The following is a 144179-nucleotide window of genomic DNA, read 5'->3' as shown; positions in this document are numbered from 1 at the left end:
AACCAGCCCTCTTGCAGGTGGTCACGCTGTTCTTTGTGGAAGAGGGCAGGGGCACAAAGCCCTTGTATGGCCATAGTGTCCCAATACCCCCTCCCAATACCCTGAGCTTTCCATTAGCCTGGTTTCCTCGCTGTTCTTTTGCGAAATGATCAACTTCTCTTCTCCTTGAGGCTCCATCCCTATGGCTCTTCTCTCTTCAAACCCAGGAAACTGAGAAGGGATCCCACATTTATCTTGCAAAACCATTGAGATGAATGCGATGAGGGGTGTGGGGCGTTGTGTGAGACAGTGAAGGAAATCCAACCTGTCACATCCCTTTCAGGAAAAGAACCTTTAGGGTGAGAGGAGTTCATGATTCCATCCTTCTGCCTCAGAGCGGTAGGGGGTTCAAACAGCTTCAGGCGGATAAAGACCTGGTCCTACCGCAAGGAATGGGGGCTAAATAGCTCTTCATAGACGGAACTTGCTGATTGTATAGGGCAGAATCTACAAATGCAAAAAATGATTAACAAATAAATACACCCAAAGTAAATTTCAAGTAGAAATGCAACAAAGACAGGTCCATGTTCAAGTAGATTGTCTGAAACGGGGAATATATCCTCCCCTGCATACCTTTACCTTGCCCCCTGGTTCTCCCCTGAGCTCTGGGGCGTCCCTTAGAACAGTAACAGTAGCCCCTAACTTAACTGAGGGCTTATGATATGCCAGACATTGCCCCAAATACTTGAATGTTCACGATACATTTTGAAGTAGGTAGGGTTATCTTTTTTTTTCTTGGCCATGCTGTGCACCATCAGTTATTATCATTTTACATATTTTAATGAACAAAGTCTTATTTAGCACTTACTGTGTGTCAGGTACCTTTCCAGTGCCTTCCACATACTAACTCACTTAATCCTCATTGCCATCCTGTGCGGTGGGTATTATTATTAACGCCATCTTACGGAGGTGAAAACTGAAGCCAAAGGCAGTTAAGATGAGGTTAAGCAACTTGCCTGGGTCACAGAGCTAGCAACTGAGAGAAGCAGATTCAAGTTCAGGCTGCCTCTAGGGCGTTCGTCCTTAGTCTACTTCCGGGGAGTTTTGCATCTCAGAGACTGTGTGCAGGCGGTAGGGTAGGAGGGCTGAGTCCAGAGGGGTCCTTTCTGATGATTCTGCTCTGAGTCCCGTGGCCTGCAGCCACCTGCCACCAGCTCGGGGGCAGGCTGAGGGAGGTGGGAGGCTGACCCCAGCCCTCCCCCCCTCCCCCTCCCCCTCCCCCATCCAGTGAAGGAAAACAATAGTTCTTACCCAAGGTTCTCTCAGGAAGGGAGGCTCTCAGACCCGCCTTGGTCTCTCCGTATTCACCTTGCACTTTGCACATTCACATGTGCTTTTTGTACACTCATTATCCCATCTGATCTTCCCACACCCTGTCACCAGTCTCTCTTCCTCAGCCCAACCTCCCTGGAGCCGCGGGAGACGGCTTTCTCCTAGAACCCTCCCACCCTCCATGAATGGCTTCCCCTCACTCTCCCGAGAGAGACCCCCTCCTCAGGGCCCCTGCAGGGCCTGCTCAGGTCTGGCCCCCACTTGCCTCTGCAGGTTTGTCCGCACCCTCGCCCCGTGGGTCCCAGGTCCTCGATTCCTGTCGTCTCCTTTAGTCCCCAAGCACTGCATTCCCTTTTTTATTTCTACCTTGCCTCAGGTTACATCTAGAATGCTCTGCCCCAATATCTTTTCTCTCCTCTTTATTGTTTACTCAGTAGTAAATGAGGGACTTCCCTGGTGGTCCGGTGGGTAAGACTGCGGGCTCCCAATGCCATGGGCCCAGGTTGATCCCCGGTTGGGGAACTAGATCCTGCTTGCGAGCCGCAACTAAGAAGCCCGCCTGCCGCAACTAAAGATCCCGCCTGCCGCAACTAAGACCCAGCGCAGCCAAAATAAATAAATAAATGAATAATTTTTTTTAAACTAGTAAATGATAGGGAATTCCCCGGTAGTCCAGTGGTTGGGACTCTGCTCTTTCACTGCCCAGGGCCCGGGTTCAATCCCTGGTTGGGGAATTAAGATCCCACAAGCTGCAGCATGCCCAAAGTGTACATAGATAGATAAAAAAAATATATAGTAAATTATGTATATATATTATAAATATATGATATATATATTAAATATATAAATAGTAAATGATGAAGACTGGCATTTCCTAGGTACCAGGCACCATTCTGACTTGTATCATCTTACTTCTCACCTATGGAATGTATATGATTACCATCCCCATTTTTCAGATCACGTTCCCAACAGTAAGTGGCAGAGCCTGGATTCGGGCTCGCTCTAAGACACCAGTGTCCTAGCTCCTAACCCCCATGTCACACAGTCCCCAGTGTTGCTTCCAGCATGAAGTTCTCCTCTGTGACCACATCCCTAGCTCCCCCTGCAGAGTTAATACATTTCTTCCACTCCTCTCGTAGGCACGTCTAGAAAAGCGTTGTCGTGGGGCACAGTCTCCCTCAGGAACTGCTGCTTGTCCTCGATCCCCAAGCTTTGCTGGAACTTAACGGGCATTCAATTATGGTGGCCGAGCTCATTTTTCAAATGAGGACCCAGGGCTCAGGAAGGCCAGGTCCATTGCCAGGACCACAAACTGTTGGTGCCCAGCACGTGTTCAGGCCCAGGTTTCGGATTCTACACATAGCTCCTTCTTCCTGCGTCACTGCCTCACCTACCCAGACCTCTGTGCAGACGTGCGTGTGGGAGAAATGGAACTCAATTTGGACAGTTCTTGTCTCAGAAGCATAGAAAGTGGCCATGAGAATTTTTAAAATTCTGATAAACCCTCTTTTCTTACAAATGTATCTGAATCATCTGTTACTGGTAAAATGACGAGCACCTGCAATTCCATTTTAAAATTCCTCAGCCTATAATATCCTTCCCTATAAGAATGCAAATACCCTAGAGAAAAGAGGAACAGACTTAGCTTTTCTAAGCTAGTCACAGGGGTGAATTTTGGGCTGGGACACAGCTGCCTAATGATCAGGGCGCAGAACAGAGACGGCAGTCCCATGCCGTGGGCCCCGATCAGAGCAAGGGCAGGAATGGCTCCTCAGAGGGAGATACACCTGGAAGGGAGAAAGGCAGGTTGGCTTGAGACGTGGTAACTAAACGGAGGTTGGCAAGGACTCCGGAAGGTCCTGGCATCCATGAGCAAGACCCCACAGTGGCTTAAAAGAGATTGGTGGATTGAGAAACTCACCAGCTTCAGCTAGCTGAAGCATCCGGGGTTTCAAAAGACAAATAATTTCTAGTAGATGCATAGACAATTATAATTGTGCACTGCACTCTAGCCCCTGCTTTCCTAAAAAGGAAGGCGCTCTGGTGCATTTTACCAGAATTGCTCCCAAACCCCTTCCACCTCTCTAGCTCCTCTAATCTTCATCCTCTGCCATCCTGGTGTCACAACACCCATTTTGGACTCCTCACCTTGACTGCTGCTCCAGAATCCTGGCTCTGGGGTTTGCTACCCCAGCTCCCCCTCTCCAGTCCTCGAGGACATGATTCTGAGTCTCTTTTCTCCAGCTGGACACATCCCAGCATTGAGACATCAGCTCAGCTTTGCAAGATCTGCTCAAGCAGGGCTAGCCCTACTCCCATCACTCACCCCTGGGTAGAGGGGGATCATGTATTGATGAATAATGGCCACGAATCCTGAAGTGGACTTGACCAACCCTCTTAAATGGAAGGCCGTTAGCTAGATGGGCAACATGGTGCCGGCTGGTGGTTCAGAAAAATCTCAAGTTTCTTTCAAGATCATGAAAGAATAAAATAACATAACCATAAAACCACAACCATAACCATAATAACCATAAACTAACAATATGTAGCTGTTTTATGTTGCCTGGTTGAATATAAGGGAGTCTGAAATTGTAGTGATTCCATTTACACACACACACTCATGCATGCATACACACACGTGCGCACACACCAGCCTTTTGAGATTCCATAGCAATCCCTAAGATACTATGCTTTTAAAAATGTGTGGGTCTGCATGTGGGTGCATTTTCTGCTTCTGAGTTAGCCTTTGACAGCCGGGTGCAGGGAGAGACACCCACAGAGAATACAGGGTTCTTGCTTTCCAGTAAAGAGGTAGCCAGCTACCGTGTTCCCTCTTTAGACGCCCAGCAAGGTGCAATGAGTTCATGTCCTCTCGATCTTGTAGCAGCGGGAGTTGGGCACCAGGGAACGAAGCTTTTCTGCTGGTCTTCCTCCACGGAGGCATCGGAGCCTGATCTTAACCGTTGTCACTAGGATTTGCAAGCTACAAGAGGTGCTTCTAAACTGGGGGTTCTCAACCTGTCTATCCATTAGAATTACTAGAGGGATATATTAAAAATCCCATGCAGGTTGCACTCCAAACCATTAAAATCAGAATCTTTAGTGGTGAAATTCAGGCATTGGTTTTTTGTTTTTTTTTTTTTTTTGCGGTACGCGGGCCTCTCACTCTTGCAGCCTCTCCCATTGCGGAGCACAGGCTCTGGACGCGCAAGCTCAGCGGCCATGGCTCACGGGTTCAGCCGCTCCGCGGCATGTGGGATCTTCCTGGACCGGGACACGAACCCATGTCCCTTGCATTGGCAGGCAGACTCTCAACCACTGCGCCACCAGGGAAGCCCGGGCATTGGTATTTTGAAACTACCCAGGTGATTCCAATATGTAACCAAGGATGAGGACCACTGCTGTAAAGAAAGCTGTGTTTCAGGCGATCACTGTCATTTCTAAGATCTTCACCATCCTTATCTCCACGCTCATTTATTTAACTTCTTGCCACATCTTCTCCCAAGGCTACAAATTTTGACAGAACACAAAAATCACTTGACTGGAAATAAGGCATTTAGGGATTTTTTAGATTCCATCATTAACTAGTTGTGTGATCTTAACTAACACCACAATTACTAATATGCTGATTATTAATATGCTAATTACTAATATGCAGTTACTAATGCGGATAACAGCTTACACTGATTGCACCGTTACCATGTGCCAGAAGCTATGCTAAGAGTTTTACATGCTTTATTTCACTCAATCCTCACAACCACTCAGAAAAGTAAATATTAGTTTACAGAAGAAGAAACTGAGGTTCAGAGAGGTCAAGTCAATTGCCCAAGATCATAGAATAAGTAGCAGAACCAAGATTCAAATTCAAGTTGTCATACCTAGAAGCTCATGTCCTCAACCGCCTTTCAGTACCACCTCTCTCAATAACTTTCCCTGATTACAGAGCTGGTGAAGAACACAAGATTCCCTTCCACATCTGCCCAACTTCAAAGCTCAGCCTTTTACTCGGATGCTGTACTACTCGTGTCAATGACACAAAAGTTAAGTCAGGTTGGTGTCTCTCCTCCTGACCTACTCACTTTCCTGAAAGAAATATAGATAACAAGGAAAAACGCTTTCATAGCTAGAGGGATTTAAATGGTCTAATCCAGTGAAAAGGGTCTCTGCATTGAACTATAATTCAGGCGACAAGCAAGTGAATCCCCATCTAAATGTTCAGGGATTTCCATATGTAAGAAGAAAAACATACTTCATAGGTAAGATTTAAGACCAGAAACGGTAGATCTGCAGGCTGGTAAATTTTTCTCACACTATATTCCATATGACAATAGTAAAGCAAGTCTCTGATTTCTTTCATTTCTTTAGAGACTATAAAAAAGTATACATTTGCAAGAATCAGTATGTGTTTCGTTTTCTGCCATTTCACGTAATAGACAAACACAACCCTCTGTCCCGCAATAGAAATTTATTGTGTTTTCAGATCGCCCCAGAAATACGTACATAGCAATGTCTAAACTCATCAGGCAGTTTAATTTCAAAGCGTTCTGGTGTCCTGGGCCAGAATCTCATGGGAATGTATATTCAGATAGTTCCTGGGAAGCTTCGAGGACATCTAAGGCAAGGTCTGAAACTGATTAGAGCAATATAGTCCAGGAGAAATGTTTTGCATGGCCTTCCTCGAGGAGACTGTCATCACTCTTGGGTGAGACCTGGGAGGTCACAGTAATTCACACCTGACAACAGGACCTAGTAAGTAGGACTGGGCAAGGGGCCCATGGTCATCCCAGTGGTATGTGTCTAAGTGATGGGTGTCTCTCCCTTTGAAACCAGGTGAAGAAAGTACCTTCAAAAGTTGTAGGCCCAGGACACTTCCTTACAAACTTATTCTAAGCGGGGCAGAGAGAGGAGGAAGGGTTAGGAGGGAGTACACTGGAATGTATTCCCACAGGGCCTGGACCGTATCAGCCATTTGTAATGTGAAAAGTGAATGGGAGGTGGGGAGAGGGAGAAGCAGGGGGGATGTACAAGAGAGAAAAAGAACTACAGAGAGAAAGAGATGTTTGTTTCCTTCAGGTGCTTTGCCACCACTATCAGGAGGAAAGGTTGCTTAAAATAATGAAAAAGAAACGTTCAAGCTGTACTCCATTTAAACCAAAAATCAAAGTGGGCTCCCTTATTCATTCACGTATTCATTGACACATGCAACCAATACTGAGTCCCCGCATCAGACGTACATTAGTACACAAAAGCCCGGTCCTATGAAGCTTACAGTCTAATGAGGGAGATGGACAGTAAACAAAAAAATAACCAAACAGACACATACTATGACATCAGGTGGTGATAGGCATCATAAGTTAAAACAAACAAACAAAGAACAGAGTAAATCATTGAGAGTGGGAGCCAGCAGGGCATGAATTTTGAGCAGAGACCTCTGACCCCAGTGAGAGAGCCCTGCTCTGGCAGAGAGAGCTCTTTAGGCAGAGGGAACCGCGAGGGCCAAGGCCTGGAGGTGGGAATGGCTTAACTCATTGGAAGCAAATCACTGAGTCAGGAACTGATGGACCAGCTCAGGAAAGTGGGGCACTTGGATCTAAAACCCGGGCTGCTGCGAGTTCTTCCTGCACTGTCAGTGTCATAGTGTTCTTTTATACATCGCTACATATAATGACGCTTGGTGTCACAAAAACACAATTGACCTGCAGCGGGGTAGTGCTGACGGAGCTGTGGACGGGCCTCATCCGCAGGTGGTAGCTTAACACCACAGATTTACCGTGTATTTACATGCTGCACGTATATTTGTACATGTGCCTTATTTTGTGTGTGTGTTTTCCATGAAATCTGTCATATGTTTTTTTAACATGTTTGGAAATGGTCCCTCTATTTCAGTCCAGATGGCTCAGTACAGTACACATGACAGCAGAAAGATCCATTAGTTCAGACTTAGCTTGTTGTTTTGTTTGTCTTGATACTGGGGGTAAACCAAAAAAAAAATAAGTGGTTTTTATCATTTGTATCTTTCCTTCATTGCACTGGAGGGGAATCCCCAGAGCCTTTTAATAATTTGGAAGGACCTGCCTATCCCCTGCTGAGCTTAGCTCAGAATAATGTCTGGTAAACACAACATAATTTCTGGGAAAGAGCACGTTCATAAGTCCCTTGTACCCACCATCGTCATTTTTCTTGATGACACAAACAATGGATTTTTCCTGAAAGGACAGCTTCTCTTCCTTCTCTTGTGCGTAATTATAAATCGCCACAACGTTTTCAAGTAAGACCTTGGAGCCCAGGGCGGGTCCCTTTCAGCCTAAGGATCACTGTTTAACCAGGGCCACTTCTTCCTGTTTGTAACGTTCTGGGAGAGGAAGTGGAGGGGGCATTACAGACATGTCATATATATATCAGTACACAGCACACATTTGCACATGTCTGTGCTGTGTACAAATATACCTACAGTATAGACAGTGTCTAATGCTGTGTGTATGTTTAAAAGGAACAAGGCGTACTTACTATTCAATGCAAAATTGAGGTGACTAAATAAAACGTTGAATTTTTAAAAATTAAAAGTCATTAACATTTGCCATAACTACTCTTGCTGAGTGACTTTTAATGTCATTTACTTAAATAAGTTGTGATATATAAAATTACCTAGGAAAATCAACTGATATAAATATATAATAGCAGTGTAATCAATTTTTTAAAAATATCATTCGGACTTATTTTTCTAACAAAAGTAAAACAATTGGAAATTAAATTAATTTCTTAGACTTATTTTCAGTGAATTTAACTTTTAATTTTAACTCAATATGCAAAAATAGCTTTAGCTGCTAGACATTCACTTGTCATTGTAGAATTTTTTTCTTTTCAGCACTTGACATAATTACCGGTGGACTAATTTTTGTAAAGTTAAACGATAAACATATTTTCATTTAATTCTCCAAGAGAAAGGCTCCAAAGAGCAAACACAAACAATATGCACAAGGCAGGTAGTATTAGCCAACATGAACATGTAGGCCACCTCTCCAAATGCAACTCCAAGATGGTGCCGTCAATGGAGAGAAAGACCTCCAGTCATAGCCATCTAATCACCACAGTTTTGTAGCACTGACCTTCCATACATTTTGTGTATTTTCCATGAAGTCAATGTCAAAAGTGCTGGTACCCAACGAGAGAAATTAAATAGTAAGGAATAAGATTTTGTCAAATAGAGTTGAGTTTTGGAGGGCCACAAAGAATTGTACTAATTTTTTTGGCCCCCAAGAACCAATTTCAGCCCCGCAGGTGTGCCATTGCTCTGCTAAGAACATGTGTCCTAAACTGTGAGCTCCTCGGTCATAAGGTCTGACTCCTTTTCATCCTTGTGATCCATCCTCAGCACAGAGAATTGCCTAGAGTTGATACTCTTTAAATATTTGATGAGTGAGAGAAGGACGAAGGTAATGGCTAAGTGAATTAGTGAAACAATAAACACTGGTAATCTGAGAGACCGTTGTACACTGAAGTCCTCAGCAGGGTGAGGACATTCAGTCCATCACAGGAATGATGAAGGAAAAGAAAGGAAGAGAGGGACTTCTTGGAAGGAGAAGCAGGGTAGGGAAGGGCATGGAGTGGGTTTCAGGTAAGTGAGGGTGATAAAGTTCTGTGTTGGAGAGGCAGCGTGGCCTGGGAGAAAAAGTAAGGCAGCTCATAATGAAAACTCTTTGCTTCATTTCCAGATCTAACATTGACTGCCTTATGATTTTTAGCAATTTACGTAGCATCTCTCTCAGTCTTCCAACTTTTAAAATGGAGTTGATCATACCTATTTCTTATAGAAATGATAAGAATAAGATATGTCAAAAAGCTCTGTGAGGGCTTCCCTGGTGACGCAGTGGTTAAGAATCCGCCTGCCAACGCAGGGGACACGAGTTCGATCCCTGGTCCAGGAAGATCCCACATGCCGCCGAGCAACTAAACCTGTGTGCCACAACTACTGAACCTGCGCTCTAGAGCCCGTGAGCCACAGCTACTGAGCCCGTGTGCCACAACTACTGAAGCCTGCGTGCCTAGAGCCCGTGCTCCGCAACAAGAGAAGCCACCACAATGAGAAGCCTGCGCACTGAAGCAAAGAGTAGCCCCCGCTCGCCACAACTAGAGAAAGCCCGCATGCAGCAACAAAGACCCAAAGCAGCTATAAGTTAATTAATTCATTCGTTTTAAAAATTAAAAAATTAAATTAAAAAATAAGTTATAAAATTTTTAAAAAGCTCTGTAAAGTAAAAATAATAAAAAAAATATAATTATTGAGCCTGACGCGTGGAGAGATAGGATGGGGCCAGACTATGACTAGCCTCAAATGCCACGTGGAGGTGTGGAATGGATACAGGGGCAGCACCACTGTTATAGGTTATTGGAAAGAGAAGGGAGATTGATGTTTATTGAGTAGCTACTATGTGTTAAACACATCTCTCTTACCTTACGTACTCTCCACAGCCAGTCTATAAAGTAGATCCTGATACTGTCGTTTTGCAGCTGAGAACACTGAGGCCCAGGAATGTTAAAGCTGATAGATTTGCTGATGGATTGGAGGAGGACTCCCAGGGAAAGGAAGGAATTAAGAACGATTCCTAGTTTTTGGTGGTGGATGTGTCAAATTAGACATGGCTTGGAGACATTCACGTGGAGAAGGAGGAATGTTTAATGTGCAGCTCAAAAGAAAGGTTAGAGTTGGAGCTATCATTCGGGAACCCATCAGTATAAATGCTGTGTTTCTATTTTTTTTTTTTTTTTGCGGTACGCGGGCCTCTCACCGTTGTGGCCTCTCCCGTTGCGGAGCACAGGCTCCGGACGCGCAGGCTCAGCGGCCATGGCTCACGGGCCCAGCCGCTCCGCGGCATGTGGGATCTTCCCGGACCGGGTCATGAACCCGCATCCCCTGCATCAACAGGCGGACTCTCAACCACTGCACCACCAGGGAAGCCCTGTGTTTCTATTTTTTTAGACCATGTTACTGAGAGCACTGAGGGAGTTATGGATAGAGAGGGGAAGAGGAATGATTTTAGGAGAATGCCACATGTAGAGGTTGGGAAGAAAGAAGCAAATGGAAGGATGTGGTAACCAAGTGAATCAAGTGTTTGAGAAGGAAGGGGTCACCAACTAGGACAAATGCTGCAGAGAAAGAGAAGATTTAGACTGAAGGTGGACCTCTGTGGGGGCATGGAGGTGACTGACAAGCTTTTTGAGAGGGATTTCAGAGGACTGATGGTAATAGACCCCCTAAAATTAGAGAGAATTCAGGAAAGAGTGGGAAATGAGGAAGTAGAAGCAGTGAGTGTAAACACTCCTTTGAAAATTTTGCCAGAGAGGAAAAAGAAAGATGGGGCTGTATCCAGAAGGGGAAGTTGGGTGAAGGTACAGTTTCTTAAAACATGGAAGATGTTACAGAATGTTTGTGTGCAGAAGGGAATGGTGAACCAGAGAAAGGGAAAAAAACATCAGAAGCAAAGTTCTTAGGTAGGTGACAAGTGGCACTAGTGGAGGGGTTCACCTGAGATTAGAAACAAACAAACGGATAAAAAACAACAGAAGTTTGTCTTTTATAACAAGAGGGAAGGCAGGGCATGTGGGTAGATGTATAAACAGGTAGTTGTTCTAATGGTAGAAAGATGTAGCTCTCTTCTGACTGCTTCTATTTTCTCTTCTCAGTGATGTGAGTTTAGAGGTCCTCAGGAAGAATGAGGAAGGGGAAGGGGAGACAGTTGCTTAAGGAGAGAAGAGGAGGTATAAAATAGTTGTCTTGGGGAAAACAGAAGGAATTGAGGAGAGAAAGAAGGTAAGATCACCGGGTGGTACAGAGGGCCCACTTGAGATTTATTGGCCATAATTTTTTTTTTTTTTTTTTTGCGGTACACGGGGCTCTCACTGTTGCGGCCTCTCCTGTTGCGGAGCACAGGCTCTGGACATGCAGGCTCAGCGGCCGTGGCTCACGGGCTCAGCCGCTCCGCGGCATGCGGGATCTTCCCGGACTGGGGCCCGAACCCGTGTCCCCTCCATCGGCAGGCGGACTCCCAACCACTGCGCCACCAGGGAAGCCCTACTGGCCATACTTTTAAAGAAGGAAAAATCAGCATATTTGTGTGTTTTCTCCCAGCTGAACTAACTGCTGAGGTGCGGGCACAGCAGAGCAGTCAGAGAGTTGGGTTTAATTAGAATTGGGGTTTTTCCAGTATCATGGAGGAAAAGAAAGAGCAAGAATTTGAGGGCATATGTAAGAGAGTGACTGCCATCATGGACTACAGAGTCCACGCTGGGTTTAGAGGGAAATGAGAGAGTTGGGAGAGAAAGAGGCAGTGGTGAGGGACAGTGAAAAAGTGGTGAGGCCAGTGGTTTTGAGGTGCTGATAGGAATAAAGAAATTTTGGTGTGGGAATAATAAACAAAGGAATGAATGTGGGATGCTGGAAATCACAATTTTGGAGGCAGGGCAATTACTGAGAGTGGCAAGATTTAGGGTAAGACCACAGGAGTAGGCGGTTAACAGGGGCTGCAGGAAAAGGGCATGAGAAGTGATGAGGTCAAGGGACTGAGGCCAGAGTGTTGAGTGGATTATCTATATGGATGCTGAAACCACAAAAGTGATGACAGGAGTGAAGACTCAGAAACCCCAGCTTCAGAGATGCTCTGAGCCATCTTTGGCTCCCCAAGTCCTACTTATGCCACAGTGTTTTGTGATTTCCCTGATGTTCAGTCTTTATTACAGGAATCCCCATCTCTGCAGGTGCGCTGAGTTTCCATTCCTTGTAACCATAAAGCTGCAATCAGAGTTCACCAGGAGTTCCTCCTATTTTCCACTAAAAATAATCAAGTTTCTGTTTTATTTCCCCTGAATTATGCTGACAGGAGCTAGCATGAGAGATGAGATGAGGTTAGGTCCTGGGACAAACAAGAAGAGGAGGGGAGACTGAATACATTCTTGTTGATTTATTTTTGACAGTAGACTGACCAGGTTGCTCTAGAATTACCCTGAACTTTGAGAGTTACAAGATACCTTGAACTTTGAGAGTTACAAGATACTTGAAATCTCCTTTATTTTATACTCTGGTCAAGGTGGGTACAGACCATGCTTTACATATGCAGGTCAGCCACACTGTGCTTTTCAAATTCTACTTTTAAACTTTGATCTTTGTCTTAGATTCCTAAAACCATCTTTTGCGCAGAGGAACTACAAACGTTTCCAGTCAGATCATCCATTTCACTGGTTTCTCTTGACTCTGGGACAATATTTATGATGAGTTAGAAGTCAATTGAATCACCTAGAAGAATTCATTTTCAAAAAAAAAAGAAGAAGAAAGGAAGGAATAAATGAAAAAATATACACAATGACATTGTTTGACAGATTTTGCTTCACTGAAACTCATTGGCACATCACTGAATGGGATTGAAATTTTCAACAACTCCTACATTTGGGCTGCCTTTGATAGAATATAAGCTGCAGGGAGACACAGCTGTAGCTGTCCTTCCAAAATGAAAGGAAATCATTCTCAGAAATGAATCCCTAAAATGGTTGTTTAATGTGCGGCAGATGTGTCTCACAAGCTAGAATATCATCAGAATGCTGGTCTTTTCCCTGTTTCTCTGCAGGAAAACCATGTAACAGAAATGGATTTATCCGGTATATTATCACTAATGTTTTCTAGATGCTTAAGTGTCCCTGTGGATTGGCCCATATAACTTCGAAACAGCTGCTGCCTGACAGGACACATGGAACAGATGAACAAGTGTAGCACATCACAAGAAAGAAACAAAAGCCTCAAGGAAGAAGCCCCCAACCTCATCATGATCACCCATAGGCAGTTGGCACGTGGGATTCTCGTTTCCCTGCCCAGTGACAGCACCAGCATCTGGGAGAGGTATTAGAACCCAAGGCTCCTGTGACTTTGTCTGCCTTTTCCTCACCAAGGAGCCATAAAGGGATTCTGGATGTAAGCCAGAAGACTTGCCTACACATTTCATGTCCTAGAACTAACCAGGCTGCAACCTACAGCTCTATGAGCCAGCAGCCCCAGCCCCAAACAATTCCTGGCATAAAGAAGCTTTGTTTGTTTGGTGAGTTATTTCCAGAACGTGTGCTTAATGCCACACTGTGTGTGTGTGCGCGCGCGCACGCGCGTGCGCCCACGCGTGCGTGAGTATTTAAGTTCTATTAGGTCCTGAGGCTTTCTATGGAGGAGGGAAGGGAGGCAAGAAGACTAACCTCATTTCCTGGATGAGAAACTGAGACATGAAAATAGAAGTTAATGTCTGTATTAATGAGGAGAAAGCAACACCTGGTGGAGAGTTCCTTAAAGGTGAGAAATGTAGATGCAGTTCTCATATTCATCTTTGAATCCTTAGAGTTTTGAGGATTAAGAAATAGTATACGGGGCTTCCCTGGTGGCGCAGTGGTTGAGAGTCCGCCTGCCGATGCAGGGGACACGAGTTTGTGCCCCGGTCCGGGAAGATACCACGTGCTGCGGAGCTGCTGGGCCCGTGAGACATGGCCGCTGAGCCTGTGCATCCGGAGCCTGTGCTCCGCAACAGGAGAGGCCACAGCAGTGAGAGGCCCATGTACCGCAAAAAGAAAGAAAGAAAAAAAAAAAGAAATAGTATATGACTTAAATACAAATTGCATGTTCGAGGAATGTTAGTTGAAACTAACTTTGTTACACCTACAATGCTCCAGGCACAAGTATTGTCTCATGTGATACTGGAAACTACTCTATCAGATAGTTGTCATTACCCCCATTTTATAGACAGGAAAGCAAACTCAGAGAGGTTCAATAACTTCTTCAAGGTCCCACACAGCTGGTAATAGAGTACAGTCTGTAAAATCAAGTCTGGACTTCCCAGCTCCTGATCTATTATACGTGCTACCGCCTTTTCACTTGTAAATTAGTGGCTTCACCAAACCCTGCTTAAGGCAAGCCTCGAGCACAGCACTTAAACAGTGTTTTCCTGTCTGTCTTTGCACCCAGAACGTGAATTTCATGAAGGCAGGAACTTTTCTTAGGCCATACCTTCAAAGGAGAACACTCTACCCTGGGGCTGGTGTCTTATTTACCTTCATATCCTTAGTGTCTGGCTCAAGACTTGGCACACTGTAGCTAATAATGTAAGTAATAAAAACTGAGTAAATCAATAAGCAAAGTGATTGTGAGTCTAAACTAATCTACACAGGAACCAAATTCTGGATATGAACCGCATTGAGGAACTTCGTACATATTACTTCATGACTCTGTGAGTCTCACCATGAAAATGCTTTCTCAGCGATTCCTTCTTCCATCCCCCTGACCATGTATTGTTATGGAGCCATGACTGGAAGAAAGCAGGCTCTCTTTTGGGAATAGAACTCCTGAAGTTTTAGCACAGGAGAGCTCTGGAAGGAGACCTCCAGGCATGACTAGGCCCGATGATGTGGCTATTGTCAACCTCTCCAGCTGGCATCTCCCCAACTGCCTGCCACCTACTTTGCCAGATGTCTCAGAGGACCTGTGGTCCTCCACCTCTGACCCCACATCACCATTATCCTATCTCCCTCCTCTTTATCTTTCCTCACATGGACCCCTTTGCCCTGGATCCCTTTTTCCTGCTCCACCTCTACCTACCCACCCCCAACTCCTATTCATACCTTATGACTCAGTTCAGATGCCACCTCTTTTTGGAGGCCTTCCTGGATTTCTTTCCAGCCTGGCAAATACAGTTCTACTTAGGGTTCCCATGTGTTCTCTTGATCACCACATTTCTGCCTTCCACTAAGCTATGAGTTTCTCAGGGGCAAAAATTGTGACTTATTCATCTCTGTGCCACCATATCAGTGGGAGCTTAGAAAAGAAAAAAAGGGAGGGAGAGAGAGGTTTTCCATAGACGATGAATTTGGGACAGCGAAACGTAAAGAAAGAGGGTAGCAGTTCCCAAAAGTGGGAGACAACTTAAGGAAAGACTAAGTTGGCTGGAACATTTTAAAATATCGCAGGAAAGAATGTAATTACAATAGGACCAACAGAGAGAAGAGACAGGAGGGAACAGAATGAACTTTCTTGGTATTTGCTGCCCGTAGCAAGGGAACAGGCAACAGTAGAAGCAATCTGATTCTCTAGGTATAGACATTGCTGGGGTTTTTATTCTCATTACTTAAGTGATTCTTACAGCATGTGCTGGACTTTTATAAGTTTAAACGACTGGGCCAACTTTGCATAGCGCACATATTCTGTAGAAATGAATATTTATGCTGAGTTAGTTGTACAAATACACAGCCCATTGGAGTTTCTTTCCCCAAAGCTATCAAACTGAAAGAAAAGTCAAATCCACATATAATGGGATTTGCTGAATCTTCATCCCAGGGCTGTGCCAGTGTGGGACTAGGTAAAAAGTAATTCTATGTCTATTAGGTGGTTAAAAAGCAATTGCATAAAATCATCACCAAGTATCGTTTTCATAGGGCCCCAATTCACTCACACCAAGTAATTCTAGAGTTAGGAAACTTTCCAAAGAATTCCTGCGGAGCTATAGTGGGATCAAATCTGGCCCATTGTGAATATAAAATGGCAATTTTAGTTAAACAGTTGTAGCTCCTTGGGTCTCTTCTGGCTGACTCTAATATTGCTGCTGTCTATATACTTTGGACACATTTTCACTTTCCTCTAGAAAGAGTTTTACTGCTTAATCATCCTCCCCTTGCCACCTCTCCCTTCTAGTGAGTTCTGTGTTGGAACAATGGAATAATATTTGCTTGGGGGTCTGTTGATGAATTTCACAGCAAGTTATCACTAATAATCCCTAATGTGTGTTCCTACATTTGGCACACTGACCAAGCCACTTAACCTTCATATGCCATCACTTTTCCAGCTGTAAAATTCAGCAGATAAGTCTTAGTGTCTCACATTTCTCAAATGCTACATAGCCTTCCTACCATTTCTATGCCCAGAGTGAGTAATGACTTTCAACAGCCAAATTTAAAAGGCTGACTTCAATTATTGTCCCATCTGTGTCACTCCTCCGGCAAACATGGGCTAATAAAATGCATGTGACCTGGAAAATCTTTAGTAGTTCTTTTGCAAGGTACTTCTAGTTTATGACCATGAATTGAACTGACTATTCATTGGCCAGATAATCTCATCATCAGATTTAGCCATCAGGATGAATTTGAACTTCATCCAATAATAGATTATGATTTAGCTCTTGATTAGAGGAAAACATAGATTGATTTATGCAGCCAGGAAATAATTGTTGGGTACGTGTGATGTGCCAGGTGTGGTGAAGGGTAGTGAGGGTGTTGGTTGGTTGTTTTTTTCCCTAAATGAACTAACCAAAGAGTAAAAGTCTTTTGGGGTTATGGGTAAAGCTGTTCCCATGACAACGGGTGTTGACAGAGATGTTTATTGGAGCCCAGTGGGTAGTGTCTGAGCAAGGGCTCTATCCTTGTTACACTCTTCTGGTACCAGCTCAGGATAACCATGACTTTATTCTTTTTCTCTACGAACCCCTTGGTTAGAGTAAAGGACAAAACCCACCTCTTTGGACGTGAATGGTGTCCACGGTAGGGCACGTCACAGCAGCTCCATCAGCCTAGATTTGCAACCTTCCCTTAAAGTCTGTCTTAAAAATTCCCCTCGGGCTTCCCTGGTGGCGCAGTGGTTGAGAGTCTGCCTGCCGATGCAGGGGACGCGGGTTCGTGCCCCGATCCAGGAAGATCCCACATGCTGCGGAGCGGCTGGGCCTGTGAGCCATGGCCGCTGAGCCTGCGCGTCCGGAGCCTGTGCTCCGCAGCGGGAGGGGCCCCGGCAGTGAGACGCCCGCGTACCGCAAAAAAAAAAAAAAAATTCCCCTCAAGTGGTCTTTCCTTCCCTTTGCAACCAAATGGCTTGAAAGAGAAACCAATGCTTACTGCCTTATTGTTACCCTTCTTTGTCCCTTCTCCAGCTCATCTTCAACACCACTTACTGTGAGATCTAATCATATCACTTTGGCTGCCATGGGTCCACCATATCAAGTGCAAACAATTCAAACTGTTCACGTGAACTGAGGTCACTTCTACCTCTTTAATGAGATGTATTGCAATGAGAAAACATAGCTAACCTTTACTGACAACCTAATGTGTTGCTGTCCTCACAACAGCAGTGTGAAATTTATACACTTATCAGCCCAGGTCACAGATGAGCAAAATAAAGCCCAAATCTGTTCAGTTACTGGCCCAAAGGCAGCTGTCTCAGGGCGGAATTGGAAATCAGACCTAGGTTTGCCTGATCGACCTTAGGTTAGGCCTTCTCTGCCTGCAGTCTCTCAGCAGGCCCACTAACCATGCCCCCCTCCCCTCCCCATCTCCCATATTAACAGGGTGGCCCAGTGCAAGAAGACACACGGTCATTCCCTGAAACAATGTCCCTTTACATTTCCTAATAGTTCTCGGTGTGGACAGAGGCCTGCAGACCGGCTTCCCAGCTGGAGGCCAAAATCATGAGGGAACACAGCTGCAATTAGAAGAGCAAGCCCCCTGATTCCAAAAGACACCAACAGCTGCACTCACCGACAACCCTGGGACAAGATAGGGCATGTTGTATCATGCTGGCAAAGACCTCCTTTGGACAGAGTAGAGGATATGTAATGCGTATCTTCAAATTAATTTCAGCAAATGCCTATGTTTTTCACCCCACTTTGTCCCGCCTCCAGTTCACCTTCAACGCCACTCACTGTGTGATCCAATCACATTACCACTCAAAGGGCTTTTCTGGCCCCCATGAGGCCGCCATATATGGCGACCCCACAGTACAGGCGGCTGACCTGCTCTGCGGGGCTCACGGCACCCCATTCAGGCTTCGTCAGGTCAAGTATTTTGTTTCATAATCTCAATAGATTGTAAATCCCTGAAGGACCAACACTGTGTCTTGCTGTCTTTGCCCCCAGCATTTAGCAGAGCCTGAGCCTGTGATAAAGGCTCAGCTCCATCCCCAGCTCTCTGAGAAGGTCTCCCTCACACCAACACACCTCCACCTCTCACCCGAAAGCAGAGCTAACAAAGCCCTCCTCTGTGTCCCCAAAGCACCTCGTTGGTACCACCAGCAAAGCACTTGTGTTCCAGAGAAATGAGTGTCTGTCTGTCCCCTGCCATCTGACCCCTGGTTGTCCCTCCAACCACACCTCCTTCACCGTCCCCTTGTTTTATCTGCTCCAGCCACACTGGCCTCCCATCCATTTCTCAACCAAGCACATTCCCGCCTCAGAGCTTTGTACTTTCTGGAAACTGTCTTCCCCCAGAGCCACATGGCCTCACTTCCATCAGGTCTCTTCTCAAAGGTCACCTCCTCAGAGAGGCTGCCCCAAGCATCCTACCAAAATAGCAACCCTGACCATTATTCTCCAGCCCCAGTTTCCTTCATAGCACTGACCCTTACCTGTCTGACATTATCTACTTCTTTGTCTGTGTGATCACTGTCACCTCCAGTAAAACGTAAGCTCCTTGAGGACAGGAATTTCATCTATGCTCTCTTAGAACAGCGCCTGACACATAATAACCACTTAATAAATATCTGTTAAGGAAGAAAGGAAGGAAGAAGGGAGGGAGGAAGGACTTCCCTGAAGGACCGTGAGAGCCTCAAAGCCAGGAATGTGTCTTACGCACTCTTTAACCTCCAGCATCTAGTAATGGTCGGCCTATGACAAATCATGAGCTTGTTTCTTGATTTCTGAGGCAAATCAGAGGTATGTGGTGCAGAAAAGCAACTGGCCTTTCCCGAATGTCTGCCCTGTGACAGGTCTCTGCTACGTGCCCTGGGTATAATGCTTTGTTTCATCCTCACAACTTCCTAAGGTAGTTGGTATGGCTCCACCTGAGAGGGGAGGAGACTCAGTGTCAGAGCGCGAATGCAACTAGAGTCACAGCTAGTGAAGGGCAGAGTTGGGATTCGAACGCAGTTCTCACACCAACACCTCTATTCCCTCCTCCACCTCGCCTCTCCTGAGACACCGGCTACCTTCAAACAAATGGATATCTGACTCATATACAGTCTTGTAATTCATGAAGTAAATCAAAGTAGAAAATTTAGAAAACTTTTTTCTAAGTAAGTTATTTTTCTTCCTCTGATTTTTAAATGTATTTTTCCCATAGGTCAGTGATATTTTCAGCTTTCCTTTCAGGAGGGAATAGAATGGAAGTGATTATGACAGGAAACACGACAGTCCTTGAAACCGATTGTGAATATAAAGTGCTGTAGAAAGCACAACGATGGTGCTTTCAAATGAGCCACATCTTTCTCAGAAAAATTAACTTGCCTGTGCAGCTCTTTCAAACTTAACCTAAATTTATTGCTTAAAAACACCAAGGGATTTTCAAATACACTCCATTCCCCAGATCTCAGTGAAAGGCTTCCTTTTCTTATAGGTGGCTGTTCGGGATGTGCCCTTCTGGGGTGTAAGCAAGAATGCAACTCCAGACAGAGCTCTCGTTCAAACTCTGTTCAGGGAGGACTGTTTGCAGACTGGGGGTATTTTGCAAGAGGAGTGGAGCTTGGACTGATTTTTATAGTTACTGATTTTTAAATATCTTGCGTTTTCCTAAGTCTGTAGTCAGCACCATTGCCAGATGATGCCGTTATCCTGGTGGTTGTGGTCCATGGGGTCAGAGTCAACTAAGGACATGTCAGGAGCCAACCAAGCTTGAGTGCAGACATCTAGAAGCAGTTGCTTGTGCTTCTTTGACTCAATAAAGGCTTTGCAGTGTGGTCGTCCTGTCAGTTAAAAGGAAACAACACGAAATGAAACAAACACTTGCCTGCACTTTTTAAGAGCTAACTTTTCTTGGCTTTAAATAGAACCTGTGTGCTGTTGACTTGTCAGTTACATTGCCAGCCCGAACCCCTCACATGGACTCCGAATCCATATGTCAGCTGCTACTCAGTATCTCCATTTGGATGTCTAATAGGCATCTCAGAGATAACACATCCCAAACAGCACTTAACTGGCCCTTCACCTCACCCACCAAAACCAGCTTCTACTGCTGTCTGCCCCATCTCAGTAGCGGCAACGCTACTCTTCCAATGGCTCAAAACAGAAATCTTGGAGTCATCCTTGACTCCTCCCTTCTCTCACACCATACATCTGGTCTACCAGAGATCCTGTTGGCTTTACCTTTGAAATATATCCAGAATCTGGCCCCTTCTCCCCACCTTCACTCTGCTACCCTGGCCCTACCTACCATCCTAGCTCACTTGAACTCCAACACTTGTCTCCTAACTGATGCCCTTGTTTCTGTCCCTTGTGCCTCACACTCCAACATAGTCCCCAAAGTGATTTTTTAAACAAAAGTCCGATCATGTTGTTCTACTACTCAGAACTCTCCAGTGGTCCCCCATATCACTCAGAAGGTAAGTCAACTTCCTTAATATGACCTCTAAGGCCTGTATTACTTTCCTAGATCTTCCATAGCAAATTACCATGAATTGGTGGCTTAAAAACGACAGAAATTTATTCTCTCGCAGTTCTGAAGGCCAGATGTCGAAGTCAAGGCATCGTCAGGGCTGCACTCCCTCTGGAAGCTCTAGGGGATAATGCATTCCTTGCCTCGTCCAGCTTCCAGTGCCTGTCAGCATTCCTTGGCTTGGCCTGTGACTCATGCCCTCGTTGCTATGTCTTTCCATCACCTTCTCTGTGTGTCTGTCTTATAAGGATACGTGTGATTGCATTCAGAGTCCACCTGGATAATCCAAGATAAACTTCACCTCTCGAGATGCTTAATCATATTTTTGTCATATAAAGTAACAGGGAATAGTCACAGGTTCCAGGGATTAAGACACAGACATATATTTGGGGGGGGCCATCGTTCAATCACCATAGGGCCCTGCGTGACTGGCCTTGTCTCCTCTCTGGACTCATCTCTTGTTCTCTTTCTCTTGTTTGATCCTCTCTATACTCACTGGCCTCCTTGCTGTGCTTTATGTAGACCAAGGTAATTTCTGCCACAGTGCCTTTGCATTTGCCGTTTCCTCTGCTAGAATGCTGTTTCCTCCACTTCAGTTTTAACTCAAAAGTTACCTTCTTAGTGAGGTCTTCCCTGGTCACCCTATCTAAAATTTAAATACCCCCTAGCATTTCATTTAACCCTTCCCTGCTTTACTTTTTCTCCTCAGCACTTATATTGTAGACTTTGCCATTTTATCTAACTTATTATCAATTTTACATAATTGTTTATTGTCTGTCTTCCCTCACCAGAATGAAAACTACCTGAGGACACGGGTTTTCTTCTAATTCACTATGTTCCCAGCACTTAGAACAGTGTCTGGCACATTGTCTTTCAGTAAATATTTGTTGAAGGGATAAGATATCAAGCACTGGGCTTCCCTGGTGGTGCAGTGGTTGAAAGTCCGCCTGCCGATGCAGGGGATACGGGTTCGTGCCCCGGTCCGGGAAGATCCCACATGCTGCAGAGCAGCTGGGCCCGTGAGCCATGGCCGCTGAGCCTGCGCGTCCGGAGCCTGTGCTCCACAACGGGAGAGGCCACAACAGTGAGAGGCCCGCGTACCGCAAAAAAAAAAAAAAAAAGAAATATCAAGCACTTAACTACTTGCTAAGGGTCTTATATGCATTACCTCATTTTAATTCTCACAATACAAGATGCAAACTGTTATTCCCATTTTGCAGAGGGGGAAACTGAGGCTTCCAAGTTTAGAAGGTCACTTAAGATCACACAGCCAGAAAGAAGCCCTGCCTAGGTTCAAACCTACCCTGTCTGACCCCAAGGCCTGTGTGCACAGTGACTACAAATACCGCTGTACTAGTTTGCTAGGGCTGCCATAACAAAGCACCACAGACTGTGTGGCTTAAACAACAGCAGTTTATGCTCTCACAGTTCTGGAGACTGGAAGTCTGAAACCAAGATATGGTCAGTGTTGGTTTCTTCTGAGGCCGCTCTCCTTGGCTTGTAGATGGCTGTCCCCTCGCTGTGTCTTCACATGACCTTCCTGCCGCGTGTGTCTGTGTCCTAACTTCCTTTTCTTATAAGGACACTCAGTCATATTGGATTAGGGTCCTCCCATAGGACCTCATTTTATCTTAATTACCTCTTTAGAGGCCCTGTCTCCAAATACAGTCACATTCTGAGGCACTGGGGTGGAGGACTGCAACGTGTGAATTTGGGGGCACACAATTCAGCCCATAACACTACTTCTCCATCAGACAGCTGACAAAAGAAAGGGTTCCCCTCTTCTTAAATGCTTGATCCGTACTTCACTCCTCTCTGACATCTTTTTTTTTTTTTTTTGTGGTACACGGGCCTCTCACTGTTGGGGCCTCTCCCATTGCACAGCACAGGCTCCAGACACGCAGGCTCAGCGGCCATGGCTCACGAGCCCAGCCGCTCCGCGGCATGTGGGATCTTCCCGGACCCGGGCACGAACCCGTGTCCCCTGCATCGGCAGGCGGACTCTCAACCACTGCGCCACCAGAGAAGCCCTCTCTGACATCTTTAATCTGCCTATCTTTAGTGGCTCCTTCTCTTCTGCCCACAAAAACATATAAACCCATTCAATTTTTTTTTTTTTAATTCTGAGGTTTTCCATCCCCTTCAAGTTCGTATCCACTCGCCACTTCACTGCCAAACTTTAAAAAAGTCTCTCCTGGTCTTTTTTTCATCACTTCAAATCATTCTCCTCCCGACACCTGCTGGAATTGCTTTTGCAAAAGTCACAAAGGCCAGGCTGGTGGCTTCTTTCACCTTCCTCACCCCTTCACCCACCATCGCCCAGTGCCCAGCCCGCCGCCTGCTCTCACCTCACGCCATGTGTTCATCTCTGACAAGATGATGCTCCTCGGCTGGCAAAAGGGAAAAGCTACTCAGGGGGTAATTTCTGTTTGTTGGAGTAAGAAGTGATGGGTTTTTTTTTTAGGATTTAGTGTTTAGGGTTAGCATTTAGGACTGACAGATAAAATACAGGTTACCACACAATACTGGGGACACGTTTATACTAAACAATTTCTCATTGTTTATCTGAAACAAATTTAATTGAGTCTTATAGTTTTATTTGCTAAATCTGGCAACCCCGTTAGTATTCAGTTTAGGTGAATGGCCTGTCCTTACTTTACGTCTTCAGCGATGTCTGTTACTCACCGTCAGCGGTGATCTGGGGAGTGAGGGAACACGGGTGGTGCCCTAAGTGGCCAAGGGTTTGAGGAAGGGAGAACACACACAAGAGACTGTAGGGCTTCCCTGGTGGCGTAGTGGTTGAGAGTCCGCCTGCCGATGCAGGGGACACGGGTTCGTGCCCCGGTCCGGGGAAGATCCCACATGCCGCGGAGCAGCTGGGCCCGTGAGCCACGGCCGCTGGGCCTGCGGGTCCGGAGCCTGTGCTCCGCAGCGGGAGAGGCCACAACAGTGAGAGGCCCGCGTACCACAAAAAAAAAAAAAAAGAGAGAGACTGTAAATTCAGAGAGGGCAGTTGACTAGGAGAGAGGTAAGTCCACCCAGCCAATCCCCACAGATCTGGAAGAAGACGAACCAATGTACCGACCTTATGAAAAGAAGTTCAAGCCAATTGATTTCAGTATGAAAGGAAACAATCACTCATCATCTGTAACATAATTTAGACTATTTCAGCAAAGGCAGCGATACAGACGTAACCTAGCACTCTGGGAATACCCTGTCAGAAATATAGTTAGCCTTTAGAAGACCCTATTAGGTATCTACACTCTAGAAACAGTTTTACATGCACATTAGTAGAAACAGCTGCACCAGGAGTTTCAATGCTACAATCAGGTTTGTAAACAAGCATTACGAATGTTATAGAGTATCTTACTACGGACACGAGTGGTGCTGAAGATATGGGAATCGGCTTGAAATGCTGTACACACACCTTGCGTGAGGGGGATGTCAAATCTGGTGGATCCGGCAGCTGAATGCCTTTGGGGGGGCCTGTCTCAATCACCCCCATTCACCCCATTGGTTATGGAGATGACCAAACAGGTGACACTCCACACTGGACAGGTAAGACGGACAGCAGTGTATTAGTCACATATGCTCACAGCGTGGGAGGAGGACCCCGAATGCCACACGGGGCCACGCGGGCCTCGCACTCAGGAACAGAGTGAACAGCCAGGGACAGTGGGAGGCAGGCTTTGTAGGACCAAGTCGGGGAAGTGGCCCCTGGCTCTCTCGGGAGGAGGTGGTTGGCCTCTTGGAATAATTGCGTGGGCCGGCAGGGAGCTGAAGCCCGCTACTCAGGGATAAGCACCACCGTGCTGGGCCCTGCGACAAGGAGGTTTGTTTGGCTGGGGGATCTTATCCACTGGAGCAGAGCAGGAAGGGCAACTTGCAGTTAGGCCATTCAAGGCCCTCTTGATTTTACAAGAGGCCAAGGCAGCACAGAATATGGGCCCTTGATTTTAGACCACGTGACTCCCTAGGCCTTGGGCTCCACTCGGTCCTGCGTGTTCCTTCTGCAAGGAGGAGTCATCCTATTAGACTAGAAGCTGATTCCCCACCCTTGTCACATCTGCCTCAAGAGAACATTACATGCCAAGTATTGCTGGACATCTAGGACGCCACCAAACTTAAAAGAAAATGTTGAATATGTGACGTTTTCTGCACCTGCTAACGAACGTGTGTGGCATCCTCTGAGACTTGCTTTTTCCATTGTAACATACCTCCTGATGCAGCTATTTTGTAGGAGAGACCATACACTTCTCATGTCCCTCTAGTCCTCAGACTTCTATCCAGATTAGTCTAGCAATTGTGAAAGGCCAACCACAGCCCTAGTGGTCTGGAAGGTTTAGAAATGCCCAGGGGGCTGACCCTAGGGAAACATAAGCAATCCCCCAGATCTGTTCTCGGCACCATTCTCACCTCACTCACTCACTCACCAATGTATCTGCTCCCAGGGCTCCAATTGTAATGTCTCTGTGGATTTTCTCAGGATCATTAGATCCCTGTCTTCCCTGGAGCATCAGATTTACTTTCCCACCTGTGTGGTAAACATTTCCACGTGACATCATTAATTCATTAATTCAACTATTTATCAGACATTTATTGGGTAATAAGTGTTCTAGATACAAACATACACGAGACATCTTGCTGTCTCCACGGAGTCTATGTTTGGGTAGAAGATGTCGTCCAGGCACATACACTCAACGCGTCCAATATATTATCACCATCCTCTATCCCCAAATCGATTCCTTCTTTTCCAGCTAAAGACACCGCCATCCCACCACCTGCTAAAACTTACAACTCCAAAGTCATACCTGTTTTCCATCTCTCTCCGTATTCCTCACAGTTCCCTGGGGGGCAACAGCATAGCAATAAAATCGCAATAAACGAAATAAAGAATTTTATTACAGCCCCTTAACCTCCATCTCCAAACTTACCACCCTAATATTTTATTAAGTTATCACTCTTAGGGTCCCTTTTTAACGTAGATTATTGTCTACAGAGAGCTGTACTTTGTGCTCCATGAATATTTGCCTTATATCTTTGAAACGTCTTTTAATCAAGGTTCTCATTATTTTTAAGGTGAAATTTCTAAAACTTCAGAAAGTCTGAAAACTCTGTTGTCTAAAAGACCAAAACAAGCCAACAGATAGGCTCTGGTTTTTTTAAGGCCAGATCTGAAGTAGGGAAAGAAACATCTTTTGCTGCTTAGAAAGATGCTGATAGTGTTATTCAGAAAGGGACCCTAAGGACTCCAGCTTTAAACAAACTCTAATAACAAAACACTGTCAGCCAAAAGGGAAAGCTGATCTCCTGACATAAAAGGTGCCAGTAATACCACCTTCCTCCCCTCGGTGAGGCTGCTGACGCCAGATGACGCATCTCCCACCCGCTTTGTGGGAGAGCCAATCAGTTCCCTTTGAATGAAATCTTTATTCAACGGTTTAAACACTCCTGGGGGAAGGGAGGGAGAGGACAAGAGAAGGATTTCAGGAACAAATGGAGCCCCAATCGCCAAGTTTCTGTTCTCGTTACTGTTCAGGTTTTGGCCTGTGAAGATGGTCTCAATTCCATGTTTTTCGTTAAGCTGGCTTGTTTGGCAAAATCCAATGATAAATACAAAACTCTGAGGTCAGTCTCACCTTACTCGGAAAGCTGGAGCTGGGAAGGTCAGCTTTTTGTGGTTGGGGAAACTTTGGAAGCCACTGATCTGCTGTTGACAAGGGCAGGCAAAGATATGGGCCAGATAATTTTTTCTTTACAAATGTGCGAATCTAGGACTTTTCTTTCCTTAAAAACCCAACATACAAGCAATCCTTTGTTGATAGTTTGGTACCAGCGGCTAGGCGGGGGAGGGGAAGGCAGGATGGATGTGCAGGTAGAAGGAATACGTAGAACCCATAGATAGGTCAAGATCTGTTCTTTAGTTAATAAACACCCAAACTGACCCCTGCCTCTTCTCCCTGTTTTTTTCATCCTCAGCTACTCACAGGCAGTCACACCCATAGAAGGGCAAGAACGTAAGGGTACATGGGAGCGGGCAGGGGCCTAGATATCCACAGACCAGCTGGCCAATCTGGGAGACTTGGTATCAACTTCTTGGGACCCAGATCTCCTTTCCTGGCATTGCTCCCCGGTCATGGGCCCCTGCAGCTGCTTTACTCCAGGTCAGTAAAATAAGTCCTTTTTCTCTTCCCACTATTGTCACCTCCCTTCACATAAAAACAAAAGAGTCTAAACGTGGAGAAGAATCTGTTTCCGCGCTGGAAATGGAAAGGCCAAGGTAAGTAGTTTTGTGTCAACACCTGTGAAATCATAATAGGCAGCATGTATTAAGTGCTTACTAAGTGCCAAGCACTGTCCTTCACGTTTACCTACTTCTCATACAATCTTATGAGATGAGTAATATTATCATCATCGCACTTTTTATAGATGGGGAGACAGAGGCACAGAGAGCCTTAGCAACTGCTCTCAGGTCACAAAGCTGGAACTTGAACGCAGGCAGTCTAACTTCAGAGCCCATGCTCTTTCAGCACCCCACACAGGCCTGGCCTGTCTCCTGAGTAAAGGTACGTGACCAGTGGCCAAGTGTCCTGGACAACACTCCCCCAAGCACTCCCACACACACTCACTTATTCCCATGAATAAAGGGCAGCAAATCAGGTTGCCAAGTGTCCTGGACAACACTCCCCCAAGCACTCCCATACACACTCACTTATTCCCATGAATAAAGGGCAGCAAATCAGGGTTGCCTGGAAGGGCAAAGAGAAGCACACAAGGAGAGGACAGCGGCAGCCCTGATTCCTCGGACCGGACAAGAACACAGGCATCACCGTGGTGAGCCAGGTGCAGGGCCCCTGCATGCCAGGACGTCAACCAAGCACTCAGAGAGGGCTGAGAGGTGCCTCGCCACTGCACTGTTGCTGACGGATGCTCACCCTGGTGGGAGAGAAGGCAAAGCCAGCAAAGTTTGTATGTCAACCAGCGACCCACCAAAGATATGTGAACTAGAAAATAAACAGCCTACTGCTCATAATACAACCTAAAGGTCTCTTGGCTGTGGTCTTAGTCAGCTCGGGCTGCTATAATAGTATACACAGACATAGAGAGGCTTGGACCATAAACACTTATTTCTCACAGACAGGATGTCCAAGACCAAGGTACCAGAAGGACAGCGTCTGGTGAGAAATCACTTCCTGGTTTGTACATGGCTATTTTCTTGTATCGTCACATGGCAGAGAGCTGAAAAAGAGGAAGTAAGCTCTCTAGTATCTTTTCGTATCAAGGAACTAATCCCATCAAGATGGCTCCACCCTCATGACTTAATTACCTTCCAAAGGCTTCATCTCCAGATACCATCCATATACTCATCTCCATATACCATCACATATGGAATTAGTGGGGGAATTAGTGTTTCAACGTACGGATTTTGGGGGGACACAAACATTTGGTCCATAGCAGATGCCATCCTATAAGTCTTCATCAGCACCATTAAAAATTACACACACACACACACACACACACACACACACAGAAAATGCACAGGCCTGAACCGAGCTCAGAGAGAGCTCGGCCTCACAGATGAGCACATGTACCCAACCCTCATGCAGCCAGAAAGTTTAATTAATTGACCCATTGTAGTCACTGTGCCACTATACTGTCTCCCCAATATTCCACTACCTAGAATCTAGAAGCAATCAGCTAGAATTGTTGAATTCAGTTACTCAGATTTTCCCAGATTGCTCCATGTAATCAAGGTCCACCTGTACCTTCTTCCCGAAACTTCCAGTGTGTCCAAACCTCACAGGGTGTCTCTAGATTCTGACTCACAGCAGAGGTGGCTACAATTTGTAGTTATCGCCAGTATTTTCATTACTGAAAGGAAGTAAAGCTTCCAGAGTAAAGATAATACTGTGTCAAGATGAATTTAAAGATTTTCCAAACTATCAGAGAGAAACCTAAAAATACTATATCTCTATTTTTGTTTAACTCAGTCACAACCCCTACATTTAAAAAACAAATTTGTTTGTCTAGTGAAAGACTCTCTTCAAATATTTAAACGGTTGCCTTCATCGATCTCCCTACTCTCAAACCCCTATCTGAAATCTCTGGACCCAAGTCCATAGACCCTTTTCTCCTAGGAATGATGAAGCTATGGAATTAAGGTTATAAATTCAGTCAAGCCCCAGGACCAAGTTCCAAGTTGAAGTGTTAAGGTCTAATGTTGATATTTTGTTTTTAAAGCCAACCAAGTCATAATTTGAAACAGTTGTTCATCGGCAAATCGAGTTTCTTACTTTTTCCTGATCTTCAGATAACAGTCTCAACAATTAAAAGATTAAAATGTGGGTCAGTGAGCTAAGCTATGTTTTAAGGTCTTGATACTCGAGTTAGTTAACCAACAAAATCTTATATCAAAATTTCAATGCAGGTTGGAACGAAAAGCAACTGGGGGACAAGAAAGATGAACCATTGCCCAAAAATGTCTGTTCCTTCTTTTGGCTCACCCATTTGTGCTGTAAATATATGAGTAAAATAAAGACATAAAGGGACTCTCTCTAACCCCGGAGAAAAGTTCCAGCCAATGGGTCAGCATGTTCTTCATCTTCTCAATCAATTTCCAGTAGAAAGCTCTCCCTCTGAGAAAAGGCATCTGATTGTGTCGCTTTTATGCCAAGTTCTGCTCACCAAGTTAAGTAACTGAGTCTTGCAATTTTCCAGTTAAGGGTATTAAAATTTGACCCTTGCTTTGGAGGGCAATTAGGACTTAGTCTTTCCGCTGTCGGCAAATTTCCAAGGAAGGACTACAAAACAACTTTTTCCTAGTTGGGTACTGAACATCACTGAAATGGTGGCAAAGGAGCAATGGCTTATATACTGAGAGCTCTGCCAGCAAGTACGATCCAAAATACTTTATAGATGATAACAGTGACACAAGACATATTAAAGGGTAAGAGAGTTCCAAGAGTTAAGTTAGAATAGTGCTTTCTGGTGAGATGCATGCTATTAAGAAGTAAAAGAGAGGTGAAGAAATGAAGCTAAGTACCTGAGAATCATCAAATATCTTAATTATGAAGAAATGAAGACAGAGAGGCATTACTGCTGAGGGAGGTTTGAAGTTTGCTTTTTCATATAGGAAATACATACATATTTAAAATTGATGACCCTTAAGCAGGGGTGCCCCGATGATTCTGAGGATTTTTTTTTTCATACTGAATCAGAATCTCTGGGGTGGGGGGTAGGTGTATATTGTGGAAAAAGCACCCCAGGTGGTTCTAACACACACATCCCTGGTTAAGAAAATTTGTGCTGCATACACATTTTTCTTCCTTATTTTCTCCTAAACCACAGCTTAATTTTTCCAATGCCATTAAGTTAAAAAGAAAATGTTCAGATTATAAAAACAATTCACTGAAAATTTGAAACACTTGAAAAAGTGCACATAAAAAGACTAAAATTTTCTCTAAACCCATTAGCCAGCGATATCCCTTTTAGTCCAGGGTATCTAAATCTAGAATCCTAGGATGGATTTCAGAGGGTCCATGGCCTAAATCTCTGAAAATTTATGGACAATTACTGTGCCTCTTTTCCCCCTAAGCATATACATGGCTTTTAAAATGTTGGTAGCATATTATATATTTTGTTTTGAAATTGCCTTCTTTTAGTTAACAAGACATATTCTTAATACGCCATAGCCTTAAGAATCCTTTGAGACTATCACTTGTAAAGAAAGAATAAAATTCCAACAGCCATCCCCCACATTGTTGGACAGTGATATTACCCATACTTGCTACTATAAACAATGCTGGAATTAACAGTCATATACATAAATCTCTACATTTTTGTCTATTTCCTTTCCCCCTCAATCTGAGATGTATCTGAGATGACCCAGAATCACTGGGCCAAATGGTATGTCCTTCGAAAGACTCTTGGCATCTCTTCATTTTGGGAAAGATTTTGTCAATTTTGGGAAAGATTTTGTCAATCTCCTGGTATTTGTTAATACCAGGAGTGTATTAAAGTGTAAGTGACTCTAGTTTTTTTACTGGTATGCTTTTAGAACAGACTGTGCGTCTTTGATTTCTTTTCAAGTCTTTTATTAGTAAAGTTCTTTTGGAAAATGGCAGCCTGGGGCTTGCCGGGTGGCGCAGTGGTGAAGAATCCGCCTGCCAATGCAGGGGACATGGTTTCAATCCCTGGTCTGGGAGGATCCCCTATGTCACAGAGCAACTAAGTCCCTGCACTACAACTACTGAGCCTGCATGCCACAACTACTGAAGCCCACGCGCCTAGAGCCCGTGCTCCGCAATGAGAGAAGCCACCACAGTGAGAAGCCCGCACACCTCAAGGAAGAGTAGCCCCTGCTCGTAGCAACTAGAGAAAGCCTGCGTGCAGCCCCGAAGACCAAAAATGCAGCCAAAAATAAATAAATAAAAATTTAAAAAATGGCAGCCTGATAAAGGGCCCAAGTGTCCTTAAGTGAGCTACCTGAAGAAGAAGGACAGAAGAACTCACCTGAGTTACGCTTACAACTTCCTCAGGCCTCCAGCCCAGGCCTCTCTTCCTCCAGGATGACGCCCCCAGCAGTGTTTCAGACATTACATGAAATTTCTAAAAATCTTATATGTTCTGGTATAATGTTATAAGTCATAATTCTAGTTATTACTTTAAAATGTATATCTCAGAAATAACTAAAAAAAAAAAAGGAATCTTGAGATGGGCAGATTATCCTGGATTATCTGTGGGCCCAATGTAATCACTGGGGTTCTTACAAGAGGAGGCGGGGGTCAATGATAGGAGAAGGCTGTGAGCTGGTAGCAGCAGAGATTGGACTGATGTGGCCATGAACCAGGCAATGCTGGCAGCCTTGAAAAGCTGCAAGATTAAAGGAACAGATTCTCCCCCAGAACCTCCAGAAGGAACCAGCCCTGATGACACCTTGATTTTAGCTCTCTGAGACTTATGGGCTTCTGACCTCCAGAATGATAAGATGATAAATTTGGGTTGTTTTAAGCTAGGTTTACCATGATTTGTTACAGCAGCAATAGGAAACTCATACACCTTCCATTGATTTCATGATAGTCTCCCAATACAAATGTCTGCTTAATTTAGCCACAATCCTTTCCAGTTGCTTATCACTCCCCTCCAGCCCTCAGCACGGTGTTTGGTCCACCTTCTGTGCTCCCACATCATCCCCTGCTTTCCCTGAAGAAGCCCGGCTCACCCTGAGTTGTGACTCTCTACCTGCTGGGCTACCTCCCCCTCTAGACTGCAAACTCAACAAGCACGAGGGTTGAGTGTGCTCTATCTTTGGAGCCCAGCAGCTAGCACAACCTATGAATAAACGTTAGTGAAATGAACAGATCAGAACTTTTTTGTACACAGATGTGTCAGAAAGGTGAAAACGCCTTGAGAAGTTAAAAAAAAAAAAAGAAAAGATTTGAATTGATGGAGAAACATTTTGTATTATGCTCCTTTTGTATAGACAATGGAAATTATAAAAAATGGTATACTTATCTGAAAGGGAAATTCTGTTCTGATTTATGACAGGAGTTTTAAAAACTGACTTTCATGTGAACATGAAATACTAAACATACAATATTTTAGCTAAATCACTTGGATAGGACTGAAAGCAGAGCGAATGTAATCAATTTATGATATTATTAAAACCTAAGGGGAAATGAAATGTCCGTTTCAGTAACGCTGGGCGTGTCCATGTTTCTTACACTTCAGTATCATTGTAGGACACTTCAGCGGCTGCTTGCAAAATCTTGATGGTCTGCTAAACCTGGCTTTATCCAGGCTGGTGTGGAACACACATTTGAGACACTTGGGCTTAAGAGATGTCTCTCCCTTGCATGATACGGAGTTTTAAAGGATTTTTTCCCCTCCCCACCACAGTGTTCCCTGTCTAAATTTTTTAAGCCTTTGGACTCTATCCTACAAAAATGCAAGAGCACAAGTGGATTTTCACTGCAGCTCTATTTGTAATAGCATTCCATTGGAAGCAACCCAAATGTCAATCAACTGGAAAGTGGTTGAATAAATTATGGGATATACATAATCTGGAGGGCTATGCTTTCCTTAAAAAGAATGAGGTAGTTTTATACATAGTACTTGCTTCAAAATCATAGTTCACTGCTCTGCTCAAAACCCTTCAGGCCTTCCAGTTTCATTTACATAAAATTCAAACTTATTCCCCAGGATAAAATGCCCTCCATGGGGGGCTGTGCCTGCCTTTCTGATCTTGGAGTTTGCATTCTCCCTCCTCCATTCGGATTCAGCAGGATGGCCTTCTCCATCAGTGTCCCCTCGCTGCTCCCCACTCACGCTCACTGCCACCACAAATCCTTTGCACTTGATGTTTTCTCAGCTGGGAATGTTCTTCCCTTGACCAATGTTTTTCAGCCTTAGTCACACAGTAAAACCATCTGCATTCCAGGCCGCATCCCAAGCCAATCAATTCAGAATCTCCAGAGTGGTACCCAGGCATCAATTCAGAATCTCCAGAGTGGTACCCGGGCACCAAAGTGGTTTCGGTTTGGGTTGTTTGTTTTTAAGCTTCCCAGGTGATTCCCTGAACAGCCCAGCTTGAGAACCAGGGTGGCTTCACCTGGTGGCTCCTCTCCAACATTCAGGGTATAGTTCAAATGTCACCTCCTCAGAGAAAGGATGATTACACTACTTTTCAAACCAAAGATAGATAACTGGTAGAGTTGAAAAAGAAAAATATAAGCAAAAGATGAGTACAAAATGAAATTGAATTTGTAAACATAAAGATGGTAAGTATGAGATGGCATATGCTGAAAAGACAACAGAGCAATATAAAGGCAGATGGAATTTAAATTTCAGTTTGCTCACTTGCTAACTGTGATCTTGTAGCAGTTACCCACTCTCTCTGAGCCTATATGAAAAGCGGATAATCATACCCACCTTGAAGAGGTTTTCTTTTTTTTTTTTTTTTGTGGTACTTGGGCCTCTCACCATTGGGGCCTCTCCCATTGCGGAGCACAGGCTCCGGACGTGCAGGCTCAGCGGCCATGGCTCACGGGCCCAGCCGCTCCGTGGCATGTGGGATCCTCCCGGACCGGGGCACAAACCCGTGTCCCCTGCATCGGCAGGCGGACTCTCAACCACTGCACCACCAGGGAAGCCCTGAAGAGTTTTTTAAGGAATAACAAGACCACACATGGCACATAATGAACACTAGGTAAATAGTATTAGCTATTGTTAAGTAACAGAATGATTTTTTGAAGCAGTAATGCTTCAGAATTCCAAGAAAATAGAAAATGGCAAGTGTCTGGGGATCAGAGAGGGCTTCTCCAAGTAAGTAGAATTTAATTTTTGCCTTAAAGTAAAGCTAGAATACGGGCAAGAGGAGAGAATGGTGAGGGTTGCGAGTGGCATCCCAGGAGACAGGGAACAGGAGAGACAAAGATCAGACGTAGACTTTTGCAGAGTGCGTTTGGAGAAGAGGGAGTTAAACAAGAGGAAAGAGCTTGCCCAGAATGACAGTGCAGCAGTATGTCAGGATGGGCGAACCTTCTGTTTTCTGTCATACAGCATCTTTTCAGCACTGGCATTTCCCTGAATTAAATTGTGTCGGAGAGCAAGTCTCTGATTGGAAGCAGATCCATCAGGCGTAGAGGCAGAGAAGTGGGGGTGGTGGGAGACACTGCCTTCGACAGTTGGAGGCTGACTCTGGGCCATGAATTAGCCAGCCTCAAAGAAGCAAGCTTGTAAGGTTTCCCAGGGACAAACCACAAACCAGTTCTGCAGCCCTTGGTGCTCCCATGGGAAACCCCCAACTACCTAGGGTTGAGGGGTGGAGCCCAGCTCTGTGTGTGTGAGTCAAGGTCCTGGGTTGCCTTCAGGTTCCTGCAACCAAGGAACATTCAACGAAAGAACTACTAACAAAGGGCAGGCAGGGTTATGGGTGTGGGAGGGAGAACACTGCAGGAGTCCTGAGAGGGACTGCCAACCTGTAGCTGGGGTGGGCTGGGGGAATACATACCCTAGTCTCTCTGCTTGCCTGCCCTCTTCTGCAGGTGAATTCCCATTGGCCAAGCCCAAGCCGGAAGCCAGAGGGCAAGGGTGTCCGTTGATGCAATCCATACAGGTCAGCCCCTGGGGCTCAGAGTGGGATGGAGGTGTGCAGAGAGTGGATCTGGAATGCCCAGCACAGCGAACAATCTGACAGAACGACAAGCCCACAGAAGGGGCTGATCACCAGCCTGCATCCTCAAGGGAACCCCCTTAATGGGTCCCCTCCTCACCTTCCTCTCTACTTCCCACCTCCACGCCCTACACGCCCTCAACCAGCCTTGCCAACTGGACCTCCTAGTATCTCTCAAAAATAGACTTTGCTCACGCCATATACCTAATTCCACAAGGATTAAAGATTTATGGTTTTACTTCTTAGAGCTAAAAGTACTGGATGAAAACCTCGCTGGATATTTATATAACCACGGAGTAAAGGGAGGACTTCTCAAACATGACCTCAAAGGCAAAATCACAGAGGAGAAGACTGATTGTAATACATAAAAATTGGAAACTTCCATTTGACAAAAACCACCATGAACAAAGTTGAAAAGGCGTCAAAAAATAACCAAAACAAAATTCAAACAACGAAATAAGAAAATATCATTTCAGCAAGTTTAAGTAAAAGGAGTACTGTCTAAATATATAAAGGTCTTATACAAATAGATAAGAACTGACCCAAATTGGGGGGAGAGGGAGGAACTAAGAAGAAAACTAAACAAATAAGGAAAATGCTGTGAAAATAAAAATAGACACATAGGCAAAGGACATGAACAAGATTGATTAAGGAGGAAAAACAACCTGATAACAGCATATGGAAAAATGTTTAACTACTCAGTCCAAGAAATGCAAACTTAAACAAGAAACCCTTTCTCCAACCAAACTCACAAAGATTCTTAATGAGAATACTCAGTGCAGGCAGGGGTGCATTGAAAAGAGCCCTCGTGAATTGCCTAGAGGAGTATAAATTATTAGTCTTGAAAAGCAAATTGGCAGCTCAGTATTGAGAAACTTTAAAATGAATCTCCCTTAACCCAACTTGAAAATTCTGGGAATTTTTACTTGCTAGAATCTATTCAAACACTTTCCTGCTCACAGCATCTCAATGTGGCATATACCTTCCAAGTTTCACTTCCCCACCTCCCAGCTGACATCTGCCACTCCATCAATGTGAAACGACCCATTCTTCCCCAGGCATATGCCTGCGCTTCCCTGCCTCTGAGCACTTCCTGTTGATTTCCCTCGGCTTGGCTTGGCAGGCTTTGCTTACTTTTGGAATTAGCTAAGTAGTCAGAGGGTCTTCTCTGATCACCTGCCAAGTTGAGTTAGTTTTCCCTTCTCCATGTTTCCATAACACCCGGTGTATATAGGCTTACAGATAATTTACACATTTGTTTACATATATTTACATGTTTATATACCTATTTACATATCACTCTCCACCATCTTGGTTTCTCACTCTGTATCCCCTGTACTGGTGGTTTTCAACTGGAGGCAATTCTGTCCCCCAGGGGGGACATTTAGCCAAAAATGTCTGGAGACATTTTTGACAGTCGTAACTGGGGGAAAACCAGGATGCTGCTAAACACCCTACAATGTATAGGAAAGCCGCCAAAACAAAGAACTATCCAGCCCAAATGTCAATAGCGCCAATGTTCAGAAACCCTATCCTTCACCTAGCTTCTGCCTAGCATGAAACATAAAAAGCACACACCAAAAAATATACATATAATGAACAAGCCCAGTTTCTTATTCCGTACAATGCGTGTAATTATATCTATTCCAGAAGGTTGCAGGGAGGATTAAAAGGGACCACATATGGGGCTTCCCTGGTGGCACAGTTGTTGAGAGTCCACCTGCCGATGCAGGGGACACGGGTTCGTGCCCCGGTCCGGGAAGATCCCACATGCCGCGGAGCGGCTGGGCCCGTGAGCCATGACCGCGGAGCCTGTGCTCCGCAATGGGAGAGGCCACAACAGTGAGAGGCCCGCGTACCTCAAAAAAAAAAAAAAAAGGGACCACATATGAACAGTGCCTGTTACAAAGTTGATACTCCATCCTAACAATAACTGCATAAATTAAAAATACAGACCCAGGATGTTTTGGTCCTGAAATAACGACTCATTTCATAAACCACTTCATTTTATAGCTGAGGAGCCCAAGCCTTTAAAGGATGACTTGCCTAAAGTGTTGGCATCAGATCTGAGTTTCTAGTTTAGTGGCAAACCATACTTTAAATGCATGCATAAGAAAGGAATTAAAAGCTGACTCTTGTAAAACAAATAATTATCTTTTTTTTGGTTTGACTTATAAATACAATTTCATATATATGTATAAAATTTTCTTTAAAATAGTTAGAATACTAATACAACGATGATTCAATTGAATAATGTTACCAGAAGTTTCACAGGGATTTATTTTGAAATTACATTTTTGGCGTTTTATGCAAAAATAGGCAAATGTATTAAAATACAAAGTTAAACAAATAATACATTCTTTCAACTGTAGGAGAGATATAGTCAGAACCCAGAATAACATTTAAAATAGTTTGCCATAATACATAAGCCACTCAAATATTAACAAGCTTTCTGGAATCTATGCTAAAAATTAACCACCTTGTAATGATTCAGTTCTTCTTCCCTGCTCAATTGTTAATACATACAATGAAATTTCTTAGCAAAATATAATTCAGAGGCACCATCCGACCTGAGATCTCAGATTCTAACATGTTATGGCTTTTAATATGAATACCAGTATAACCAGAATTTAAACAAATTATGGCAAATAAGTTAAAACATATATATTTTAACATCTATAGGCTTTATTAGGTGTTCCTTATACAGTCATCTGGTATGTTTAAAGAGTGAGCAATCATATAAAAGGAAATACGGTCAAAACCGATTGAAGTAATAAAATCCTGAAACTAAATAACATCTCATAATTCATTGCACAGCATATATTAGATTTCATTACATCAGTATATAGCTTAGTAGTAAATCCTCCTGATGGCCATAAACCTCTAAGGTGTTGTCAACTTGAAAAATGAAAGGGAAGGAGTTGGTGGGGGCAGAGAATGGACAAATCTACAGAAGTGCTGGTGCAGTGCACCTCTAAGTAGGAAAGTTGTAGTGTATCACCACCTAGTGGCTGAATTTAGTACCTCATTCTAATAAAGGGACCTTTTCCTGTTGTATCGTCTCATTCACCCTTTAACTGTATTCATCTCTGTGACTGTGGTTCCTAATATTCACGTCGCTCAAATGGGTAAACCCATTTGCATTTCACCCACCAGGCTGTCAAGGATTTGGTTAAGGTTTTATGCTTACCTAACCTTTGAATTCTATTTTGGTTATTTTCAAAGTCACGCAGTGGGGATGCCTATATTAACAAGATACCATCATTTGTGAATAGAGAATTATTACGGCTATAGGAATTTGGGGCTTTGGCCCAGTTTTTATTCTTATTACTGAATCTTTTAGTAAGTCAGAATAGTGCTTACCGTGTGCCAAGAACTGTTCTAAGAGCTTGACATACAATGAAGTCAGTTAATTTTCACAACAACCCTTAAAGTAGGTTATCATTAGCCCTATTTTAGGGCTGAGGAAACTGAGCCACAGAGAGGTTAAACCATATTCCTAAAATTACCCGGTAAGTGAATGGATTCAGATCTGGGCCGTCTAACCCAGAGTTGGCTCTGACTAATTCTACTATTCTGTCTACAGGATGATGAGCCACCAGCAATGTATGGGATTCATTTGAATTTATTTGAAAAGATCTGAGAAAAGAAATTGGAGCACTGAAACACTGGGAGGTCCTTGGTTGTCTGAGAATCTATCTTAGTTACCTAGTTAGGTCTAATAGGGAAGCATCACGACAGAAGTCAATCAACAGACCCTTAAGCGAACAGGCCCTTAACATGAGCATCTACCTACATCTTCCTGTTTCTCTGTGATTTGCAACACTGCTCCAAAAGTGTAATTCAGATTACAAAGTAAAATCACAAATCTTACAAAAATACTGAACATGTTAACGAACTGCTCTTATCATGATCAAAACCATGATCAAATGAGGATCTAGGCAACTTGGACAGACCCCGAAAAACTGACAAGAATGACCTCAGGACAGATGTTTCGAGTATCAAAGAGAAGATAGGTCTTAGGGAATTTAATGAGGCTTCCTAATATTTTAGCAAACTTTTAAAGACACTATGTACACGTTGAAAGTCACACGTGTTTGTCAAAATCTTATCACACTCCATGGAAAAAATACATGCCAAATGTACACACCCGCTTTTGATTCTGTTTTAGGAATTTTAACTACAGGCATACCTCCTTTTATTGGGCTTCACAGATATCGTGTTTTTTACAAATTGAAGGTTTACGGCAGCCCTGTATCCAGCAAGTCTATTGGCGCCATTTTCCCAACAGCATTTGGAACTTCATGTCTCTCTCACATTTTGGCAGTTCTCGAAATATTTCAAACTTTATTATTATTATTGTGCTTGTTATGGTGATCAGTGATTTTTGATGTTATTACAACTTGCTGAAGGTATACATTGGTTTTTTAGACACAATGCTACTGTACACTTAATCGCACAGTTATAAACGTAACTTTTATATGCAATGGGAAACAAAAAACTTCAAGTGGCTCACTTTATTTTGGTATTTCCTTTATTTTGGTGGTCTAGAACTGAACCTGCAGTATCTCTCTATAACACAAAACTTGTTTTTCACATTCTGTTGCTTTGTTCTTCGAGGTAAGACCCCAATCAGACGTCCGCACCACACACAGCAGTGGCTTGTGGGACACCGTATGGACTGCAGGTTCCACACAGCTCCTCCCCCACTCGCTGTGGTTCCATGTTCTCGCTTCCACCAAAAAAACCTTTTCAGAATTTAGGGGTGGGAATGATGACGTTATTGAATGGTTCTAATTTATATTAAAAAATTAGACTATAGCCTTAAAGCTTTTAAATATTATTACTATCCAACGCTTATTATAGACTTTAATAATCATTTCCAAAGTGGAAAGTCACTGGGATCTGGGAAGAAAGTATGATCTGTCTTTATATTTTTGACTATTTTTCTAATGTCTGTTTTTTATTTTCTAATACACATATTAGCACAGGAGCACATATATATAACTTATACAGACTCATATTGGGGCTGTATACATAATTTTTTTTTAAAAGATAGGATGCAAAAGCAATTATATTTGGACAACAGTGGTTGAAAAAAGGCTGTTTCCCAATCATAGCAAACTAAGGGGTGAATCCTCTCTCCTTTCATTCAGTAACTTTTGAAGTCTGAGAGCCAATCTGCTTGTGCTGTTTGCTTCAGGTAAAATAAACTCACTGGTGCTTGTTTCTTGCTCTATTCCATCCTTGCAAGGGAGGCCCTGTTGGGGCTTCTAAGTATCTTGCTAACAATCCAGATGTGACCATTCTACTTAAACTGATTCAAGTGGCTTCTCTGGGCCCCAGGAGGCAGTTAACCACTAACTGAAAAAATATCTCACAAGTTTGGAAAAAACTGTAACAGATAAGTAAATACAGTAGTTATTCAGAATAAGGTTTAGAATTCCAAAACTCCAACAATTATAATAGAGATTTATTTAAAGTAATACATTTACAGCCCAGATAGTTCTACATTGGACATTTCAGGTTTAACCAACTTCATAAAAATACTTCAGGATAGCTGCATCCAGATTTAGACTACATGATTATTTCTTTGCCCATTCTTCTCTCTCTTTTCTTTCCCGAATAACCTCTTTCAGATATGGTTCAAGGTAGAATTTATCCTAAAGAATGAATAAAAGAAAAATATTATATGCTACCATTACATACTGATATACCCCCAATACTCAATAGGTCTTAAACAACAAAAGAAATCTATCAAAATTAATTTCCAACTTAAGAAAATATATTCTCAAGCAGACCAAAAATTGCCTGCTTTTCTAAAATGTAAAAACCCATAAAGATACTGTAATAAGCTACTCTGATAGGTTATTAGAGAGAAGACTGTCAGAAAAGAAAAAGGAATGAGTCTACAATGCAGTTCAGGGGTGAGGGTTTGCTTCACAGCGTCCTTCCCAGGAGCCAGAAGGCCACTCAATGGGCCGATCACATGAACACCACCATTTTTTCATCCGAGCAGAAAGCAGAGTGTAGAGGGAGAACAATGGCCTGGGAGGCAGAAGACCTGGATTCTAGTCCTGGATCTCTATGTCAGCGGCCTGCTTAATGATTCTGGAAGTCACTTCATCTCTAAGTCTCAATGTGTTTACCTCTAAAATGGAACTAGCACTTGCTCTACTAACCTCACCAGACTGTCATAAGGATTTTGATTTGACACAACTTTAAGAACTCTAAAGCACTATACAAAGGAATGTGTTCTCTGTTTCTAATACTCAATCCTTCATGGCCAACATTATCAGATACAAAAGAGCTGTTCTACCTCCTCATATTTTGTCCACTGCTCTTTAGGCAAGATCTGCTGGGTCATGGTCAGGTCCAGTGCTCTCTTAATGCGAAACACCCTCTCATTATAAACGTTCTCAGGAAGCCTTTTTATGGCTTCTTTTACATCGTCATTCTCATATATTGTATCATCTCGCATTAAGCCTATGATAAAAAACAAGAGAGTAAGATTGAATATGCATCTCAAAAATAAGGAATTTCTAAAAAATGAGTAAAATTATGACTTATAACCTAAGTCATTAACTTAACTTGGGTGGTAATATGAAGAGTTAGGTATCATGGAAACTCAATTCATTTCACACACAATAATGGGTTATTTAATGGATTATTTCTTAAATGGTACTATGGAAACAATATGAGTCTTTTAAAATCTACTGCCACAAAATTCACGTTTTATCTATAGCAATTTTAAAATCATTTAAAATGTCTACTTTGTTTTTAAACACATATCAATAGACTATATCTCTACTTTCTTATAGTTTAATTCTGAGATCAAGGTATTAAAGAAGCTTCAAATGATAGTGTACTAAGGAACCAGTAACATTTAATGATGCTTCCCTCACGCTTCAATTACAAAAGATGAAGTTCATGGCAAAGTATGAAGTTCTAAAAAATAGTTCAGGCATCAAATAATTGTAAAGATGTCAGACAATTTTAACATTTGAAAAATCTCTACTTTCAAAGTTCATACAACTTAAATTTTAAAATGATAAGCGGAGGAGTTGAGAGAGGGAACATATAATAAGGAAAATGTTCTGCTACCATATTTCAAGAACATAAATCATTTCCAGCTCATACATTTGAGACAATTCCATCCCTCTCTTCTCATAATAATAAAAAGGAAATGGATTTAACAATAAAATGTGACCTAATTTTAAGATTTCTAGTGCACACAGGTGCAATTAGTTAACGTATTTTTGGGATCCATAACTCTTGCAAAAGCACAACTCTCAAAAAAAAAAAAAAAAGCACTACTCTCAGAAAAAGAAAAAAAAAACCAGAAGAAAGCACAAATACTCACCCAGTTTATTGAACCCGGCAGCATTGTAATACCATTTTCGAATACCCTCCAGCCATTTGCTTGATGCTGCAACTGATATTGTCACACTGTTAACTGCTAACAGTTCACTTATATAGTACATAAGCAACCAGGTAAAAAATGCCAACACAGGAAGGAATTTCTTTTCAAAGCATATACCCTATGTATTGTAGATAAAAATAGCTTATTTTATCTATGAGCAAAAGTATTGCAGGTAAAAAAATTGGGCAATTAAGTCATGGGGAAAAAAGGATAAACTCAAACACTTAACGTACTAAAGATCTGTAGGTACAATAAGTCCCCTGATATCCTCAGGGGATTGATTCCAGGACCCCCCTCAGATATCAAAATCCGAAAGGCTCAAGTCCCCTATATAAAATGGTGTAGTGTTTGCATATAACCTAAGCACATCTTCCTGTATACTTTAAATAATCTCTGGATTACTTATAATACTTAATACAATGTAAATGCTATGTGAATAGTTGTAAATCCGAAATAAATGCTATGTAAATAGTTGCCTGAGAGCAACAAGTTCAAGTTTTGCTTTTTTAAACTTTGTGGAACTTTTCCCCCAAATATCTTCCATCAGGAGGTTGGCTGGATCCTCAAATGTGGAACCTGTGGATACGGAGGGCCACTCCAGCTTCTCAAAGTCAAGCATCCCATTCTTTTTTGTCCCCCTGCTACCATCAGAATTGAGGGGTGGGGGATGAAAAAGAAACTGGGAACTTCTCCATCATTTGTAGTTTCAGAAATAGGTTATAGGAAATAACTGTAAACTTTTCAAGGGAGTTGGAGTTGTATGAAAAGATGAGATTTCAGCATACACCGGCAAATCTAAATGACCCCCATCCTCCAAAATTTTTATTCTGCATTACCTTTATTTCACTTGACTACTCTCTTTAAAAATATATGTATTTCTGGGAGGGTTTCGATACCATTAGTCAGTCATTTAATATTAATATGGACTAGTAAAAGAAGCACATTCTCCTACTCTCAAGCAGCTAACTTTCCACTGAGGGAATGGATATTTGAAAATGGATGAGGAAAAATAGGTAACGTTAAAACTCTCTGGGGAACAGGACTGAGCAGGATGGGTTACCCAGTAGGACCTAAGGGCAACATGATAGTGCCTGATGTTTACAGGAGACATGTGGTACAGAAGGGGAGGTATGGCAAGTTTAAATTTTCTTTTAAAGTTTTGTCTTAGGGTTAGCCCCTTACCAAAGAAGGAAACCAAACCCTCCTTTCACTTCAACCCCTCCTTAGTACATCACAGCTTTGGTAAATCTCCTTGGAAATGAAGCACCATGTATAACGTTACTTCTGGAAAGACAACTACCAAAGAGTCAACAATATACAAACATACTTATAGGACATAAATTATTTGTAAACATAAAATTACCTGTAAACATATTTACCAGTGATGGTAATAATGATTACTATTCATTGAACACTCACTGTGTGCTAGGCACGATTCTATTTGCTTTACCACCATTAGCTAGAGTTATTTACAACACGCCTATCCTTGCAGAAGAGGAATAAGGCTTACATAAATTATCCCATCCAAGATCAAAGGCAGCTAATAACAGGGCTGAGGGCAGGTCTATCTAGTTTCCAAACACAGGGCAGAAGCAGAACGCCTACAGTATTTGTCAAGTTAATGAAATAATGAATTCTTAAATTTCTCCCCGACTCCCCAAAAGCTCAATGTCATTTAGGTTAACGAATTTTTCTGGCAATCTGATGTTTCCTAATAGCTTCACAATTGCTGGGGGCAGGGAAGAAGGAACCAACATTTTTTTAGAGCTATTCCAATTTATACCGCCAGAGGGCAGGGATTGGCAAAAAAAAACCACACACACAGGGAAAACTGCACTTTTTTCACGTTCTGTTTTAAGTATTCCGGTAATTTTTGCATCCTATTCCATAATAAATACATTTGTTCCAGTGCCTGGAATAAATACAAATTTCTCCAAATCCACAGATCAAGTTGACGTTCCAGATAAGCCAAGGTTAAACTGAAGTTTCGCTGTAACCCTTGCTCAGCTGCCTCTAATTCCCAGTTTGAGAAGCGCGAGAAGTGGAACGAGATTGAGATTTCCAATCCTACTTCCTCCGGTCACTTCGCCTCAGTTATCTTACCAGCCGAAAAGGGAAACTAGCACCATCTTCCTCGCACTAGCAGGAGAGTTTATCAAGCTAATAACGCACATGACAGCGCCTGGCTCACAGTAAGCACTCAGTTCACTTGGGTTGAAAGTCAGCCACTAATTATCTTCCCTGAACTCTTCTAAGGCCGAGGGGAAGGGCTGCTGAGCTCTAGCAGGCCGGAACGCCAGGGCTGTGGGAGACACCGCGGGCATCTTCACCAACAGCGGGTCCCATCACCAAACGAGCCGGGCCTGGAGACAGCAGGGGGGTGAGGCCAAGGCCTCCTTCAGGCGGCCGGGAGCCGCCGCCTTCCCTTTTGCCGCAAACCTGGCCATTTAGAGAGAGCAGAGGAAGAAGAGCAAGTTGCTGCGAGAATAAAAGTTTGAGCACGGCGATGCCCGCCAAGCAGGACACCGCTCACTTACCGGCAGGCCTACTCGCCATTTTAACCCGAGACAGAAGCGTTGCCTGCTGGGTAAGTCCTAGAGGTCGCGCAAGGTCCAGTGCGCAGGCGTGTTACGTCAACGTCGCGAGGAGGGGCGGGGGTGGGAGAGCGAGTGGGTGCAGGCGCAGGCGCAGTTCTGGCGGCCTGGCGGCCGGCGTTGGCACCTGCCCCGCGCCCCTCTCCGCAAGAATTACAGCAATCCCATAGGCTTGGACCCGCCCCTGGTTCCAAGAGGCATTCCATATGACAAGATGGAAAAAGCACTAGGCGAGGAATTAGGACACCCGGTCTTCAGCCTGGTTCTGTTGCTGACGAGCTCTAAGAGCTTGGGCAGCATAAATTGAGCCCTTTGTGACAAGCAACACGCTAAGCGTTTTATGGCCATATTTTCATTTAATTCTAAACCTATATGATAAATACTATGATTGTACCCATTGTAGAGAAGAGGAAACTGAGGCTTAGAAAGGTTGCATAAATTGTCCAAGGGCACACAAGCTAGGAAGAATCCGAATTCATCTTCTAGAATCTGAGAATACAGATAAAACTTCGGCACTCCTTAATTCTAGGGCTACATGCTACACCACTAATCCAGGAAACACTAACCCTCTCTCACCTTGTTTCTCCAGGTGAAGTTCTACCTCAAGCCATTATAGTGGAAGGTCAGTTGAAAAAAATTTTTAATATTAAATCTGAGATGTATAGCAGAATTCAAATGCAATTTTAAGGTAAAAGTACATTTTTAAGGTCTCAGTCCCAACATGTTAAGTCTAAGCTATAAAAACCTAGGGACAGCAATATCACAAATGGTTGAGGGAGGAGAATTTTACTAAAGGATGCAGAACAAAATTATTGGTTAGTGTGTGAGGCAGGGAGAGGGGACAAGTCAGACTCCCTGTTTACACCTTTCATCAAAATAAACTCCAGGTGTATTAAAGAGATTTAAAAGTTGGGGAAAAAAACACTCTAGGGACAGAAAACAATCCAAGTTAGGATGACTGATGCTTATGCAGTTACTGATGAACTTCTGCAACCACTACTGTCTGGGTCAGCTCAGCCTATGGTAACAAAATACTGTAGACTGAATAGCTTAAAAAATTTATTTTCTCACAGTTCTGGAGGTTAGAAGCATAAGATCAAGATGCCAGCATGGTCAGTTTTAGTTGAGAACTCTTTCCCTGTGGCTTGTAGAGGTCTGCCTTCTTACTGTGTCCTCCCATGGTAGAGAGAGAGCAAGCTCTTTTGTGTCCCTTACAAGGACACTAATACCGTCATGAAAGCCCCACCTTTATGACTTTATCTAAACCTGTATTATCTCTCAAAGGCCCCATCCAAATGCCATTACATTGAGGGTTAGAGCTTCATTACATGAATTTGGGGGTGGGGGGGTCACAATTCAGTCCAGAGCAACTACCCACCAATATCTACTTCTGTTTTCTTCCATCCTAAGCTGAGACCTGGGACAGTATAGAATGGCTAATTGTAAATCTAATTGTAAATCCAAAAGGTTTAATGGTCTTAGTCACATTCCAATTCTAAAATTCTGTTGCCTTCTGCCTTTTTCTTTTTCTCTGTGCCACCACAAATTCTCAATATTACTCAGCGCTATATGCAGTACTATAAAGTGGTGAATGGCTGCTCCCAGAACTACGCTAGCCAAAGTGAAGTTGGAAGATATGAAGAAATGCAGTACATTTGTAAGTTGGCACATCACCTTACAAGAAGTACTCAGTAGGGACTTCCCTGGTGGCACAGTGGTGAAGAATCCGCCTGCCAGTGCAGGGGACATGGGTTCGAGCCCTGGTCCGGGGACATCCCACATGCCGCAGAGCAGCTAAGCCCGTGCACCACAACTACTGAGCCTGCACTCTAAAGCCTGTGAGCCACAACTTCTGAGCTCGAGTGCCACAACTACTGAAGCTCACGCGTCTAGAGCCCGTGCTCTACAACAAGCCACCACAATGAGAAGCCTGTGCAGTGCAACAAAGAGTAGCCCCCGCTCGCCGCAACTAGAGAAAGCCCGCGCGCAGCAACGAAGACCCAACGCAGCCAAAATAAATTTTTAAGAAATTATTAAATTAAATAAAAAAGAAGTACTCAGTAAACTCTTCTCTCTCCCTCCTTACCCTTCAAGTTTCAGTTTTCTGGTTACAGGGTGAAGGTGGCAAGAAAAGGAAGACCTTGTCAAGGGATTATACCCAGGACTGTCAAAATCCAGCTCCTACAGGCATTAAGCCTAGAGAGCCTGGATGTTTGCTGGTAGCCATTAGTGTTGATTCAAAAATTATTTTTGGTTTTCCTTCTGGCATATGGCAGGATTGCACTTCTCTGCCCCCTTAAAGCTAGGCATGGCCATGTGATGCTTTGGCCAAGAAAAATGTGAGACCTTTTTTTTTTTTTTTTTTTTGCGGTACTCGGGCCTCTCCCGTTGCGGAGCACAGGCTCCGGATGCGCAGGCTCAGCGGCCATGGCTCACGGGCCCAGCCGCTCCGCGGCATGTGGGATCTTCCTGGACCGGGGCACGAACCCGCGTCCCCTGCATTGACAGGCGGACTCTCAACCACTGCACCACCAGGGAAGCCCCTGTGAGACGTTTTTAAGAGCAGTTTTTCACATTCCTTTCCCCTTCCATAGACTGGCTACATTTCGGACATGGTGGAAGCTCCATCAACCTCTGCCACTCGGATGACGTGGAGCAGAAATTTTTTGGCCCCAAGTTGGACATGTATGAAATAAAAACTTCTGGGGTTTTAGGGCTGTTCATTACAGCAGCACAGCTAGCCTGTTCTGAGGTTCTGAGCCATAGGAAGACTAGGCAGGATGGTTCCATGCTTCGCCTCCTGATTGAACCTTCTTCCTTGTTCCCTGTGTATTGATCTCATCCATTAGAGAACTCCGTGAAGGCACATATCCATGCCACACTCAGCACTGTATTCTAGGAACTCAAATGTCTGTTGGGCGCATGAATAAAATACGCCAACAGGAAGGCCCTGACAAATTATGAATCTAGTTTCTCACAAGGTTTCAGGATATCCAGCACACAAAACCCCAATGCACACAAACTTCCCCCAAAGTTAGTGTTTAAAACACTTTGTTTCTCCAAGTTGTGAATTCGGCCGGATAGCTCTGCTCCGTGTGGTATCTGCTGAGGCTGGAATATCCAAGACGGCCTCTTCACTCCCTTACCTGGTGCCCAGGTGGCAGAGCCGGAATAGCTGAGGTTTGGTCAGGAGTCTTGTTCCACCTCATTTCTCCAAGAGTCACCAGACCTCTTTCCATCCTGGCTCAGGGTTCCAAGAGGACAAGCACAGATGCACAAGTGTCCCATGAAGCAGAGCGCACGGGCTGAGTCAGCGTGGGAGGGGGCTACAGTGCGAGCGCAGATACCAGGTGTGGCTCCTTGGGGGCCCCCAGTGTTAACAGTCTACTCAATCTCGTGATCCTCAGGTAAGTGAAGCCAGGATGCCTCACCTTACAAATAAAGAATCAGACGCACGGGTTAAATCATTTGCCAGGATTACATGTCTAAATGGTAAATGGAAAATACAAAAAAAGTATTCATGCTTCAAATCTTTACACACTGGCAAAAAGTCAAAGGTTTGTTATGGCCTTTTACTATGTCTCATTGCTCACCTTCAAACAACTTTCCTCCCTATCCCTTTTCTTTTCCTGATTCTCAGTAGCCAGCTGTGGGCAACTTTGACTATCTTTGCTCAGAAACATAACAGTGTAGATAATCCCAAATCGAATGTGTTCTGTAGCGTAATCTAAGTGAGTAGTAGATATTAGATGGATAATATAGCCCGCCCCAGAAACTCCTAACACTTCAAAGAAAATAGAGCTGTCTTGTGATGAAACCACTATAAAAGACTTTGAAAATAAAAAGGAAAATCTTCTACTGTTCTCATCTTCACCAGAAGGACAACACACCAGCCTAGTAAACTGACTCTCTTTCTCTAAGCTTGCTATATTTTAATTCTCTCCTTCCCAAGAAGGAATTGATTGAGTCAAAGACGAATTAACTTACCAGGAACTTGTAAGAAACATCTACCAGAAGTGTTCCCAAATTTATAATATTAAGAAATTGTTTCCGATATCAGTTGAGGTTTGAGGTATTTATTTTAAAATATATTTATTCATATGTACATTCACTTTACATTATTACATTTTAACATCTATCAAAAACTAAAGAGTTTTTAAGAATTTTTCAAAGTCCTGTACTGAGGCCTTGGCCATCTCTTCACAAAATATTTCATCAGGCACAGATACCAATTTGTCCAAAGAGATGTAGTTAGGTTTTCCTGGATCATACTGTGCTCTTCCTAAATAGGCAAGAAACAAATGTCTTTCTTTGACTTTAAACAACCTTGAATTAAATACCTAGAAAAGAAAAAAAAAGTTTTTAAAAAACACTGTGCACTGAAAGATGAACTATAAAAATGTTTATCTAAGAATTTTAATAGGCTAACAAATATAAAGAATTGAGGGGGCGGAGTCAAGATGGCGCACGAGGAGGATGTGGAATTCGCATCTCCTCACAACGAGGTCACCTAGCAGGCACCGGTGGGGGACCACGGACACCTAAGGGGACGGGAGGAAAACCCAGCGACCAGGTAGGACGTGGGGCGTGTGAAGGGGTAGGAGAAGTGGAGGCAGGACGGGACTGGTGCCCCTGAGGGGCGGCTGGGGGAGGGGAAGGGATCCCACGACGGAAGGGGGAAATTGGGGAACCACTGGGAGGGTAGAGGATCAAAAGGGAGCGTGGCCAGGTTTCCCGCGCCCACTTGGGCCCCCAGGAACCTGCTGAGATCCCGGGCCTGATCCTCTGCCCACCAAGGAGGTCCAGCCGCGCGAGTCCTGAGGGAGTGGGAGGGAGGGAAGGGGGAGCAAAAGTAAAGGCTGGACCTCCGGGACCGGCACCCCTGAGGGGTGGCTGGGGGAGGGGAGGAGTTCCTATACCCAGCGGGACCCACCCACGGTTAGGGGTCCAGCGGCGACGGGGGAGACCCTGGGGTAGATGATGGGGGAGGGGCGTGAAGGAACGTAAGGGAAGAGGCCAGTGCCTTCCTTGTCCACTTAGGCACCGGGAAGCCTGTTGGGCTCCCAGGACTAATCCTCTGCCCTCAGAGCCTCCCTCTTAAAGCGCAGAGTCCAAGGCCTGCCCCTACACCCCACACAGGGCCCCACCTCTACACTGGGAGACCCCCTCCAATGACTTGGGCCTAAACCAAACCCACACACCCTCACCCAGGGCCCTTCCTCCTAACTCCAGAAGCCCACACTCCACAGCCCTCCTTCCCACGTGCTGCCTCCCCCTTCTGCGCAGGTCCTAAGCAGAGGCCCCGTCCCACACTCAAATGTCACACTCCCACGCGCCTGGGTCCTGCTCCCCAAACCCCACCCGTGCCTAAGTTCCACTCCCCACCTAAACTCCACCCCCATAACCAAGGTTTTCTTTTTTTTTTTTTCCTTTTTTCTTTTATTTTTTCCTCTTTTAGACTGGGATTCTATTTTAACTTGTTGATTCATTGTTGTTGATTCTTTTATATTTTTATTTTCCTAATAAATCTTTTATTTTTCTAATTTCATTTTATTCTTTATGGTTTGTTAGTGATCTCTCCTTTTGGCTTGCTGCCCTCCCCCCCGCCTTTTTTTTCTTTTTCCTGCTGTGGTTTTATTTTACTTTGTTGCAGTAGTTTCAATTATAGTTTTACTTTTCCTAATATATTTTTTATCTTTCTAATTTTAGTTTGTTTTTTTGTTTTTTTGCGGTACGAGGGCCTCTCACTGCTGTGCCCTCTCCCGTTGCGGAGCACAGGCTCCGGACGCGCAGGCTCAGTGGCCATGGCTCACGGGCCCAGCCGCTCCACAGCATGTGGGATCTTCCCAGACCCGGGCACAAACCCGTGTCCCATGCATTGGCAGGTGGACTCTCAACCACTGCGCCACCAGGGAAGCCCTTTATTTTGTTTTTTATTCTTTGATATTGTACTGCTCCTTTTTTTCTTTCATTCTTCCTTTTTTTTTTTCTGCACCACGAAGCTTGCGGGATCTTGGTTTCCAGGCTGGAGGTAGGGCCGGAGCTCCTGTGGTGGGAGCTCCAAGTCCAAACCGCTGGACTACCAGAGAACCTCAGACCCCAGGGAATATCCATTGGAGTGAGGTGTCCCAGAGGTCCTCATCTCAGCACCAAGACCCAGCTCTATCCAACTGCCTGCAAACGACAGTGCTGGACATCTCAAGCCAAACAACCAGTAAGAAAGGAATACAGCACCACCCATCAAAAAAATAAAAGAACAAAAAAAATATGTTACAGACGAAGGAGCAAGGTAAAAACCTACAAGACCAAATAGATGAAGAAGAAATGGGCAACCTACCTGAAAAAGAATTCAGAGTAATGATAGTAAAGATGATCCCAAACCTTGGAAACAGAAAGGAGAAAATACAAGAAACTTTTAACAAGGATCTAGAAGAACTACAGATCAAACAAAGGCAGAAGAACGGATAAATGAGCAGAAAGATAAAACGGTGGAAATAACTGCCAGGGAGCAGAATAAAGAAAAAAGAATGAAAAGAATTGAGGAAAGTCTCAGAGACTCTGGGACAACATTAAACGCACCAACATTGGAATTATAGGGGTCCCAGAAGAAGAAGAGAAAAAAAAAACGGTCTGAGAAAATATGTGAACACATTATAGTCAAAAACTTCTCTAACGTGGGAAAGGAAATAGTCAAGTCCAGGAAGCCCAGAGAGTACCATACCAGATAAACCCAAAGAGAAACATGCTGAGACACATAATAATCAAACTATCAAAAATTAAATAAAAGAAAAAGTATTAAAAGCAGCAAGGGAAAAACAACAAATTTCATACAAGGGAATCACCATAAAGGTAACAGCTGATTTTTCAGCAGAAACTCTGCAGGCCAGAAGGGAGTGACAGGACATATTTAAAGTGATGAAAGGGAAAAACCTACAACCAAGATTACTCTAACCAGCAAGGATCTCATGCATATTTGACAGAGAAATTAAAACCTTTACAGATAAGCAAAAGTTAAGAGAATTCAGCACCACCAAACCAATTTTACAACAAATGCTAAAGGAACTTCTCTAGGCAGGAAACACAAGAGAAGGAAAAGACCTACAAAAACAAACCTAAGACAATTAAGAAAATGGTAATAGGAACATACATACTGATAACTACCTTAAATGTAAATGGATTAAATGCTCCAACCAAAAGACACAGACTGGCTAAATGGATACAAAAACAAGACCCATACATCTGCTGTCTAGAAGAGACCCACGTCAGACCTAGGGACACATACAGACTGAAAGTGGGGGGATGGAAAAAGATATTCCATGCAAATGGAAATCAAAAGAAAGCTGGAGGAGCAATTCTCATATCACACAAAATAGACTTTAAAATAAACACTATTACAAGAGACAAAGAAGGACACTACATAACGATCAAGGGATCAATCCAAGAAGAAGATATAACAATTGTAAATATTTATGCACCAACACAGGAGCACCTCAATACATAAGGCAAATGCTAACAGCCATAAAAGGGGAAATTGACAGTAACACAAAAATAGTAGGGGACTTTTAACACGCCACTTTCACCAATGGACAGATCATCCAAAATGAAAATAAATAAGGAAACACAAGTTTTAATGACACATTAAACAAGATGGACTTAATTGATATTTATAGGACATTCCATCCAAAAATGACAGAATACACTTTCTTCTCAAGTGCTCATGGAACATTCTCCAGGATAGATCATATCTTGGGTCACAAATCAAGCCTTGGTAAATTTAAGAAAATTGAAATTGTATCAAGTATCTTTTCCTACCACAACGCTATGAGACTAGCTATCAATTACAGGAAAAAAATCTGTAAAAAATACAAACACATGGAGGCTAAACAATACACTACTAAAAAACCAAGAGATCACTGAAGAAATCAAAGAGGAAATCAAAAAATACCTAGAAACAAATGACAATGAAAACACGATGACCCAAAACCTATGGGATGCAGCAAAAGCAGTTCTAAGAGGGCAGTTTATAGCAATACAATCCTCCCTCAAGAAACAAGAAAAATCTCAAATAAACAACCTAACCTTACACCTAAAGCAAAGAGACAAAGAAGAGCCTAAAAACCCCCAAAGTTAGCAGAAGGAAAGAAATCATAAAGATCAGATCAGAAATAAATGCAAAAGAAATGAAGGAAACGACAGCAAAGATCAATAAAACTAAAAGCTGGTTCTTTGAGAAGATAAACGAAATTGATAAACCCTTAGCCAGACTCAACCATAAAAAACAGAAGAAGACTAAAGTCAATAGAATTAGAAATGAAAAAGGAGAAGTAACAACTGACACTGCAGAAATACAAAAGATCATGAGGGATTACTACAAACAACAATATGCCAATAACATGGACAACCTGGAAGAAATGGACAAATTCTTAGAAAACCACAACCTTCCAAGACTGAACCAGGAAGTTGAAGACTACTTACTTTACAATGTTTCTATAAGCCAAATTTTCACAACTGCAGGCTTCTAACTTTTTATAATGAATACACATGCATTTGATGAAATAGAAAAATGCTCTATTAAGGGCCCATTCAGAGTGAAGTATGATACGTACATAAACACTACTATTTGTGAGGGAACTGCACCAAATGCAGTCTAGTTCTGACAGTTATATTAAAGTCATAGTTCTTTGCCCACCTTTACATCAAGAACACATTTGGCAAGTGGAGTAGAGGAATCACTTTAATGAAATTCAATCTTTCATTTATCCAATGAATACTCACTGAGTGTCTATTCACATGCCAAATAGGAAAGAAGGATGACTGTTATGAGATTCAATCAATCATGTGTTCAACAAATATCTATCCAGTGCCTACTAATTGGCCCATTATAGTTCCAGGCTCTGGGAATTCAGCAGTGTATAAATCAGACAAGATCTGCTTTCAAAAAGTTAACATTCTTGTGAACAAGCAGATAATGTCATTCACCAAGTAAAGAACAGGAAAAAGTCTAATTAGCTTAGAAAATATAATTATGGCTTTGGCATGATAGCTAACTGGAAGTGTTTTATGCTTTGGTAGGAGATCATTATAACATGGCTTGTTAACTAATGGATTTAGATAGACTAAGTGGAAAAGTACATTTAGAATTGAAAGGACCTTTAAGGGAAGTGATCTATTTCAAATTTAAAGGGAGAAAAACACAAGAGAGTACGTTAGATTCCAAAGGCAGAACGAGGACTAGGTTACAAAGTACAGGGAAATAGATTCATCACTTATTTCTCCTCTGGAGATGTACATGAATGCCCTAGAAGATGTAAACTTTTCACAAGTGATCCATCTACTGCATTTGCTAGATGTGGTCTTGCTAAAAAGATGCACAAAAAGAAACGTGACCTTAATACCACTCTCAGAACTCTACTGCATTTGGTCTGATTCCTTCACAAACAGCAAGGGGTTTTCACAAGCGGACTGTGCACATGGAGAGCAGCTCCAGATGAAGGGCGATGACAGCTCTTACAGAGCAGCGAGCTATGCGCTCCTCACCTGCGGGAACTTGACAATGATGTGGTGTGGAATGCACATCACATTGTGCACGTAGTCGAAAGTCTCGGTAATTTTCCTTTTACTTGCAGTTAACATCTTTGGGATTTTGGTGATCATATGTTGAATTTCATTATGTTTAAAACCTAGTTCAAGCCGGTAAACCTAAGAGAAAGATAGAAATAGTTATTTTGGTAATATGCCAGGGGACACATTGATTCTTTCAAAATTTAAAATAAGGACATTAAAATCTGGAGATGGGGCTTCCCTGGTGGCGCAGTGGTTGAGAGTCCGCCTGCCAATGCAGGGGACAGGGGTTCGTGCCCCGGTCCAGGAAGATCCCACATGCCGCAGAGCGGCTGGGCCCATAAGCCATGGCCACTGAGCCTGCGTGTCCGGAGCCTGTGCTCCACAGCGGGAGAGGCCGCAACAGTGAGAGACCGCGTACCGCAAAAAAAAAAAAAAAAAAAAGAAAAAAAATCTGGAGATGGCTATTCCAATGACCTTACGGGTTCATAGTTTCCTGCTTCTGGGGTAAGCTGAATTTTAAACCCCTCTCCTGAGGATGAGCTAATCACAGCCTGATGACCACAATGAAGATCACCAAAAGGAGCTAGGATAATTACGAAATAAGAGTAACGGTGCTCACAGGAGGCCTGCGCAGGTTATCTGTATGGGCCCCACACCACACAGACCAACAGTAAGACCCTCAAAGTGCTTTCTGAGCCTCTGCTCCCAAGCACACTCCTATGCATGTCATCTGGAAAAACTACATGTCAAAATTCTAAACAGAGATGATTAAAAAAAAAAAAACACTCCAATGTAGGTTAGGTCCTCTGTGTGCATTCACAGTATCCCATGCTCCCTGACCAATCCGTTCCTCTCATCGCTCCGCGGGAGATTCCCCCCACTGGACCGTAAGCTCCACAACGGCAGGGACTATCTCCCCAGCACAGCGCATGGGCAGGCGCTCAATAAAAATGTCTTCAACGGCCGAGTATGAAACACTTTAGGCACCTCAGAAAATAGGCTTAATATAATAATTTCAAATACTCCGACAGCTTTGTATACTAACAAGTCAGCTGCCCCTGGTTCTATCCTATTCCCTTGGAGGGAGGACAGTAAGGAGTGTCTGGTATGTTCTCTGATAGATCTAGAGCTGGCAGTTGGCACAGGTTCTAGGAGAGCAATATGCTGGCTACTGCTCTCTTCAAAGAAGCCTTCTGGCTCCAGCCTCCACAGCTCGTCTCCCGCCTAGGTGACGAAGACACAGACCCTCACCCTGGGCAAAGGAAGCAGCTTCCAGGTCCCATCCAGATACCTAACCTGCTCCGCTAGGATTACGGGTATCAATGTCTGCAAGGAGACTAACTCATGTAACACCTGGTTGACATGTGAAAAAATTATAAACTAAGATAAACTGCTTGCTAGATATTTATTATATCATTTCCTCTGTCTATCTTTTTAGAAATAACTTCTTTTACAATCTAGTTTTCTTTAAGATGATGGGAGCAAATCTATCCTCTTCAGAGGACTTAACCACTTAAAGAAGCTGATTTCTCAAAAACTAACAGTCATCCTACCTTCATGTTTTCCTTCACAGGCTCCAGACTTCCAGTTAGTAGCCTTGGGAGACGAATTACCAGATCTCTAGTCTACAGTTATAAAACAATCTATTATTAATATGTATGCATATTCAACTAGGTTGGAAAAAACAAGGCATTACTAGGAATACAAAACTAAAATTTAAAATATGACCCAGTAAAAAAATGCTAAGGAACCCAAAAATACATAAACTTAATATTGTTTGAGGGAAAAAACCAGTGCTCAGAATAAAACTTGAGAAACCAACTTGATGGAATTATTACAAAATGATATAGCTATATGATTAACCTAGCGAGGTAATTCATTCTTGTACAGAAAATATCAGGCATTTATAGAATTCATACAGGCCAAGTATCTGTTAGAAACATGAGATTTAACAGTTACTAAGTGTAGCTGACATGGAAACATACAAATTCTCTCCTTCTCTTTACCTTCTTCACACTAAGTTCAAGTTCTTTCTGAAAAAATCCCAATCTGTTATCCAGTCTTTCCACTGAAAAACTCAGCAAAAATGGTGCATTTCTGACCATCTGTGCAATATCCACTTTACTGAAATTTTTTGACAGTAGATAAGCCACCCTAGAGAAACAAACAAAATACATGCACATACGATAAATATTTACTAGTGTCATATTCCCACACCAAAAAAAAGTTTAAGTAAAAACATTCTATAATAATGGCCCCAAATATGGTTAAAACAAAACGAGCATCCATCCAACTCTAGAATGGTTTCCATTTATAACTGGAAACAGAAAATATTTCTGAAACCCGCTAACAGACAGATTCCCTTTTCAGTTAATCTGACTTACTAGTTGGTAGAAAAAAATGAAATAGCTTCTATTTAAGTTTTTTGTTTTTTTTGCTACGAATAGAAAACACACAAATTAAGAAAAGATGGGATTCAGAACTCTTTTTACAAAGAAAGACCATCAAGCAGGGCTAAGACTGAAAAGAGGAAATTTTTTTTTTGGCTGCACTGTGCGGCTTGCATGATCTTAGTTCCCAGAGCAGGGATCAAACCCAGGCCCCCAGCAGTGGAAGTGTGGAGTCCTAACCACTGGACTGCCAGGGAATTCCTGGAATTTTTTATTTTAGTACATTTACTGAGAATGTATTTTCTTTTTTTTCCCCCTTTTTTTTTTGCGGTACGCGGGCCTCTCACTTCTGTGGCCTCTCCCGTTGCGGAGCACAGGCTCCGGATGCGCAGGCTCAGCGGCCATGGCTCACGGGCCCAGCCGCTCCGCGGCATGTGGGATCCTCCGGGACCGGGGCACGAACCCGCGTCCCCTGCATCGGCAGGCGGACTCTCAACCACTACGCCACCAGGGAAGCCCCGAGAATGTATTTTCATAAATAATTTTTACTGCAGTCCTTCAATATGTATTTTGTTAACAACTGAGAAGTTTCCTGCTAAATTTCTGGGAAACAAAGGTAGCAAAATACAGGAAGTTTGACTATAAAATAACATTATTGATTTTTTAAAATCTATAAACATAGTAAAAGGCAGTTTAATTAAGTGCCTGAAATATCCCTGGACATTATCTTGTTTAATTCTCATCAGAAAAACAAAAACAAAAAAACAAAACAACCCCCTGTGGGCCAGGTAAATTTCCCACATTGCATTTGAAAAAACACACTCAGAGGAGTTAAATAACTTGTCTTAGACCACCAGCTAATTAATAACAGAGCTGAAACTTGAACTCAGGTATGCCTACTTCTAATGACTACGATACTTTTATACCATATATTGGAACTTATTATATTTTATACTCAGTGACTATTACCCCTTTAAACCAGTCCCTTAGAGGCAATGAGAGAAAAAAACTGATAAATTTAACTACATACAAAATTTAAATGCAAGGCAAAAAAGAAATCATCAACCAAGTCAGACAAGTGACAGTCTGGGAAAATATTTACAACATGTCACAGAGAAGGAACTAATTTTGTTAATATATAAAAAAACGCTTACCAAAAAAAGAAAAAGGCCCAATTAAGAATAGCAAAGGACACTTCTAATTTATAGAAAAGGAAATGTAAACAGAAGTTCAACATAGGAAAAGATCCTCAAAAAAAAGAAAAGATCCTCCAAACATCTGATGCTCCAAACATCATTTCCAAAACAATGAGGCAATGTTTTCATCTATGAAATGAACTGAAATCCTAAAGTTTGATGACACTGTATTAGTGTGGAAAACAGGGAAACTGGCACTTCTGTACACTGTGGGTGGGAGTGTAAGCTGGAAAACCTGTATGAAGGACAATTTGTCAATATCTATTAAAATTATAAACGCACATATCCTTTGACCTAGAACTTCTACGTCTAGAAATGTATCCTACAGATATACACCAATATGTGACATGATGTATACATAAGAGGAGTCACTGCAGCTTCTTTGTGATAGTAAAGCCAGAAACCACCACCATGTTTACCAAAAGGGGACTAGACACATCCACAGTATAAACTATAGAAGGGTTAAAATAGGCAGAGCCAATAAACACTATCCCCAACATAGAGTTAAGGTAAGAATGTGAGGTGCAGAATGGTATGCATAAATGCTACATACTGTAGGTACATGTGTTCTTGTGTATGTGTATACATAGATACACATGCATGCTTGTACATGATAGAACATTCTTAGCTAGTTGAACAAAAAACTTGATAATAGTAGCTGCCGCCACAGATGGGTCTTGCAAGGCTGATGAGGGACAGGAATATGTACGTTGGGAAGGAGAATTACCATTTTTTTCCTTTGTTTTGGACACAGGAAAGATCAATATCTGATAAAAATATTATTGAAACTGTTATCTACTGTGATAACTTTTCCAATAAAAAATTAAGATATAAGGCCCAGCCGAAAGAAAATTTCTAATAACTTAAATGCAGATTATTCATTTGAAAATTCTTAAAAAGAATCAACCAACTTTTTAATACATTTCAAATTCTCTTCATTGAAAAGAAAACAAGTATATGCGATCAGTGCTATTATAGAAATTCTAGAAATTAAGACTGCTGTACATACCAGAGCCAGAAGGTAAGTTCAAAAAAGATTATCATACCTTTGCCTCTTCCAGGAGAAGCTTACTTTTCACTGTATACCCTTTTGAGTACATGTGGTAAATTACCTATTAAAAACTTCCAAGTAACTTTTTAAAATGCTCCAGTTTACTTTGGCAGTCAGCCAGGTTTAGGAAACATTAGACTATACTATTACATGGGAGTGTTCTTTAATTGTTAGGAGCATGTGTGATCTTGAGCAAATTAACTTAAGCTGCTTTTAAGCTTATGTTTCCTTCGTAGATTTAAACGTAGGGAGACAGTACAGTGTAGTAGCCAGGACTCTGGAGTTAGACTAAGTGGATTTGAATCCCACTGCCACTTACACTAGCTGGGTAATCTTGGGCAAATTATTTAACCTCTCTGTGCCTCTCCTGTAAAATGGGGATATTAATAATAATGGTGCAGTAGGCAGCCTCTGAAACAGTTCCCAATGATCTCCACCTCCTGGTATGTATTCTTTCTTGAACTAAATCTTGAGCAAAAGGGCAAGTTAGTTTTTAAATGGGGAGAGAATGAGCGTTCCAGACAGTCGGGAGGAGCAGAGCTAGACATGTCAGACTGAGTCTCCTAGAATCATTCTTTCCCTCCCCTGTATTGTAATAGCCTGTCTATATTACACCAGACTGTAAGTCACATGAAGGGAGAGAGTGTGTCTATCTAAGTGCCTTGCATATATAATAAGGGTTCAAACTATTCAATATAAGAAATGTAGTTTTTTTTGTTCTGTTTTTTCCTAGTTCAGAGACTAGACTCTGATAGTTCAAGGAACTGCAAAGCTCTCTGAAACCGGTGTGAGAACAGTCTAGGGGGAGAAGATTAGAGGCAGATTAGTTAGGAGACAGTTGCGGTATTCTTCACGTGAAATGATGGGGACCTGAGGTAAAGTATTCAAAGTGAAGATTAAGAGAAATGGATTGACTGATTTGAGAGCAATAAAAATAGAACCAACAGGCCTTGGTAGTTTATTAGATGTGGATGATAAAAGAAGAGAAGCCAAAGTTAACACCAGTATTTCTGATCTGGGCAGCGGGGTGAACAGTGTTCTCATTCAGGCAATCTGGGAAGACCTAATTTACGTGAGAGGTGGGGGTGATGATAAATCCAAGATGTGAACTTATGAGACACAGACTCTGTCTCACTCTCTGGTGTGCCCAATGCCCAGCAGGATTCTTACCTCACAGATCAATACTATCGCACTGTATCAATTCTCACAGATGCAATAAATTCTTTGAATGTTGAATGAAGTACAAAGATGTTTATAAAAGTGCTATTTAAAGAAGAAAAAAAGGAAAAACCAAAATAGACAGAAATGATTAAGCAAATTATACAATATTTGCCAAAACAAGGTCAAATGTCTACCATCAAAAATTGTCCAGAAAGAACAACAGAAAAGATCAGCCTTTCATAATTTTAAGTGTACTATCAGATAATTTAGCCATGGTTAATGGATTTTTAAAAAAACTTATCCCAGTTTCCAAAGGATTGGCTTAGCATTAAGTTGAAATCATAAAAGTAATGATGGGTAGTTGAACAAAAGAAATGATTTAGATACTTAATTTTGATCAAAGAAGGTCCATAACAAAAAAATAACATTCACATTCATTAATTACCTCAGTAGATTCTTGTGCTGCTGAGACTTAAAAAAATAACTTACACATATATTTCTTCGTAGCCACTTCTAGGATTATGTGAAAATCATTCTAAAAGCCCTACCTGGTCTTAAGATTTTCAAGGTCTTCAGAGAAAATAGCATAGTTTTTCGTCAGGAATGTTCCCAGTTGGTTATCCTCTATGCCCAAATCTTTAAGAAACAGGAGTATTTGCTTAATGTCTTTTTCAAAATCCAGTCGCAGAAGGAGGTTGGCTGCATCTGGATGTTTTTCTATCTTGGATAAATCCACTCCTGTAATAAATTACGAACACCATTTGAAGAGAACTGCTTGGCTGAGCCATTAAACTTTATGTACAGAAACACAAGAACTCACTGATGGAGATCAACAACCCATCCCAAGGAGACCTGAGACAGGCCAATAGAAACTTCTAAATATTTTTAAACTAATTTGGTTGCAGAAATAAAAATAAAATTTTAAAAAATGTAGTACTTATTTCAAAGCCATGTATAAAGGAAAACAGTGCATTTGGGGCTAAATTTCCACCCAAAACAAATTCACTACGTCATATTGACCTAGGATCATCATTTTTACCGATGGTTTCTTGAATATTGTTTGCAGGATGCTTATGTGCCCCTAATGATCTCCACAGTAACTGATTAACTGGTAATTTCTGCAGGGTAACAAACCCTATGAATTGTTACTTTCTTTGAAGTTTATCATTTCTTTAATTATAAGCATTATTTTAAAAATTTGTTTCCGATCCCCTCCACAGAAGGAATAAAAGTTACCCTGTGTCTTACTCATTGTATTTTCTTTATGCTTTATTAGCATAAAGACAAGTACCTTGAAGGAGCTCAAGAAATGTCTGCATGAAGCAGGTGAACATATACAGCCCTCAAGCACAAAACGAAGCAGAAAGTATACCACCTTCAACCTTCACATATCCTTAGAATCTTAGGTAATCTAAGTAAATGAGACAAGGGACAGGAGAGATTAAGAAGGGGGAGAAAGCAAGTTGTTATTTTACTTTGGTTATGGATATAATTCGATGTTCACGTTAATTAGGCAGGGAATCAAAGTAACCCTTGATTCAAAATTCTCATTAAAACTAAGCATTTTATTCTCTCGCTTTTTTCCTTTTACCTGATTTTTAAAAATTAAACATGAATAGGAAAGGCCTATTCCTTATCTTTAAAATAAACATTTGAAAATAATGTAAAACTTTAGTTTAGACTTAAATTTTATATTGCTAAAAATATTTCTTCAGGTTAAAATGTAACTCTCAAACCGATTTCTAGATGCAACTTTACAGCCTTAAATATAAAAACAATGAAATAAAAGCACTGTTTTTTAATGGTGTCTACAACCAGAAAAATAAATTATAATTCCATGTATTATTAGATCCAAATATAATTCCAAACCCAAATTTCTTGATATTAAAACAGGTATTGATATAAGATGATCATGAACAGAAAAACAGATTACACACACACACACATACACACAGAATGAAGACACAGAACGAAGACCAAAAACAGACCCAGGATGAACTACAAATCTAGTATACAATAAGGATATTTCAAATCAATGAGGGAAAAGATGGACTATTCATTAAAATATAATGGGATCTCTAGCTATATATTTGAAAAATAATAATTCCTTCTATGTCTGATACAAAAATTAATTTCAGATAGAAATTACTACCACTCTAAAGCTACTAGAAGGAAACACAGAATTTTAAAAATAATATTAAGTATGACTACACAAGCCATTGTATGGCTTTCTGTAATACATGTATTTGCATAGAAAAAGGTGGGGTAATGTATGTATTTGGGTAGAAAATTTGTACTCAACAAATTGGTGACAGTGGTTACCTTTGGAAAGTGGAACTAGAAATGTAGAGATGGTAAGAGTTCTTTCTCCTGTAACAGTCTGCACTTTTAACAACTAGATGTAATTATTTTATAATTTAAAAATAATACTAATAGAAAAATAAATTAAATTATTCGATGGATGGATAAATAAGATAGAAACTAGTTCCAAAAATCTGTGATAAACGTGGGAAGGGATGCTTTGAAAATAACATAAAGGGTTCGGACTCCAAACTTAACTCAATATTACAGATGACATGTGCTGAAGTGCCTCACTCAGCATGAGCCGTCACACCCTGACTGTGCTGAAATCGAATTCCTGAAAAGCTGCTTCTTAACAGCAACAGGAGAGCAGAATCTCACCAGGAGAGCACACTGCTGTCAGCACAAATACTTGGGCTTACTCACGATTTCATTAACTTGAAAAAATAGTCACTGAATGCCTCTCATGGGACCAGGCACTTATGCGGATATAAAAAATGAATAATACATGATTCTAACTTCTAGGTGACCACAGCCTAAGTTGGCTTTACCCCATCAGTTCAGTAACTATAATTACCACTGTATTCAGTTATGGTTACACATACTTAGTGCATCAATCAGGGTCTGGCAGGCAACAGCAGTTGTCCTAGAAAGTTCAAATGAAAAACACTTTAATGAAGGGACTCTGTACAGTGGTGTGAGCAGAGTCAAGGGAACAAACAAGGGCATCCCTAGCGCTAAAGGGACAGGGAGGAATGAGTGTTATGAGAACCCAGAGGGAGCCGGAAGCTATAAAGAAAGGGCTGCTCAGTAGGAGCTGTTGCCATGGAACAAGGCAGTTCCATGACCCAAGGCTGGGAGGGAAAAGGGAAAACAACTCCCACCTGCCCTCCCTCTTCTCCTACAAGTGCCCCCCACTGCTGAAGCTGCCCAGAAGCCAGCTGGCAAAGGAGGCCGAGTGCAGAGGTTAGCCTCCTGGGATAAAGAACAAGCAGAGAAAGGGAGAAAACAGATCTGAGAAGCAGAGAAGAACCAGGACACTTGAGTCCTCAAAAATACTGCTTAACAATGCAATCATGGTTCCTCTAGGGTACTGTTATTTAAGTTACTGCCAAGACGTGCTGTTGAAGTATCAGCATACAGATGAAGGAGTGGCTGAAACATATTTCAAAGCTCTAGGTATACTGTGACTTATTTAAATGTAGGGACCACATGGGTCTCACGTTTATCTGGCATTACCCGTGGCACCTCTCACAGGGCTGGGAAAGCCCTGAGCTTTCATGCCTGCAGCAGATGTCATCTTTCTCTCTCCTTTGAACCCACAGAACACTTTATGTGTATCTCTGTGTGGAATTTATCACTTCACCTTGCATTTTTGGATTTGTTATTCTTTTTTTTTTTGTGGTACGCGGGCCTCTCACTGCCATGGCCTCTCCCGTTGCGGAGCACAGGCTCCGGACGCGCAGGCTCAGCGGCCATGGCTCACGGGCCCAGCGGCTCCGTGGCATGTGGGATCTTCCCGGACCAGGGCACGAACCCGTGTCCCCTGCATCGGCAGGCGGACTCTCAACCACTGCACCACCGGGGAAGCCCCTGTTATTCTTATGTATGTGTATTTAGATGCTCCTGAAGACCTGAAGCTTCTTGAGAACAAAGGCCATTCCCTATACATTTGAGTAACTTGCACAGGGACAGATGAGTAAACAATTATAATAGTGTTATTATTGCCAGGACTGAGGTAAGCAGGGGGTGATGCAAAGAGCCCAGAGGAGGGTCACTCTATCTGGAGGGTCAGAGAAGACATTTGGGAAGTTACTTGAACCTGAGTTAAGTTCTCCAGTTGTCAGACCTGGCCAACAAAAAGGAGGGAAGTGGCAAGCAAGTGAAGCTGAAAGGCTAAGCAAGGGCCAGACCAGGAAGAGCTTAGAAGGATTTCACGGAGGTCACTGACATAGGCAGATTCGCATTTTAGAAAGAGCACTAATGTTAGAGAGATTACCAGGGCAGCACTGCTGAAAGGAAGACTATCAAGCCAGGAAGCTCCTAACTTTTCACTGAAAACTAAGGCAGTGACTAAGCAATGAGAGAAGCAGTGGATCTGAGATAATCCCTTGCCCATCCTGTTCCTCTCAATCCCCCAAAGGAGGTTTCTTATCTGGGAAAATCAAATAAGAGAAGTTCCAGGTCCAGAGATAATGGGAAAAGCAGAAAGTAGCAATAAGGTGCTAGACTGAAAATATTGATAAGAGGACGAACCTAAGTTTGCAGGCAGATCTCTTGGCTGCCTTCAACCATCCAGATCTAGGAGCATCCTCCCAGTCAACAAGCTAAGATGGTTATGGAGCAGGCCTAGAGAGAAACCATCCACATCAGGAGGATAGCGGGCTCCAGAAGGAAGGTCAGGGTAGTAGGGAAATGGAAGTAATATATCATCTGATAGGGTTGACTGTAGGAAAAACTGTCCTGAGAGGCCATTGGAAGTTGTAGGAAAATTGAAAGAAAACGAATCAAATGAAAAACAAAGCAATTGTTAACTCCAAGAAAATGAAAGGTTGAAAAGGAAGGAAAACAATCATAGCACACTTCCTAGACAGCAGTCGAGCAATATTTAGAATTATAATGAAATCAGTGACTAATGATTAACCTCAACATTGTTAATATAGCCTATTGGGAGAATTGAAGAGAATGAAAGGGAAAAGTACGTGTACATGTAAGAGATTAACTGATGTCTAAAACTGATGAACCAAGCAACAGCACCATAAGCAATTACATGTACATTTAGAGGTTAAATACAAACAGAAAGAGCTAGGAAAGTAGATACTCTAGGGAACGGGGTGCGAAGTCAGGAAGGATGAAGCTGGGAGTGCGGTTTATCACTAGAAGCCTTTTCACACTATTTGACTTCTATGCATGTGTATGTACTTTGATAAAGATTAAAAATGCTAATTTTAAAAGTAAGGCAATAGGGCTTCCCTGGTAGCGCAGTGGTTGAGAGTCTGCCTGCCGATGCAGGGGACACAGGTTCGTGCCCCGGTCAGGGAAGATCCCACATGCCGCGGAGCAGCTGGGCCCATGAGCCATGGCCGCTGAGCCTGCACGTCCAGAGCCTGTGCTCCGCAACGGGAGAGGCCACAACAGTGAGAAGCCCGCGTACTGCAAAAAAAAAAAAAAAAAAAAAAGTAAGGCAATAAAATAAGTGTAGGTTACTCAGACTTACCTAGAAGCACTAACTTCTTCAGAGTCTCAGAATGATCCACATAGTCTCGAAGTGTGAATGAAGAAGGGGGCAGTGTAGGGTCCGCAATAATCTGAACGGCCTCCTCCTCGGAAATTGGCTGCAATGGAGACAATGGAGGCAAATCGTCCAGTCCTTTGCAGCCAGGATATGGAAAAGGAGAAGTGAGTTAGCTCTCCAATCTGTACACTTGAAGCTCTTTCTGTAAAGACAGCCTCTTGCCTAGTTTTCTTCTTTTTGAATCTTGGCATCATTTCTGAATTAGACATCTCAAAATTCCATATATTTTCTACCTTCTAAGAGGTAAGGTTAAGACTCTTTAGAGATATCAACTACTATTCCTCCAAGATAAGAAATCTGTTGGTGAAATCCTGTACAAAATTCCTTTCCTTCACTTGTAATCAACAGGTATGAATGCTAAAGACCAACTGACCTTCAAGTACATTTTGAGAAAGAGATCGAGTTTACCACAGCTTGTTAAGTTGGCCAAAAGTACAACATACCAGCCTGAATTGTATGGGTTCAAGTCATCACATCCTGAAGTGTCTTCACTTTGATCCAACCCCTTCTCCTCCAAGTTATTCTCAAATATGTCTATAAGAGGACTTCTATGATTCTGTTTCTATCACCTACAATCCTTTGCCAAGGACATGACCTCTCTAGTATAGCCTTGAGTCTGAGGTTTGGTTTGTCTTAAGTCAAACCCTTAAGTATAGAAGATGCTGCTAACTGTAACCTACCTTAGGCTAAGGAATCAGGGCCGTGACTTTTTATTCTATTTTTGGTCTCTAATCACTACCCTTTCTCATTTCTCATAGCCAGCCACCCCTCCCTGCCCTTACCCCCCAGCTTGCTTGCTGTCGTCTTCTACTTAACCTAATATTATCTCATTTACGGTGAAATATTCCTTGCATAGGAATGTGCCTAGAACGAGAAGCACAGGAGGGAGAAGACTGACTAAAAAAAACTACATGAGGGCGCTTTTGGGGATGTGCTATTTGTTGTTCTTTTTGTTCTATATGTTGTTTGTGGTGGCTGTTACACAACTAAAAGCATTATGTCAAAATTCATAAGACCGTATACCCAAAAAGGAGGACTGTTACTTGGGTAAAATTATACCCTAACTAGGTATATAGAAAAGGGTAAATTAAATCCTAATAAACCTAATTACCACCAGAAAAATTTTTTTTTAAAGAATCTAAATAACGAACTTAGAAAGTGTTATTCATATAGCTATAAAACATTCTTATACATATTAATCTCTAAACTTTTTCTTAGTTAGTAAAATAGAGGCATAATAGAAGCAAATGAATAGAAGCGGCATTGTTCTTTTTCTCTCCTGGCACAAAGTATGACTTGAAACGGGCAAACAAAATGTAAACAGGTAGTCGTTCAATCTACCGAAGTGGGGCAAAGGGGAATTTTCTGAAACTTGAAAATTACCTTCTAGAGACAGTTCAGAATCAAAGCTGGGTATCTTTTGTGACGGCTCATTCACAGAAGGAAGCAGAGTGTTTGGGGCGCACTTAATCTCTTGACTACTTGAGTTGGTAGACTGGGAACTATTCCACACAGAGGAAGTCCGATAAGTCTTAAACCCCGACCGGAGAAAGCAATCGTCAGAGGACAGCTGAGGCTGAGCAAAAAAGCCAGGCAACAATGTTTTTCCTGCTCTGGGAAAACATTTTCTGAGTTGCATAGCGGTAAGGAAGCTACTCAACTTAATTGAGTTGAGCCATCTGGGTATCTGTTGGGCTAGCAGGGCCATTTTTCTTAAAGTAGCCTACAAAAGAAATATATAACTATCAAAAAAGAGAAACGTATTTTACTTAAATGTTTAAAACAGTATTCAAACAACAAAAAGATAAACTGCAAATTATTTTTTTCTAATTAAAAGGAGTTTAATAAATTTAGATCCCTAAAGCAGTCAGATGTTTTTAAGCTCAGGAAAAGCCCAAAACAAGGCAGTTTCAGTTACAAACCAAAAGACAGGAACTTCTGAACTGGAAAAATAAAGATATACTTTGCAATTTAAAAACAAAAAGCAAAATCAGTGGCGTAAGAAAAACAATTAAAACAAAAATCTGTAAATGTTCAAATTACAGCTGAACCTGTTAATATTTAAAGAAAACAGGTGATGCAATTAAGTGCTCTTGAAATTTGGTTTGAAGGACATTTAAGAAGATTGCTGATCAAAATAACACTGAGGGCTTCCCTGGTGGCGCAGTGGTTGAGAGTCCGCCTGCTGATGCAGGGGACACGGGTTCTTGTACCGGTCTGGGAAGATCCCACGTGCCGCGGAGTGGCTGGGCCCGTGAGCCATGGCCGCTGAGCCTGAGCGTCCGGAGCCTGTGCACCGCAACGGGAGAGGCCCCAACAGTGAGAGGCCCAAGTACCGCAAAAAAATAAAAATAAAACAAAATAACACTGAATTATTCAGATGCATTTTATGTATGTACATTAATCACAAAATAAAAACAGGAAGAATTCTACTTAGTCTTAAATGAATCATAAAATATTATCATTGCTATCTAGAAGGTTGTTTCTTGCTTCATTCTCAGGGTTGAGCCCTATTATTACACAGATAAAGCTGTTCCTCAAAAGACAGTTGAACAAAACCAGTTTTGCCAAATTCTGTTTGTAGGAAAAAAGAAAAAGCCTTTTAAAAAAAGGGGTCAAAACTAATAAGCAAAATGAACAGACAGAAATAATAAGCAACCAGCAGTGAATATACGTATATTTTGACCGAAAAAGCAGTTGTTTTTAAAAGAGACTTTTATCAGGAAAGGACTTTTATATTTAGCCAGCTTAATTAAAGGGTAAATTTGGTGCATATTATTTTATATTAAGTAAGACAATCCATATAAAATACAGCATAGAGTCCAGCATATGCAAAATGCCCAACAGATGTTAGCCATCATCAATATTATTATTGATTACACAACCAAACATAAATGAATTCTGAATTAACTGTTGCATACAACTTTTTGATTTCTCTCTATACTGAAATTCAGCTTGTTTTATGCTCTGAATTAGACCAGATAAATGCTTGAGGGTCTAACCTCCTCTTAGAGATTTGTGGTTTAGGGAAGTCTCCTGAAAGGAATTTATAAAAGTGAAATGTCTCACTGTCATTCTGAAATGATCTTATAAAGGAAAAAAGTATTTACAATAAATAGCCTTGTGGGATAGGTGACTTTTGTTAAACTTTGGTGGGAAATGAGTCTCCAAATCTGCCATGTTTCCCTTCAATCCTACAATATTCATTCTCTGCACAGCAATGTCATAAGGGCATTGAGCTGGAAGCCAGAAGACCTGTTATGCTGCATTAAGACTAAGTTTCTCACCGTGATCCAGCACAATGACTGGCCCATGATGGGGGGTTCAATAACCATTCTTTAAATGACAACTTTTAAAAAGGTTACGGGTACAATAAGGTGATTCTTAAGCTCTAAAGTGTTCTGACTTCTCAGTTTGTCTAAGCAATGTCCTACTTTAAAGCAAACTCCTGAAATCCCAAACCCACTCTGAAGCCTCTAGAGTAAGGCTCAAATTAAAACTCCTCTCACATTAGAACGATTTGCTTTTGAATTCTATCCATATTCATTAAAAGATCTTTATGCAAACAACTAATGTTTATCCTTCTGCTTTTATTTACAAGTGCACTATCTTCACTACATCATCATTTCATTGTTGTGTATACCTCTTAACAGTTGATTAATTGTTCGTTCACGAGAGCAGGGCTGGGTCTCATCTCTGGATCCACCCTCCCAGTGACTATTCCCTCTAGCCCAGAGCCTTGCACTGCTCCAATGTTTTATGGATGGAAATGAATCAGTTGCAACTACGGTTAGCTCATCTGCTTACACAGTATTTAAACCCGGTAAAGCATCTGCGCATGTGTATAAAAGCCCTACCCCGTGATCAGCTCTCTAACACGACCCTTTTCATCAGGAAGGTTAAAGTTAAAGAAAAAAAACCTGTAATAATTCTGAAGTCCATTAAAATATGTCATATACTAGTTCTCAACTGCGTGCCTTAGTATTTCGTTAGGAATTGGCACTTAAATATTCTTTGGCGAGGGTTCAAGATTTCGACCTGTGTAAGGCTAGTAAATGAAATCAGGAGATGAAAGGTGGGTGGGAGGATGGCTGCGTAATAAGGGGCCTCTCATCTACTGATTGACGCCCTCCCTAGGCCATTTTAGTTCCCCAACCGAACTTCCGGAGGAAGGCCGTTGACATGCTGGCCCTCCTTCCGCATCCTCCGCAAAACGCGCGAATAAACAACATGATTGCGTTTTCATTTCATCTGCCAAGAAAACAAAACGAAATTATTCACCCTTAATTGAAGACCTAAAGGCCAAGAGGTCCCCGGGCGCGGCCTACAGCAGTATAGGGCCGGACCCGAACCCCAGCAGGGCGCACGCCCCTCGCGCTCCGGCGGCTTCCGCTTTACCTGTGGCGAGGCCTATGCCTCGTGGTCTTTCTCGCAGGGACCACCAGACTGGCCGGGCCGCGCGAACTGCCCCGCAGCACAGATACCCCACTTGTCTGCCCGCTCGCCGGTTGCTCCTAGCTCCCTAGCCCACGTGGGCTGAGGCCGGAGTGGGCCAGACCATCTGCGAGGCTGCGCGGGGGAAGAGCGGGCGGCGTGCAGGGGACAGAGCCGGCCAAGGGCCACAGTTTCCCTTCTCCTGCGCGTTGCCTCCCTCCAGACTCTTCCACTTAGAATCTAAAGCCACCGCGAGTCCCTAGAGATGCCCGTCCCCCAACGCCAGCCGGGGCCGGGCGAGCGGCGTCCCCCGCCCGAGGCTGCGTTGGCGGCGCCGCGACCCCGCCCTCCCGCGCCTGTCCTTCCCTCTGCTCAGTTCCTTTGCTTCTCGCCAGACCCGGCCCCGGCGTCCAGCAGCCTTCTCGCTGCGGCTCGTCACCTCCGGGGTCCCAGCCTCCACAGGCCGGGGCCGCCGCCGCCGCCGCAGGACGGGGAGGCGGGCCATGGCGTCCTGCGTGGGGAGCCGGACCCTGAGCAAAGATGATGTGAACTACAAGATGCATTTCCGGATGATCAACGAGCAGCAAGTGGAGGACATCACCATCGACTTCTTCTACCGGCCGCACACCATCACTCTGCTCAGCTTCACCATCGTCAGCCTCATGTACTTTGCCTTCACCAGGTGAGGCGGGCCGGGCTGCGCTGGGGCGCGCCTTTGGGCGAAGGGAAGGGGCGGATGGAGGCCGTGGCGGGGAGCATGGCCGGGTGAGGAAGTGGGCTGATTGCTCCACGCACACGCTTTTCCACCGGCGGGTATGTCACCTAGCGCACCCAGCTTCCTTCCCGACAGCTCCTCTGGACTGGCGTTCGTCCCTACCCTCCAACCCACCCCATCCCCACTCCCATCGCCACCGCCACCCCTCTCCATACCACCTTTCCCCATACAGCGCCTCGGGCCACATCAGGAACACTCGTGGGTCACCTAGCGCGATCTCCTCCCCCGCCCTTCTCCCGCGGCTCTCAGCGTCGCTCCCCACACACATCACGACACGGGCCCCCTCCTCTCCGGCCTCCGTCCCTGCCTAGCACACCGCATGAATCATCTGGTATGCACCACTTTCAGCCCATACCTCTTCACACTGAAAACACCCCTGCCTTCCACGCACCATACACAGGCCCAGGACACAACTCAGACCCCTTCCCGCGGAACTCCTCCAGTGTTCGGCACTACCCGCGTGCACAAAATGCACACGTGCGATGCACTCCAGTCTGTATGCATGGCACGCAAATCATCTCGCGTAACCCTTCCCCCAGCCTCAAACACCACTGTCTATACCACAACAGAAACTGCGGCGTGGACACACACATCACAGCGGACATTCCAGCACTGCCACACAGACACGAACCCACCACACATCACACAGCGCACGCTCTGTTCTGTTCATCATCTAACATACATGCTGAAATGAGACATTGTCAGGCCATTGTAGCAGTGCCTGGTGCATCATAAATGCTATGGAAAGTATTAAATAAAACGCACAAACCTCACACACTGTAGCAGAACTCTCATATCCCCCTGAAAACACACACACACACACACACACACACACACACACACACACACTCAAAGCACTTCTAATATATACCTGTGCATAGGAGTTAACCCTGCCCAACTTTTGTCAGCCCAGAGCTTATAACTCTACCTCACTGAACATGTGGCCCTTCAACCCCAAGCCAGGGAACTGATTCATGCCTAAATGACAGGCACACCTTGGGTCCTACTTATCAGGATTTATGTTTTCTGAATGAACCTCTTTAAAGAGAGAAAAGGTGTGCCTCTACCACGCTTAAAAGACCAACCCAGAGAACTGGAGTTTGGGAGCCACACTGTTGGTCTCAAGACTATTCGCGTGACCTTGGTTAAGTTATTTAACCTTTCTCTGAGACTCAGGATCCACTTCTAAAATGGGGATAAAATATGTACTTACTGCATATGGAGTTATAAGGATTAAATGAATATGTGTGAATGCACTTAGCGGAGTACTTGGCACATGTTGAATAATTAATGTCAGTTACTTCTCTCCTAGTATATTTATCCAACAATCAATGCTTCTCAGCCCAGATCCGCAGAAACTGCTCAGGGTTATATTCAGTGGCCACAAGCATTGAGGGAACTTCTGGTATTTAGTGGGTGGGGGTTATAAATGTTTATAACGCAAGGGACAGCATCGTATGACAAAGAGTTGTCCCTTACAGGCACACATAGGCACATACACACAAGTGCCAATGGTGTCTCCCTTGAGAATCAATGCACTTTTTCAGATTTTCATAAAACTAATAATGTCCTCCTACATCACACTTGTTCCTTATCTCCACAATGCATTTGACTCTTAATTCTTATTTTGTCAGTGTTTATCTATTTGCATGACTCTATCTAAAGCCATAAAGCATATAAACAATTACTCTTAATAATTGAGGGAAACAGCTACTATTATTGTAAAATATTCTGCTAACGCTCTGTAGCGGGGTAAGACCAGATCTTTCCACAGTATCCAACCAAGAACATATTTCTAGCTTTGGAGAGAAATCAGTCTTGTCCCTATTTATGGTTGCCCTCAAATACTTATCATGTCATCTGATTTTACCAGCTAGTGGCTGTGAGGCCGCTTAGTTTTGTTAAGCCTCAGTTTCCTTATCTGTGTGTAAAGTGAAAATATCTAGTAATACCCGATAGGATTTTGTTATAAGGGCTCAATTCATTTTTTTAGATAATCTGTATTTAGCTCAATGCATGACAAATAGTAGGTGCTCAGTAAACCTTAGCTATTGTTATTATTACATCATTTCATTGTATGCTAATGCCTTCTAAATTATGTTTGTCATTGAGTGAGAGTGTGGTGTGCTCTATAATTAAGAAAAAGGATAAAGACTTTGGGAAAATGGACAGTGCTTTGCGTGGATAACATGCATCCCTGTTTCATATTAACTTCAGTTTCACTTCATCTCCTGTGGGTTGGCAAGAGATGGAATTAGTGCAGGAGTTTCTTTGGAACTTAGAAAAGTAACTATGGTATTTTATTTTAAATAACGAGAAGCAAGAATGAGCAGTTTGTTTCAAACTTTTATCTTTAATATTATTCTAGGCCCTTTCAGAACAGATCTCTCTTCCTCTTTTCTCATACAGAAAGTCACATTCTTCTGGAATTTCCCTTTTACAGCATATTCTGCCAAAGCATTCAATAAATTATAGCAGTGAAACTATAAGAAATGAATATGAATTTTAACAGCTTGTCAAACATAATAGAAAAAGCATAATCTGAACCTCAGGCTATGGCCTTTTCCAAAAATGATAATAATTTTACTTCTTCCACTAATTTCAGAGACAGAAGTCACATATTAAAGAACTACTTAATAACAAGTTTCATGTTATAGAAAATCATAAGCACCATTAGTACAATTAGTACTTACTGTGCCTTACTCATTTTTTGTAATGATTTGTGACCCTTTAAACTGAGACATTACAGTGATAGCTCTGTCTTCTTCCATAAAGACTGAAAGTAATTACTTCTTAAAGTTTGTTTTTCAAAGACTAGTAGTTGAAGAGAGTCAGCGATAGAGTACTTTTGGGGTGTCAGGTTGCCCGTATGTGTGAAACAGTACCTGGGTCATGTCACATGCTGCAGAGACACAGCAAGCATTTAGGATTGGCAAGGATTAGTTGCCTCTCACAGAAGTCTGAGACAAGTTTGGACTTATCAAGCAGTTCTTTTGTTAAATAACAACTAGGCCAACTCACTGTTAAATCATAGCGTTTAAACCGACAGTCCCCATCACTAACAATAAAGCCAGATGTTATCGAATCATTCCCCCTAAGATTGGAAAAGCTCACTTTGCCACATTTTCAGGTAAGTATTTTTAGAAGTTAAATGCTTCGGCCTATGCCTTATAAGTTTGCTCAGCCGAAGTAGGGCAAGGAGAGCCTTTCTCTTACGCTCAGAGTGCCTCCTATTTACGCTGCTTTCGTAGGTTGGTAAGCTTGGAAATGTTGAATGGCCTTACTTTCAAACACTCAGGCTTTAGATTTGAAAACACCAAAATTTACGAGATCACATTCGTTGCAGCTCACTGTCTCCTTCAGAGGCACCTGGCAGTAAAACAGTGGCGTCAGTCTCTCCAGTGACACTTGTCCAGCAAAAGTCATCACCTACCCAGAAGAGATTGCCTTCCTGCAGCTTCCGGCACCTAAGGGATCATCTGCTTACCTATGGTTTCTCCTTGATATGGGACTGAGGAAGCGGATGAGGGCAGGGAAATGGACAGACTTTGGATTGATTGATTTTTATTTGTTTGTGCTACTGCTTTTTTACTTCATTTCGTTCAGTGGCTTTGGAGCTCCAGCTCTTCATCTTATCACGGAGCCATAGTTCCACCTTCTGTGTGTCTTCCCTCCTGGATGGCTGCCAGCCTTCCTGTTCTTTCCCTCTAGACCATATCAATTCCCATTAGAAAATAACTCCTGACCCTGCTGATTCAGCTGTCTTGAGCCTGTTTCCTTTATGTACATCATGTTCTTTCTCTCCCAATAACAGAAGGCCTGGCTGTCCTTGTTCCAGGACACCAGCAATGTTAAGTGATTCTCCATTTCGACTGTGTACTGGGGCTACACCAGCCTTGGAGGTGAAGCAGCGCTCTGTGTTAGGTGTTGCCATCTAAAGAGGTTCCAGTTAGCAGCCATCATAACATTTGTCTTCCTCACTTCCTATTTGAATCATATTTTTTATTGGATTTAAATAAGCGCCTTTTAGGGACTTCCCAGGCAGTCCAGTGGTTAAGACTCCACGCTTCCACCGCAGGGGGCGCGGGTTCGATCCCTGGCCGGAGAATTAAGATCCCGCATGCCCCGTGGTGCGGCCATAAATAAATAAGCCCCTTTTAATTATCCTCTCTTATCCTTATTTCTGGTGTTTTATGTCCTTAATAAGATTATACGTTTATTGAAGGAGAAAATGTGTCATATTTCTTTGGGGTCTTCTGTAGTAAATAAGCATCTGAGTGACTCAAACATTTATTTGGTTTAGATGATGCTTACCTCAGAGAATTTACATGCCTAGTATTGCTGCCCAGTGTTTAGCATTTTAGGTATAATTCTATTACCAAGTGTAATATAGTTTATCTTGTGATATAATCCCTCTAGCCCCAGATTTCTATAGGGGAGTTATCAGCGTTTTAGTCTCAATAAATCTGGAAGCCAGGGACTCGTCCAGGCAGCTAGGACTGCTTTCCTGAGGCCTAGGTCCTGGCATCACATTTAATTTAGTTCAACAGTCCGCACTCCACCCAGCCCAGGTCTCCGCCATTCTGGAGTTCATCTAGTTTATCTTCACCAGGTCCAGTTGGGCCTTAGTAGCTTTCAGAGCTGTCCTCCTCTGCCCATGCCCAGGCTTTGGCTCAGCAAACCCTCTGCTCTCTGGGATGGACACTCCCAGGCCTTGACTCCATTTGCCTCCAGTCCATCCTCCACACCGCTTTCCTCATGACCTTCTGAAATCGAGATTGTGATCTCATCCATCCCTTGCTTACACTCTTTCCCTGGATCCCCATCACCTATAGCACGTTGCTGGACCCTAATGCCAGGATGGTACCTCTCTCTGACTGGAGAGCACCTCCTGCCTACCCGTGAGCCCATGGCATTCCTGGCAACGCACCTGGATGGTCCCCCTCCAGACACCTTTCTGGATTGTTCCAGGAAGCTCAGAGGCAGAAATGTTTATATACTTCTAAACATTTTTTTTTATTATTGTATCTCTCCTGTTTTAGTATTTGTTTCTGTATCAATTTCTTGAGGCCAGATATCTCAATCATCACAGAATACACACCCAGTAAATGCTAAATGAATCAAATATTAAAAAATCATTTATACAATATGAACTTTCAAAAACTATCACTCTTCTCTTTTAGTTGATATGTCAGCTATAATTCTTAAAAAGAATCCTAACTTTTTATAAAATGAAACGAATGTAGTCTTCAAAGATAATACCAAAGCTAGTTAACATCCATCCGCCTTGTAACCCGGGACTGAGTTTTCCATTGGGAGAGAGGATCCTTCACAGTGACTAGCCTCATAAACACGAGCCTACCGGTTGTGTCTCAGTTTCAAGGATTGCTATTAAAGAGATGGAAAGGAGAAGATAGGAGGGGGAGAGGGGACAATCACCTTTGCAGCCTTAGGAGTCAGGATAGCGTTCGTACCTTCCTGGCCCCAGGGAGACAGCCTTGTCTAAAAATTGTCTGTGAGTGAATGGAGTTTGTTTTCCCGGTCTCCTTGCCCACTGCCTGTAGCCTGTTGTTCAAGTTTAAGAATCTGAGTCCCAAACTCTTTGAGTTCAAACCTTGGTTAAAAAAACTCAGGGCTTTCCTTATACTTGTCCTGCTGTTAGGGTTCTCTCCTGGGTAGTTACCTATACTCAAACAGGGGTGACAGAAGGAGTTGAGATGTTTGAGTACCTGATTGGTCAGCACTGGGGCAGGAAGGTGCAGTGGAGCCTGTGGACCCAGGCCGTGACTCCCCCCACGTTACCTGGGTCTCGGGCCCGCTCAGCCCCGGCCTTTTGCTCTTTCTGGCACCCACCACGTTGAGAAGGCCTGCTCCGTGCCAAGCGTTGTGCTGGGCACTGGAGGTACAGTGGGTGAATGAGATGGGGCCTGAAATTACAATTTTATTCTAATCCATTCAGTATTTTCACTGAGTATGGTCAGGGCTACCCCAGCGTGCTTCTGGAGCTCCTCGTAAATTTAGCAGAACTTCGGGGAAAAGGACTCTGCCTCCCTAAGCTTGTCGTTATCATACCGGTAAGGGTAGCAGTCTTGACCTAGAGCCAGCATTCCAGAAGCCCTGGCACCTGCTTCACTCTGCCTCTATTTGTTGTAACTGTGGGCAAGACAAAGCAAGAGCTTTATTTTCTTCATCCTTCAAGTGGAGATAATACTCCCCCACAGAACTGTGGAGCAGTTCAATCAAATACCAGCTGGGAAAGGCCTTTGGAAAGTTCAGAGCCCCAGAGACCGAGGCGCTTGTTATTAGAGCCTCAGAGGACCTAGGAAAGAGGTCAGGGCACTGCCACGGCATCACAGTTGAAGTCCTTTTCTTTTTTGTTGCTGTAAAGTAAAATGTCTTATTTGAGCAAGAATCCTGAGGCCAGGAAAAGTCAAGATGGGGGACTGGCAGCCCTGACTGCAGGTTCTGAGCTCCCCTGGGAAGTGAGAACTACATTGTCCCCTCAGAGCCTGAGGAGATGGTAACAGCCCCACGAACAGGGGCCAGTCTTGTGTGAACGATCGAGGTGGTTTTCTGGGTTTGGGGGTGTCTTATCAGGTTGATCAGAGACAGTGCCAGCGAACTGAAAACTTTTCTCTCAGGCCAAAGCTATACTAAGATAATAATTCGATTTTTATGTCTTATTGTGCTTTTCATCATGATTCTCTCAAGAATCAGGACCAAGTTTGTTCATCTTTGTCCCCAACGATAGGTGTCAGCTAGCTGAGGGAATGGGTGGACAGACATTGTAAACTAATAACTGACAGGCCCTCTGTGCCAGGCACTGTTCTAAGTCCATCGCACGTGTTGAATTATTTTATCCTCACAACAACCCTGTGAGGTAGAACTGTTATTACCCTTTGATATACTGAGGAGGAAACCAAGGCACAGAGAGGTTGAGTAATCTGCCCAAGGTCACACAGGCTGTGTGAAGTCAGAATTCTGGTCCACGCCGTCTGGCCACAAGCCTGTCTTCCTTGTCACTGCACCAAACAGCCTCCTAAAGGGGGAAAAACTTAGACTTTGGAGTCAGTAAAATGCAGATTATGATCATTTCCCCCCTTTGAGGATGTTAGGAAGATTAAGAGAGCTAACATGCAAAGCAGCTAACTAGCTTTCTGAGTGCAGCACAGATCTAGTGGATGTCCAGAGATAAACCCTTCTTGTCCTCTAATTGAGGGTCTCTGGAGTCAGTAGTGTGGTCTTTGGGGCCTTTGCAGCCAAGTTGCTTTTCATGGTTAACTACGGAAAATGTCTGTGTCCCTCGGCATATGGTTAAGTCTCCGGATTACTGGGAGCTGAGAGAGAAGAGGCCACACCAGAGCTTACGGAACGGCCCTGTGTGGTCAGCTTGTCAGGAGGCCGGTGGCGTGGGCAGCCTCCTCAGTCATGCATTCCGTTCTTTCTGCGCGCCCACCTCTTGCAGGGACTGTGCCTGGATGCCGAGGGTACAGCCTCTCTACTCTCAGGAAAGCCAGAGGGTGTATGTGGGGCTGCTAGTCTGATAGGACTCAAGATTTCTTCTTTAGCTCACCTGCCTAGCCTTCAATCTTTGATCACAGGAGTTTGATCTTCCTATACTGTATATTTTCAGTTTTGCCAAAGATCTTGCCATCCATCTTTGATACTTTTTGTTTTTCTAATTAGGCAAATATAAAACGGCCAACTTTTCAGACTCGCTGCTGTTTTATTCAGGTTTAATTGGCCTTTTTTTTTACTTCTGAAACTAGGCCATTCTTTTGATCCTGTCTTTCTAATAAAATGGCTCAAAATTTACAAAATTGCAGTTTCATTGTTTTATCACTGATCTCAAGTTCTTACAAATTTAATGTTGATGTATAATTGACTTATTTGAAATGTAACATACCTACATTGCTTAAAATCCAAGGTACCCCAAAGGGTATGTAGTGAAAAGTCTCGCCCCACTCTTCTTTTATCCTCTTTGGAGAAAACCAGTGTCACCATACCTTGGATGGATTTCCAGAGACATGCTATGCAGCCATGAGCAGAAGTTACAAGTTATATATACATATACACGCTCTCTTTTTTGCATAGAAAGTTGCTTACTATAGTCACTGTTCTGCAAATTGCTTTGTTTACTTCATGATCTCTTAATTTATTCTGTATCCGCTAATTAATTAAAAGCTTCATCCTTTTTACAGCTGCCTAGTATTCCATTTTGAGACGGAACCATAATTTACTTAATCAGTCCCTTTTCAGTAGACATTTAGTTGTTTCCAAGTTTTGCTAATACATATAATGCCACAGTGAACAACCTTGTACATATGTCGTTTTTGCATAAATGAAGGTATATCTGTGAGATACATTGTCATACATGGAATTGCTGGGTCACAGGGTGTATGCATTTGTAAATTAATAATGTTGCCAAATGGCGCTCCATAAAGGTGGTATGTGAGAATGCCTGTTTATCTATTTCTGCGTAGCCTCACCAGCTCAGTCATTAAATTTTTACCTTTGTCCATAAGGTAGATAAAAATGGTCTCTTTGTGTTGTTTCCATTTCCCCATCTCTTACCATGAACAAGGTTGAGCATCTTTTTTTTTTCACTTGCCTGAGAGCCAGTGGATTTTTCTGCTCTGTGAACTGTCCCTTCATATCTTTTGTCCATTTTTCTATTTGCTTTTCTTTGTCCATTTGTTCTTTCTGTTAATTGATTTGGGGGGAGAGCTTTGTAATTAGGGGAATTAACCCTTTGCCTTCATATGAGTTGCAGATATTTTTTCCAAGTTTATGATTTTGTTACGGATTTCTTTGCCTTGCAGATTTGTCAGCCTTCTCCTTTATGACTTTGGAGGTTTGTATCGTACTTTCGAAAGGCCTTCCCCACTCTGAGATTGTTGTGTTTCGTTTGGGGGTTTGGGGTTTTTTTTTTTAATCCTCCCATCATTTCTTCTAGAATTTTGTTTTGGTTTTACTTTTAGTTTCTTGAATCATCCAGAACATATTTTGGTATAAGTTGTGAGTTATGGACTCCATCTTCTTTTCCTAGGCCACGTTTATTCATTTTAGCCTTGCTTTTATTTTGTAACTTACAAATTGCACGCCCTGTGAAACTCTCTTACGCCATCCCTGGGCATCTACCATGAGTCAGGTTGATTTAGGATGACAGATAAGTTTTCATGAGGCAGTTTGGCAAAGAGGAAAGATCATCATCTTCAGAGTCTAGCAGGCCTGGTTTTGAACGCTGGCTCTGTAACTTCTTACCTCCACAATCTTGGGCAAGTTACTAAACCTATCTGAGCCTTTGTTACCTCAGATGGTTGATAATAGCCCAGTGGGTTGTGACAATTAGAGATAATGTCTAGAAACTGCCTGTTCAGTGCCTGGCACACAGTAGACACTTGATAAACAGGAACTATTATCGTTGCTGTCATTATTAGCAATATCAGGAGTGTGATTTGGTCTGAATGAGGACATTGTGTCCCTACCCTCACTGTGTGCAGCCATCCTTCAGTACAAGTTGGTGTTCCTGGAAGTTGGATATGGGGCTTCTCTGCATAAGCCAGAGAGCATGGCAAGTGCCCTGGTAATGGTCGGGCTGGCATTTTTAGGTTGTGTTCATGACCTCTGGGCAGGTGTTTAATTATTAGTATGTCCATTAAAATAAGATTGTACTTTTTAAGGCACTTCCTCCCTGCAGAAGGAAGTCTGTCTGATTCTGTAGTTTGGTTTTGTAATCAGATCTCTGAAGTTAACAGCCAAGCATTCTTTGTCCAGCATTGTCCAGTTTAGGGTTACTTGGCCATAGGATGATCTAGGAAACGTTTAAGATCTGTATGATCTCTTATTTCAGAACCTTACGTTCAATCCTGTCATAAGTCTGGAAATCATTTCATTGGGTGCAGAAACTGAGCAGCCTAAACAGAAGTTGGCATCTAAGTTAACTTCTGCTTTTAAACCAACACCCCAGGACCCAGTCCTTAACTAGGTAATTCATTATTGTTTCATTCCATACCTTTTCATGTATGTATTCTGACGCTCTAGAACTTCTTTCTACGTGAAATCGGTTTTCTTCTAAGATTTTTTTTTGACCTGTCTCTTTTCCTTTAGTAATAGTTAATCTTAATTTAATATTTGTCTTTTGAAAACTCTTTCACTACAGTCCTTCTCTAGATAAACCCAGCTTCTTTTATAATTTTAAGATTTATTGCTACCAGTCTCATCATCTCTAAACTATCTCCTTCCATTCTGTTTCATCTCATATCTTCTGTCTACTCATCCTGCGTCTTTCGAAACTGAAACACTGAACTTCCCTCTCCCAAGCTTCTCAATAGTTATCAGTACTTCAGAAAATTTTACTGTCATGTATTTCTGTTTTCCCACTTTTGTTTGCTTCTCTGAGCCCCAGATATGTTACTAGAATCTTCTTTTTTGTTGCAAACTGTCAAAACCTAAATTCTTCACCATCAATGTTAAGAAAATTTCCATTTGGGAAATTTTACTTCATTTTAAAACAGTAAATTTTCTTCCATAATCAATAATCAGTCCAGAAATATATTGAGGGCCTATTAATGAATAATTCCCTGCCATTAGGAGTTTACTTTCTACAGAGGAGATAGACAACATATAAACCAACAAATGTAATCATTTCAGTTGCTGGGGTTGTACAGGAGTTAAACACAGTAATACATTAGAAATGACCAGGCAGGAGAGCGGGGAAGCTTATCTCCTATTTACAGTTCTTTTGCTTCTGCTCTGAGTTTAAATCTTGTATTTTGTTTTCTCTTAATTTTTCTTTCTTTTTTTAATTAATTTTTATTGGAGTATAGTTGCTTTACAATGTTGTGTTAGTTTCTTGCCGTACAGCAAAGTGAACCAGTCATATTCATACTCTCTTAATTTTTCTTTTAACATTTTTTACTGGTGCTTTCTGATTATGTTACGCTGCCCCATTTTTATTCATCCCTTAGATAGCCAACTGCCCATATTTGACAAGTGACTGCATAATCTCATTGCATTATACCCTTATTCCTTATAATCTTATGCTTCCTTTCTGATTCCTGAACAATTTTTCTGCCACAGTCTCTGTAGTAAAGGTCATCTTTAGTTAGTCTTGAAACCAAAAGGTATTTCTCCAAAATAAACCTTACCTTTTGACATCCTGGGTATTTTTAATTTTTTTTTTAAAGAACTGTGATTCTCAAATGCTTGTCTGAGCAGAATGTGTGTTGGGGTGTGAGGTTGCCAATTGCCTTCCTCACCAGAACTGGACTTGACTATGACACTGTGTTATTTTAGGAAATGATAGTGAATAGTAGATAGTGTGTGTAATGACTTAGCTCAGCAAAATAAAGTTAGCAATCCCCCAGTTTTTAGAACATGGAACTCTTACTCCTTCTAGGCTGGCTATTTAGATCCAAAAATGAATACTCAATGTTCCTTTTCTATTTTCAGGGATGACTCTGTCCCAGAAGACAACATCTGGAGGGGTATCCTCTCCGTAATTTTCTTCTTTCTTATCATCAGTGTACTAGCTTTCCCCAATGGTAAGTGATGTAACGCTTTATCGCATTTCTCCTGTGCATTGTGCCCTTGTTGGTATTTTTGAGATGCATGTCATCTGGAAGACGAAACTGGAGGGTAGAATAAAAAAAGACTCTTGAGTGTTGTATGGTGGTTAAGGGCACAGGCTCTGGAGACAGACTGCCCTTTCTGCCACTTCCTAGCTCTGTCCCTCTTTAAGCCATTTCTCTCTGAAATGGAGAGAAGTACAGTTGTAAGGGTTAACTGAATTAAAACAAGTAAAATACTCTGAACAGTGACTGACAAATTGTAAGCTCTCAATGAATGTCAACTATTGTTCTTGTTGCTGTGTTTGTTATTATCAGCTGAGTCATAAAATACTTAATTACTGTTCAGTTACTCCTTTTTTGCTAAGGACAGAGTCAGTGCTCTAAAGAGTATTACTTAAATAATTGTTGTCTTAACTGTAAACTTTGTTGGGATAAGAATTTTCATTATCAGGTTAAAAACAATTATTACTGTGAAATTTTCCCCCATCATGATTATAGAGTGAGGCAAAAGCCTTGGTTTAAAAACTAATTTGGTATCTTGCCATACTTGAGATTCATACCTTTCCTCTGAATTGTCCCTTACGAGTTGCTTTATTTTTTCTTATTCCCCTTTAGTACTTTCTCCCTGGAATATTCTCTATTTATTCTCTGTGAGTGATTTCTAAACGCTCACTTTTTATATCCTGTTTCTTTTATTTTTTTAAGTTTTTTTTGTTGTTGTTGTTTGTTTTTTTGATGTAGACCATTTTATAAAGTCTTTATTGAATTTTTTACAATATCGCTTCTTTCTGTCTTATGTTTTGGTTTTTTGGCTGTGAGGCATGCTCCCCAACCAGGGATCGAACCCACACTCCCTGCATTGGAAGGCGAAGTCTTAACCACTGGACCACCAGGGAAGTCCCTCCTGTTTCTTTTACACTTAGGATATTTTGTAACTGTTTCAGTCTTTTTTTATGAGTTATGCTCCTTGGGCCCTGCTCAGGTTTTAAATATGATGATTTAAGATGTGCTTCTTCTCCATCCTCCCATCATAGAATATAATGTGTAATATTAGGAGCTCATTGTGAACGTTACTGATTGTTGTCTGAAGCTGTACTGTGGTGATAGGATTCTAATAACAATTCCGGTGTGTGTGGCGGTGGGTTGGTGTCCCTGCACCAACAAGCAAGTTGAACACCAATTTGGTGTCCTACAGTGCTACTCTATTCTGACACTGTCTACCTGGAGATAGCATCAGATTCCACAGGTTAAGTCCCACAAGGCTGCTGCTGCCCCCGCTGCAGATGCCAATCACAAGTGCAGGGTGTCACCTGTGCTTCTGACCGACCGGCTATAAATCCTCCTTGGGTTTGATTAATTTGTTAGAACAGCTCACAGGACTCAGGAAACCAGTTTGCTCACTAGATGACTGAGAATATTAATCAAAAGCCAGATGAAGAGATGCGTAGGGTAAAGTCTGTGGGAAGGGGCGAGCAGCGTCCATGCCCTCTCCGGGCGCGTCACTCTCCCCAAATCTCCACGCCCTCACCAACCCAGAAGCTTTCTAAACCCTATCCTTTTAGTTTCCTATGGAAGTTTCATTACGTTGGTATGATTGATTAAATCTTTGGCCATTGATTCAACCGCCAGCCCCCCCCCACCCCGCTCCCCAGAGATCAGGGGGTGTGGGACTGAGGCTTCCTACCCTCTAATCCCATTGTTGGCTTCACTGACCCCCATCCTGAGCGGCTTCCCAAAAGTCACCTCATTAACATAACAAAAGACGCTTCTCACTGTCATCCCTTAGGAACTTCCAAGGAGTTTAGGATTCTGTTCCAGAAAGGGAACAAAGACCAAATACTTACTTCTTATAAATCACAGTCTCACACACGGCAAGTCCTTTAGGCCTTCCAAAATGTTGGCAGTGGAATTTCGTTCTGTATTTTTGTGGGTTCTGCTGGTAGCATAATAATCCAACCAGTAAAACCATGATTCTGAACCCTTCAGGGAATGGATTGTTCTAGATAGCCAGGTTATTTGGCCGCTGAATTTAGCTCTCTAACCACCCAAGCTTTTAGATTAAATTTTACCTTTATTTTTGTTATTGTTACTTTTTTTTTTTTTTAGTGAAAACGTTTCAAGATATGAAAACCTCTGTCTTAGCATAGGCCTCTATAATAGAATACCGTAGACGGAGCGGCTTAAAACAGCAGAAGATTCATCCTGTGGCAGAATTCTTCCCCAGCTGTGAACCTGTGAAATCAAGCAAGTTCTGTGCTTACAGAATACAGTAGTGGGCCAGGCACAGAGTAGTCATTCCCATTCCCAAAGGAAGACACAGGAAAGGAGGAAGGGGTGACAAGCCCCAGGCAAGTCCAAAACGTAGGAAGGCAAACCCTAGGATATCTCTCAAGGCTGGAGAATAATCCTCTTCGGCTTGATGCTCTGCCTTCCAGACCCACTGGAGCAGTAGTCTGCCTCCACAGCTTTCCCAGTGGGGGTCGAATCCCCAGCGCTCCGGTCCCCTGGCCCAACAGAGCCGGGTGTTGGTCCTGCCCTTTGAAACCAAGGTGGAGGCAGTCCTCCTCCCCTCCCCCCATGTGGAATGACAGCTGTGGTGGAAATGACAGCCCAGATGACCTCGGAGCCACCTTGGAGTCCTTCTTCCTATGTCTTAAAGGATAGCAAATGTTCACAGGTAGCTCTATGGTTTGGCCCTGTAGGGTCCAGGAGGTCCAACAGTCTTCAGCTTCAGGGTTAGAATTTCAACATATGAATTTGGGGTGGGATGCAGACCTTCAGTGCCCAGCACCTGCATACCTTATGCAGGTATGACCAACACAGTCTGGCCTTTCCGCAATGATGAAAGTTCTGATAATGCAGAGTGATTGGAGTATGAAGATAAAATATTCAAAATATAGACAGGTCATGGAATGAAGGGGGATTGGTCGCTATGGCATTCTCTTTCTAGGAAAAGTCCCCAGTGTTGAAAAGCTTTTCTAGCTATTTGCCAACTTTCTTTTTCCTACCACTTCCTTCACATAAACTCTCAGGATTTTAGGTTTAGGGAGAGCTTAGACCTTATGAAGCCCATCCTTTCTTTCAAGGGTGCTGTGCTATAGTGCAACTGAAGTGGCCACTTGGGGCATCAAGCCTCTTACACACACTGAAAATACCAGAGGCTGTGGGTGGTCCCCCTGAGCTCTAGAACCTGGCCTTACAAAGATGGAGTAAGAATACAGCCCAGAAAAAGGAGATGGTGAGCTGCATCTCAGATTTGATACCGACACAAGGTCTATGGCCCCCAGAGTCCCCAGGGAAGGTGAGTAGGTGACAGTTCAGGTAGTGGTCACCATCACCCCCCTCAGCCTTCTACCTTCCGTATCCTGTGAAGTTCTGCTGCTTACTTCCCGGCCATCCCTTGATGCCATGAACATTATTGTTCTGTGCCCTCTATTCCTACTTCTCATCTTGTCTGTGCCCTACCATCCTTTTATAAATTTTTAGTTTTAAATCAGTCAATCACAACATAGTACGTGTGCAGGAAGCTGAACAATGCAAAGGTATGTGTGTTCTTCAAGCCTCCAGCTTTCCTTGACTGTGTGTTAACTGCTTCCCAGTTCTTCACAGCTTCAAAGGTTTCTTTTCTGCTTTTTGAAAAATTTAAACTTGCTATTTCTGAGAGCCGTTTTGGAAGTTTGAGGATTCTCAGAGATCAGTGTCTCCATAGCCGTGATTTTTTACAGATGATCCCTTCTGCGGAGCTTTGGCAGGAGCTGGGCTTTGGGGCTTCATTCGCAGCTGTTTTCCTTAAGGTTCCAAAAGCCCTGGAGGTTGGGGGATTAAATCTGTTGGACGTGGCATTTTGCGTGATTTCTGCTGATTTGTCCTCTTCTTCCTTCGTGAAGACATCTAATCTTCAATATCCACTTACCTGGCTGAGTCTCTCATGATGGGACTGGGCTTTTGTTTTCCTCGTGGAAAGATAAAAGTTGTTTGTTTCATGCTTCTCTTATCCTGGCTGCCCGGACTTTGTGATACACACAAAGCGGGGAGGACCCACAGGGCTCATGTAGTTCAGTCTGCTCCGTTTACGGCTCGGGAAGCTGAACCCAAGGCCGTCAGTCACCGCTGAGCTGCCACCCGGCCTCTGATGCCGGCCTGATGTTACGGCTCCGGCTCCCACACATTCCTGTACTCGGCGAAGTCCTGGCCTTTTCTCATGTGAGGCCCATCGTGAGGTGTTTCGCCTCTGTCTTCTACATGTTTCTATCTCCCTGTGCTGCTTCTTCTCTCTGTCAGTCTCTGGCTTCTCTTTTTCCCAGGAGCGCAGTCTTAGGGCCTGAGTTGGCCCGTGCCTAGTGTGCTTCGGACCTCACGCCCAGCGGCGGTGGTTGTGCCTTTGCTCCTCTGGAGCCCAAATGTCAGCCCGCGGATTGAGCTGAACCTTCCGCCACCAAAACCAAGGGCTCAGATTTAGAAAAGGACAAAGTCCATTCAGCATTCTGTGCAGGAAGGATAAGGACGTTAGGGAAGCAGCGCTTGGAGGGACTGTCTTGCAGCCACGTGTACAAAGCAAACAGTGTCAGCCTTGTTCTCCAAAGAGCCATTTGCTCACACTTTACATCAGATTAGTAAAACTGTAAGTTTTCCACATTAAAGAATGCTGTTATTGAATATTTTTTAAATTAGGGGTGGCCTTGGAGGGCGCCATAGATTTGATGGGGGAGCTGGCAGGCACTGGGAAAGGGTACTCCTGGGCATGTGGCTGCCCCCCGCAACTGGCATTCAGACTACAGCCTTTTCAGGAGCCATGATGCTTCACCGAGTGGAACGGACACGACTCTTCTTGTTCCAGTCTCATCACCTTCTCTTCCTCTCTCCCCACCCTTGGCACAGATTCTCAAATTAAGTAATGGAATGAATGGGAGCAATGGAGCCCAGCATTTGCCTTGTCCTTGAAAGGCAGTTTTGGGGAAGTGCCCGCAGTGGATGGCATTCCCAGAATGGCTCTGTTTTGGCAACTTCAAACGCATTTATCCTTGACCTAGTAAAGGCTGCCCTGAATGTTTAAGTATAGGCCTAAGTTTGGTTGTGTCCATGTGTCTCGTATGTCTGTGAGTTTACGTATGCTCTCTGTGTACTAGAATTGATCAATTCCTACAGGAGGGGCCCTCTGGTTCTTTTGGTACAGAGTCTAGATAGCAAAGAAGGCCCTTGACTTTCTCTATGAGGTTTATAACAGGATGCTTTTGGCCACAAGTAATAGGAAACCCCTTTCAAAATGGCTTAAAGTATAAATAAAATGTTTGCTTTCTTACATTACAAGAAGTTCTGAGATAGAGTGGTTCAGGGTTGACTACTTCAGCAGCTCAGTGACACGTGAAGACCCAGGTTCTTTACCTGTTTCTGCTCCACCATCTTCAGCAAGATGCCTGTGCTTTGCTGCCCTCGTGGTCTTGGGACAGCTGCTGCCCTGCTGAAATGTAGTCACAGACAGTGTCCAACAGAAGAGGAGGTCACGTCTTCCCATGCATCTTTTTAAGAGTGAAGAGGCCTTTTCTAGAAACCCCCCAGCACACTTGCCCTCACTCCTCTTTGATTAGGCTTAGGCCACATGCCTCTGCTCCAAGCAGACCTGAGGACAGGCGTTTACAGTGGCTGGAGGACATCAGAGGCACATTATAGATCTCTAGTAGATCTTCACTGACTGAAAGAATAAAAGAGAAACAGGATAACCTCCATTGGCTTAGAATTTACCCCTGAGTTACATGGGGGAGGAGTGGAGACTCAGAATTCCATTTGACAGTCAACAGAGTGAGTGGCGGGGTGAGGTCTAGAGTTCCTTCCTTCAGTCCTACAAACAGACATGGAGAGAGACCCTGAGGGGAGACCTTGGAGGGAGAGGGTCAGTTACCTACGCCCACTTCTTTCCTGCTGTCTTCTCTCCCATTCTCTCTCTTTTGGTTCCCTTGAAAAAAATATTTTAAGTGCCACGTCCACCTCCTTATAGCAACTGACACTCAAGTGTAAGTGTAATTTTAACTATGCCACTGTGTCGTTGGAGTGTAATTACAATTGCATCACTCTGTCACTGGAGCGAAATTTAGAAACCTGTTGCATCTCCCGCTGGCTGTGAGATTTCTTTCAACAGGTGACTTCTGTGTGCTCTTCCAGCTCCTGAGGGCCTCCATGGACTCTTCCTGCCCTTCCCCCCACACACACCCCGACCCACACCACCACAGCCTTACCCTGTACCCCCAGTGCCCGGCCCAGAGTGGCCTCTCAATCAATATATGTTGAATTAAGAATGAATCTGCCAGGAAGGAAGTTCACAGATTAGCCCTCTCTTTTCCTTTCCTCATCTGCAAGAGTAGCACCATTCAGCACTTCTTCAAGGTATTTTGAAGAGAGTGAGATAACTAATATTTCTTGATTTTCCTGCGTTTATCCTTCCCTTTCTCCTTCGGCCTCTTCTGATTTCTCTGAGCTGAGATAGCGCAAATCACATCTCCTTGACACATGAAGGTGATAAAAATGAGGGAAAAAAAAGGTACTATGTCCCCCCATTCTCTGTCTCCCACTCCACTACTTTTTCTTGTAGAAAAATTCTTTCTTAGGTTTGAAATATGCTTAGAGATAATTTTATTCACCTTTTCTAGGTTTTTCCTAGAGGAATTTAAACTTTCAAATCATACAAATCAAATATCTCCTGATTTTATTTGTCAATTATACCACATAAAGCTGAAAAAGAGATAATAAAGAGAAGAGGCAGACTGAGAGGACCCAAAGGCACAGACGTGCAGCTGCGAAGATGCAGCTTTTGACTTTGGTTAAAAGGATCCTGCCTCCCTAGGGTTGATCCCTGGAACTCCTTATTCGTGGATATGACAATAGGTTGCTGGCTAGTCAAGCTGTGATCTTATGTTTTGACTTCAGAGGAAGTGTTTTAAATGCTTGCTTTCTCAAGGCAAAGTCGTTTGGTTTCTATTTTCTTTTGAAATAAAACTTGCTCTTAATATCTGATTGAAAATGATGTATTCTAGACATAGGGACTGATGAGAAAGTAAAACATGTAATTTTTCAATGTGCCTTGTAAGAAAACCACCTTTATAAATAAAACCAGCACTTGCTTCTCCATCACCACCCTGAGACACCTTCCCCATCTCTCCTGCATAACTGAACTGAAGACCCAGACTCTTCCAGGCAGCTTTTACCAAATAAGAAATAAAGTATAGCCAAGAAGCCCACCGTCAGATGGGTCACTCCTACTGATGTCCTGGCCATAACACTGGCCAGAGGAAGACCACCGAGAAAATAGTTTGCTGGGGAATAAGACCTGTGGGAAGGTACTGGGATGAGGTAAATGTTCCGGGAAGGCTATACGCACCTGGGCAGGTGGTTGCTGTAGGAGGCTATCAGGGTGACTTGACCAGAGTAATCAAGTGTGGGTGACCTGGTGAGCATAAGTATCAAGGCTTCTCATACAGGAAAACGCCAGCCTCATCCTTGATATTTTAAAAAGCAAGATAGTATTTTCAGCAATATTGTTGTCTTTGATGGTGAAGAGGCTACTCTTTGTGAGTAAAGCTACAGGCATGTACTTCTGGAAATACTACATGAAAGCATTCAGAATTTCTTCTCAGAAAGAAGAGGACAGATTGGATGACTGAAGTAAGGCCTGGATTGGGTTTTAAAGTTAGCAACTGAAAGGTCACCTAACATTCCAGGGCCTTATCTTGCCTTTTGTAGGCAAAAGGGCCCAGTGATCTGTTCTCACCCCCTGGTTCAGGACAGAGCTCCTTGGTGCTCTGCTGTCTGTCCTGAAACCCACCGCATCAGATTTCTGAAGCCTTCCTCAGATCAAATGCAAGACAGAAAGGACTTTTTTTTAAATTGTATTTTATGCGAAACATTTATGAAGTAAACACTGATGATGTATAAATGGGATATTAGAGAAGAGAGGAAACAATTCAGTAGCAGCAAGTCAAGATGAGCCTTTAAAAAACCAACCTGCAGTGCAGTAAGATGAAAATTCTCTTTCCAGGCCCTGGAACGTGTGTCTGTCTCTGGAATCACAGCCGGACAAAGAGGAATACCTTGGGCTGAAGTAGTTACCTGTTAGGTTAAGGAGAGCTTAAGGCCCCATAAACCCCAAATTCCCGAACCACTCTATCCTCTTATTTACTCTGGAGCACACTGCTTAGGGTTAGACATAAGAAAGGGCCGAGGGCTTCCCTGGTGGCGCAGTGGTTGAGAGTCCGCCTGCCGATGCAGGGGACACGGGTTCGTGCCCCGGTCCGGGAAGATGCCGCATGCCGCGGAGCAGCTGGGCCCGTGAGCCATGGCCGCTGAGCCTCCGCGTCCACAACGGGAGAGGCCACAGCAGTGAGAGACCCGCGTACCGCAAAAAAAAAAAAAAAAAAAAAAAAAAAAAAAAGGGGGCCAAGTTCTGTTTTCCAAAGGCCCGGAGACAGTCCTGGCTCAGCCCGTCAACTCCTCCCCTCCCCCCTCCCCCTCCCAAGCTGGCCCCGTTCTGACAGTTGATGGGAAAGTGCACACGGGCTCTCAGACCTGGAGTCCTGTGAGCCGTGTGGCCCTGGGTGAGTTCCTTATGCCCCAGTGTCTTTAGCTATAGAATGGGAATGATGGTCCTCTCACCACCCCACTGCCAAGTACCGATTGGGCATGGAATTCTGTTGCAAGCCAAATAATCATAAAATTTCAGAGTTTTACCTTGTAAGAAGAAGTCATAGAGAAAGCTGGTGTCCCATGTTATGTCTGAGGGGTTAATTCAATAGTTTGGATGGTCATACAGAGTGAAGTAAGTCAGAAAGAGAAAAACAAATACCGTATGCTAACACATATATATGGAATCTAAAAAAAAAAAAGGTTCTGAAGAACCTAGGGGCAGGACGGGAATAAAGATGCAGATGTAGAGAATGGACTTGAGGACACGGGGAGGGGGAAGGGTAAGCTGGGACGAAGTGAGAGAGTGACATGGACATATATACACTACCAAACGTAAAATAGATAGCTAGTGGGAAGCAGCATAGCACAGGGAGATCGGCTTAGTGCTTTGTGACCACCTAGAGGGGTGGGATAGGGAGGGTGGGAGGGAGATGCAAGAGGGAGGAGATATGGGGATGTATGTATATGTATAGCTGATTCACTTTGTTATAAAGCAGAAACTATCACACCATTGCAAAGCAATTATACTCCAATAAAGATGTTTAAAAAAAGTAGTTTGGATGAAGTAATGCTTGCAAACCAAACTGCTACCATAAGACAAGTCATTCCTGGTGACAAGTCAAGCTATTAAAATTACTTAAAAGAAGACAAATGTAGCCATCAGTTTTCCAATAACTTGTGAAGAAATTTAACCAGGTTATGTTACCTGGGAGGGGATTCTGGTTTCTATGCTTTACTGTGCCTTTTTTGAGAAAACAGCTGATTAAAAAGAATACAGGTGTCCCGTGCTGTCTGAGCCTTTGCTGTCAGAACTCAGAAATCGAACAGACACAGATAAACTTTCAGACAAATCCCTCACTTATCTGAGCTCTCTCAACTTGCCATCCAAAACTCAGACACCATATTATTTTGGATAATGTAGAGTCCCTCAAACTTAACTCATCTTCTGATCTCTCCTCATTTAAACTCAGAAACTGAATCGATTTGGAGGGTGGAGGTACTTGTAACTGATATTACTAAAATGAACTTGATTCAATCCAAAGAAAGCAGTTAGAATGTTTCAGTGTGGTACGCGGGCCTCTCACTGTTGTGGCCTCTCCCGTCGCGGAGCACAGGCTCCGGACGCGCAGGCTCAGCGGCCATGGCTCACAGGCCCAGCCGCTCCACGGCATGTGGGATCTTCCCGGACCGGGGCACGAACCCGTGTCCCCTGCATCGGCAGGCGGACTCTCAACCACTGCGCCACCAGGGAAGCCCTCAGTGTGGTCTTTTTAAGAAGAGATGGGCCCTTTAGAATGAGTCCCAGAATAAAATTTACAATGTAACGTTTGCTGCAGAGAGGATTCCTGGTCATAAGCAACAGAAGCTGTGATGGACGGACTGGCTGGAGGAATCCTAGGAGGACTAGGAAACCAGGCCCCAGGCTAAGCTTCTAGGAGCTGGCGGCACATCACCCAGGCCTGGTCTAATGAGTGAGCCTTGGCTACAGTCTGTCCCACCATCACGTGTACAGAGAACTCTAAATTGAACTGCCTCTGCCCCAGTCGCCAGTGCCACCTTCATCAGTGTGAGGAGTGCCACCTCCCACTAGTGTCCCTGCTGGCCTGGGCCAAAGGGGGGGGAGAGCTCTGCACACTTACCTCCACTGTCACCCGCTCCTGATGCTGCCTGGCGTGGGTGCGACGAAAGGACCAGGACCCGCTTATAAGGAAGCTGGGCAGCCAGCTCTGACATCTCTTCTGGAGATATGGGATCACAATGCTAGAAATCCTCCAAGTGCAGGAAGGCGTGGGCAGCCCCAAATAGGTCAGGTGCCCTCTAGGACAATGGTCAATATTTGCGAGCTGTAACCCTTCAGTTGGTGGTAAATCAGTTTAACAGATCAAGGCCCAGCTTACTTGCGTTCGTCTTCTATTATTTTTTTTTAATGAAATAAGATAGAAGACAGAGTATTGTTGTATCACTTGTAGTAAGAGTAAATTTCATCCCGTGAAACTTTGGTTTCCCTCCCGTGGAATCTGCATCTGTGTATCTGAGCTAGTCAAAGGTATTTTGTTACCACAGGACATGATCAAAAGCTCCTGCATCAGCGTGTTCCACTGCTCCAAGAGTTTGCTTTCAGTGTCACTTCCCATTGCACTTGTTTTCCAGGCACGGTATTTCTCTCTTTTACTGTCACAGCCCCTCAGTGTCCGCTCTCTTTCTCCCTCTCTCTCTCTCTCTCTCTCTCTCTCTCTCTCTCTCTCTCTCTCTCTCTCTCACACACACACACACACACACACACACACACACACACACACGATCCAGTAGCTCCTGGGGGACTGTGAGGTTTCTTGTTAATGTCCAGTAAGTATTACATACAGTTAAAGGCTGGCCTGGTGACCTACTCGCTGTTATAACATTGTGTCCACGGGAAATTATGATCTGAGTTAAGCTTAAAAAAAAGCCTCTGTTGAGATTGATGCCTGTTACAATTGTGGGGAATGGCTGTTACAATGTGGATAAAACATTTCAACTTAGACTTTGACCCCAGAGTATTTATGTAGAAAAAAAAATTTAACAGTGGAGAGCTTTTTTTAACCCTTTATCTCTGTGGAGATCAGCATCACTGTCTTTGTTTTAGTCTTGGTTTGAAAGCAGTCTGTCTGACCTTGTAATGTTATCTCTGCAGGTCCGTTTACTCGACCTCATCCGGCCTTGTGGCGAATGGTTTTCGGTGAGTTACCCATTAGTCGGTTTAAAAATCCATTCTACTTGAAGCAAATATTTTTCTGTATATTATAGCAGTTTTCCTCACCACTCTACTGTAAAGCTTAATAACTTTTTACTTTTTGGTGTTCCTGATATCAATTTTGTATTAAAATGCTCTGCCACAAAAAAGTGCTGGTGACAGCTGAAATTCTCATACACGTGAACTGTTTCAAGCCCCCACCCCTACCCCTGTCACCACCCCGCCCCCATGCTGTTGTCTGTTAATGCACAGGATTTGACACGAGGGAATGTGGCTTGTTCTTCCTGACGTTGCTATTCGCTGGTGCAAGCTCACGTGCATCGTATGAGCACGTTTGTCTCATCAGCATCCAGGAGGGACGGAAACCCCAGCAAACTCCCCAGTGTTGTGAATGGGAAAGAGCTTAGAAAAAGAGAAGTCTTAGCAAAGAGCCCTGATTTGAACTAAGGTTTAGTGATAAGCATCTCATATAAATGTTGGATCTCTTATGGTTACTTGATTTCTAGTCCAAAAAGTAAAACCACCTGAGTGGATTTAAAGCATATCTTCAGAACTTCAGATATTGGCTTCATCTTACCTAAATAATCGTCAAATAAGTTATACAAGGTTCAGAAAATTTAATCTTATGCAAAAGGACCGAAAAATGTACATTTGGCTCAAGTTTGTTTATTTTTCACCCTTCAGAGATTATAGGCAAATCTCTTTGAATTTAGTAATGAATCTTGGTCGTTCGCTCAGCAGGTGTTCACCAAGTCCTTCTGCGTGGGCGGCTGCTCTGGCCCGGAGGCTGCAGGTGGAGGGGCCCCCGGCAGGGAGGGCAGCTATAGCAAACACACTGTGAAACAAATCAATAATCAGAAAATAGCTGATGTCACGGAGCGCTAGGAAGTTTATTAAAACCACAAGAGGCAATAGTGACTAAGTAGCCGCTTTCACTTTCAGGTGAGGGGTGGCTTGAAGGAAGTGTGCTTAAGCAGAAACCCGCCTGTAAAGAAGGATCCAGGCAAAGATGCGGAGAGGAAGGCCAGGCTAAGGCGAGACTGTCAAAGTGGTCCCCAGCTAGAAGTGTGTGTCCCCAGTCAGTGTGGCCGGAGGGTAGCAGGCCTGGGAGTAGTTAGAGAGGCAGAGTTGGGCACAGATGGGACCCCACACAGCTTGGGAAGGGCAGGAGGAAGTCATGGGAGGATTTCTTTTTTTTTTTTTTTTTTGCAGAGAAGTGCATGATTCATTTACATTTCTTAAAAGATAGTCCTGGGTGCGTTATACTTATAGCTCATGAACTTAATATTGCTGCTTGAAGTTATGTCCTTTTTAGCTAGTTGGCTACACCTGAGTTTTTCAGATTTCAAATGGTCCATCATGAGTAATGAGCAGTTTTATTTCTTCCCTTGGGATCATGGAACACTTGGATAACCTGATGAGAACTATAGACCCTTTCGCAGTACACACATGCTCTCTTTCTCTCTCTCTCACACACACACACACACACACACACACACACACACACACATACAGAGTTCTGTGTATTATATCCGGGGCTTCAGCGATGTTGAAGACCAACTGTGAACTCTAGGTTAAGAGGCTTCTGCTCCACAAACACCTTCTTTCTGTCTTAAAATAATTATTTCAAAAGGGTGTAGTGGGGGGTGTTTGAAGTGAAAATCTGTAAAAGTAGCTGGTACCTAATATATAAGAAGGTAATCATATAAGCTTGCCTAAAAACACGTGACCCCTGGGCCCCGGGATGCATGACTGAGTCAGCCGTGCTACTCTCAGGCCCCCCGAACTCCCCGAGGACCGGGAGAGGCCCGTTCTGAAGGCCTGTGCTATAGCCGCTATGGAGAGTTTCAGCCACGGACATTCTCTCCTCTGGAGCAGCTCCCTGGGAATGGTGCCAGCCCACTTTGGATGGGGTACTGTGGTCCAAGGTCATTTGTATCACAGCGTCTAGATGTCCTACATACGCATATTCATTCTAGCAGGAAAAGAAGTGACAAAACCACTGGTGGCTGGTTCTCAAGTCTTTCTAAAATGTCTTTACAGGCTTTTGCCTTCTTTTTTTTTTTTTTTTGGCTTTTGCCTTCTTAAAGTAGATTATTAACTGTCTTTTCTAAATGATATGGGGTGATTATTAAGATACCAATTACGACATGATGTGACAGTGATGTGATGCCCCCAGGGACTGAGCTGGGGTGTAAGATGGGGATGAGTGACACTGGGCCACCTCTTGCCTCCACACCTGTCTGTCCCTACCCCAAACTGGCCTGTCTGCCTGGCTTCGCCCATCTCCGGTCTACTCGCCACCCAGTGACCAGAGTCCACTTCCTGAAATGTTACCTACATCATCTTATTTCCCCATTTGAAACCCGTCAGGTGCTCCTTCTTTCCTTTTTTTTTTGGCGGTACGCGGGCCTCTCACTGTTGTGGCCTCTCCCATTGAGGAACACAGGCTCTGGACGCACAGGCTCAGCAGCCATGGCTCACGGGCCCAGCCGCTCCGCAGCATGTGGGATCTTCCCGGACTGGGGCACGAACCCGTGTCCCCTGCATCGGCAGGCGGACTCTCACCCACTGCGCCACCAGGGAAGCCCAGGTGCTCCTTCTTTGACTTAAGATCAAGCCTGCAGTCTTCGCCGTGGCCCCGAGCCCTGACCGTCGCTTCATAGCCGCCTTGCTCTGTGGGCCCCTCTTTGCCAGCACCCAGCCACGTGCTGGCTCCTAGACCTCATTGCAGGGACCTGCCTGCTCGCCTCTGCCTGCCTGAAGGCCACGCCTACTCCTCCACACTCTCGCCCATGGTCTGCCACTCCTGATGCTGATGAGAGCGTCGGCATCCTCTTCTCAGAGAGGGTTACTCACTCCTCTCGGTCTGAACTAGGACCATATGTCAGACTCTCATCAAAGGAAAGACCAGGGCTTCCCTGGTGGCGCAGTGGTTGAGAGTCCGCCTGCAGGGGACGCGGGTTCGTGCCCCGGTCCGGGAAGATCCCACATGCCACGGAGCGGCTGGGTCCATGAGCCATGGCCGCTGAGCCTGCGCGTCGGGAGCCTGTGCTCTGCAACGGGAGAGGCCACAGCGGTGAGAGGCCCGCGTACCGCAAAAAAAAAAGGAAAGACCAGCAGCTTGTTACAGGGGTCTCCACAGCCCATGTTACAGCACCAGTGTGCGCTTTGGGCCATGAGCAGCTTGAGCGCGGTGTGTGTTGTACGTCTGACACCGGCTCTCTCCCCGACTTGAGGATGTTTCTGTTTCCCTCAGGGCTCAGCGTGCTCTACTTCCTGTTCCTGGTGTTCCTGCTCTTCCTGAACTTTGAGCAGGTTAAATCCCTGATGTACTGGCTAGATCCGAACCTTCGATACGCCACAAGGGAAGCAGATATCATGGTACGTACTTGTCTGCTGTGTCTTAGAGAAACTGGTTGACTCTTGGGTATAGCAGGTAATTGACTTCACATTTTAAATTGGTCCTTCTCCATATTTCCTACGTAGGTATCTAAACACCAGGTCTCTGGGCAGGTTGGTGCCATGCGTGGTTCCATGAATGGTACAGTCCAGGGAAATGAATCCTCTCTTGGCCCAAAGGGGGTGGTAGGAAGATGTGAATATTATCATCCGGCAGCCGTGGGTGGGAATTGAGCCTCTGACACTTGTAAGCTGTAGGACCTTGGGCTACGAACTTATAGCCTATTCCCTCTTTTGTAAAGTGAAATAATACTTATCTTGGAAGTTTATTGTGAGCTAAACAAAGGCCTAACGCGATGCCTCGCACACACCAGGTCCTCTGACGGCAGCTGCACCTGCTGTGTCAGTGTCATCCTTGACCCCTCTGCTCCCTGACCCCGGCCCTGATGCTGTGATTCTTCCCACCTGCTTGCCATGAAGGTGCCATTCGTAATGATGGAGGCCATTTCATTCTTTATTTTTATTAAATGACAATAAATACTTTTTTTCTTGGCTAAAACTACTCTGTACTTTGACTTCTAGTGAAGAGACTATTTTATAAAGTTCCTTTCCTTTTTTATAGGAAACTATAAAAGTTTATAGTTTAAAGTTATAAACTTTTTTATAGGAAACTTTATAAAGTTCCTTTCCTTTTTTACTTTTTAAAGTGCCTAACATTTAGTACAGATTGAAGAAACACCTAGTGATGATCAGAAAAGGAGAACAGGCATTTGGACCGTAGATGGGTCCTTGTTTAACAAACAAAAAAGCAATACAGAGGGACTTAATAAACAGTCCAAGAAGTGATCATTCCAGCATAGTTGAGGTTGGTCAGACCCTTCTTGGAATGGTGTTTCCAGATTTTATCTTTATCTTTCATAAAGGACAAGCTAAAGACAAAAATAGGAATGCCAAAAATTATTTAAAAGTGTCAAGGAGAAAAGTCTGTCTTGGAGTTTCTTCCTCTGAGAAAGAGAACGGTACAGGGTGATGTACAGCTTCTAATGATGCTGATGATGACAGTTACAGTGAGGCTGACAGCAGTTGCTGATTGTGGACTGTCTGCTCTGCCAGGTAGTGTGCTGGGTGCTTTATATTACAGTCTATATGTTAATGCCTCCATTTTACCAAGGAGGAAATAGAAGCTTAATATAAGATCCCTCTGGGTCCCAAACCTACATTTCCCCTCAGGCCGGTGCCTCAAGCATATAGTTATTACAATAACAAGTGTTTGACACTCACAGGCATCTTACAATATGGAGATTGGGAGAAGGATATCCCAGATTATATTTCTCCCCGCAAGTTTCCTGGGTTTTTAAGCAAAATTGGACATATTATGAAGTAAACTAACTTCAGGTGGATTTGCTGTTGTGTCTCTCAGTCTTGTTCTCGCAGTCAGTGGGGGGAGGTTGAATCTAATAATACTTTGACATCTACCTTCCTTAGGAATTTGACATCACAGGGACATCCGATTGTCACAATCACAGCCCCCAAAGAGCTGAAACCGGCATTTAAAACTAGTTTTCAGGGATTGGCTAATTCTTTCTTGCCAAACAAAACCCGAAGCTGTTTTCAACTTCTGCAGTTCCAGGTGGTGGTAGACCAGCCTCAGTCTTCATCTCCAATCCCTTATCACTTTTTACTTCCTTAAAGGAATCTTTTACAGTTCTAAGTATCTGTTCATTGATGGCTCTAGAGAAACGCATTCCCTTGTTAGAACCTGTGGTAAGGAGAGCGCCTTTATGCAAGACAGAAGCCTTTAGTTGCCTGGCTGCAGGAGCCCTCTGCCTTCCCCATTCCTTCAGCTGCCACCTATTTCTAATCCTGATACCAGGCTCTAGTCCGTGCCTGGTATCGCACATTGAAATTCAGACTCCCTTTTCCCTTAAAATTAACATTATAACTTGGAGTTGGGGAGGGCAGTCATTGAAATCCTGTTAGAGGCAGTCTTTTCTATAATTGGAAACTTTGCTATGTTCCTAAATATTTATTCTATTCAAAAATATGGGCTTCCCTCGTGGCACAGTGGTTGAGAGTCCACCTGCCGATGCAGGGGACGCGGGTTCATGCCCCGGTCCGGGAAGATCCCACATGCTGCGGAGCGGCTGGGCCTGTGAGCCATGGCCGCTGAGCCTGCGCGTCTGGAGCCTGTGCTCCGCAGCAGGAGAGGCCACGACGGTGAGAGGCCCACGTACCGCAAAAAAAAAAAAAAAAAAGTGTGTTCTAAGCTTCAGACAAGCTTTGTGAGCACATCTGAATTGGAGATTGGGTGGTCTGGAGCAGCAGTCTTCCGTTTAGTAAATAATGACTGAACTTTTTCTACATGCTAGACACTGTGCTGGTGGTAGTGGGGAACAGGGTAGGCCCAATCGCTCCCTCTCCCCTTGGAGCTTAGCCTCTACAAGAAGGCAAATTAAACAAATTATCATTGGCTCTTTTTCTAAGAGAGTTGTCTAAGACAACTCCAATAATTTTTAAAAATTTTATCGACACAGGCCCAATCTTCTTTCATTCCACCCTCCCCCTGCCGCCAACACACACATATCTTGCATTGTTATCAGACATTATATCCATATCTATGGATTTTTTTAAACATAACCACAATGCTGTTTTCAGTCGCTTCAAGGTAACAGTATGCAGCGTTCACATTTCCCCAGTCACCTCGTAAAGTTTTTTTACAGTTGATTTGTACAAATTAGGATCCAGACAAGGTCCCCATATTGCCTTTGTTGCAGCTCTTAATCTGCAGTCCCTCCATACCGTTTTTCAACGTCGAGGTTTGTTTGTCAAAGAAGCCACATTGTTTACTTTATGGAGCTTCTCGAGTCTGGATTTTGTAGCTTGCATTTCCAGGGTGTCATTAACGTATCTCTCTGTCCCCCTGTATTTTCTATAAACGGAAGTTAGATGTAGAGGCTGGATGGGGTCCAGATTCCAGTCCAGTTTCCGTGGCAGGGCTGCTCATATATGGTGCTGTGTATCACACTAAGAGCCACACGGTGTCTAGGTGTCTCTCTTTTATAACGTTAAGCTTGATCGTAGGGTCAGGAGGTCAGCATCAATTGTAAGATGCACCATCAATTACAAGTATGACTTTGGGAAGGGAAAAGGGAAACCTTATATTATATGTGCACCAAACATTGTAATATGTTGAAATATCCACCCAATTCTCAAAATGCTAAATGTGAAAAAGATGTGTCCTAGAATCAAGAAAGCACAATGTGGGGGAGGGGAGGGGTTCCCACGCTCGGAAGGGCCCACTCACGGCGAGGGAATCAGCGCGGACAGGGAGAGACCTTCGGGGGGTTGGGGGATCAGAGGGGAACGCAGCCAGCGGCTCCCCCGCCTGCTTGGCCCCGGGCCTGAAACTCTGCCCTCCAGGGTCGCCTCTGGCCGCAGAGGTCCTGAGCCTAAGCCCTGCCCCCCAGAGCCTCTTCTGGCCTTTTTTTTTTTTTTCTGTTGTGGTCCTGTTTTGTTCTTGTTTCATTCTTATTTTTTCTAATATATGTTTTATTTTTGTAACTTTATTTTATTTTTTATTCTTTGTTATTGTTCTGTTCCTTTTTGTTTGTTGCCCATTTCTTGTTTTTGTTGTGGCACTGTGTGGCTTGCGGGGGGTCGGGCCTGAGCTCCTGTGAGAGAAGCACTGAGTCCAAACCCCTGGACTAACAGAGAACTTCAGGCCCAGAGAATATTACTCGGTGTGAGCTCTCCTGGAGGTCCTCATCGCGGCACCAAAACCCGGCTCCACCCAACTGCCTGCAAACTCCAGTGCTGGATGCCTCAGGCCAAACAACCAGCAAGACAGGATGCAGCCCCACCCATCCAAAAAAATGAGACAACAAAAATATATGTTACAGAAGAAGGAGCAAGGTAAAAACCTACAAGACCAAATAAATGAAGAGGAAATAGGCAATCTACCTGAAAAAGAATTCAGAGTAATGATAGTAAAGATGATCCCAAATCTCGGAAATAGAATGGAGGCACAGATCAAGACAATACAAGAAATGTTTAACAAGGACCTAGAAGAACTAAAGAACAAACAAAAAATGATGAACATAACTGAAATGAAAAATACACTAGAAGGAATCAATAGCAGAATAACTAAGGCAGAAAATATAGCAAATCTGGAGCAAATAAGTGAGCCTGAAGATGGAATGGTGGAAATAACTGTGGAGGAGCAGAAGAAAGAAAAAAGAATGAAAAGAAATGAGGACAATCTCAGAGACACCTGGAACAATGTTAAACGCACCAACATTTGAATTACAGGGACCCCAGAAGAAGAAAAGAAAGAGAAGGGATTTGAGAAAATATTTGAAGAGATTATAATCGAAAACTTCCCTGACATGGGGAAGGAAATAGCCACCCAAGTCCAGGAAGCACAGAGAGTCCCATATAGGATAAACCCAAGGAGAAACATAGCTGAGACACATATTAATCAAACTAACAAAATTTAAATTCAAAGAAAAAATATTAAAAACAGCAAGGGAAATCAACACATAACATCAAGGAAATCCCCAGAAGGTTATCAGCTGACTTTTCAGCAGAAATTCTGCAGGCCAGAGGGAGTGGCAGGATATACTTAAAGTGATGAAAGGGAAAAACCTATAAGCAAGATTACTCTACCCAGCAAGGATCTCATTCAGATTCAACAGAGAAATCAAAAGCTTTACAGACAAGCAAAAGCTAAGAGAATTCAGCACCACCAAACCAGCTCTACAGCAAATGCTAAAGGAACTTCTCTAAGTGGGAAACACAAGAGAAGAAAAGGACCTACAAAAACAAACCCAAAACAATTAAGAAGATGGTCATAGGAACGTACATATCGATAATTACCTTAAACATGAATGGATTAAATGCTGCAACCAAAAGACACAGCCTTGCTGAATGGATACAAAAACAAGACCCATATATATGCTGTCTACAAGAGACCCACTTCAGACCTAGGGACACAAACAGACTGAAAGTGAGGGGATGGAAAAAGATATTCCATGCAAATGGAAATCAAAAGAAAGTTGGAACAGCAATACTCAGATAAAATAGACTTTAAAATAAAGAATGTTACAAGAGACAAGGAAGGACACTACATAATGATCAAAGGATCAATCCAAGAAGAAGATATAACAATTATAAATATGTATGCACCCAACATAGGAACACCTCAATACATAAGGCAACTGCTAACAGCTATAAAAGAGGAAATCGACAGTAACACAATAATAGTGGGGGACTTTAACACCTCACTTACACCAATGGACAGATTATCCAGACAGAAAATAAACAAGGGAATACAAGCTTTAAATTATGCAATAGACCAGATAGACTTAGTTGATATTTACAGGGCATTCCACCTGAAAGCAGCAGAATACACTTTCTTCTCAAGTGCACATGGAACATTCTCCAGGATATATCACATCTTGGATTACAAATCAAGCCTTGGTAAGTTTAAGAAAATTGAAATTGTATCAAGCATCTTTTCCAACCATGATGCTGTGAGACTAGATATCAATTACAGCAAAAAAACTGTAAAAAACGCAAACACATGGAGGCTAAACAATATGCTACTAAATAACCAAGAGATCACTGAAGAAATCAAAGAGGAAATTAAAAAAAACACCTAGAAACAAATGGCAGTGAAAACATGATGACTCAAAACCTATGGGACGCAGCAAAAGCAGTTCTAAGAGGGAAGTTTATAGCAATTTAGTCTCACCTCAAGAAACAAGAAAAACCTCAAACAATCTAACCTTACACCTGAAGCAACTAGAGAAAAAGAACAACAACAAAAAACACCCAAAGTTAGTAGAAGGAAAGAAATCATAAATATCAGATCAGAAATAAATGAAGTAGAAAACAATAGCAAAGATCAATAAAACTAAAAGTTGGTTCTTTGAGAAGATAAACAAAATTGATAAAACTTTAGCCAAACTCATCAAGAAAAGAAGAGACAGGACTTAAATCAGTAAAATTAGAAATGAAAAAGAAGAAATTACAACTGACACCACAGAAATACAAAAGATCATAAGAGACTACTACCAGCAACTATATGCCAATCAAATGGACAACCTGGAAGAAATGGACAAATTCTTAGAAAGGTACAACCTTCCAAAACTGAACCAGGAAAAAATAGAAAATACAAACAGACCAATCCCAAGGAATGAAATTGAAACTATGTTTAAAAATCTTCCAACAAACAAAAGTCCAGGACCAGATGGCTTCACAGGCAAATTCTGTCAAACATTTAGAGAAGAGCTAACACCCATCCTTCTCAAACTCTTCCAAAAATTTGCAGAGGGAGAAACACTCCCAAACTCATTCTACGAGGCCACCATCACCCTGATACCAAAACCAGACAAAGATATCACAAAAAAAGAAAACTACAGGCCAATATCACTGATGAACATCGATGCAAAAATCCTCAACAAAATACTAGCAAACAGAATCCAACAACACATTAAAAGGATCATACACCAGGATCAAGTGGGGTTTATCCCAGGGATGCAAGTGATGCAGCCACTGTGGAGAACAGTATGGAGGCTCCTTAAAAAACTACAAATAGATCTACCATATGGTCCTGCGATCCCACTACTGGGCATATACCCTGAGAAAACCACAATTCAAAAGGACACATGCACCCCAGTGTTTATTGCAGCACTATCTACAATAGCCAGGACATGGGAGCAACCTAAATGTCCAATGGCAGGGGAATGGATAAAGAAGATGTGGTACCTATATATGGAATATTACTCAGCCATAGAAAGGAATGAAATTGGGTCATTTTTAGAGATGTGATTTTTAGAGTCTGTCATACAGAGTGAAGAAAGTCAGAAGGAAAAAAATAAATATCATATATTAACGCATATATGTGGAATCTAGAAAAATGGTACAGATGACCCTATTTGCAGGGCAGGAATAGAGATGCAGATGTAGAAAATAGATGTGTGGACACAGGGGGCCTGAGGCAGTAGGTGGTGGGACGAATTGGGAGATTAGGATTGACACATACACACTACCATTTGGAAAATTGATAGCTGGTGGGAACCTGCTGTGTAGCACAGGGAGCTCAGCTCGGTGCTCTGTGACCACCTGGATGGGTGGGATCGGGTTGGGAGAGTGAGGTCAAGAAGGAGGGGAGGGGGAGGGAGGGAGACGCAACAGGGAAGACATATGGGAACATATGTTTATGTATGACTGATTCACTTTGTTATAAAGCAGAAACTAACACACCATTGTAAAGCAATTATACCCCAATAAAGATGTTAAAAAAAAAAAAGAAGGAGGGGAGGGCTTCCCTGGTGGCACAGTGGTTGAGAGTCCGCCTGCTGATGCAGGGGACATGGGTTCGTGCCCCGGTCCGGGAAGATCCCACATGCCACGGAGCGGCTGGGCCCGTGAGCCATGGCCGCTGGGCCTGCGCGTCCGGAGCCTGTGCTCCGCAACGGGAGAGGCCACAACAGTGAGAGGCCCGCGTACCGCAAAAAAAAAAAAAGAAAGAAAGAGGGGATATATGTATACATATGGCTGATGTACTTCACTGTACAGCAGAAACTAACAACATTGTAAAGCAACTATTCTCCAGTAAAAAAAATAAAACAGCTAAAAAAAATAAGAATGAAAGCATAATGATTTCAGTATACAGTGCAGTGCGATAAAGGAAAAGATATGGGTGCTATTAGAACTTATAAAAGAACCCCAATCTAGTCTGGGAGGTCAGGGAATGCCTCTGTAAGAGCTGATGTCTAAATTGACAACTAAAACATGAGTGGGAATTAGCCAAGCAAAGTGCGAGTAGGGGGCCGAGGCCATTATTCAGGAAGAAGAAACAGCCTGCATGGAAGCCCCAACTTGGGAGCTGGGATCAGTCAAGAGTGAAGGAGAGGAGGAATTAGAGGCAGAGGAGGGCAGTTCCTGAGGCTGGGGAGACATTGGTGAGGAGTTAGGATTACACTGTGAATGTGATAAAAGACCCTGAAGGTTTATAAGCAGAGGAGGTACACGATCTCCTTTGGTGCTTTAGCGGGTCAGTAAACATTACGCCCATCTCCAGTCCAGTGTTGAAACTGGGGAAGAAAGGTGCACAGGATCAGCTGATTTCTTCCTGGTTGAAGCTCAGTGAAGCAGATGGCTTTAGACCTGGGCCACGAGGTTGTGCTAATCCCCCGCCCCGAATTAGGCCTCTGCTCCCCTGTCCCATTGGACAACCACAGGCTTCTTCCCACAAGACAGAGCCTGACTCACAAAACTTCCTCCAAGGTTGAAAGAGCAGATGGGAACCTGTGCTGTCTGTGGGCAAATAATTTCCAAAGAGAGGACCCTAAAGAGGGTGGAGTACATGTGTTCTCAAGGTCACCACCTTCCCCAGGGAGGAAGGAGCGAGAGAGCAGGGCAGGAGGCCCAGAGATCCTTCCACACTGGGAAGGCTGTCTTCCCAGACACAACCCACCCACCCCAAACACACACACACCCAAAATGGTCTGATTTGTGATCTGCAAAATCATTTTGTATGTAGAGAGTCGAGTTAAAATCTGCAGTCTTCAGCTGGACCTGGGCAGTCAGGTGCTTATCAGAGCATCATGTGTACGTTTCATAGTTTTAGGAAGCTACTGCAGGCATCTAAGCAAGAAATAACAGTGGTGGTGAGATAGACGGAGGAAAAAACACTTGGGGAGGTAAAATGAATAGGACTTGGTGTTTGGTTAAGTGTCGGGCAAGCAAGGGAGAGGGTGGAGCCACCCAGGTGAGCGATCCACCAGTTGGGAGGTGGGCAGAATCTGTCCTTACCTACTGCTTACTTCCACCTCCCCAGACTTGGCTTCCCCACCTCTGTGTCCTCATTTCATGCCTTGTCCTCCCGCTTCCAGGGGTTCGTGCCTGCGTGTGCTGCTCCCCGTCTGCATTAGACCACGGTGCCCTGCGTCCCTCCCAGCACCAGGATCTCGGGATCTTCCAGATGTGATTATTGGCAGATTTGTTCATAATAATTATATGCCAGTAGACACACCTGGCTCTTTATGGGTTTCAAAGTGCCTTTACATTTGTTGAACACATAAATATTCTCTTAGAGGGCAGTAGAAAGGCCTCCAAAGTGGTCTTCAACCCATGATTCCCTTAAGAACAGATTTCTGAAGACAGAACTTAGCCCTTTCTTATCTAACCCTAAGCAGCCCACTCTGGAGTAAATAAGAGGATAGGGTGGGTGAGGAATTTGGGGTTGACTGAGCCTTAAGCTCTCCTTAACCTTTAAGCTGTCCTTAACCTAACATGTTACTGCTTTAGCGCAAGGGTGTTTCTCTCTGTCCGTCTGTGATTCGTGGGACAGGCACGTGCTCCAGAGCCTGGAAGGAGAACTTTCATCTCATTGCAGTGCAGTTTGGTCTTTTTAAGGCTTATCTTGACTCACCCCTATTGATTTTTTTCCTCTTTTCTCTAGATTTCCCACTTACACATCATAATACCACATCAGAATGTTTCTCAAAAAAATACAATTTCTAAAAATGTCCTTTGAGCTCTGCAAATTAAAATGGATTAGGTCTGAGAAAGGCTTCAGAAGTCTGATGCGGCAGGTTTCAGAAGAGACAGAGGAGCACCATGGTGCTCTTTTGGCTCCCTCAGAAAGTATTGCTTCTAAAATTTGAAAATATTATACTTTATAGGTATTCCGTCAGCTGGCTGAAATCTTAACTCCTTCCTATCAGATTAATTTGGGGAAAAAAGAATGTGAAATGTAGAGCTTCCTGAGAAATGTTGTCATGTGATAATTACTTCATAATAAACACAGGAGTATAAGGACGTTGACTTAAAATTACTTTAAAATATATTAAAAATGAAAAGGTTAGAAGTGGAACCTAAATTCTTCAAAGCTTTATAATGTTTTAATATTTAAATTATGTAATATTTGCTACAGTTTTGGGTGGAAGAGTAATTCTGTTTTCTTCTAATTTCTGAAGTTGGATGTTTCAGCTTTCCTTCTTTCCTAATAAAAACATTTACGGCTTTGTATTTTCCTCTAACTTCTGCTTAACTGCATCTCATCATTTTGAGGTGTAATGTTTTCATTGTCATTTAATACTGAATATATTTTAAATTCCTATTATGATTTCTTTTTTACTCCATATTTAGAGATGCGTTTTAAAATTTCTGAACCTATTGGGTTTCTAGTTATTCTTTATTTTTTGGGATTCTATTTATGTTTTTGTTCATGGCTTTAACACAGTTGCCCTATGAGCAAGTGACATGGGCTATATGATACCACTACTTTTTTAAAAATAAATTTATTTATTTATTTATCTTTTTTTTTACAATTTTTGGCTGCGTTGGGTCTTCGTTGCTGCATACGGGCTTTCTCTAGTTGCGGCAAGTGGGGGCTACTCTTCGTTGCAGTGGCTTCTCTTGTTGCGGAGCACGGGCTCGAGGCACACGGGCTCAGTAGTTGTGGCATGCAGGCTCAGTAGTTGTGGCTCGCAGACTCAGTAGTTATGGTGCATAGGCTTAGTTGCTCCGCGGCATGTAGGATCTTCCCAGACCAGGGCTCGAACCCGTGTCCTGTGCATTGGCAGGTGGATTCTTAACCACTAAGCCACCAGGGAAGTCCCAATACCACTTCTTTAAGATGGGTTAAGCCTTTGTAAAATGGTTTTGCTTCCCACTTTAACCAAGCTTTTGCAATTCAGAGCAAAGCAATTCTGGTGTATAAACTCTAATACTTGTCCATTTTTCCTCAAGCATCTTCAGTTACCAAAACTTTTTATTGGGTAGGACATATATTAATTATCAAGATCATATCAGTTCTTTTCATTTTATTGTCCAAATCCTGGAAGCAAGTTGATTTCTAGAGTATTACTAATTCTTTCCTTATTATTTTAAACAGGAGTATGCTGTGAACTGCCATGTTATCACCTGGGAGAGGATTATCAGCCATTTTGATATATTTGCCTTTGGACATTTCTGGGGCTGGGCTATGAAGGCCTTGCTGATCCGTAGTTATGGCCTCTGCTGGACAATCAGTATTACCTGGGAGCTGACTGAGGTAAGAAGGGGGTGTGGGCTGCTATCTAGGTGCTACAGTGTGGGCAGTTTATATGCAGGAAGAAGATAGTCCATCAGCTAAGAGTCAAGTAATCCATTCTGCAGCTCCTGTGGTACAAAACTGTTTAAATCCCCAAGGGATATTTTATACCTTTGTCAAACAAACAGAGAAACTCCTTGTCAACTTAAGGTCTGCTCTGTCTCACAAGTCTTAAAGAGAAACAAATGGAATCAAGCTAGAGAATGAAGTTAAAATCCTAAGCAAGATAATTGAGTGGCAATGAGGACATCTGCTAAGAAGCTAATAGGTAGTTTACCCACTAACTAGTTTCCAGTTAAATAGAATTGTGGTGTTTGGGAATTATGAGGCCATCCAGGACATTGTGTCACTTAAAAATGGATTCCCAGTGTAGCTCAAATATCACGGTCATCAAAAGTTTGTCTCATTCAATGAATGAAAGAGATATATTCTTGAAAAACTATTACCGAAATGATATTTTGGGAACTAGTTCATTTATTGTTCAGTTATTATGTTATTCTTAAGCATTCCCGGGGACAGAATTTGGCCGTGTGCACAGTTATTTCTTCATGCCTGTCGTTGTCCTCACCCTAACCTTTAGCAAAGCATACCAGTTAGATATTCGCTTCTATTAGTGTTCCTCTCATGGCCCCGAGGCTAGAAGCCCGAGTTCAGGGTGTGGGCAGGGTTGGTTCCTTGAGAACCTGTCCCAAGCCTCTCTTAGGCCTCTGCTCATGGTTTGCTGGTCATCTTTGGTGTTCCTTGGCTTGTAGATCACCACAGTCTCCGCCTCCATCTTCACGTGGCCTTCTCCCTGCATGCGTTCACATGGCATTCTTTTCATAAGGACACCAGTCATGTTGGATTAGGGGCCAACCTCCTCCAGTACGACCCCTTCTCAACTATTACATCTGCAGTGACTGCATTTGCAAATAAGCTCACATTATAAGGTCCTAGAGCTTAGGACTTCCAACGTATGGATTTTTGAGGGGGAACGATTCAACCCATAACAGTGCCCAGCACTGCCCGTACATCATCCTGAATCTTCACCATAACCCAGAAGGGCAGTATGTATTCCCAGTGTACCGATGGGAACCAGAGCTCAGAGCCAGGAGTGGATCCAGGGTAGCTTGACGGGGAACGCGGCCCGTGCTCCTGCCCTCGTACCAGGGGCTCCCTCTAACTTGCAGGCATCTTCAGGACCTCACCGCCATGAGACCTGTGCAGGGCACTTGGCCTTCCTCAGCCTCCCTTTCTTCCTCCCCTGCCCCCCCACCCCCACCCACTGGGCCTCTTGCGCCTCCCTTTTCCTGGTGGCTCTTTTCTCAACACCTCTCCAGTTCATCCCTCTGCTGCGCTCTCCCCTCTCATCTGAATTTCCCATCTCCTCCCTGCACACTATCTTTTGCCAAAGTGAACCTTTCACCCCTCAGCCCGATCACCTCCTTCTATTGAAAACTCTTCCCTGTTGGTCCGTTGCTCTTAAGACAAAATCCAGGTGGCTTCTGAACCAGCCTCTGAGGCCTGGTGTTCGCTGGCCCAGCCCACCTCCCCAGCCTCCTTGAACCCTCTCACCTGCCCTCTGCTCCAGCCAGCTTTGCATTCTTCACTTCAAAGATGCTGTGTCCTTTCCTCCCACGGAGCCTGCCTCTGAGTTCCTCCCTCTCTGCCCTGCTCCCTGCACTGGCTGGGCTCATGTTTGTACACCTGGAAATAGAGCACCTGGCTCTTCTCCTCTGAAACACTCAGCATAGGTTAAATACTTGATAGATGTTTTCTTTTCTGCTAAACGTTATGCCTCAAGAGGACAGGGCCCGTGTCTGCCCAGTCCCAGACCCCAGCACTCTGCCTCACACATACAGGCACACGCTCCCGAATCTCCAGGGAGTGAACAAATGTGGCTCCTTCCAGGTCTCCGACTCCGCTCTGCCTGGGCTGTCTCACCCCCGAATCCGGTACTTTCCAGAAAGGCTCCTCGGGCGGACGTACGTCCTCCACATCCCCTAACCAGTATTATTTCAGCACGTCTGTCGTTGGCTTCTGCAGAAGTTTCTCTCTGCCCCATGTGAGTTAATGCTCCATGTCACGGCTTGGACCTGGGAATGCAGTCCCGGGTGGTACGTGGACCGCTGGGGGCCAGCACACAGCCCCTCGCTGTCACATGCGGCAGCTGTTCAGTATCTCCTCGGAAGCAGGCACATCAGGAAGTCAAACTCCTCGTACAATATTTGTATTCTTTTACAATCTATGTGACGCTTTCATGAATAGTTTTAACTTGTAGCATTTATTATATTACTTCAGAGGTTTATAATCATGGGGTTGCCCCTTTCCAGAGAACTGTCAGGCGTTGTCTTTGTAATTTCAGACCTCCTTAAAGCGGGCCTTCCCACAGCACCCCATGCTGCTTGATACAGCCGACGGGTCCTTTGTTTTGGACAAAACTATTTCCGTAAAAGACTTCTGTTCCACCCTTGATCTCACTGCGCCCTTTTTCTGGAATGTCCTCACCTTCATCTCCATCTCTTGAAATCACTCATTCCTGTCCTTAATGATCCCACTCCGCCCTGTCTTCCTTCCAGAAGTCTACCGCCATTGCCGTCTATCCAAATGAATCTCTCAGTGTCCCAATTTATGTCACCATGGTAACACTTGCCACAGCATACCTGATTTTGTGTTCTGAATAAGCGTCTGGCCTCTGCCCTTAAGATCAAGAACCTTGATCCATTTTATCTCACCACCTTGTACATCGTAGGCACTTAATAAAAGATTATCGCTGCAAATCAATTAGTGTGGGATTTCCTATTAAGCTAATTTACCACTTACTGTTTTTCCGAGATATCTATAGACCGTTTCTAAAATACACAGCTTAAATTCTCAAGCTGCTAATTTTGAGGATTCTGCCAGTGCTCTGTAGACAGTTAGGAACACTTTGCTCTCTTCCCTCTTCTGGGTCCGTGTCATGTTGTCATTAGCCAAGGTAATTTACTGGTAGTATTGTTCAAGATGGGTTATCATTTCTTTAAAGCCCTGTGTCCAAAAAAAGAGGAGCTGTTTGGATTAGCAGTATTTGCGAACCATCCACAAAATAAACAAGAATCTGATTACAGACCTTGGTTGTTTTTTTTTTTTAATACATCAGGAAAACCTAAAACGTCAACAAGTTTTGCTAAGAGAATGTACTATTAAAAGGAAAGTTACCTTTCTGCGTGGTACCCCAGGTTTGTTTTTTTCACGTTTGTTTTTTCATCATCGCTTGTGTTTCTCAGCTTTTCTTCATGCATCTTCTGCCCAATTTTGCCGAGTGCTGGTGGGACCAAGTCATCCTGGACATCCTGCTGTGCAACGGTGGTGGAATCTGGCTGGGCATGGTCGTCTGCAGGTTTTTAGAGATGAGGACTTACCACTGGGCAAGCTTCAAGTGAGTCATCTTCCTCCGGGCCCTGAGTCACGGTTTCTCACAATGTAGATATAACTGCCTCAGTAGCACGCAACATGAGTACGTTCTCTGATGATAGGACTAAATTATGCATTAGTAACTGGAACTCAAAAATGATTATAAGCCCAGTTTCAGGCATTGATCCAGAAAATGCTAAATCATTTTCGAGTTTCTCAAATCCATCCCCTCCTTTTTATCCATATGCCTCAGCCTGAATTCACACTCCCATGGCTGGATTGATTAGTCCCTTGTCCCCAGGTTAACCCCTCTAAGCCTTCTGCCACCACTGCTTGAATGATCTTAGGAACATCACATCCATCATGTCATTTCCCTGTGGTGGCTTCTCATGGGCCTTAGGACAAAGTCCATAGGCTTGGCAATTATAAGTCACTTATTTATTCTGTCTCAAATTTATTTTGTTATGTGGTGTAAGGGGGAGATTTCACAGCGTTATTGTGTTTGATGAACCGGTTTTCCCCGTCCCTTTCATGAATAATCCTTTCTTTGGCCACTGACTTGAAAGGACACTTTTTAATATATTTCATACAGTATATACTGTAACAAAATCTGTCGCAGTGCTGGGTGTTGCTCCAAGCAAGCTTCATACGCAGTATCTCATTTGAGCGTTACATCAATGCTAGGGATAGACGCTGCCATTCTCTTCACTTTAGGGTTGAAGGTACTGAGGCTTCAGTGTAGTAATTTGCCTAAGGATACCCAGCAAGCAAGCATAGAGTCTGAAATTACATCAGGCCGTCTGGGTCCTTAAACACTCCATAATGCTTCCCTATTTTCATACATTTATGCTTCAAATTCAACTTGAGAATCATCCTGTCAAGTTCCAAGATGTAAGCGCAACTAATGAACAAAAAAGTCCTGTTGGTCTTAAGTTACATTAAACATATGAATGTATATAGATCAGGTTGGATTAACCTTTTCACTGCATTAAGTATTCCAGTTCTCCATCACGCTGTATCTCTGTTTATTCCCATCTTCCTCTACCTCTTTCCGTGAAGTTTCACCATTTTTTTTTTTTTTTTTTTTTTGTGGTACGCGGGCCTCCCACTGCTGTGGCGTCTCCCGTTGCGGAGCACAGGCTCCGGACGCGCAGGCTCAGCAGCCATGGCTCACGGGCCCAGCCGCTCCGCGGCATGTGGGATCCTCCCGGACCGGGGCACGAACCCGCGTCCCCTGCATCGGCAGGCAGACTCTCAACCACTGCGCTACCAGGGAAGCCCTCACCATTTTTTATATACAGGTTCTTCATCATTCTTGTTTATTTTTGGATAGTCTCTGTTTCTTTGTTGCCCTTTTGCCTCAAATCTTCTTGCTGGGAGATTTTCTCACTGCATGCTTGTTGATGGGTGGGTGAGTGAGTGAAGGAACAAACCTGGTTTCCTTCTACTCCCCCTTCCCAACCCCCTCCTCCCTCCCCAAGAACAAAAGGCCTGGCCTGTTTATCCTTATGCCGTCAGCACTTTAAAACGGTGTCTACGACCTAAAGGTCCTCGCTATACATCTCTGTTGAATTTAAAAAATCTTTACCATTTATTAAATCGTATGACCTTGGATTTCGGCTCTCCTGGTCTAGCACAAGAGGACCAGAATCTACCCCCAACTCTGAGGTTTACAGAGAGCCGGAGTCAGCCATTCCCTTTCTCGGAGCCCCAATGTTGTCATTTGTGAAACGTGGGACTATTTGTTTCTATAACAGGAATATGAAATTGAGTGATTTCTAGGATTGAAACCAAGAAAGGTTAAAAATCACTGTCACTCCAAACTGTTCACTTAATTGAGGAAGCTATAGGGTGAGGAAATGCTGTGGGTCCCCTCACACGTGGAGCTTGTTCTCTGTTTTATCAGGGCGCCCTGGGGGCGGGGGCATGGGTGGGAGTGGTGTCCTTCCTGGCCTAGTTCCAGGTGGCTGTCTGTAATGTACCTCAGCTTCTTTTGTCACCAGTTCACAAACTGTGGCCTGTGCTGGCGTGGCCAGTCCACTGGTGCTCCCCACCTGGCGTGCTGCTCTCAGCGCATCACCTGTGAATAGAGGCCGCTGTTGGAGAGATGTTCAAATAGAAAGGAATCTTTGGTTGTAAAATAGTCAATGCATTTTTCACAGTTTTTTGGTTTTTTGTTTCTTCCCCCTCCTCTCTCTCTGGATTTTCACCGGAGCTGTTTTCTTCTCACAGGGACATCCACACCACCACCGGGAAAATCAAAAGAGCCGTGCTCCAGTTCACTCCTGCTAGCTGGACCTATGTTCGGTGGTTTGACCCCAAATCTTCATTTCAGAGAGTGGCTGGAATATACCTTTTCATGATCATCTGGCAGGTATCTCTTCAAATGCTCAAAAGTAGGGGAAAACAAAATAAAAACCATCCAGGAATTTAGGGTTCATGCTAGTTGACATTACTTATCAGCTCGTTGCTTTAGAAGATGTAATATTCTGCAGCTGACATATAGAATTAAAGTGATGCTGTCACGCCTAAGGTCTTGCTTCATCGTGAAGACGTTTTAAAATATGGCTCTTTGAATTACAAATTGGAAACAGATTAAAATTCCCTGTAAAAACCTTGTGCTCAGCATCTATCACCCAGTGAGTTAGGCGTTGGATGACCTGCTCGAATGATCGTTTTCAGGACCACAGCAACAAACGTAAGGCTTTTTCTTACAGTCCAAATTCAGTATTTGAGTTTTAAAATTGTGCCTCAGCTGTTAACCACTTTGGGTAATTTGTAGAACGCTAAATACAGAAGCCCTCTGCTACCTGTGGGGACTGGAGCCCTTTGGGGACCTGGGCCCTCCAGAGTGGTGTCGGCGGTGGAGAGAGGCTCTCACTCCAAGCGGACTGAAGCGATTCAGACAGCCAGGGGTCTTGGAAAGGGATTACCCAACGACGCTGTTTTCCAGAGGCAGCCTTTTTTTATTGTCCCTCCTGTCCCAGGTTAATTGTTTCACAACTTTGGGAGACTAGCTGAGGGAAACCAGCTTTCACCGGAAGGGTCTTTCAGAATCATCAGACATGTTTTGAACACATATGCACAAAATACTCCCAACATAAGGAGAAAATGGGCATGTGTCACTTTAAAGATAGACTGTCCTTGTCCACAGAGGGAGGGAGAAGAATAATGCCCATGTCAAGAAATGGAGTTTATGGCTACAGAAGTGTTCGTGAATAGTTGTATAGTCACCATGGTTTGGGGAAGCCAGTGTGTAGGTAAATGGGGTGTGATTAAGTTTTACCTTATGGGGCAATGCCAGGGAAGGCAGAGGTTTTCTTTTATTACGAGGACCTAGGAGGAATTTGGATTTGCCCAGGAGAGAGAGCGGGATATGCTCCTAGAACGGCAGAATTCCACTGGGCCCACTTTCCCCCTGATGATGAGCGCGGTGCAGTGATCAGCTTTCCTTATGTGGTGATGAGTGAACCGTTTTTATTTTATATCCTTAAACTCAGCACTGTGGGGAAAGGCACACATTTTATGTCACTGAAATGAACCTGCTGGTCCACGTGATGTGCTCTTAAAGCAGTGACCTTTCCTAATCTCTGCCCCTTGCTTAATCTGGAGGGGAAATGCAGTGGCCTCTGGGCGTTGAGCACAGATTTCCCGGTGGGCATCTCTTTTGTGCTGCCAGGACTGGTCATGGGATGAGCGGTACTGGGCGCTACCCTCAGGGAGCAGTCCCACTGCCAGGTGAAGCCTGGACCAACCCCACACCCACTTTTAAGAGCTGCCTTCGGTTGAGGATCTGCTCGGTCCCTGGCACGAGCTGACCGAGTCCACAGTCATCTCTCAGTCACGCACACGCGCCTCAAGCTTCTTTTGGTTATTGAAGAGCCTACTTTCCTGCTGTCAGACTTCTCAACCTGGCCTAATTTCTGCCGGGCTGCGGAGGTGTTCCACGGTACAGATTCGTTGTCATCCTTTCGCTCTTAAAGCATCTCTCTCCCGACTGTCCCAGCAGCTCACACACGTGAGCCAGGTGACAGTCACGTGAATCTGGAAACACAACAGATGGCTGATGCCCCCTGTGCCCCTCTCAACACCCAGCACCTACCCTGGACCCCTACTTGGTTGGTGCCTGTGTTGTACTGGTTGTTACCGGGCTTAAGCAGCAACCCTTAGAGACCCGGTATGTCTTCTGGAAATGCTTTGAACATACCAGTTATTTTTAGCTGTAGAACGTCCATTGAAGGAATAGATGTTCATGACTTAGCATGAAGCACCAGGTTGACTCTCGCCTCCTTCTTTTGCAGCTGACTGAGTTGAATACCTTCTTCCTGAAACATATCTTTGTGTTCCAAGCCAGTCATCCGTTAAGTTGGTGTAGAATTCTCTTTATTGGCGGCATCACGGCTCCCACAGTGAGGTAATTCTGTGTTAGCATGACCGTCAATTGAGCATGATTACCTGCTTTGTATTCTCCTATGTAGCATAAAGGAAGTCACATAAGCTAGCAGATTTTCCGTGAAAATGTCATTCTGAAGAATTATACATCCAGGGGGAAAAAAAAAGACTTACACATCCAGAATATGAAGAAAACGTTTTGCTTCTCAGACCTCAGTAACATGAAGACCAGCACTGCACCATTATTTTCAAACCCCTTTAACGATCTTCACTGCTGTCCTTTTCTCCCCCGTAGCATCCTACTTAAAACAAAACGAGTAACAGAAATGCTAAGGTTTTCTTCCTGAGATTATTGAAAACTAACAAACGTTTTTATGGTGGATTGAAGTAATAAATTATGTTATTTTTAGAATGAGACTTTATTAGTTCTTTTAGAGCCAATTAAGTTAATTTCCTTTTAAAAATGTCCTTCCTGGGCTTCCCTGGTGGCGCAGTGGTTGAGAGTCTGCCTGCCGATGCAGGGGACAGGGGTTTGTGCCCCGGTCCGGGAAGATCCCACATGCCACGGAGCGGCTGGGCCCGTGAGCCATGGCCGCTGGGCCTGCGCGTCCGGAGCCTGTGCTCCGCAACGGGAGAGGCCCCAGCAGTGAGAGGCCCGCGTACCGCAAAAAAAAAAAAAAAAAATGTCCTTCCTGTGGTCCTCCAGGACAACAGGGACAAGGATGGGTGTCCATGCCTTCCTTCCCCTGGATTCATGACTCATGTAGGGCCTTAGAGATGAGGCGGTGTTCAGGGACTGTCCCCGACGTGGACTGATTCCAGTGGACTTCAAAGCAAAACACTTTCATTTGTTTCATTGTTCCTATTTGGAAATGGCATTGGGGTTTTGTTTTGTTTTGTTGGGTTTTTGGGGTTTTTTTTTTTGTTTTTTTATGGTACGCGGGCCTCTCACTGTTGTGGCCTCTCCCGCTGCGGAGCACAGGCTCCGGACGCGCAGGCTCAGCGGCCATGGCTCTCGTGCCCAGGCTCTCTACGGCACGTGGGATCTTCCCAGACCGGGACACGAACCCATGTCCCCTGCATCGGCAGGCGGACTCTCAACCACTGCGCCACCAGGGAAGCCCGGCATTGGGGTTTTATATCTAGTGTGGAGGACCGGCATTGATCAGTAGAAACACCCAAGATCTCTGCACAGCTGATATAAATACAAACCAAGCAGATAAAAGAGTTTGCTCTTCAGAAGCTGTAGGATAACTTAATTCATTATTTGTAATGTACTTGTGAACTACACAAGTAGAAGGTCTCACTTGCCAGGGAGAGTGGGTGTTTTCCTTGGTCAGACATAGCCCTCACCCCCAGCTAGCACCTTTTCTTGTCCTCATTCGTTATTACAAATATATTTATTTTATATATATATATATATATATATATATATATATATATATATATATATATATATATATATAAAAACAGGAAAGTAACAGCTGGTAAACCGCAGCCTTTTGCCACTTTATAGACCAGTGGTCCGTCGAAGTAGTTATCTCATGCATGCAATTTTCCTTTGGTGGGTTGGAGCCTCCCTACTGTATTTAAAATTTGATTTAATTTGAGACTGCCAGTTATTTTCAGGAAAGATTAGCAGCAGTTTCTTCATAAAATTACGAGCAATCAACAAAGTCAATAAGTGGGGAAAGAAATGTCTTATAAAACAGAACAGCAAATCACATGCGATTCATCATGAAAATTTCAATATTGTTAAACATTTCACAACAAAAACTAGAGATTTAGACCAGAGACTAAAAATCCAGTGTTCAGACTTTTCGAGAGCTCCTTAAAATTTTTGCCAAACCCTACGGGTTTCCACACAATTCTTTTTTGTTTAAAACTTAGCCACTTTCTGTGTTCCTACACCACTTGAGGCTATTCATATGTAAGGAGATGGTTTGACAAGCTTCTTGGAAAGACGGAAGTACTCTGATGGGTTTTAGGTCCCAATTAGCGAATGCCAGGCCCTAAAAGGGAGAGAAAGCTCATAGGCTTCAGTATAAATCATACATACATACCAGATCTCCTTTTTAGACTTTCACATGACTCTGCTTTGAGAAGATATTTGAGTGAACATTCTTTTAATCTAATAATATAATGTGCAGTGTAGGACATGGACACCATGAGTAAAGCAGCTGAACTAGCAAAAGCAAATTAGGTAATGAAAATGTGAAGTCAGAGGAAAACCTGAATTCTTTATAGTTACAATCCTTCACTTTGGGGTACAGAGGCGATAGTTTGTGGATGAGCTTTAGGCATCCGTGAACCCCCCAAAGTTTAATGCAAAATTCTGTGTGCATGTTTTATGTGCCTTTATCATAGCTTTCATCAAACCCTCAAAGGAGTCTGTGACCCACGTCCACCAGAAGATGATGAGTTAAGTTTCAGGGGCAGTAATGAGACTCTAAGCCTCCACTGTCCCACAGGCAGCCTCTCCCACGTGTGGCTACTGGGCACTGGGAGTGCGGCCAGTCACCCTGAAATGTGCTGTACGTATAGAGTACACACTGGACCTTGAAGGCTTAGTGCAAACACAATATAAAATGCTTCTTTATAATGTTTTCAATACATTGGATTATATATAAATTAATTATTAAAATGAATTTCATCTGTTCCTTTTTACTTTTTTAACACGGTTATTAGAAAACTCTAAATTGCATTTGAGGCTCATACTGTATTTCTATTGCATGGTTGCTGCACTGAGCCTCTCACCTCCATGTCATCACCTCTTTTCTGATCATGTCAGTAACATTCAGTTATTGGCCTCAGTGACAGTGAGGTGCAGCTACAGTCCCATTCCAGTTTCTGAGAGCCACAAATGTATATATTTATTGCCTGGTTACGATCAGCAACCTTTATCCTGGAAAGAGCCAGAGGAGACAGTGACCATGCAGGAGACCTTCTGGAATCACCTCCGTGGAGGGAGACTGAGGCATCCACCTGGGGTGGCTTTGGCTCAGGGCTGTGGGAGTCTGTGTCTGAATCAAGACTGCCTTTGCCAATAATCTGGCTCCAATAACCATCCCCCTCCAACGCAATCCAAATTCTTAGCCTCTTACAGGAAGGTTTCAACAGGCACTGGCTTCCTATTCCCTTAAATAGAACTAGACCAGGCAGCCCAAGTATGTGGAACAAGGCAGACATTTTTTATACTCACGCTGTCAAAGTGATTTAATTCTGTATTGACTTGCTGGTCTTCCAGAAGCTCTCAGTGAATTCCACCTTTGTTCTTTCAGACAGTACTATGCTTACCTCACCGACACACAGTGCAAGCGTGTGGGAACACAGTGCTGGGTGTTTGGGTGAGTAATCTTTTTATCGTGGACATATAAAACCACTTTAGCCTCTGAATTTCTTGGGTTATTTCTTAACCCTACATTAAGTGCCTTTCAGTGCAGTTTTGTTTTTGTGTGTCTTTCATTTTTAACATTCCTTTTCTGATTTAAATTTAGAGGAGTTAATTGGCAAGTTACACAAAGAGGGTGTAGAAACTGTTTTTTAAAAAAATATTAGGAAATCAAAAGATAATTCCCATGTAGAACTTGAAGACCTTGTTTCTTGAAATAAATCAGAAAATGAGTTATATGAATTCCCTGTGAAATTGATGGTGAGTTTGGGACAACATATCGTGATGGGCTTAACCACATTTTACGTTACTTTCACACCAGAAAGACCCCACAAAGCGACTGCTTGCTGTCTACCAGGGTCTAATTTTATTATCCCAAAGAAAACTAACACATGGTGACAATTTATTGTCTCATTACAGATACAAATGCTGTATCTGAATTTACAACTATTTAAATGATTTGAAAGAAAGCAAGGGTTACCCAGTTTAACCCCCAATATTAAATGGGAGATACTCTTCAGTGTCTCAAATAAGTGCTTCTTCTGCTTCAATACCATCAACATCTCACCATGCCATTTAGCAACTGAAGTTCCAGAGACATCCAGCACACCTGTAGGTGAAGTTCAGTCCCTCAGGGAGCTTACATTCAGGACCTAACCTAGGTTCTAAATGGAGTGTGACAGCATAAAGAAAATCTGATGAAAACCCTAACAGATTTTTAAACAGAGTCACTTTTTTTCCCTGTATTACATGCGTATTGAAACATCATCCAAAGACATCAACTATTTAGAGATACTTGCTGCTTACGTTGCATTGTCATTCGTTCCAAGTGTGTGTGTGTGTGTGTGTGTGTGTGTGTGTGTGTGTCTGGAGCTCTCACTCCAGATTCTGGGGAGTTAGTGAAGTTTGATCTAGGCAAGTTTCCCACCGCCTTCTTTCCAAAAGACAAAGGGCCGTTGTCACTGTTTCTCATAAATTCTGTGATGTAAGCTGATTTTCCTACCCAAAGTAGCTTAAAGGGTGATAGGATGGACTCAATTTCCATCCTATGGATAGGATGGATTTCCACTGATTACTGATCTGGCGGGAGAGAGAATTCACACATCTACCAGGTTTCTAATATACTTCTGTCACAGGAAGGAGGAAGGTGGGCTGCCTTCCCACTGTCTTGTCCGAGGACTGGGGCTCTTTCCTGCACTTCCTTCTTTCACCACATGCCTCTTCTTTCCACGGGCATTTTTCTCTTCACGTTTACAAGTCCTTGCCAGCGTCTTACTCTACGGAGCGTGGGTATATTTTCCACAGAACTCTCTACTTACCTGTTGAGGAAAAGGAGACGGCAGATCAGAGGGAGAGGCAGTGTTACAACAAAGTTTTTTTTCTGATCAGGCGGTCTGAAACTATAATCACCGTGGAGGGAGAAATGGCCGAGAGGAGCAAGGGCAGAGAATGGTGGCAAACGCCACTCCAGAAAACTGCGCCTTGCTGAAAAGTGGTAAAAGAAAGTAAAACGCAAATGATCTGAGATGCAGAGGTCAGTTGGCTAATTTAGGATGCTTTATTATAGAGACTCGAGTCCTCCCAGAATGGTGACATCAAGGTTAGTGAACCTTGAGAACTAGTGGGCCATGCTGAAAACGAGCAAGTCCCTCTTCATAAATCAAGCAGGGCAGACCTGCCTGGCGCGTGAACTGGGGCAGGAGCTGCCTCTGGGCGGTCAGCACGGTCAGCCCGTGACGGTGAAACAGGAGGCGCGGCCTCCAGTCTCTTCTCTTCTTCGTTACGAAGTCAACTGAGTGGGTCCTGAACGGCATTTTCTGAAAATCAAATAGAGTCGGAAGATGTCAGAGCAAGGGGCCGGTAGTTTTGTGTGACTTTTGTTTCAGTCGTTGTGTGTGTGTGTGTGTGTGTGTGTGTGTCTGTGTCTGTGTGTGTGTGTGTGTGTGTGTGTCTGTGTGTGTGTGCGTGTGTCTGTGTACTGGGCCACAGTGAAAAATAGGCTTCCTGCCATGGGTCTCAGATCACAGAAGTTGGAGAAACAGGTCTAGTCTGCTGGTCACCAAGCTCTTGAAAGCTGCCTCAGTCAGCTTGAATACCCAGAAACCTCTCACAGTAAGCTCTGGGTGTTCTGTCTGGTTAAGGGCAGGTAGGCACACTTCTTCTTAACATTTTCTGATGCAGTCCTGCATCCCAGCAAGGCGTCCCAGCAAGAGGTCGCACATGCTCTGTGTGTCCGCCGGCAGGCGCCCTTGCCCTCGCTGCTTCCCTGACAGCCTGGACTTCAGTGTGACAGTCGACCTCAGCCCTGCTCTCCAACGTGCCAGCCTTTGTTGTGGCGGGGAGCTGGGGAGGAAGAGGGGGTACTCTGTAAAGATTCAGGCGACCACTCCTAACCTTGTTTCACTGGGACTGTGGGCCAAGACAGCTCCAGATTCTTTAGAGGCGTGTCCAGGAGACTTTCTGCTTTGCACAGGTGCCTCTGACTCTGGGCATTCCGTTGTTTAGAGCCGTCCATCCATTTGACCGTGGCAGTGACCTCTGTCTGCCAGTAGGGAGGGGACCGGGGGCCTTCTGGGCCTCTTCCTGCCTTTTTAGAGATTATCTGTGCAGCAAGACCAGTCCCTCCAGATTCCGTCGTGATCGAGGCACACCTAAGGTGGCCTTATCTGAAATCGCTGTTCCTGGGCAGTCTTTGGGGTCACGTGACCGGCTATGTTACCCTCACCTCATCCGTTCTTACCTTCAAGCTCTGAACCTTAATAAAGGTCTGATTTTAATATTCATAGATGAAGTTGTATTATACAAGGTTAGCTTTTTTCTCTAATGTTTTAATTAAAGAGGAAAACATGGAAGTTATTTTTTCCATCGTTTTTGGATTTAGCAAAATTGCTTACAGATGCGGAGGATAAAGGGTTTTTATCATCAGCAGAACTGGAGCATATTAAATCTGGAAATTCTAAGATGGCTGGGAGGGAATGTGATTGCTGCCTTCAAGTTACTGAAAGACTCTCCTGGAAGGCTCACACTCCCCTGTATGACTGCAGAGGGCAGAATTAGGACCAGGGGTGGAGGGAGGCAGGTGCCAGCCTGAGACAAAGAACGGCTTCCCAACAGCTAAAGAAACTGAGCAGCAGAGGCAGCTGCCCACAGAGGTAGTAGGTTCCCTGGCCCTGCAAGGGCTCCAGCCAAGGGGGTGACTGTCCACCCATTGTGATAAGCTCCGACTTAGATGATACCAGGCAGCCTCCAGCTATGAAGACGTACGAGTTGAGATTGTAGTCTGTGAGGAAGGAAGATGTAAAGAATATTTGACTATTTCTGGGGAGGGATAGAGGGATGAAGAGGCAGAGCACAGAGGGTTTTCAGGGCAGTGAAACCATTCGGTATGACCCTCTAATGGTGGACACATGTCATTATACATCTGTCCAAACCCATAGAATGTACATCACCAAGCGTGAACTCTGACATAACCTATGAACTTTGGGTGATGTGTCAATGCAGGTTCATCACTTGTGACACATGTTGACAGTGGGGGCAGCTGTGCATGTGTCGGGGCAGATGGTATAGGGACTCTGTACCTTCCTCTCAAGTTCGCTATGAACCTAAAACTGCTCTGAAAAAAACAGTCTGCAGAAAAGAAGAGAGGAGTAACAGTACAATAAACTTTTAATTAAATCTAAATATGTATGTATATATAATAATATATATTATTCCTGAAGAAAGCACAGTGTCATTTTGTAGGGGACCTGCTTCCAGTGTTTGGGGCAGAAATCTTATGACCACTTGAACTTTTTGATGGAATTATGCATATTTCTGGTAATGCATAAGCTCTGATAAGATGAATTCGTATTTAACCTCTTGTTCTGTCTAACAGGGTCATTGGTTTCCTGGAAGCTATTGTCTGCATAAAATTTGGACAAGATCTCTTCTCTAAGACCCAAATCCTCTATGTTGTGCTTTGGCTTCTTTGTGTGGTAAGTCATTACTTTTTTACCCAAAAGTGTTAGTTAAAGTCCCCATGGTGTCTTCTAAAACAAAACAAAACAAAACACTCTTGTGTACCAAGGTTCCTTAGAAATTTATAGACGGGACATTCTACTGTAGTAATGCAAGATTGGCCACTAGTCTGAAGTTCAAGAATAAATACATAGGACCACATGGCACCTACAATTGGTCACCTTTGCAGGTTCTGGTCAAATGCCCTCAGCAGGTGCATCATACTCTCATTTATTTCGCTTATGAGAATTCATCTACACTTGCTGAAAATGTCAGGCCTGCCATGAGGTGACAAGGATAGTTACAGTGCCCCGTAACATATGTATTACTGTCCAAGGGTTTATGTACAAAATGACAGACTGTTGTTTATAGGCCAAGTGAGGTGTCTTTGGAGGTAATCAGACCATACAGTTTCTTCCCCGCCGGCCGACTTTATAAGCCTGTGAAGGATGTGTTTTCCTCTCAGAAGGGAAGAGCCCTGGGGGCCCCCAGCTCCGTTGTCCTGGGACATTTCCCTCCTCTTTCAAATGAAGCAGGATCTTGCCTAGCTTAAAATTCTGTCCTTGCACTTCTTAATTTGTTTTGTTACTTTGGGGAAAAGTCTTATTTTACATTTAAGATTCTTCCCTTTTACTTACTTGGTCCAGAAAATTAACTCGGATTTTTTTTTTTTTTAATGATCATAGAAAATTTCAAACATATGTGGAAGTAGATAGGGGGTCGCTCACCCCTCATGCACCCATCATCCAGTTTCAACACTTGTCAACCCATGGGCAGTCTTATGTCCTTATATTCCATACTCACTATCCCCAACCCTGGGTTACTTTGAAGCAGACCCACTTTACTATTTCAGGACGTATCTCTAAAGAAGATAAGAATGCTTTTTGGTTGGTGCAACCACCATACCATTATCACGCCTGAAAAAGAATTAATTCCTTCATACTGTCAAATAGCTAATCAACGTTCACATTTCTAATGTTTCCTTACATTTTGTATTTTTTAGCAGTTTATTTGAATCAACATCCACTGATTGCAGTTGGTTGGCATGCCTTTTAATAAAAGGTCTCTTTGGGGGCTTCCCTGGTGGCGCAGTGTTGAGAGTCCGCCTGCTGATGCAGGGGACACGGGTTCGTGCCCCGGTCCGGGAAGATCCCACATGCCACGGAGCGGCTGGGCCCGTGAGTCATGGCCGCTGAGCCTGCGTGTCTGGAGCCTGTGCTCCGCAACGGGAGAGGCCACAACAGTGAGAGGTCCGCATACCGCAAAAAAAAAAAAAAAAAAAAAAAAAAAAAAGGTCTCTTTGAATCTACAGTTTTCCCTCTGTCTCTAGCTCTCTCCTTTACATTGAAGAAACAAGCTCTTTTGTCTTCTAGATTTTCCCTCAGTCTGGTTTTACTGACTCCATCCTTACTGTAACTGAACAGATTTCTTTGTCCTCTGTACTTTCTGTAAATCGGTAGCTGGATGCAGAGGCTTAATCAGAATCAGGTCTAATTGGTGGGGGCGGGGAGCAAAACTAAACTCTGTATTTCTTTTTTTGTGTGTGTGGTACGCGGGCCTCTCACTGTTGTGGCCTCTCCCATTGCGGAGCACAGGCTCCGGACGCGCAGGCCCAGCGGCCATGGCTCACGGGCCCAGCCGCTCCGCGGCATGTGGGATCTTCCCGGACCGGGGCACGAACCCGCGTCCCCTGCATCAGCAGGTGGACTCCCAACCACTGTACCACCAGGGAAGCCCCTGAACTCTGTATTTTTTTAAAAGTGTTTCTTATTGCCTTTTGTGGTGTCTATTTTTAGGGTTACTTGCTAGAAATCCTAACTGTGCCAGGGCACCTTGAGCCTGTTCTATCCTGTTTTATCTTGAACAATGAAAGGGAATAATGATCTCCTTTGTACTCAGGCTCCGGAATTAACGCTCAGAAGTACTTTTTCTGTTGCAGTGTGACTAGATATAAGGATTGGTTGGGGCAGTGTGTCAGATGGGCCAGGAGATCTCACCATGCGCTCCTCACATTTCTGTCTGGCGTGGGCACCCCAGCTCTGTGAATTGTAGCGTGACCCATGGCGGTGGGCAGGTGTGGGTGCAGCCCTCACCTGGCGCCGCTGGGACCACAGGGAGGTTGAGGCAGGCGGGACTCCTGGGATGTGGGCCAAAGGCCCTCCTCACAACGGCCCACTGTGGGCCTCCCCCTGGGGCATCAGCAGCCAGAAAGGTCTCCCCAAGGGCGTGTCCAAGGAGCGATCTCTGGTCACCCAGCCGGTGGGGCTCCTCCAGTCTCTCTCTAAGTTGTAGAGACTTTCGCTCTGTTTTACTGATTAAACACTTAGCATTATACCTCCTTACTTTGGTGAGTTTTGATCTGCCTTGGTGTCTGTGTGACAGTAACTTATTTTGAGGACATGACCCGTTTCTCAGTCTCTGTATCGCTTAGCATAGTCCCTTATAAGTCTGTCATGTTGCCACGTTCTTGTTAGAGCTGCCCTGGTGCCGGAGCCACACAGGTAGGTGATAGTGAAGATTTATTCATGCTTACTAGGTGCCAGACACTGTTTGAAGCACTTTTCATGAATTGCATATTTGATCTTTACACTTTGAGGGGAGGTACTTTATTATCCCTCTTTTATAGATAAAGGCGCAGAGAGGTTCACTCACTTACCTAAGGTCACACAGGTAGCATGTGGCAGAGCCAGGACTCAAACCCAGATAGTCTGGCTGGAGATTTCCTGCTCCCCCTCCACAGGTGTCCCCCTTCAGAGGATCTCCAAGTCCACGTGGGAATTACACAAGCAAACTACTTATATTGCAAACATCATAAAAGATGTTTGGGTTGTAGTGAGGTAGATGGACCTAGAATCTGTCATATAGAGTGAGGTAAGTCAGAAAGAGAAAAACAAACACCATATGCTAACACGTATATGTGGAATTTAAAAAAGCGGTACTGATGAACCTAGTGACAGGGAATAAAGAGGCAGACGTAGAGAACAGACTTGAGGACACGGGGAGGGGAAAGCGTACGCTGGGACGAAGTGAGAGAGTGGCATGGACATATATACGCTACCAAATGTGAAATGGATAGCTAGTGGGAAGCAGCCACATAGCACAGGGAGATCAGCTCTGTGCTTTGTGACCACCTAGAGGGGTGGGATAGGGAGGGTGGGAAGGAGATGCAAGAGGGACGAGATATGTGGATATATGTGTATGTATAGCTGATTCACTTTGTTATATTCACATTTTTATAAAGCAGAAACTAGCACACCATTGTAAAGCAATTATACACCAATAAAGGTGTGCAAAAAACAAAAAGAAAGATGTGTGTGCACGGAGCTAGAGGAGCCCTAGAGAGAGCAGCAGACAAGCTGGGGTGAAGCTCCTGGAGGTGATGTGTGCTCAGGATCACAAAGGATCACCGTGAACGGCTCCCCCATCCCTCAGGTGCCCCAGCCTAAGACCCAGGCGGCTGCTTCCTCTCCTCTGTCAGCCCCCATGTCAGCCCTCCGGCTCTATTCATTCACCCGGGTGGCCCAGCTCCAGCCCCTCCTCTCTGTTCCCACTGCCTCTGCCCTCTAGACACCCATTTTCTCCATCCTGCCCTTCACCTCCATTCCCTACACTGCTGCCGGAGTGATCTTCCATAATTCCGATCGGAACCCCTTTGCCCTGCGTAGAATCATTTCCCCTATCGTTGGGGCCTAGAGGGCCTAACAGTACAACATCTCCCCCCACCAGGTTCAGAGCAGTTAGAGATAGTCAGGATGGACGAAGGCTATGGAGGCAGAACGGCAGCTTTACTACTGAGAGTCCACATTTTTCGGTATCAGCTTCAGGTGCGTGCCAACAAGGGGCTTCGGATTAGTGAACCCCAGAAGCAGACACGCTTCCTCTGCAGCCCCAGGAAGCAGGGCGCCCACATTGCGCTGGTGGCCTCGCACCCAGAGGGAAAGAAGGGAGACGCCCAGCTTCCTTGTCTGTTATTCCCTAGTCCGTTAAGATACTCGCACCTCCCTGGGGAAGGGGCGAGGGGTGAGGGAAAGCAGGAGTGTTATACCAGGGAAGCCCCCTCTGTGTAGACAGAAACAGCAAGAAGGAACAGCATCCCCACCACAGACCTACCAGCTGAGACAGGAAGTCGTGCTTGTGTGTTTAGGGCCGTCATTCTGGATCGTTCACCACACCCACCGCCTGTACCCCGTGCTCGGGCTCCGCCAAACTATTCCTAGATACCTCAACCCACCATCCTTCCAGAGTCGTCTTGCCTTCACCCAGGAGGCTTCCTCTGCCCGATCTGCGTGCTTTTCCCTGCGTTCTCTACCTGGTGAATCTTAATGCCAAGACCAAACTTAAATCCGTGTCCTGCATGCAATACGCTCTCACCTGCGAGGCAGACTAGACGACCCCTCCTCGGGGGACCAGCCGCATTTGGTACGTGTTTCTTTTAGTTCTAGCGCCAGTGTGATGTAACTTGGGGTATTTATATCGGTCTCCTCCACATGGTACTTCCTGCTCACAGAGAATAAGTTTCCATTGTCCTTTTGTCCCCACGGACGCTAGCACAGGAAACACTCGGCACACGCAGGGAGGAGAAAGGACTGAGGTCAAGGGACAAAGACCGGGACACACAGAGGCAGGTTGAGAGACAAGCACGTCCCAAGACTCAAAGCCATGCCCGTGCCAGCGTCACAAGAGGACGGCGACCTGTTTGGGGAGCAAGAAGAAGAGCGAGTTGGAGGCAGAGGGGGTCGTCTGCGTAGGATGGGCTCTGTGTGTCTTGGTTGGAGATTCGAAGGTTTTTCAGAGGAAAGACTGTCTCACGGGGCAGCTGGAGGGTGGGAGAGTATGGGGGGGGGCGGGTTGGAGAAGGGCTGAGCCTGAGGGTGTTGGAGGGACCTCAGTGAGAACCTATCCAAGGCAGCGGCATTGAAGATGCAGAGAAAGGGCTGGATCTGAGAGCTACAGAGCCCAACTCGATAGACGATGTCCCCTTCTGAGAGCTGGGAAGGGCAACTCCAGGCTTTCCTGTTTGTGCCACTGGTGGCTTTTGGTGCTCGTAACAGGTTGGAGGATATCAGAGAAGCCCCTCGAAAGGAGATGAGTTAGGTGTGAGGGACTCTTAGATTTTACAGGTGAAGGTGTCTTGTGTCATTGGAAATTCTGGTCTGTCCAGTAGCACTGGAAAGACTCGGTCGGCGCTGGAGGTGAAAGAGGTGGGAGGCACCTGTGTGTAGGGTACGGTTGGAGCCGTTGGGTCGGTAAGAGTCGGGGGACATAGTGTGGGAAGGAGAAGCTGGCTGAGAATGGCGTCTGGGGAGCAGCCACATTTTAGAGGCCAGGCCAAGGGCAAGAAACGGCCACAGGAAAGAGGACTTTGAAGATAAGCAGAATCCCCCAGTTGGTGTTAGCAGTGATGAACGCCATGGAGGGGGACCTGGCCTGAAAAGAGGCCTTTGGCTGGGATGATTAGGGGTCCCCACTGCCTTGCACATTTACCAGTTAGAGAAAAAGAGTGGAAATAAGGTCCTGGCACATTTTTATAATCATGGCCTTTATTAGAGATCAAGATTGGTCTCAATCTTAGGAGTGAGGCAAACATTATTGAGTAAGAGAGCGTTGAGTTACGCCAGGCCTCCACACTAAGAGAAACAAAGCCCCCAATTATTCGCCTTGCCTGGTAGGAGAACGTACACAGAATCTGAGATCAGTGTGGAAGTAAAGCTCCCAGATGCTGGTTAATAAGCTGCCCCCGCACCAGTTGTCTGATCAGTCGGGGTGAATTTGAGCACACCTTACCATAGCGTGGAAGCCACACCGGGGGGGGGGTGTGCTGCCTTGGCTCTCAGCCCTCACGTTTCTCTTTCTTTCTTCCTTTTATTTAAACAGAATCCATACAACTGTCATTTTAAATCCAGGCCTTGACATTTTAAGTGGGTGCTTGCCTAGATTTCCACAGGTGTGATTGCAAACCCATAAATTACACGCTTTTGTCTCCTGGGACAAGTGTATAAAAGGGGCCTCTTGTACCCAGGTGAAGTGGTAAACTTGGCAGCTGCGGCAGGCCCTTTGCCTGGCGATCGTGATGATAAGCATCTGTCTCCCAGCACCTGCCAGTGTTTGCCTGCCCCGCTGCAAAGCCAGCTCTGCTCAGCTGTCTGCTGCTGGAGCAGCCCCAGCTGCCCGCCTGCCCTCCCAGGGGAAGGGAGGAAGCTGGGGGACGAAGAGGAAGAGCCCCACACGCCTGCCCTCTGGTGGGCGGGTTGCACAGTGACAGCCAGCCCAGCCCTGACTGCTCCCATGGTCTAGCGGCGTGGCGCTGCCCCCACCCCCCACCCCCGCCACCGCACAGCCACCGACTGGTCCACGGAGGTGGAACCTGTCCTCCCTGCCCTCCCTGTGAAACCTAGGCCGACCTGTTCTGCTCTTTGTCAAGGAGCTGACATATACATAGGTTTACACACTGCGGATGCTCTAGTCTTCCCACTCTTGCCATGCCGTGAAAATCGTACATTTAATCGTGGTTGTATATTAGAAATCTGAACAAGTACTGGAATATGTTAAAGATTAGAAGTAGTTTTCATTCTATAATTTGAATATATTCATTCATTGCCTAATTTTTTGATGGGGGGGATATGAGCTTTTTAAAAAAAATTCCTAATTTACACCAGTTTGTATATGGATTTAATATAAAATGAACTAGTGGGTCTTCTTATATTTCATGTTACCTCTCCACCATGCCGCTAGTCACACTTCACTGATGTAGAAGGAGAATGGCCAGCTGGAGCGCTTGGACTCCTTTCTTTCTTGAGACTTAAGGTGACTCTGTGCGCCCAGCAGACACTCAGTGAACGTCACTGACCTGAGGAACTGGGCCAGGGCTGGACCACAAGCTGCGGTAATGAGAACGCACAGCCCAGCCTTCCCTGCAGTCCTGGCTCTACCCTCCAGGCTGTGGGCTGTGCAGAGGGATGGGATGGGACTGGCTTTTCCCATGATGCTTTGCTTCCTCCAGGAATGGATGAGTGGACAGATCAATAGAGATATAAAGATGTGTAGGCATAAAATCAGTATTTATCTCGATGGCCATCCCTGAAATGTGATCCAGGGATATAAAGAGACCTGTGTTCTGGCTTCAGTCTTGCCACACTCTAGCTGTGTGTCTTTGAGAAGGCAGTCGCCTCTGAGCCTTCATTCCCCTGCTGTGAAATGAGGGGAATTGAAATTAACGATCTCTGAGGCAATGCCTCTAGATCTAAAGTTACGATTCTGAGAAAGAATTAAAATTATTCAAGAAGGGAAGAGTCCATCATGATTTCACAACTGTTCCCATGACTGGGTCAAGGTGACAGGTCCCCAAGAGGAAATGCAGTGGAAGAGATGGAGGTTAGGAATCCTTGAAGAGGATTCACTGTCAATGGGTTCCTAAATCAAGGAATTCTGAAGAAATGTCATGGCAGGACGGGCAGTTTGGTTTGGTTGAGTTTTGGTGATTAACTTACAGTCGCGAGGGGAAGGGGAGGCCTGGCTGGAGGACCTGGCCCAACACACTGCTTAGTCCAGACAGCCAGGAAGTTTTCCCCAACTTGTAGTTTTTTGACATATTTTTAAACTTTGGATTCTTAGGTGCTGTTTTTTTCCTTAGAGTATAATTTAGGGTGCAGGGGGGCCAGTGGGGCACACATGGGGGGAAGCGGAGGTGATCCTGGCCTCTGGGTACCCATGGACCACGCCCTTCTCTTTTCACACCAGGGCTCACAAGACATTTTTATTTTCGCTTTAGTTTCCTATCTACTTAACTGAGAAAAACAAAAGCAACCAGAACTGGGGTCAGAGTCGGGCCACTGAGACTAAAAAGCAGCGCCAAGCCCAGGGCAGCGGTGTCCTGCTGGGGTCTGCCACCTACACGTGGGTGTGTGTCCTCAATGCCCTCCGGCACCACTGTGACCCCAGACTGAATGAAACTGCTTTTTCATTCAGAAATCCTCTTCCCCTCAGAAGCTGACAAGCTAAGTCCTTTTTTTTTTTTTTTTTTGTGGTACGCGGGCCTCTCACTGTTGTGGCCTCTCCCGCTGCGGAGCACAGGCTCCAGACGCGCAGGCTCAGCGGCCACGGCTCACGGGCCCAGCTGCTCCGCAACATGTGGGATCCTCCCGGACCGGGGCACGAACCCATGTCCCCTGCATCGGCAGGCGGACTCTCAAACACTGTGCCACCAGGGAAGCCCAAGCTAAGTCCTTTTAACTCTTTCCAGTGATGGGCGGCAGGGTGCAGAGGATAGGCTGTGAAAATCAGGCCAAAAAGAAAAAAAAGAAATACAATGTAGAGTCCTATCCGTCCTCTTAGGCAGAACCTGCAAAGCTGTTCAGAAAATGCATCCCACCTGATCCCACATCTAGAAATGATCTTCACTCTGACAGTGGAGTCACAGTGGTAACTGTGGCCTCATCGGAGCTCTTCTTGCCGAAAGCTTTAGGGGTGCTGCCCCCCGGGGTTCACCTCTGTCGCATCCAGCCATTCTGTAACCGGCATCCCGGGAGAGAAGGCAGAAATGCGTCGAGCCATCGTGTATGAATTCCCATTGAAACCCTGAAGTTCCGGGAAGTGGAATTCTTTGGTGCACCCTCACTTATAAAATGGTTTTGTGCTTGTTTTTCTCTTCCAGGCGTTCACTACCTTCCTGTGTCTGTACGGCATGGTTTGGTATGCAGAGCACTATGGTCACCGAGAAAAGGTATAGAATGGAAGGTGGAGATGGCCTTTTATTTAAACTAACCACGTCCTGCTTAGCGCTTTAGCCCAGAGCACATGCACGTGAGGATGTAGCATGTACGGCACAGTGAGAGCCGGGTGTCAGCCTCCCTGCTTTAGAAACGTAGCCAGTGCAGAATTCACTTCCTGTCAGTTGCCATCCTTACGTGTGACTGCCCTATTCAATAGGTCAGGACTTTTATCCTCATTTCTTAAGGGGGTTAAAGCTTAATTATTTGTTTATATATACATATTTTTTTTTAAATTGCATGTCAAGCCCCAGAGCAGTTTTTGAAAAGCTAGGTCTTTCACTCTGTCCAGGCCTCTACCTGTATCCCAGCCTCGGGCTCCCATCCGGAAACTCCTGCCCTGCCCACTTCATAGTAGATGAAGATTAAGGTAGAGGATAGATGTGAGTGGGCTTAAAATGCTGTAGCAGTCTTGCCAACTGTAATTATTTTTTTAAGTAAAAATAACAGCTTTCATCCTTTATTCATACGTTTAGTCTAAGGAGCTAAAGGCGCTTCCTAGAAGATGTAATCTGCATCCCCTGGGATATAGCCTTGATCTTATAGCTGAGAGCATAAGCGTGAGGTGATCCTGCACTTGCTGGCGGGGATCCCCAGCCCGGGAGAGGCCAGGGTTGAGCAGCCTCGCTTGTTTGCTGGTCCCCCTCCTCCCGGGAGCACTTGAAATTCCACCACTAAGCCTGCCTCTCTCCCTAGACCTACTCAGAGTGTGAAGATGGTACCTACAGCCCTGACATCTCCTGGCCTCACGGGAAAGGTACAAAAGGTATCTCTCTCTTGCTCTTTGTTAAAAACGCTCCTGGGTCCTCTCCCTCCCAAAGCCCAGTAAAGGGATTTAGCATCAGTATTTATCTTCCGAATGTTGATAAATATATGCCCTGAAGGGTCTCAAACCTACTCATCGCGCGTCTCCTGTTACTTATTAAGAAACATGCAAAGTGCTCACAGGTTCTGCCCAAGAAACTTGCTTCATAGGAAGAGGTGCCACGTGGTTCTGCCTTTTCTGAGACAGGAAAACGTAACAAGATCCCACTGTCTCAAGCATCCTGATGGGGATGTTCCTCCTCTTGGCTTTCACCGTGAGTGAAAAGCGTTAGGAAGAGCTGTGTGCCAGGAGGAGAAAGCTTTCCGAAGAGGTGGATCGACTTAATCGTGTTCATTCAAGAGATAGGCCAGCACGAGGGGGATCTCAACAGTGTAGTCAGGGATCTCCCACTGGCCTCTCTCCGAGGAGCATTTTGGAAAGATTTGGGGCCACCTGGTTATCTTAAAGAATTTGACTCGTAGAACAATGACCCACTGGATAGTAATTCCATGTCAGTTATGAGCTGATTTTGGGCTTGACTGAAGGAAGAGAACTGAATGTCAGGGACCGTGAATTTTAACCCACAGAATTGCTCGGAGAAGCGGGGACAAGGGAGGGGAAAACACTGCTGAGGCAGTTGCTCTCCTGAGTTCTTTTGGGGTGAAGCTCATCACAGCTGTCCCCAGCACTACCGAGTGCTGGTCACCCTGAGATGATTTCTCCTGAATCAGCAGCCTGTTATGGAATGCTGATGGAGGTAGGCACAGGGGTTCCCCTGGGCTCCCTTATCCAGAACCATCCTAGAGATCAGTCCATGGCAATTCCGGGTTCTCCACTGAAAAGACTAAAAGAAACAAGCAATGGTAGAGATATAGTTAAATGAAAGGCAGACAGCTTAAAAAAAAAAAAATCTGGGCCCTGGAGCAGAGAACCTTTTGGCTTAGCTGCTAAGCCAGAGATTTGCCATGTTCTCAGCCCGAGGGCAGAGCCAGCCTAATGCCAGAAAGTCCCGATGACCTTCCAGGCCTTACACACCCCTACCCGGAATGCCCACCCTCACCCCACCACTGCCCTGGCTCCACCCTCCACCTGGCTGATGCCTGATGATTGCCCAGCACTCAGCCACTGTAGACGTCTTTCTCTAAGCTCCCACACAAATGATAGAGCGTGACAGACGACACCGCCCCTGCAGACCGTGAGCTGCTTGAGGGCATGTGGCATCTTCAGTCTATGGCTCCGGGGCTGCCTGTCATGAGCAGCAGATTTGTAAAGGTGGCTTCCAGGTCCAACCATTGAGGGCATGTAATATCTTTGATCTTTGCCAAGTCAAGAATCCATTCCCATTTAGGGATTTAGAAACAATGGTGTGTAGCAGGTCAAGGTGTGGACACCTAGCTGATGCGTCCTTTGATTGCTAAGGTAGACTGGACACCCATGTGGTTTGTTTTCATTGTCCCTCCTTTGTGCTTCGATGTTATTTGTGCTCTCGCTTCTGGTCCCCATCACCATGACCACGATCCGCCCTACGGTGTGAACGTAAACGTCCTCAGGACGCTCCCGTCTTTGTGGAGCCATGGCTTGCACACCCTGGCCCCAGCTGTGCTAGCTCAGTGCCGGGGCTTCTGTGCCTTGATTCATTAACGAGGCCACTAGATGGCGCACAAGGACCAGTGGAGGAGCGGTGGGGCGGCCCGGACAGGGAGAACCAGAATCAGAGGCTTCAGAAGCCCCGAGCCGGGAGCCCACAGCGCACGGTGACGGTGTGTCCCGATTCCTTTGGCCAGGTTCTGAAGATGGCCCACCCAAGCATCCAGGCAACAGCGAGAGCCATTCTTCCAGAAGAAGGAATCGACATTCCAAGTCAAAAGTCACCAACGGAGTTGGAAAGAAATGAAGGACCCTGGTTAATCAAAGATGTTCCAGGGAGTGCCTCAAACCAGGAGGGGACGGAATCGGCTGGACCTCCCTGCGGGGAGGTCAAAACGCATAGCGTGAACGGGAAGGAGTGGGGGCTGGGAGGGGTCATTATTTGAGAGCATAAGTCTTGTTGCCCACAGACCCGGCCACACGGGGCAGACCACTGCTGGGGGCCCTTCGCCACTTGGGTGTCTCTTGTAACTTCAGCACTTGGCACGTGGTCACCGGTAGCAGGACCGTGCTCAAAGGAGAGGGTAGCTATTTACTCAGTTGCCAGAAGCAGTTCTGTGCTTGCGTGCGTGTGTTGTGGATGCAGTTTAAACATCTTCACTCAGGCAGGGCGCCAACCAGACGGCTGACGGACTGGTCACCAGGTTTTATTTTTCTGAATCTGCCTTTCCGTTTGACTGACTGGTTTAAGTCCAGGCCACTTACCTGTCTTTTATTTTGTTGTTTCTTATTTTTTATGTCAGGATGCTTACAAGCCTTCAGAAGCCACCTCTGAGGTTGAACTGGGGGAGGTTTCTCTATTTTTTCCTAGAGAAAAAAAGGGGGGGAGAGTTTGTGTTACACTTCAGCAGCCTTCTCCTCTTTTTAGGACCTGAAACTACACAGCGGTGGGTGGAAACCAGGCTGAGGAAAGGTTAGCTACCCACGTAGGATCCTGGGCTTCAGATCGGAACCTTTTTGTTCCCTTTCCAATGTCGCTTGTCCAGACTTATCCACAGTGCACAGGCGTGGACCTGCCGAGAGGCAGTGCTCACCGCAGGCCCTCCCCCCCAGGTGCCTTTTCCATTTTGTTTGTTTTCCTTCCGTGGTGTGTTGCTGACATTGTCTTTCAGTCCCGTGTGAGGTGCTGGTGAGTATTCCCTTTCATCCATCCGTGCCATGCTCTAGAACATTGACCCTGATATTCACCACCTCTGATGGATCCCTGTTTTAAATAAAACGGTTCACGTTAAAGCCCATCAAATTCTGTCTCTGTAAAGTGCTCGTTTCTTTGCCTCTTATTGGTATTTTCCACTATTTGTAAGCAATCACCGTATTTTTCAAGTGACTTTAGGGTAATAAGAATGTGTATGTGTTTCACGTAGTGAGAAGAAAAGAGAAGAAAATGTGTACTTAGAGGGCTTACAGACACATATGTCCCTTTTCCTAACCTTCCCAAGTGATCAAGAGGAAATGAACAAGATAGTCATTGTTTTCTTACTAGGGTAATGGTTACATCAACCAAGCTGGATTTTTTTTCTCTAGCAAGTGGCCGGTACCCAGTTGATTTTCCTACAGATATAAACTTGCTGCAAGCAACCCTTTTGTTCCCTCATTTCACAGAGCACAAAGGTTTCGATGTCTTTTCCCCCCTTTAAGGAAGTCTTTACCCATAGAAGTGTCATGTTTTTCTTTTCCTGCAAAAGAATCCCAGGGTGAAGGAGTTAAGTGAGTCACGCAAAGCGAGGATCACCTGCTGTGCTCATTGCCAGCAGAGAAGTGTCGCCAGTCACCGGGCTGGTGCGCCGGGTTGTTCCGGCCCTGCGGTCCCAACAGCGGCCCCATGCTTCCCGTGATAGTCCTGAAGAGAGGCAGAGGTGCTTGTCCCATAGACCCCCGCACTCTTTTATCACCCATCAGAGAGGCCTTTCTTAAACAGAGGTACAATGTAAAATTTGTTTGACTTTGAAAGTAGGTGAGTTTGTTTCGTTTTGCTTCTCCGAGCACGTCTGTGCATCACGGACATCGTGTACGTCGTCGGCCTCAACTCCACTTCCTCGTGCTGGGCCACCTCCCTGAGTGTCTCCAAGTTCGTTTTCTGGCGCTTTAACCCTCCTCTGATCAATAGCCGGGTGCAGCTGAAGAAGACGTTTCCTTCTCCAAGGCCGGCCTAGGAGAGGCCCCCGCCCACCTGCGATGACTTGGATTTCCTTGGGTCACGTGAGAGCAGAGTGCACGTGAGACAGTCTCTCCTCAGTGGCTTTGTACGGAACGGCCGGGAAAGTCCTCAGCTGCTTTCCGTGTCCTTTCTTTGAGTTTAATCTTTTCTTTTTCCCTTTCAGTAAGAGCTCTTGACTACAGCGTTTCCAAAACTAGTGCTTTCCTTGACCAGCCAGATTCACGGCTGCCATTTCCTCCTGGAAACTGTGCTGCTGGGTTTGGTCTACTTTTTCCACTCATTTCTATGCAAATGGGCTTCACGTTGATGAAATGTAAAATTTTCCTTGTCACCTATGTTTACTAAAGATCGCCTTTAATCCCTTGAATCAGAGTTGTCATTTAGTATCAGAAACGATTTGAATGCAAGTGATCTCACATTTGCCATTTACAAACTGCCCTCTTAAAAGGCACCATTGTTTAGGACGTAATACGCGAAGAATTCTTTACGTATATTTCTCTGTATGTAGCATGGCATGGAGTGTTGAGTACTTTTTCTTTTTTGTCATTCTTGGTCTTTCCGTGGCCTTTCCCTGCCTTGCTTGTGTCTGTTTTCACCATTTGTAAAAGCCTTGGCCAAACTGCTCCCATAGCAATGCTAGGACACTTCATTGACCTGTTTTAAGCATTTTGATGATAAAAGACATCCTATAAATGCCAGTCTTATTTTCACCATGACTGCTTCTGTAGTGAGCTCATGAGTAAAGTACTCACCTAGGAGAAATAAAATTCTTTACCAAATACATCAGGTTCAGCCCTATTGGTCTCCCCTCTGAAGCCGCTCTGCATCATCTCTAAGTGATACCTCTTTTTGTCAGGGGTCTCCTTGTGGAATTGGACCCTTGGGTTGCCTTATTTGTTGATAATAGTGCAGTTACTCAGGCCCTTACGGGGGGAGCTAAATGCAGGGTGGAAAAGAAAAAAATTTAACCATTGGAAACCAGAGGAAGTGAGCACTTTAAACAGGGGGGATTAATTTGTGTGCTCTGTGCTCTTTTAATTATGCGTAGGGTTACCCGCGTGTTCACCAGGTGGGCTTCACTTACAGTGTTCTTATTGCTATGAAAACCAGGTATCCCCCAGGTAGGTAATTGCAAGTCCTCAATGTATTTCCCACTTTTATGATTGAAATCAAGATGTGAGGAGAACCAAGACTTCTGTTCATCAGTGTTTCATTACAGGTGCATCTCTTGCCTTCATCGTGCATGTACATTGCAAGGGTTATATTTGAGATTTGGTTCTTTGTGAGTTTCAACATTAGTAATGGCTACGACCGATGGGCTTCAGAGTCTGGTTGCTAGCCCATAATAGATTTTTACAACATTTCACTTTATAACATTTTATTCTAAACCTGATGCTAGGACTATCACAGGTGAAGGTTACAAATTTTTTTAATTTAACTCTGGTATTACCTTTGATGCAATAACTACCTACAGCTTTTTTATTTTGCTGTCTTCTGTGAATTTAGAGGAATTATTTATTAATGTCTACCAAAGAAGGGGGAAAGTAGTTGGATGTGTATATTTTTGGTTTTTGTTTTTTTAGTGTGTGGGAATGCTGAAATGTAAAATTTTCCTTGTCACCTATGTTTACTAAAGATCGCCTTTAATCCCTTTGAGAAATTCATCTGCAATTTTGTCTACCTTGACGTTACCTTTCTTCCATCCTCTTCGCGTAAACCCAGTGAGGACAGAAACATCATTCAGAAAATAGAATTTGCCTGAGAGTTTTGCTTTCCCAGCTGATGGCAACCAACTACCCAACCTACTTAGCCATTCTGGGCTCATGCTTGAACCTCCTGTGCCCCAGGTGTTCATTTTGTTTGCTTGTTTTGTTACTGGAATGCTCTGAAAACGTTCTCCAAGGGCCTGCAAGTTGTGGGCGCCCATATGCCCCAAATGGCAGGAAGGTTTGCTCCGATGTGCCTGGCCTCCACACGGTCTCCCCAGGGCCTCAGATACCAGTGTTCCCGTGTACCCCTTTTCTGGACACTGAGTAAAGGGGACTCGTGTGGCTCTACAACACAGGAAATAAGGTTTGTTTGCCTTTAAAAGAAAAGCAGATAAACCTGAGACCAAAGACCTAAAATATTGCATTCTCATGTCTGAAGTATACATATTATAGCCTTGATTACAGTGTCAAATTGCGGACAGGATTTATGTTCCAATCCATACTGGAAAATCTGGACTGTTAACCTTCTTGTTCCCACTTGCCTGACTCGGTCTCATAAATCCAACTACATATTCACGGGCTGATTAGGTATTTTATGGATGCAACCTGGGAGAAGCTTATGACGATCCCCAGGTTTCAAAATGTTGAGAATCCTCTACCTTCTCTTAGACTGTGTGAAATCCAGGCCAAGAGCAAGGGGATGCGTTCACTAGGGCCACCGCTAACAAATCTTCCAAAGGCATTTGAAGGACTGGGATCCTTCGCGAGACCTCTGGATGGGGCTCTTGGAAACCCCTCCTTCCCTCGAGTCTCCCTAGTGGCCACCGCAGCACTCAGCTGGCTTTGCTGGAGAGCCGTGTGCCAGAGCAGCACTTCTAATTCCAGGGGAAGGGGGTCCCTGTGACACCCCCCCCCACACACACACACCCCTGTGACGTATGTGTGTTCTTCAGTCCTGTGAGTTTGCTGTCAATCCCTGTTCTCCTGGGTCATGAGGCTTGAGTACTTGACGCAAGAGTACACAGCCACTAGGGGGCGTCAGATCAACCCAGAGGCTTACGCTCTTTCTCCGACTCCAGGCTCCTTGTCTTAATTCTTGGGCACATGTCTTCAGCCACATTCCCGGACCCGAGCCTCCATCTGTCCCGCTGCCCTGCTCCCAGACAGCCTCGACAAATGGCTTATGAAGAGCCCCTGGGGGCGCCCACGGCTTTGCCTCCCCTACCCCGGTGCTCGCTTTATAGCGATGGCCAAACCTCCAGGCCACCGCAGATGTTGATCCTTGGTGTGATTTCAGCTGGTTGCACGCTCGGTGGAAGGAATAACCGGTGTCTCACGCTCCTTGAAGCAGGGTCCCATCTCTCTCCATTTGGGTTCTTTTCCTGATGTTTTCGTGCGTTCTGCAAACTGTCAGAGGGCAATTCCTCCTGCCCGTAGCAGCTCCCTCTACCCTCAGGAATCTGATTTACGATCCGGCGAGGCCATAAACCTCTGCTCTTCACTTCTGAAAAACAGCAAAGTATGGGAAAGAATGTAAATTATAAATACTGAATTCCTATGGTCAGCAATAATGTAACGGCCTGGGTTGTTGTGTTTTGTGTTTTTTTCTTTAAATATGGTATCCATATGGCTTTAATTTCTAAGGGGCCTGCGTTCCCCCCGCCACCATCACCATATTTATAAGGAGAACAGATAACAGTGAAATATCCCACTGGGTTAGAGTGTTTTTTTCCAAAATGAGAAATAGCATTTTCTGATGGCTCATTGGCCCAGGATTGAAATGCCTCTCTTCACAGAGAGGGATAGATGACAGTGACAGCTCCACAGTCATCAGCCTGCCGATCTGGTCGCTCTGCTATAAACCAACCCCTGGTGGTGTCACTTAGCAAACCCCACCCCCAATTTTGACTTTCCAGGCGGAGGTTTTTTCTGTAAGATGTTTTGAAATTCTCTTCCTGTCCCTCTTAGCAGTCAAGGTCTGCTCACTCACGGGGAACAGACTTCTTACTTCTACTTGCACCGCTGCTGCAAACCGTGAAAACAGCTGCAAACTCGTCCCGAAGACCAAACGGCGGCCGGGTTTGAATTTTCACTCCTGGGGTGGGTCAGCGCCAGGCTTAGACTTCACACGCAGGGCAGAAGCAGCTGCTTGCTCCTCTGACGCTTGAAGGAGCCGCTGGTCACCAGGTGAATTCCTGCTGCCCTTCTCTGACCACAGAATCCAGTACCTGAGATCATTCTGCCAGTCTTCAGCATTTTTGCCCTTAAACCCAACCTCGTCCCAGTTCAGAATGATGGCTGAAAGCTGCAAAAACACCCAGGGTCCCAAGCTACTGTGAGAACGGCCCAAGTCTGCCAGAGCATCTATTAAAATTGATGGGTTTGTGTTTTTCTTCGTGTGGTCAGGAAGTGTGCTGACAGCAAAGGAGGGTGCGTGAGAACATGATGCTTGAGATCACAGGCGTGTCCACCCATAGAAACATATAGGCTGACAAGCACCTATTCACTCCCACGCTCGCCTCCATGTCTTCCTGTCATTTTCTTTGGACCACATTTGATTCACAAAATGCCAGGCTCGGCTTCAGCATGGGACCAGCCAGACCACACGGAGGGCGTGGAGGAGAGGGCCAAGGTTCTCAGAAATCTCTCAGTGCATGTTGTGTACGTTTTGACTGTCAGGATAACCTCAGCTGCAGGTCCCTTCCTCAAAATCGTGTCTCTGCCAGAAGGTTCTGTGTATGTACATCTAAGGAATTTCAAGAGAAGGTGAAGATAAGCCCGGCGGTGATGGCCATAGAATATGTACACAACTGATGGGTAATTTTATGTGTCAACTTGACTGGACTAAGGGATGTCCAAACAGCTAGTAAAGCATTATTTCCGGATGTGTCAGTGAGGGTGTCTCCGAAGGAGCTCGGCATTTGAGTCAGTAGACAGAGTAAAGCAGATTGCCCTCCCCAGTGTGGGCAGGCCTCATCCAATCTATTGAGGGCCTGAATAGAACAAAAATGCAGAGGAAGGGTGAATCTGTTCTCTCTCTGCTTGATCTGAGACATCCCTCTTCTCCTCTTGGACGTTGTTGCCCCTGGTTCTCAGCTTCCAAAACTCAGACTAGGACTTAAACTCCCCCTTTGCCCCACTACACACACACAGTTAAGCCTTTGGACTTGGACTGAATCACAGCGCCCGCTCTCTTGGTTCTCTAGCTTGCAGACAGCAGGTTGTGGGACTTCTAGGCCTCCATAGCTGTGAAAGACAATTCCTATAATAGCTCTCCTCATATGTATAGATGTGTGTGTGTGTGTGTGTGTGTGTGTGTGTATCTCTCCTGTTGGTTCTGTTTCTCTGGAGAACCCTGACTAATACAGCCAGGCTTATATTTAGACTAAGGTTTGTAAATTAAAATTATAAAGGGAAATGAGAATTGGAGTCCTTGAGTAATGAATGGTCCGAAATGTGATTGCTGGCCTGTAAATCAACTTGTATTGCCACTGGTTTTTCAGATAACATTGCCATGAACAGCAGAATTGCCATTTTAGTTTAGAACAAGGGCATACATATGCCTTCTGGTACGCTGCTGCAGAGATGGCCAGTGCCATGAAATCTACCCCAGATGGGTATAATAGAGTGGCCCAAGGACAAAAACAGAAGGCCACATCATACACTGGACTCATTGCCCCAACCTTTCCCACCTGTCCTATTCTGACCCTTGGCTTTTAAAAAATCATTGCACCACAGCCATACCACCCTGAATGCACCCGATCTCGTCTAAAAAATCATTGCAAACAGTTGTATCTTGTTTAAAAAAAAAGCCTTTAATGAGCAGCTGCTCAGACTGAGAGAAGGGGAAAGAATGTTTAGTTTTTCCAAATAAATTTCTTGATATTTAGTGTGTTGGCATCACCCAACTGCTCTTCTGTTGAGACTCTAATGTGACTCACAGGTAGTGTTTTTGCCCTACGTGGCAAAATAATCAATAGTAAAAACTAACGCTAACTACGTGCTGGACACCGTGCGTGGTGCTCTCCCTGGATCATCTGATCCGTCCCTCTTGAGATCCTATTGGAGGACAGACTGGAGAGGCCTTACAGAGAGAAGCAGCGGGGCTGGTACCTGATGAGCAAGGAGTTGCGGGCTTGAACCCACACTCCTTGGCATCTCACGGATCAGCAAGGTCCGACTCAGCCACGTGTCCAGCATCAGCTCCTGCTCACCCCCTGCACCCCCTCGTGCCCTCCACCCCGCACTGATAGCACTATGGGACCCCCGCCCACCATCTCCATGGCCCACCAAGTACACCACATTTTCAGGCTCCACAGCATCTGTGACACGCCTGGAACGTCTGCCCCTGGCATTCTGCCTGGTAAGTTTCATCGTCCTGAAAAATCTCAGCTCGGACACTGTGCTCTGTGAAAGTCCCCTGATCCCTGATGTGCATGGACGTGCTCCTTCCCTGTGTGCTGTGTCCACCTCTGAGCGGCAGTTCTGTCTCAGGTCTCCTGGACTCAGCCCAGGTTCCTAGCAGTGTTCATCCCCAACACCCAGGCCAGAGCAGGTGCTCAGTAAATGCTCTGAATGAGCACGTGAATGAGTGGGGCTGTGGGACAGAGGCCAAGGACCACCCCTTCCAGGATGGACACGAGGTGTGGGCGGCTGTTCCACTTCCCTCTGGTTCCACGGGAATCCTGCATGGAGTCCTTCGGCCCAGCTGCATGTTGGCCTGCAGTTGGGTCTGCAGTTAAGTCCTGCTGCCTCCACTCTTTTTTATTTTTTTAAATGATACCGTTGTCCATCTCATGACATTTATCTATTTGCTTGTTTATTTATTTAGCCAGGCTGTGCAGCATGTGGGATCTTAGTTCCCCGACCAGGGATCAAACCCATGTCCCCTGCAGTCCTGCAGTGGAAGCGTGGAGTCTTAACCACTGGACCACAGGGAATTCCCCCTCTTTATCTTTAAAGAGTTTTTTCTTTTAAGAGGAGTTTTTGGTTCACTGAAACATTGAGCAGAATATACAGAGAGTTCTCTCATACCCCCTGCCCCTACTCATGCAGAGCCTCCCCCGTTATCAGATCCGCCACCAGAGTGGGACGTTTGTTACAGTTGATGACCTGCACTGATGCACCGTTATCACCCAGAGTCCACAGTTTACCTTACAGTTCACGCTTGGTATTGTACACTGCATGGGTTTAGACAGATGTATAATTGACAAATATCTACCATTTTAGTATCATACAGAGTATTTTCACTGTCCTAAGGGTCCTTTGTGTTCTGCCTATTCATCCCTGCCCCCCCCACCCCAGAATTTCAGGCAACAACTGAACTTTCTACCGTCTCCATAGTTTTGCCTTTTCCAGAATGTCGTATCGTTGG

At 44.3% G+C, this 144179-nt stretch overlaps 3 protein-coding genes across 7 annotated transcripts; 1 reads left to right on the top strand and 2 right to left on the bottom strand.

Moving 5' to 3' along the window:
• Positions 1-40358: 40358 nt before the first annotated feature.
• On the bottom strand, positions 40359-44951 carry UQCRB (ubiquinol-cytochrome c reductase binding protein). The gene is made up of 4 exons (XM_079901751.1): positions 44867-44951; positions 42270-42341; positions 41226-41392; positions 40359-40569 (listed from the first exon to the last, which is right to left on the bottom strand). Exons 1-4 carry the CDS (start codon positions 44883-44885, stop codon positions 40492-40494), a joined length of 336 nt encoding a protein of 111 aa, XP_079757877.1. The 5' UTR covers positions 44886-44951; the 3' UTR covers positions 40359-40491.
• A 4042-nt stretch (positions 44952-48993) lies between these two features.
• MTERF3 (mitochondrial transcription termination factor 3) lies at positions 48994-70382 on the bottom strand. Of its 4 annotated transcripts, XM_079901597.1 has the most exons (9): positions 70280-70380; positions 69525-70132; positions 67265-67604; positions 65804-65956; positions 60834-61023; positions 56494-56641; positions 56041-56112; positions 54461-54622; positions 48994-49263 (listed from the first exon to the last, which is right to left on the bottom strand). In XM_079901597.1, exons 3-9 carry the CDS (start codon positions 67587-67589, stop codon positions 49069-49071), a joined length of 1245 nt encoding a protein of 414 aa, XP_079757723.1. In that variant the 5' UTR covers positions 67590-67604; positions 69525-70132; positions 70280-70380; the 3' UTR covers positions 48994-49068. The 4 variants fall into 4 exon arrangements, with proteins under 4 accessions (XP_079757723.1, XP_079757722.1, XP_079757720.1 ...); XM_079901596.1 differs by lacking the exon at positions 69525-70132 and having other exon boundaries at positions 70280-70382; XM_079901594.1 differs by lacking the exon at positions 69525-70132 and having other exon boundaries at positions 67265-68170; positions 70280-70370.
• A 304-nt stretch (positions 70383-70686) lies between these two features.
• On the top strand, positions 70687-139786 carry PTDSS1 (phosphatidylserine synthase 1). Of its 2 annotated transcripts, XM_079901592.1 has the most exons (13): positions 70687-70997; positions 82545-82636; positions 94005-94049; positions 97324-97448; positions 108373-108531; positions 111816-111967; positions 114175-114316; positions 116244-116356; positions 119616-119681; positions 123600-123699; positions 132372-132440; positions 133183-133252; positions 135076-139782. In XM_079901592.1, exons 1-13 carry the CDS (start codon positions 70819-70821, stop codon positions 135183-135185), a joined length of 1422 nt encoding a protein of 473 aa, XP_079757718.1. In that variant the 5' UTR covers positions 70687-70818; the 3' UTR covers positions 135186-139782. The 2 variants fall into 2 exon arrangements, with proteins under 2 accessions (XP_079757718.1, XP_079757719.1); XM_079901593.1 differs by lacking the exon at positions 82545-82636 and having other exon boundaries at positions 70906-70997; positions 135076-139786.
• Positions 139787-144179: the final 4393 nt, after the last annotated feature.

This window comes from Stenella coeruleoalba, assembly GCF_951394435.1.
Source record: "Stenella coeruleoalba genome assembly, chromosome: 17".
NCBI classification, from domain to species: domain Eukaryota; kingdom Metazoa; phylum Chordata; class Mammalia; order Artiodactyla; family Delphinidae; genus Stenella; species Stenella coeruleoalba.
This window is presented reverse-complemented; position numbering and strand designations above follow the sequence as displayed.

What these genes read in the sequence shown, in the direction of transcription:
- UQCRB (XM_079901751.1), bottom strand. An exon ending in TGCCGGGTTCAATAAACTGG is followed by an intron (nt 41,393 to 42,269) that starts GTGAGTATTTGT and finishes TTTTTATCATAG; the next exon opens with GCTTAATGCGAGATGATACA. An exon ending in AGTGGACAAAATATGAGGAG is followed by an intron (nt 40,570 to 41,225) that starts GTAGAACAGCTC and finishes TTCATTCTTTAG; the next exon opens with GATAAATTCTACCTTGAACC.
- MTERF3 (XM_079901596.1), bottom strand. Translation starts at nt 67,589, where the DNA reads ATGGCCCTGCTAGCCCAACAGATACCCAGATGGCTCAACTCAATTAAG. An exon ending in GAAGAAGTTAGTGCTTCTAG is followed by an intron (nt 61,024 to 65,803) that starts GTAAGTCTGAGT and finishes AATTTATTACAG; the next exon opens with GAGTGGATTTATCCAAGATA. An exon ending in CTGTGAAGGAAAACATGAAG is followed by an intron (nt 54,623 to 56,040) that starts GTAGGATGACTG and finishes TCTTTCTCTTAG; the next exon opens with GTTTACCGGCTTGAACTAGG.
- PTDSS1 (XM_079901592.1), top strand. Translation starts at nt 70,819, where the DNA reads ATGGCGTCCTGCGTGGGGAGCCGGACCCTGAGCAAAGATGATGTGAAC. An exon ending in TTACCTGGGAGCTGACTGAG is followed by an intron (nt 108,532 to 111,815) that starts GTAAGAAGGGGG and finishes TGTGTTTCTCAG; the next exon opens with CTTTTCTTCATGCATCTTCT. An exon ending in TCACGGGAAAGGTACAAAAG is followed by an intron (nt 133,253 to 135,075) that starts GTATCTCTCTCT and finishes TCCTTTGGCCAG; the next exon opens with GTTCTGAAGATGGCCCACCC.